The 131,859-nt window shown below is 44.9% G+C and overlaps 3 protein-coding genes across 8 annotated transcripts; 2 read left to right on the plus strand and 1 right to left on the minus strand.

Annotated features, from left to right (window-relative positions):
- Window positions 1-3,667: 3,667 nt before the first annotated feature.
- LOC136628253 (polyadenylate-binding protein 2) lies at window positions 3,668-30,463 on the minus strand. Of its 2 annotated transcripts, XM_066604004.1 has the most exons (9): window positions 29,973-30,463; window positions 27,957-28,382; window positions 27,748-27,870; window positions 13,252-13,366; window positions 11,843-11,910; window positions 11,425-11,531; window positions 7,932-8,019; window positions 4,501-4,649; window positions 3,668-4,409 (listed from the first exon to the last, which is right to left on the minus strand). In XM_066604004.1, exons 2-9 carry the CDS (start codon window positions 28,371-28,373, stop codon window positions 4,370-4,372), a joined length of 1,107 nt encoding a protein of 368 aa, XP_066460101.1. In that variant the 5' UTR covers window positions 28,374-28,382; window positions 29,973-30,463; the 3' UTR covers window positions 3,668-4,369. The 2 variants fall into 2 exon arrangements, with proteins under 2 accessions (XP_066460101.1, XP_066460100.1); XM_066604003.1 differs by lacking the exons at window positions 27,748-27,870; window positions 27,957-28,382; window positions 29,973-30,463 and adding an exon at window positions 13,497-13,846.
- A 4-nt stretch (window positions 30,464-30,467) lies between these two features.
- PPP1R3E (protein phosphatase 1 regulatory subunit 3E) lies at window positions 30,468-34,951 on the plus strand. The gene is made up of 2 exons (XM_066604005.1): window positions 30,468-31,065; window positions 33,883-34,951. The coding sequence occupies exons 1-2, from the start codon at window positions 30,652-30,654 to the stop codon at window positions 34,375-34,377; spliced, it is 909 nt and encodes a 302-aa protein (XP_066460102.1). The 5' UTR covers window positions 30,468-30,651; the 3' UTR covers window positions 34,378-34,951.
- A 22,901-nt stretch (window positions 34,952-57,852) lies between these two features.
- HOMEZ (homeobox and leucine zipper encoding) lies at window positions 57,853-112,670 on the plus strand. Of its 5 annotated transcripts, none has more exons than XM_066604011.1 (6): window positions 57,853-57,985; window positions 59,027-59,146; window positions 60,918-61,017; window positions 61,152-61,361; window positions 70,189-70,479; window positions 110,837-110,958. In XM_066604011.1, the coding sequence occupies exons 1-5, from the start codon at window positions 57,974-57,976 to the stop codon at window positions 70,434-70,436; spliced, it is 690 nt and encodes a 229-aa protein (XP_066460108.1). In that variant the 5' UTR covers window positions 57,853-57,973; the 3' UTR covers window positions 70,437-70,479; window positions 110,837-110,958. The 5 variants fall into 5 exon arrangements, with proteins under 5 accessions (XP_066460108.1, XP_066460107.1, XP_066460105.1 ...); XM_066604010.1 differs by lacking the exon at window positions 110,837-110,958 and adding an exon at window positions 81,415-84,978; XM_066604008.1 differs by lacking the exons at window positions 57,853-57,985; window positions 59,027-59,146; window positions 60,918-61,017; window positions 61,152-61,361 and having other exon boundaries at window positions 70,345-70,479; window positions 110,837-112,670.
- The last annotated feature ends 19,189 nt before the right edge of the window (window positions 112,671-131,859 follow it).

Raw genomic sequence — 131,859 nt, forward strand, 5'->3', positions numbered from 1 at the left:
CCTTCACACATGGTTAATCACCACAGGAGTCAGCAGATAACATTGTAATCTGCTGTCAGCAAGGAGCAAAACAATGCAGCTGTGTGCACATGGTTAATCACACCCTGGTCTCTGAAACAGCTCCTGGAGGCCCTTTTACATACAAATGATGATAATGTGTTAGTCCATTAACACTCTATATATTGCAAAAACTTTACATTGTTTGAAAGATTATTTTTGTCTGTAAATGGGCCTTAGTCTACAATTCAACAGATAATGAGATTTGTTTTTTCCCTCCCCCTGCTGTAAAAAAAAAAAAAGCTTAAAGTACTATTCTACTGCTAGCTCATTGGATCGAAGAATCTACCAGTAAAGTACTAACAAAATGCCACAAAGCCATCCTACATATTTGATTAGTGACAGTATTGGTACTCTACTCCTCACATAGAAGCTGTGCTGTATGAGCAGAGGGAAGTTCCAAACCTACACAAATATATACAGCACCCAGTTATTTCCCGGGATCCTACTGGCCCTCACTGGATGGGTTTCTTCTTTGCAGCCATTTAGCTTCAGTTTTAGTGCACGTTAGAAACTTTGTAAAAAAAAACGCTCAGCTGAGAAGCCCCATTGAAATGGAGGCGCAGTGCAGCCGGTTTACTGGGGTTAAAACAGTCTGAGTAAACAGGAAAATTAGGAGAACCCCCAACCAAATTCTAAGTACCAAAAATGGATGCTCAAGCTCAGGACTCCAAAGAAAGGAAAGTCAAAGGTAAGGGAGGACTTGATGAGAAGGGACCAGATTAATGTCCTCAAAAGGTATTAGGTGAGAAATTGGATATCGACCTTCCACACATTCACAGACCATCAATTCCACAACAAACTTTATTATAGGAAATCTAGTATCTGGCCAAAATAATATTGTTTGGCTCGACGGGTAAACGTGTAGTTAGGATTACTCTTCACATACGGATGGGGCATCAGAAGGAAAGTTTAGGTGGTATACATTCATATAGTCTTACCCAATATAACCTTCATCTTCCTAAAACTGCACCTCATCTTGTTCTTATGGAACCATAACAGTCTTACCTCGGACTTTCAAAGAGTTACGCAGGACAGTCCTGAAAGCATATGCTGAGGAAAAGAGACTTGTGTACCAAATCTTCCACTGAAGGTCAAAGGCTAAGCAGAGAGGTCATAAAGACAGTTAAAAAAAAAAAGTATACAGGTGCTCAGCTAAAGCCCAAAGACCATAGAGGCATCAGCAAAAGCACAGAGGCTACAGGCCAAGCTCAAAAGCCATCGGCCAAGCCAAACCCTAAAAGTTAAGCATGCCAAGCTCTTAAATGGGCCAAGCCAAAGCTTCAAGGCTATACAAGCTGGGCATTAGCAATAGGCAACAGGACCATGGCACTGCAGCCATAAACACTGAGGTTATAAGCCAAGAGTAGAGCACTGCCATAAACAAAGGCCAGCAGATCCTGAGTCTGGATACAAAGCACAGAGAATCTCCCCCTAGAATCTTCTTGTTGGTTTAAAGGGGGTTGTCCCACTTCTAGCTGGTTTCAGACAGCTCCATACATTACACAGTGGGCCAGGCTAGTATTACAGTGAATGGGTCTAAACCTGCAGAACCAATCTGGGCCACTGTGCAATGTATATAGCTGTCTGAAAACAGCGAGAAGTGAAACAACCCCTTCAATCCCCTTATTCAAGAGGATTTCATCCCAGACCGGCTGGAGATCCTCTTAGAAAGCACTTATTTCCAGTTAGCAGTTGTGGCCGATTAGTACACAGCTCATGGAAGCAGCAGATAAAACAGACCACATAGAGCAAACCTCCAATCCAGGAGCAGCTACACAGGGAGCACGGCGCCATTGAGGTGTTCTCCCACAACTGCAGATGGATCGTGAGACTAGAAAAAGAACTTCCCCTTTCAAACAGATGGTTACCAGTGGCTCCATGTGGAGACCACTCATGTCTTTTTCTGGGAAGACCTTGCAGGCCACTACTGTTCACGAGCTGGGGAAATCCTCAGAAAAGCACCAAGCAGCATCCACCGCAGGCATGGACTGGGGGTTCCCACCTTTAAAGAATCTAGGAGTTTCCTATCCGGAGGGAAGCAGATTCTATTATGGGTGCAGTCATAAAAGAGAAATCATTTGTCACCATAACTTATTTTCTCATTAAAGGGGTTGTCTCGCGGCAGCAAGTGGGGTTATACACTTCTGTATGGCCATATTAATGCACTTTGTAATGTACATTGTGCATTAAATATGAGCCATACAGAAGTTATTCACTTACCTGCTCCGTTGCTAGCGTCCCCGTCGCCATGGATCCGTTTAATTCTGATGTCTTCTTGCTTTTTTAGACGCGCTTGCGCTGTGCGGTCTTCTTCCTGGTGAATGGGGCCACTCGTGCCGGAGAGCTGGTCATCGTCGCTCCGCCCCGTCACGTGTGCCGATTCCAGCCAATCAGGAGGCTGGAATCGGCAATGGCCGCACAGAGCCCACGGTGCACCATGGGAGAAGACCCGCGGTGCATCGTGGGTGAAGATCCCGGCGGCCATCTTGGTGAAGGAAGACGTCGCAGAGCCGGGATTCGGGTAAGTAATAAATTTTTTTTTTTTTTTTTTTAAACACATCCCTTGGGGTTGTCCTGCGCCGAACGGGAGGGCCTATGGGGGGAAAAAAAAAACGGTTTTGGCGCGAGACAACCCCTTTAAGGAGGTTGGCTAAGGTGTTTTTTTGCCAGATAAGATGTAAGTTTCTTTGGGGTACAGATTTATTTTAGAAAGGATTCTTGGAGATGTAACTAAAAAGTTCTGCTGGTGTATTTTTTCCTCTCACAGCATTCCCTATGTGGGACAAACTATGCATTTATTTAATAGATCAGCCTTATAGATGCAGAGACACTAAAGTTTGTGTTTTTTAGTTTTTTCCATTAAAACCATCTTCCCATTTTTAATATTTTTGTGATTAAAACCAACTTATTTTTAAGTTAAGGAATATCTATCCTACAGCAGATCCAGAACTGTATTGTCGATTTCATTCAGAACAGAAGCCACAATGTAGCTGGTTAAAGGCAGTTCCCAGAATTAACATGGGGAGACAGGTATGAGTGATTTTGTGGTCAGCACATCTTTGTATTGGGATATTCCAGCATATTTTAAAAAACCACAAACTTTTGCCATTGATGACTGACAGGTCATCAATAGATCAGCAGGGATCCGCTGCTCAGAGCTCCACTGATTCCCAGTGTCGCCGTTGCAATGGTCAGAGGAGAAAGCACTGACCATAGCACAGTGGCCTGCGCTGGCATTTCAGGCACAGTTCCCGTTGAATTCAATGGGAGCTGCAGTAATCCAGGGCACTGCGCTATGGTCAGCGCTCTCTGCTGATCAGAATGACAGCATCACTGGGAATCCTCTGAGCAGCAGGACCAATCAGTCAAAAGCAAAAGTTAAAAAGGTCCTGGAATATCCCTTTAAGAAAGCAAACATAATAAGCAACATAACAATTAAGTGACTAAAACAAAAAAAATTAAATAAATTGCCACTTCCTGTCACAAGTAGGATCAATCTGTCACCAAGTGTCACCTGGATGCCGAGTGTGCTTTCTGGTCTAATCTGCTATTAAACTCCAGAATTAACCCCTTTAAGCATACAGTACACAGATAAGACAACACGCTATCCATTTTTACCACTTTTTTTTATTTTTTTCCTTTTCCCTGCCTGCCACTAAATATAAAAAAAGAAAAAAACAAAACTCAAAAATGAACAAAACAAAAAAAAAAAAAAAAACATTCTAAAACAAAAGATGCCCAGCTTGTTTCTTCAACAGTTTGCAGGAATCTGAGCTAGAATAAATCTAAAGAAAAGGCTGTTGTGAGGGGGGCAGCTGAGTCTCTCCGGGAAACAAGCTTCTCCCATAGAAAGAAACCTGCAAAGATAAAAACACGCAAAAAAAAAGAAAGAAAAAGAAAACAGCAGGATGTTTAGCAAACATCACCCTCCCTCCCCATATCTAATATTACACTGGGAACCATTCAGTGTGTACATTTGCTAAAACCCCATTAAGTCCCCCCTCCCCCCCAACATGGAACAAATCAGACCCTTGTGTAACCCAGGGGACAAGTCATACACTCAACACACTGAGAATAAGGACTGCAATCACCTATATTCCCCAAGACACATTAAGCTTCAGGAATCTGGCCTACCAAACCCATCTTGAGACAGTGTTTGAAGCCTATACATTGGGCAGGGGAGCGAATGAGAAAGGGATGGCCCACAGGGGGCCTCATCTTATTAATTCTCTTAAAATGCACTCCAGTCTTCTTTTTTTCCATTTTTTTTTTGTGTTTTTGCCTTTCAGGTCTTCCTAAAGATATATTTTTAGTAAGGAGAATACCATGACGTCACTCGAGCCCGTCCCCTGAAAGAGATAAGCATAGTGTAAGCAAGGCCCATCAGAATATACTCCCACCTGACTGTAGAGCCACCATTACTTCCGCCCTGCCCCAGACCTGTACACGCGTCCTCTGGGCCTTGCTGTGTAGCCGCTGTAGAACCTGGAACGGGAGCTGTAAGACGATGCTCTAGCCCTGTATCTTGCCCGTGGATATCCTCTGTCTGTCGTACTAATACCAGGTCTGTTAGTCCTTTTGGGAACCACCTAGAAAAAACAGAATACTTAATACACATCCAAATTTAAGGGGTTTTATCATGACCATATAGGGAAGCATAATTTTATTTTATGACTGGCACAGCTGATGCTAAAGTTTTTATGGTCATGCTAAAATCCCTCTAAGCATGAAGCAAATTACCTGGACTGACAAGTTTGGCAATTTACTAAATGGGTAAACCCACCAGATAAATATGACTGAGATCACAATACCCGACCATTCACCATGTGGCGAGAATTATAGAAATGGCTTAACTGGCTGTTCTACATTGATTCAACAACTCCCCACCTAAGAGAAGCAGTTCTAAAACCAGTAGAACATCCAGTTCAGCTGTTTCTGTAATCCTGACCACTAGAGGTCACTGTGGTGAGCTGGGAAGGGGCACTATAGTATTGTATAAGCAATAAATTATTGCGAGCACAAGTCCCCTGTGAATACTAAAATAAAAAGGAAAAGGTTAAAGAATTTTTAAGTACAAAAAAAAAAAATTTAAATCCCTCCCCCTAATTTTTAAACTGAAAATTGAAAAACAAACCTATGCAGCATTGTCACACGTCCAGAGGTCCGATGCCATCCCCTTACAGCGAAGGCAGTCAGAAAATATACTATATACAATATATACAATGCCAGAACTGCACTTTTTGGTCACTCAATATTAAAGAAAGTTTAAATAAAAAGTGATCATAATTCACACATACCCCGAAAAGATGCCAATAGAAACTACAGCTCACCCCACAAAAAACAAGTCAATCCATTGTCAGAAAGCTAGTTATGAATGCCTGAATAGGTGATTTAAAAAAATCTAAGAAGAAAAATAATTTCTAATGTAGTAGATAAAAAAAAACAAACTATAAATTTGGTATTGCTGTAATCGTCCTGACACAGAATGTCAATATAACATATTACAGCACCAGGTGAGTCGTAAAAGCAGCCCCTTGAAATGGCACAATTGCTTTTTCATTTCACCTCACTTAGAAATTTAAAAAAAAAAAAAAAAAGTTCCCAGTAAATCATAAAATACAACTCTGCCCCCAAAATACAAGCCCTTGTATAAATGTGAATGGGGGAAAAAGTTTTTGAAAGTACAAGAGAAACCAATGAACACACAAGACTGGCAGGTATACCACAAGACTAGATGGGTCCTTGAGCTGAAGGATAGCCATCTTCAATGTATTTTTTTCTTTCCAGCCTCAGAGCACCACAGTACAAGGTAACGGTAATGTTTCCAGCTATGACTGTAAGCCGATGTGGTGCACTGAATGGCCATTAGGCACTATCACCACATCAGCTTTGAGGGGCTTACAGTCAGTCTGACTATTGCAGTTACCTTGTACAGGTGCTCTGAGGTGGACAAGAAATATTACTACTTGGATTACATTGAAAATTTGACTGCTGTCCTTCAACTGAAGAACCCGGTGGTAGTCAAGGCTCCCCCGATGTGCGCCACCTGCATACTTGTTGACAAAGTGCTGTTCTGAGTTGAAGTAGAGCATTAAAGGACTAGAAAGGGATGGAAAGCAAGACCTGCAACCGTTCCGTTAATAGAGGATTCCCACTGGTAAAGAACATTACGCTGAGATGTCCCTGGAGACCCGTTACTGGGACCGTCTTCACAAGCTATAGAATTTCACCATCATTCCCAAGGCAGCCAGATACTGGCGCAATATATGCCTTATTCGTCCTACAGGAGAACATGCTTACTGACCAGAACTAGTGCAGACTGACTCACAGCGACACTTCCATCCCTCTATAAATACAGCATTTGTTTCATCGCTGCAGATAAATTCACTTGGCAAAAAATATCTAAGCTGCTTCTAAACATGGCCAAGTTCCTGGCTGAGCTCAGGCCGAAAATTACAGACTGGCTGTGGAAACATTTCTCAAATGCAAAAAGTATTCCACCAAAAACCACAAGAAATACTACTGCCAATAAAAAGGACTCCATGCCCTTCCTGTAAATCTCCCCATGCCTGCGGCTGACCACCATCCAACAAACCGCAATATCATCAAAATGTGTATGTGCTTACCCCCTGGAGAGCTACTCTAAGGGGCCGTTCCCATGCGGTGGGCTTCAACAGCAAATTGATGAAAATACTCAGCTGCAAAAACAGCACTAAATGGTGAAGTCTACAGCATGTCATTCTGCACCATCGATCAGCGCATTTATTTCTGGATGAGATTTGCTTACATTTCATCCATGTTGGAGCCACTAGAAAATGCTGCAGATTTTGTGTACAATCTGCCATGGATGCCCTTAGGGTTGCAAAGGTTATACTACAGGTCCTCGAACAGAGACTGACCAGTGAATGAGATGCCCAGGACCCCCACACCTGCTACCCAAACGTTTAGCAGCAATGTAGCCACTGTACCCAGTACTGTGTAGAATCCAGTGAAGTCACTGACTTAGGCCTCAATCCTATGGCTGTAAGCGTAAAACGCTGCATGGATCGAGCAGTATTTTACCGCTATAACAGCCGGCTATTGCAGCGTGTGACAGCGATTGCGTACTGCGGATGACAGCGTATCTCACGCACGCTTGTCATGTGCAGAGTGACTGTTTAGATAAGAGCTGTACGTGGCAAAATGAAACATGCCACTTTTTTTTTAAACACACATTTTACATGCAATGCGTATGCGCCAATGTGAATGGATCAATGAACTTTCACTGAGTTCATTCACCACGTATTACACGCATGTACGTCATGTACATAATACGCGGTGAAATCACGCTCGTGGGAATGAGCCCTAAAAAGGAATCTCTGGAGGGGAGTTGCACCTGATCCAGTTCGCTTCAGCAGTGCCAACATCACTTTTGCCTCGTTCCAACATCAAGTCATATAGTAAAAACCTCAATGTCTGACATCACCGGAGGGTGCAGGCTGGTTTATTTCAATAACTAAGCCAGCTACCTTTTCCTGTCACAGCCAATGAAGACAGAAGGGGGCGACAGTTATTGAAAGCAGCCATTCTGGCAGACCCCTGCAGTAATATCACAAACACGAGCGATTATACCATATGACCCATTTCAGCGTCTGCACTGCTGGACGCAAACTGTTTGTGTTTTTCCACTTCCCAGAAAACCCATCCAAGAGGGACAAGGAGATCTGTGACACATATACCCTTCTACTGACTGAATGGATACGAAACAGGAAAAAAAAACCAAAACAAACCTATGCATTTTCCCTGTTTCTCATAGGTCATTCAGTTGATAGAGGGCACATATCACATATCTCCTCGTCCCTCATAGTGTTAATGCAATTGAATAAGCTTACTTTTATCTGTCGACCTCTAAACAAAGACTCGTCTAATGCCATGGATGTCCGGACTGATTCTTTATCTGAGAATTCAATGTAGGCAAACCTGCAGAAACAGAACATAGATAATAGGTTTAACAGACAAACCTGATGCATAATGCGGTCATTTACTGCCTACTCCTTCCCTTTAAGTGACGCACCCAGCCGTCCACATAATAGAAAATCCCACTTAGCAAACCAGATCACTACTTTCCGTTGGCGCAGAACTTTGTTGCCTTAGGCCTCATCTCCACAGGCGGATCAGATTTCACATGCAGGAGCCCGCAGCAGAATCTGACAGGACACGGCCAAGAACACTGCGGGTCTTTTATATACTTCACTATGGAGGTGTGTGGAAGTGCCAGGCGCAGCTGCACATACGTAGCAGGAGTTTTGTTTTTAAACTCCTGCTTTCTCGTGGAATCCACGGCCCATCCGCAATTCAGTTGCAGACGGGCCACGGATTAGACGGCTTCCATTGACTCACCATCCATGTGGAATCCGAACTAAAATGGAGCATGCTGTGATTTGTTTGCCGGACCAAAAGGTCTGCAAACCAAATCTGCATGCTTCACTTCATTTGAGGACACCCATGTTTCCTTAAGGGTGGCTTGATTTGCAGATCTTTCACGTGGATTCTGCAAATTAAACCCGCCCGTGGACATTGGGCCTTAAGTGCCTTTTTTAACTCCTTAGTGACATCACTAATTTTAGCATCAAGAACCAGTAAATCCTTGTGTTTCATAAATTTAGCTGTATGACACTTTTCAAGAGGAGTTCTAGTTTTTCCAAGAAGTAATTTTTGGCATATATAAGGGATTACAGCTTCCCCCCCCCCCCCTCCCAATTGCTGCCTCTCAAAAAAGTTTTCACATTTGTTTTTTGGTATTTATAATTTACAGCATTAACCATGTGATATAGACAATGTTAAAGAGACTGTCGCCTAGTTTTAGCCTTATAAGCTAAGCAGCTGCAAGTAGGCAACCCACTGAGTCTGAAGATGCAAGCATTCTTACCTCCCCTGTCGGGAGTGCTGAAAGCCACCACTCAATGCATTAAAGGGGTTGTCCCACAGCAGCAAGTGGGGTTATACACTTCTGCATGGCCATATTAATGCACTTTGTAATGTACATTGTGCATTAAATATGAGCCATACAGAAGTTATACACTTACCCCTCCGGTGCTGGCGTCCCCGTCTCCATGGCGCCGACTAAAGCTGCCTTCTCCTTCCATTAGACGCGCTTGCGCTGTCCGGTCTTCTGCTCTGTTGAATGGGGCTTCTCCGGCATGCTCGCGCCGGAGAGCTGGTCTGCGCATGCGCAGAAGACATGTGCGGCGCGAGCACGCCGGAGTGGCCCCATTCAACAGAACAGAAGACCGGACAGCGCAAGCGCGTCTAATGGAAGGAGAAGGCAGCTTTAGTCGGCGCCATGGAGACGGGGACGCCAGCACCGGAGGGGGTAAGTGTATAACTTCTGTATGGCCAATATTTAATGCACAATGTACATTACAAAGTGCATTAATATGGCCATACAGAAGTGTATAACCCCACTTGCTGCCGCGGGACAACCCCTTTAAGCAGCAGGCAGACCATTATAAAATTAACACAGGCAGACTACAAAATCCGGGGAATTTGGAGTGGATCAACCCACAAGCAAAATGCATTTTAGCAATTGGTGGACCAAATGAGGTTTTCAACCCATCCAGGTGCCATTAAGCCCTCCACAGGTATGAAGATAATATCCTGAACTCTGCAAACTATCTTTCCAAATACGCCATGTTACAGTGTATCTGGTTTTAAGTAACTAACCGATGTGTAGACTTGGACCATGTACACTCAGGTTTGTCACTAAGTAATAGAATTTGAGAAGTTAAAACCACAGGCAGACTACTTAGTGCGTCACTCAGTGCATTGAGCGGTGGCTTTCAGTGCTGCCACCAGAGAAACTATAACACTTATACCCCCAGACTCAAACTTGTCACCTCTTTTTAGGACATTACAGGGCAAAGAGGATGCAGTGCTTGCCCAAGCCCCGCAGGCCCTTTAAACAGCTGTGGACAGGTCAATAGTTAAGGGGCTTAAGTCTCCCCGCCCCACCCCCTTCCTTTTAAGTTTTTTCTCCACCTTTAAAAACAAATCCTAACATTTATCCATCGACCTAGAGGTCTGAGGACTTGTTTTTTTGCAGAATGAGTTATATTTTTTAATGGTACTATATAATGTATCCTATAAGGTACTGAAAAACGTAAGAATTCTAAGTGGAGTGGAAAAAAAACACAAGATTCCACCATTTTTGGGTAGAGGGGTGGCTGTTTCTACGGCATACAGACTACAACAAAAATAAACATAAATTTATTCTATGGGTCAATACGATTACTGACACCAGATTTATATAGTTTTTTTGCTGTACTATTCTTTTTTCCAAACATTTAATTTTTAAAAATTATTTTCTGCTGCTGTAACTTTACTATTGACATATTTTTCCAAACTTACTTTAAAGTTTCAGTACTGATTGAAAAAAAAAAAAAAGACTAATTTTTACATTTTTTCCCCTTGGCCCCAGAAGGGACAAGAACTTGCAGTATAATGCCATAGTATTACATTATACCGCAATCTAGCCACTCCACAGGCATGGCTTGATAGACAATCTGCAATGGCAGCCCTGGGGCCTTTCAGAAGGCCCACTGCTGCCATAGCAACCCATGATCTCAGACTCCCGGTTGATCCTAAGAAGGGGCTACAACACTGGTGTCGCACTAAGTCCACCTTCTTAGTTTTAAATATTCGGTCGGAAGCAGCCACAGAAGGAATAGCGACTAGCCTCATTCACGTGAATGGGATCGTGCTACGTTCTCCTGCATGGTGGGCGGTAGCAGCGCTGTAGTGCAGGGAAAAACTGAAGGGGACTCAGCTCAAAACCCAGAAGTCCAACCCCATCAATCCTAAAGAGGTGGCATATCACATTGATATACAAGATGCGAATACCCCTATATTGTTCTTGTTGCAGCCTCATACTATAGTGTCAGCGTGGGACGTTCTTGAGTCCGGACTCTGAACTAATCAAGTCCCACTTCCTACAGACAGCCTAAAAATTTGGAAAGTTTTCAGGCTCAAGTATGAAACGCCTGATTAGTTGCAGTGGGCACCATTGCTCTGACTGCTGAACGCCCCTTATGTGGCCACGAAATAGGCTTTTGATAGAGGAAGTTGACCAGGACTTCCCCTAATATTCCATTTAATGACAGAGCGGAAAGTCACAGCGTTCTACAGGACTCCGTTTGCTGAAGTTAGTTCAAGACTTCTATTACAAAATAGACAGGAACAGAAGTCCTCCTTACAGAGCAGGTCGGCCGGAGCCACGAGATCCCTACCCATATACTGTCTATAAACCATGCTGCAGTGCTAAGCCCCAATTCCCAGACAGCCCGCGGGGCAAACATTACCACTCCTGAAGCCTGGCGGAGGACTTACCCTTTAGGGTGACCAGTGAATTTGTCACATAGAATGGTTACCCTGTTGACAGAGCCACAACCATGGAAGTGTGCTTCAAGCTCCTCGGCTGTCGCCCCATAATCAACCTGCAGGGATACAGAAGGATATTGTGTGACTAAAGTGTGGCCCCTGGCTGCGCAGGAGGTTCTCCAGGACTTGCTTCATGGCCTAGTCTAGAGGTTACGGCAGCAATAGTCAAGTCCCAGAAAACCCCCTCAGAACCGACAAAGTACAATGACTCCATCAGAGTGGGGTCAGACAGGCGGCATTGTTAGACATCACAGATTTAAAGTTTCCTAAACTGTGGAAGGCGAGTGGCAAGAACGGGTTAGCGGGCAGAAAATATGTCCAATACGCTCGGAAGCCCACCAGTGAGTTATACAGGTAAAGCACTTACATTGCCTACATAGATTGACCGAGCGTCTGCTTCCATCTTCTCCTCTATGGACATGATGACGGGACCAGCTGCAGGGGAACAAGAAACACGGATGTTCTGAAGCATGTACTACTAGCCCGGCCAGCGCCGTAGGGAAACTATACACTACATCTCTACATTCAACAAGAGCCGCACCTGCAGTACCAACTCTGGCCACTGCACCATGGTCAGCGCTTTCTGCACTGACCATAGTAACATCAGTGCTTGGAATCAGATGATCAGCAGGGATCAGAGTGCTGGGACCCAGTCTGTCATCAACAGAAAGTTACCTTAGTCCCAGGATACCCCTTGAAGGACTTCTACAGGATGTAGACATTGCAGTGTTGCAATCCAGAAGTCAGCAGAGTGCATGAGCGCACTGATCTGGGATCACAGGCGGCAGATCACCATTGATCTACTATCGGCAACCTGTGGCTTACAAGTAGACAACCTCTTTAAGGCCTCCTTCACACGAGAGTCACAGCCATATCGCATCGCTGCTCAGTGTGATTTCTTGCGGTAATCCTGCGATTTTGTAGCACCCCAAGCAAGGATTTACAGGGGGCCTGAAATATAAGCCCTACCCTGAAAATATGGCATAGCGGCAGGAAAAAAAAAAAAAAGTATCACCTCTTTATCTCTTCTGGCCGGGGATTGAAAAGTCCCCGCCTCCTGGAAGCGCTGGCTGTGATTGGCTGACACTTAGCCAATCACAACCAGCACTCGATGAATGACTGGTTTGTAAAGTGCTGGCTGTGATCGGTTAAGAGTCCCCAACCAGAAGAGAAGGAGAATGGCGCCTGTGTGAAGGAACCCATAGGAGAGCAGGGGCTTCACATACATGTGATATGTAGCAGCGCCACTTTGTGCCCGTGTGAAGGAGGCCTAATTCCAAGCCACCCGCTGAGTGGCAGACGCTGCAGTTCTGGGTTACAGGTGCCCCGGGATGAGCTGTAGGGCAGGCGAGGCCAGCCTTGCCCCATCAAGGAGTGTTCCTCCACAGGAATGGGTATTGCTGGCAGCATTGAGAGGGGCGAGCAGCGTTCTCCTCCGACCCACAGTTACACGGGAGGATTATGGCTCAGATGCTCATGGCAGCGCGGGAATCTGCATAATAATGGCCCCTGTAGGAGCCGTTACACTACCACACCCACGGGCCATAACAGGAAAGACGTAGTGTCCAGCCTCCTTCCTGTGCTGTACCGTTCCCTCCATGATCGGGCAGAGTGATCCAAGAGCACTCTGCCCAATCATGTACAGGCGTGTTCAGTAAGTCAGCACAGCGGTAAGTTCCCCCCCATCCCGTGGGGGTCAGCCGCACAGTTTATAGGTAACAGCGTATCTCCGAAGCCGGTATCACCCCAAAAGCCATTGGCCTACGCCGGTATTACCGTTGCCAGGCGGCGGGCTCATATTCATCTGTTTCTCCACCTCGTTCTGCAGCTCCTTCAGCTTGACGGCCTCCTCCTCCATCTCCCGTACGCGGGCCTTGATGGCCTCCAGCTCCTGCGGGAGACACGAGCAGTCATCACACTACAGCCCTGACGTCACACGGTGAGGTCATCACAGGAGCAGCAGCAGTGACGTCACCTCCATCCCCACCCCTCCCCCATCCAGGCCTCTGCGGGCGCCTCACCGGGTCCTCGATAGCCGGGTCTCCCACCAGCTCGCCGGGCTCCTCCTCCTCCATCTCCTCTTCCTCCAGCTCCTCCAGTGCGCCGGCACCTCCGCTCTCCGTGCTCCCGCGAGCTCTCCTCCCTGACGCTATTCTGCCCCCTATCCGCCGAATCCTCCTCCCGGGACCCAACAGCTCCAGGTCCAGATCCAGGCCGCCTCTGCCTATGGGCTCGTCGTCGCCGGCATCCTCCCCTCCCCCGCCTGAGCCGGCACGCAAACCGTTCTCGTAGTCCGCTCCACGCAGTGCCGCCGCCGAGGACACCGCCGCCATCTTACAGAGATTGTGCGCCCAACCGTAGAGGCGGCCCTTATAACGGAGTGAGAGTGCTGATTGGTGGAGCCTGTTGTCAGTCACGCGGGAGCGGCCGACCATTGGCCAGAGGGACGGTTTTTCCCCTTGTTTCGTTAGGCGCCAGGGCGAGTCCCGCCCATCCGGTGTGCTGTGATTGGCTGTTCGGCACGTCAGTTAGGACTCGACCTCCCTGCCTGTAGCGAGCGAAGGGCGGGGCCGCTGTACTGGGCCGCGTGTGGAGACTGCACGGCTCTGTGGAGGAGCCGGCTGGCCGCTGACTCTGCTGCTAGTGCAAGGGGTTTTCCAGCAGGGCCGTCCCACGCCATGTAGTCACACAGACGCTGATGGGATATGGGGGCGGGGCATGAAATACAGATGGGAATGTTATCCCTCCGCGCGGATACGTCTCAGCGCACACGCCTCGCGCTGCGTATTTGCAGAATAAACTTTTTGCGCATGTCTCTGCCTTTACTGCACTTTTGTGCTGGCTTGCTCATCTGCACGCGGCGAACGATGCAGCGCATGGTTAATTAGTTGCAGATGTGTTCGTGCAGCAGAATCACACATCACTTTGCGCTTCCCCCCCCCCCCCCCCTTCCTGACTTCTATGAGGGCCTTTGGTGCGGAAAAGTAGAGTCCGCTGCAGTTTTTTTTTTTGCATGACCAAAATGCTGCGCAAAATACAGAAATGGGAATGAAGCCGTTGCAATCGGTGGGCTCTGTTCTGGGCGCACGTGACGGAGCCCGGACAGGGTGTGCGTACAGCTGCGTATGGCGGCGAGCGCACTGCGAATGACCCCGCATCACACGGACATGCGCAGGGTGCCTGGATGACTATGAGAACGGACAGCGGTGTATATGCTGCCTATACAAGTGTGCAGGGCTCACCCCGGGACATAGAGCGTGCTGCGGTCTATTTCTCACGCGTATCGATACTCAGTGTCACACACACGTACATGGATCAGTGACTCCATTCACCACGCATCACGCGGCCATGCAACACACGCATAATACAAGGTGAAAATACGGCGCACACGTGACCCCCGAGGACACATCCACAGTACGCAGAATAGAGCCCATAACGCATGGATTCCAGTGGGATCGTTCACAAGAGCGTATTTTTTACATGCGCAATTCCGTTGCACAAAAACATACGTAACATGCCTACTGTGCTGCACATTTGCGCAAGGAAATACAACATGAAACTAATTAGACTAACGAGCCTTTTCAGTGTGCGGGACCGCGGCTGCGGGTTTCTTTGTGCGCACGATTTGCGCCCGCGTGAAGCCGGCCTCATGTTTACCGGAGCAACACCACACATGTTATACGGTTGCCCCTAATTATGGTGGAGCGGTCATCTTGGGCTCATGGTGAGGCTGATGGAGCACGATTTTGTCGCCTGTGTGAAACCGGCCTAAAGGAAATACTGAAGGGCTTGTCCCACCACCTAACATTGATTAAGGCCCAACGCCCATGGGCAAATTTGCATTGCGGAATGCGTAGCGGGCGTCCGCCTCTGGATACCGCAGCAGATACTGCCCATGGAAAAGCGATTATTCAATATCATGTCTATGTCCCTGAGGGGGAATCAACTGTAATTTTCCACTCGTGAAGGGAAAATCGTAGCATATTTTATTTCAGCATGGACGTTTTCCATTGAAGTCAATGGAAGCCGTCTGATCCGCCGCTATCACTGCGGACGGGCTGCGGAATCCGCGTCATTGCCTAGTGACGGCGCGGCCTAATCTGTACTGCGCGCCGGCCGGTACATCCACAATACAGATTATGAAGAATCCGGACAGGTCCGCAGGGGTCTCCGGCCGGGCACCCGGTCAGATTACGCTGCGCGATCCGACCCGGCTGTGTGCATTCAGCCCTACAGGTACTCTGTCCTTCCTGACTGCTGCGGACCTGGACATGTGACTAACCATTATTGCCTTTACAAGCCACCCGGATTAGTGGGATTAATGTGGACATCGTTTCAGTCTCACCACAACCCGCCCCCCCATTGTTTACATCGACCTTGTCTTGTTATTGAAGAGAAACCACATAGTATCACTTCTATTTGTAATGGAGTATACGGGCTCACGCCCACGAGCGTCGCAGGATACGCCCGCAGATTTACACCGCAGGAGTACCGCGATTAAGACCAAAAAAGTGCTTGCTGGTGATCGCAGAATTCCGCGGTCTCCATTAATGTTATATTGATGGAGACCTCCCGCAGCGTAAATCCGCGGCAAACAGAACATGACGCGATTTATATCCTGCTGCGGAAATCCGCATGTGAGCATTGGCAGGCAGAAAGCTATTAGGTTCAATAGAACCGAATAGCTGCGGAATTCACATGCGTTTTCTGCCGCGGGAAACGCGGTTGAAATCCGTCCGTGGGCGTTCACCCATATTCATTTAATTCTTTTGGAAGTGGAAATTTTAAATCCAGTACCGATAAAAAAGGCCCATTTACACTGGAGGAATGTCGGGCAAACGATGCCCAACACTCGTCGCTGTGTGTACTCGCTCCACTGCTCCTGCACAGGAGCAAGCATTGCTGGCTCTCTGACAGAGCGACCAGCAGGAGGGTGGGGCGGGGAGGCTGCAGGAGATTTCATTCCCCACCATCCCCCGCCCCTCTCCATTCTCTTAACACAGCGGCCGTTCAGTACTGAACCGCTGCTGTTTACACTGAACGATCATCCTTCAGGATGTTATGCAGCTTGAACGATGATCATTCAGTGTAAGCAGCAGCTGTTCAGTACTTAATGGCCGCTGTGTTAAGAGAATGGAGAGGAGCGGGGGAGAGCAAAGTGAGAAATCTCCAGCCGCCCTTCCTGGCTACTTTGTGAGCGAGCCAGCGATACTCGCTCCTGTGTAGCAGCACTGGAGCGAGTACATGCAGGGACGAGTGTCGGGCTTGTTTACCCGACATTCGTCCAGTGTAAATGGGCCTTTAGTATAAATCTTAGTCTGTTGAATTAAACACAAAGAAAGTCCAAGCACGTCCAGTCTTTGGAGCGCAAGCATATTTGGCCCCGCAACCCACACTTCCACCCGCTGGAGCGCAAAAAACATGTGTTCCAGGGACGTAAGTGACAGTAAAACGCTCGTTAATGGTAGGAAAACATCTGCTTTTTTGCGGGTGAATTAAACCCCTCCCCTTTAATCACTTCACTAAACTAATTGTACAATATACATTGAATGCTTTCAATGCTGAGATTATGCTTGATAAAGAAGGACATTACCTTCGAAACGCGTCGCAACTCCTTTTTCTCTTTATGTATCAAGTAAAATGATGTTCAAGGTCCAAAAGCTGTAAGCCTGGACTCCATCTACAAGACCTGTGATAACTTCTGGGATTTCTGGGGGCTTCTTGGACATTGAATCCCCCAAAATATAATATTCTTTTGGTACTCTTGTATATAAATCGGAGCGCGGGAACTTCTTTTTTTCTGATAGTCTTCTCTCTCTGCTGATCCGGGATGTATTCCTCCTGCGGAAGTTCCATAGGCGCTCTCCATATCGTGGATATCCAGTAAGGACTGGAGCCTTATGAAGGCCCACAGCACTGCCCTGGCTAATTGTCTTTCAAGCTATTCCTTTGGTGTGGCTTGTCTGCCTGTCTGATCACAGTATAATGTAATACTATAGTATTACATTATATTGCAGGAGTGATCAAACAATCCCAAATTGTAAAAATGAGTTTCAAAAAGTTATTTAAAAAAGTTTGAAAAAACATTTTTCCATATGTCTAATAAAAAAAAACATAAAAAAAAAAAAAAAATTGGCATCGCTGCATCTGTAGAAATGTCCAATCTATCAAAGTGACACATTATTTATCCTGCGCGGTGAATGTCATCCAGAAAAAAACCCAAAAAAACACACACCAAGAATTGCACTTTTTTGTTCACCCCGCCTCCAAGAAAAAATGTAATAAAAAAAACAATCAAAAAGTGGTATGTACCCCAAAATGCACTATAGAAACTACAAGACGTCGTGCAAAAAAACAAGCCCTCACACAACTACGGTGTGTTAACAGACAAATAAAAACGTTATCGCAGTCAGAAGATGGTGGCAGAAAAAAAATTTATGTTTTTCAAAGATATATATATATTTCTTAAAGTAGTACAGCAAAATAAAAGAAAAAAAAAACTATAAAAATTTGGTACTGTCATAATCATACTGACCCATAGAATAAAGTTATCACGCCATTTTTGCTGCAGTTTGTACGCCATAAAAACAAGAACTTCCCCAAAGCTGGCGGAATTAAATTTTTTTCCCCAGTTTGCTCCACTTAGAAATTTTTAAACATTTTCCAGTACATTAAAAGCGGTTTTCCGTGGAAATTACTACGCTTGACCCATCATCAAGATAGGTCATCAATAGTTGATCGGCAGTGGTCCGTCGATCGGGACCCCAACCGATCAGCTGAGCGGGCGCATGCTGTCAGTACCGCAAATACACAGAGGTCGGAGCTGAAGCAGTGGAAGCCTCCACGCTGATCTCTGTGTAGTGGCCAGCACGGCTCTCATTGAAATCGAGGTCCCGAGTGACGAACCCCAGTGGATCAACTATTGATAATCTATCCTGAGGACAGGTCTTCAGTAGTAATTTCCACAAAAAAACCTTTAATGTATCATATAAAATAGTACTATGAAAAAATATAACTCGCCCCGCAAAAAACAAGACCGTAGATACCTATGTTTATGGATAAATAGAGGAGTTATGGTTTGTTTTTTTTTTGTTTTTTAAACTGGGGAGGAAAAACTGAAAATGGAAGAAGGGCTGCATCCTTAAAGGGTTAATTTTAGAAATCTACGCTTATGGCTGCTATACGGGACCTCAGGCAGTTTTACAGACTCAAATTTCATTACACAAAGTTCTATGCAAACATTTAGGCAGGGGTGGAAAAAATGCTGCTTATAAAAACAGAAGAGTCACTGAGGCCGCGGGGTCGGGTATACGGTCACAGAATAGATCCCTAATATATAACCTTTATTACATTTCTATTAAATACTAAGTGCTAAAGACTAAGGAACATACACTCAGTATAATAGGCTGCTGTAGTGGAATCACAGTCCCCTTCGGGGACATCCAGGAAGCAACAGATAGACTATTCAAAGTCAATGTCTGCGCTGTTCACCTAATTAATGGATAAGGCCTCCCTCACACTTGCGTTGCGGTTCGCAACGCGTTTTAGTTTTGTTTTCGGCCGCAGCGATGCTGCATCAACGATGATGCTTCTAGCACTCTTCATCATTGAACACCTAAAAACAGAACAGACACCGTTAGAAAATCACGGTGCTGAAAAGCGCTGCGATTGAGCGGCTCTCTGATCGGTACCATTGAAAACAATGGCAGCGTTATACCGCGATGCTGAAAGCGCTGCGCTAGTCACAGAAAAAATGTCTGTGTAAGGGAGGCATAAGGGATGGTCGGTAAGAGATGGCGAGCCACAGCGGGCAACAAACTGTGGCAAGCCTACTTGGAAATATGATGAGCGCATGTAACACAAGATATATACAAGGTCAAAGATCCTTGTCAATATCCCAGTACAGATTCTGTATCAGGAAGCGACACGCCATTGTTTTTCCCCCAGCCTGGATTACAAATCCAATGCACAGGCTGCAGATTTGACTTGGATTCCACATGGAATTGGCATCATTTTCTGCCATGTGAACGAGGTACTGTGGTAAATGTACACAAGACGGATTTGCTGTGGACTTTGTATGAAGACTGGGGCACAGAAAATTGGCATTGGAATATGGCAGCAGTTAAGTAAAAGAGACTGTAACAAATCTCACCTACACATTGCAGAAAGCCTCCAGGCGCAGATTGACCCGTGGTGAGGATTTTAAAATCATAGCACGTCAATTTATGTTTCAGATTTGTTGTGGCTTTTCCCCAGTGTCAAAATTCACAAGAAACTACAATGAAATGTATAGTTGTTAACTACTTGCAAACCATACTTAAATCTGCAATTGGGGATTTTTAATTCATTGACTTTTTAGAAACTGGAAGAAAATCTGCAGTCATAAATCCACAGCAGATCGGCTTGTTTTGGTGAGGATTTGTCCCTGCGGATTTTTACGGACTTGCTGTGGAAATTCTGTGAAGTAATTCCTTTCAGTGTACATTTACCCCTAAACTAAAATATGACTCATCAGATCTGTTGCAGAAAACTCTGTGAATGAAAGTCAGTACTACACATGTGAATTAGGTTTTTCTATGCAGCATGTGCGTCGATTCATACAAGCCGTATACAGAGGAGTGAAATTTGCACATAAATTGCTGCAACAAATCTGGCACGTGAATTTACGTTTGCAAGGTTTATCCAAGATTAGTAAAACAGGTTTGCTTTTTTCCAGAAGCAGCACCGCACTTGACCCTGGATCATGTCTGGGGATCACTTGCAATACTTCATAAACCATCTTAAAGAAAAGCTAGCACCAGACAGATCCCTTTAAGAAAGAACTTTCTTTATGAGGCCACTCTCACGCGGACGAGAAAAATTGTGCAAGATTTGGGTTGCGATATGCGCAAATCTCGCACGATATGAGCCCTATCACCCATCTTTGGGCGTTCCCTCGGAACGTCTTGTTTATTGTTTTTAATGGGGCTGGCGAAGCATGGCATGGCGGTCAAGGTGCGCGCTAGTGCGATACGAGGTTTCCCATTGGAAACAATGAGAAACACTTGCCGATCCTTCGGCGTGGCTGATAGTGCTGCGTAATGGATGGTTTCAACACAAAAACGCCGCAGGGACATCGCACATTGGCGAGCGCGATATCAGCCAAGTCTCACAGCCCGATTTCACACTTCCCCATGTGAAATTAGCCTAAAGCAATGCAGTAGGTGGTATTGCCTTCCATGAATGACACATTCTACAGGGCGAGCACTATATGCTAATTATGGTGCCTCTCAGATACGTTAGTTACGAGGTATTTGTGCTTGCAGCTTTTTTAGGGTACATTACACTGCGATTTTCCCGCACTGCGAGACGCCCAAAATCATAAAAGAGCTCATTGTTTTTAATGGGTGCGTTTACATGTGCGATTTTTCTCTCCCAGCGATGCAAGAGAGAAATTGCAGAATGCCTTATGTTTGAGTGATTCAGTTAAAGGATTGCCCATTCTTCCCTAGGGAAGCAAAAAAGCGTCATGCTCACGTGTACATACAAGTTCCTGCGAGTGCTGTACGTTTGTGCTCTCATAGAGAATAGTGCGAGATTTTCACACATGCAAAAACCGCAAGTGCAGAATGCGATTCCGATTTTCTCGCAAAACACATCGCACTCACGTAAAAGTTGTGGATTTGCAAGTACGATATTGGTCCAAGTTTCTCAGACTGATCTATCTGTCGCCCATGTTAATGCACCCTTAGGCACAGAAGTACCATGGCTGCAACAAGGTGGTGAGTCTCATCTGGGGCACCATATTGCAGGTGTAGTAGTGCTCATTGCATCAGATTGGAAAGAGCATGTTGTAGACGGCCCTTTATAAACTACTACAAGACCGTCTGACCCCGTGGTTATAGACGATACTGCCTGGCATCACAGCCATTCATAGAGGTATCAGGCATAATGCCCCTAGAGTTCACTCACTGCTAGAGATGAGCGAGCGTGCTCGTTTAAGCCTGCTGCTCGAGCGAGTAGCAGTCTTTTCGAGTAACTGTGTACTCCCCGGAGCAGCATGCAGGGGGACAGCAGGGGGAGAGAGAGATCTCTCCCCCCGCCGCATGCTGCTCTGGCGAGTACACAGTTACTCGAAAAGAATGCTACTTGCTCGAGTAGCAGGCTTAAACGAGCACGCTCGCTCATCTCTACTCACTGCGGATTGTTGGTAAACAAGTACTGCAATTTGAATAAACTTGTGCTTATGTAATAAATAGTAAAAGTGCAAGTTGTTTTCTTTCCCTGAGGGCTCCTGCACACTGGCGAGGGCGATATTAGACTGTGATTCCAATAATGCCCTCGCAATCCTTCGGGAAACCCCCTGGATGTGAGGTGTTTTCACATGGAATCAGCCTCGCATCACTGCAGGGGTTCCCTTCTTCCCCGCGGCAGCAGGACATCGCGATGTTCTCCCATTGTTTTCAGTGGGGCTGCTGCCGGCTCCGTTGATAACATGTGGAAACCCCTGGATGTAACTGCTTTGCATCCCTACAGGGCTAAAGGAATTCCCCGGCACAGCTGTCATAGCCGCGGTAGGGGATCGCGATGTTCCCCCCCATTGCTTTCAATGGGGCCACCGCTGCTCAAATTGAAGACAATGGTGATATCGCAAAAAGAAAGGAGATGCTGCGATTTTTTTTTCCACGCAGCATCCCAGGAGTGAAAACATTGCAAAAGAGAACGAAACCCTTGAAAATGATTGGTTTCATAATCATGCGTTTTCAGTCATTCGCACAATTTTCTCGGCAGTGTGAAGGTGCCCTGATATGAAGTTTTTGTGCTGAAAAAAAAATCATTTAAAAAGGCTGGCCACTAGGAGTCTCACTTCTTTCTAATTTGCTGTCCACTGCCTGTTGTCATGCGAAGTCTATCTGTAGTATGAGCACCAAAACCAACTACAAGAAGTGTGAGATGATTTTTGCTTGCTCATGTCTTATGCTGCCCATAGAAGTCTATGGAGAGGAAAGGTGCAGGAGAGAGACAGAAGCAGAGAGGCAGACATGTTTCTGTAGCTAATAGTGTTTACGGTCTCAAACCTACCGAAATCACATCTACTCAGTACTGCTGTACACTGTCCTTCATGATGCTGTAATGAGGATGTGCTAATGAGCGATAGAGGGTCTTCTCTCACACTGTACAAATTGGTCACTTACTTAAAGGGGTGGTCTCGCGAAACAAAGTGGGGTTATACACTTCCGTATGGCCATATTAATGCACTTTGTAATATACATCGTGCATTAAATATGAGCCATACAGAAGTTATTCCACTTACCTGCTCCGTTGCTAGCGTCCTCGTCTCCATGGTTCCGTCTAAATTCGCCGGCAGCTTGCTTTTTTAGACGCGCTTGCGCAGTCCGGTCTTCTCCATTCAGCACGAGCCGCTTCAGTGTGCTCCCCGCTACAGCTCTTCTGCGCATGCGCAGACGAGCTGTCACTGCTCGGGAGCGCGCTGGAGCGGCCATTCTGTACCTTCCTCTGTTAGAGGAAGGTGCAGAGCTGCCGAGCTGTCCGGAGAAGCCGCCCAGCCGTCCCGCCGTCCAGCTGTCCTGGTAAGTGATGGGCCGGGGGGGCTGCCGCTGCGCCGGGCTGCGCCGGGGGGGGGGGGGGGGGGGGGGGCTGCCGCTGCGATGGGGGGGGGCTGTCGCTAGGCCGGGGGAACTAGCGCTGGGCCGGGGGGGGCTGTCGCTGGGCCGGGGGAACTAGCGCTGGGCCGGGGGGGGGGGGGCTGTCGCTAGGTCAGGGGAACTAGCGCTGGGCCGGGGGGGGGCTGTCGCTGCGCCGGGGGGGCTGCCGCTGTGATGGGGGGGGCTGCGCCGGTTACCTGCTGCCTGGCGGTGGGTGACTGGTCGGCGGCTGCGGTGGGTCCGGTCGGCGGCTGCGGGGCGTCTGGTTGCCATGGAGACACAGCTGGCAGCGTCTCGGGAGCGCGCACGTCGGGCTGCAGCGAGCGACGGGAAAAGAGCCGGCGGCCATCTTGGGGAAACTTTTATAAGTTGCTGGAACGGTAAGTACGAACCAGCTAGAAATGTCATTTACAGGGGGGCTTAGTAATGTGTACTTAATGGGGGGGACTGGGCAAAAAAAAAAATTCACTGCTTCCTCGAGACATCTCCTTTAAGGCCCATTTAGACACAACGATTATCGCTCAGAATTCACTCAAAAGCTATCTTTTGAGCGATAATCATTGTGTCTAAACGCTCTGCCATCGTGCACTGTTCGTTCATTGCCAATTTCTAGCAAGCTAGAAATCACCAATGACTTATCAGCACCGCACGATGATTTTTTCAGTGGGCGGCGCTGATAGTATTCTTTCAGCTGGTATCCCGCTGGCAGTTCTCAGTGGGACACCAGCTGAAAGCTCTGAGAACAAAGCAGCTGTTTGCATATACAAAACAGCTGCTATTCTCAGAGCTATCGCAGCGGTATCCTGCTCTGCCTACATTTAACTCTTCAAGTAGCTAATTAGCTATTTGGAGTTATGCAAAAATGATCGCTCAAAACTGTCGTTTGAGCAATTTTTAAACACTCATCTTTCAGTGTATATGGGGCTTTAGTCATGTCTACTGTTTGTTTTGAACTGTAAGCACTGTAAACCCCTTTTCTTATGTACAGTGCATTGAAATTAATGGCACTTTAACAATAAATAATACCCGATAAGTAGGTATAGAGCCTGCAGAGGGGAAAACTAGAGAAAAAACTGCATATACAAGCCATATAATGGCCAGATATATAGCTACTCATGTATGTGCACAGCAGCTTATTCTGCACAGTCTGCTGAAAGTGCAGGTACTCTGAGGCCCAATGTCCACGGCCCGCGCTGATTTCAATGCGGATATCCACTGCAGATGCACTGCGGGTCATCTTAAAAATGATTTTAATGGCTTGCGGTTGATCGCAGATTGTTCGTTCTCATCTCCATAGCGATGAATGGAAACACATCAGCGATAAAATGGAGCATGCTGCGATTTTAGATCCATGTGGGGCATCCAAAAAGGACCTTAGAATAAAATTCACTGGGTTTAATTCAGTTGCAGACTCTCCATTGTTTCCTATGGGCGGACACAGCTGCTGATCTCCCGCGCGAGAGATCCGCACAGATTTAATAAATCAAATCCGCTCGTGGACATTGGGCCTAATAATGTTTTATGTCAAAATTGCTGTGGCCACGTTACTTTAACTCCTTAATGACAACCCATACGCCTTTTGATGGCCTGTATCGGCGGTCTATGTATGAAGAGAGATCACGGGGCGATCTCTCTTCATACAACGTGGGCGCTGGCCGTTTCTTACAGCCGACATCTGGCAGCAACAGCTCCGCTCAGCTGATCGGAGCTGTTAACCCTTTAAATGCTGCTGTCAATTCGGACAGCGGAATTTTAAGCCCGGGAGGTCCCGTACGGCCCCCTGCGAGGAGAGTGCAGGGAGCCATGTGGGTGTTATGGCAGGCGAGGGCCTTCTGAGAGGCCCCAGATATTTTGTCGCAGAATGTTGCACCCTGTGGGGTGGCTTGATAGACTGTGTGTCGGATCGCAGTATGACATACTGCTATGGAATTACATCATACTGCAGGCGCGATCACAGCATTGCAAGTTGTTATTCCCTCTGGGGACTAAAAGGAAAGGAAAAAAAAAAAAAGTTTAAAAAAAAAAAAGCAGTCTCCCTTTTCCAGCAGCTGTCATTGTCTCCGATAGGAGCCCATGCAGCAGCCAAAGTATTCCAGCCCGAAAGATAGTTCCAGGATTATCTTTTCCAGCTGGCGTGAAAGTATAACCTCCACTACACGAGCCGGCAGTCACATGACCACTGGGATCCCCTGTTACAGCAGAGCTGCAGATCCTAGCACACCCTGATCAGCTCCGCCAGTGACTATTGTCACTACAAGGGATGTTTTTGCCTGTAACTGGGGCTCCTATGGATGCTGCAGCTACAATGAAGAAGTGTCCAATTAAAAAAACAAACAAACATGTGAATGTCCTCCAGAGGTCTTATATGACGTCATGGGGGACATAGATGGTAAAAAAATAATTACATAAGTAAAACAAAATAACAGAATAAAATAAAAAAAAAAAATATATATATATAATAAAAAATAAATAAGCCGCCGCCAACCAAAACAGTCGCCGTATGCTCCCCGTAATCTAAAACCATACATATTATATATTAAAACTGCCGAAATAAAATGAGGAACCCATTCCTCTACTTAAGTGTAAATATAATTTAATTTTAAAAAACGGATCACCCTTTGTTTTCAATGGGACAGTAAAATACACCGCACGGCGTGGGATGGGCACACGAGTGCGATGAAAGGTCCATGAGAAGTGGAAAACTTCTGCATGGGATCTACTGCAAATTCCAAATCTGCAGTACGTCAATTTATGCTGCAGATTTCAACCTTTGAAATGAAAAAAGTTGAAATTCGCAGCAAACAAACACCATTTAGATGCCGGAATACCATGTATTCGCTGCACAAAGCCCACAGAATATACATTGGGTAAAAGCACCCCAAGGCTGGGTTCACACAGGGCGGATTTGCCGCGGAAATTCCGTCCGGGATTTCACTGCGGCAATTCTGCCTGCGGCCGCTCAGCCCGATGTTAGCCAGCCATGTGGATGAGATTTGTCAAAAGTCTCGTCCACACAGGGCAGCCAATCCGTCACGGATTCCCCGGACGCAGCAGGTCAATTTTTTTTTTCCATTGCGGCTGCGCTCTCCTCTATGGGAGTGTCGGCCGCAACGGAAAAGCATGCGGCCAAGCTGCTCCAAAACCTGCGACTATGTGCCGCAGGTTTTGAAGCTGCGCTTTCCTGGCAAAAATCTCATGGTTTTTCGCGGCGGCAAACCAACAAGATTTCCGCTGAGAATACGACCCGTGGGAACCCAGCCTTAAAGCACCACTACATATTGTTTAATTTAGTCTAGGTCCCCATTAGGTTATGTTTTCAGGATTGCCCTAGTACCACAAAGGAGATTTCATTCTTCTGCCGATAATACTGCATAGATTTGCGCGGGAGCTGTATACAGCTGCAAGTAACAACCTGTTTGGGGGTCCATGATACACAACTCTATAGCCCATCTGCACTTTCACCATTTCAGCAAGAGGCAGCATGTAGTGACTAAACAATAAGCAAACGGTTGTGGCTAAGGAACCTTTAATGCATGGATAACATTTACTCCACGTTTTTCTTTAATAGTGTTCTGCAGACGGGGAAGCCACCGTCCCCCCGGTGAGAATGAACTAGGTGGGAAATTCTTCCTCTCAGCTGCCTTTCGACGTAACGGTTGATGAAGACATGTCAGAAGGGATATGATCAGGCGGAGACAGAATACATGGGTAATAACAGACTTATAAAATGCATAATCAGAACTAAAAGAAGCCAGTGTGATACACTTTGGCCGAATGCACACGGCATGCATGGATACCGCCCGTGACCGCGGCGGGTGACACTGTACCTGTGAGTGCAGGCAGCAGCATCCGCACGGCTTCCTCTGTACTGTGGATGGCCCACACCAGACATGCACAGTACAGATTATTTTTTTTTTTTTTCTTTTTTTAAACTCCTGCTTTTCCCACGGGTTTGCGGCCCATCCGTAATGTCAATGGCAGACGGGCCGTGGGTCAAACGGTTTCCATTGACTTCAATGGAAGCTGTCCATGCGGAAACCGCAGGAAAATGGAGCATGATGAGATTTTTCATACAGAGGGGTTTAAAATCAACGAAGCCTATTTACCAACAAAGCTCCCCCCCCCCCCCCAGCGGTTGATCTAGTTTTAACTGCAATAACAAAAAAGACACAAAAGAATTGACCAAGGAAAGAATCTGCTGCAGAGGAAGAAGTTCTCCCAAGTTCCATTAAGGTGTATGACCAGCAGCAAGAAGAAGCAATAAATACCTGCACTGCTCACAGACACAAGTGCATACAGAGCAATACAGGTCGCTCTTCCATACACGAAGCATCACAGACACATACAAGCATTGCTTCCACACAACAGATTTACTTCGCATGCGCCAAATGGATGGTAGCAGATATGCCGTGTAAAGACACAGAAAGACATACTCCGTTACATGCACAGCAATACTACACATCCGCTCACATACCTAATGTACATATATCGAGACACATAACCTCACGCACGACACCGTTCAGCTCCGGGCACACAGCTGGTTGCGCATGGATAAGCACATTGTTTGCAATTAAACATTTATTGTCCGTTCCTTTGGGCATCACTTGCTGGCAAACAGAGCTCCTACTGTCATAAGAGCCCCGAGAGCCACCGCCCCGGTCAGTACAGTCTTCAGCGAAGCCCAGTTCCCTTCACGTTGCCTTCGTGCTTCTTCTATAGCCCCATCTCCATAGAGAGTCAAGAACCCATTCTAAAAAGGAAGAGAAAAGCAAAATAAATTAATATCTTTGTCTGCACGGTGGAGAACATTCTCTGTGGTACTAGAGCAAGCCTCACCCATCCACCGTTGCTCTGCATCCAGTCCCTCAGGTTGGTCTCGATGTACGTCACCATCCAGTCTTGAATCCGTGGTAGAAGAGGGGCCATCTCCTTGTTGACGCACTCTGCACATAGTGCAGCGCCAAACACAAAGAACGCTACCACACGACCCCAATTCACACCACCTTGAAATAGGCCACTTGCCACCTCTGCAAAATGTGTGTATGCCGTGCCGGGGGTCACGTGTATCTGTGCCGAGATTTCGCTGAAAGCCTGCCGGAAGCGGTCCTCGAATTCATCTCCAGCAGCCCTCATGGCCGAATGTAGAGGACAGGAGGCGGGTTGGTTTGGTTCTGGAGCTAGGCTTCGCTGGCACAATTTATACCGTACAAAGTCTTCCACCAGGGGGCGGGTTCTTGGGTCAGACTGCGCCATCCAGGCTGTCTAGAAGAAACACAGACATACAGCAATGAAAAACAGAATGGCAAGGGATCATTCTATATCTATCAGGGATCTAGAGGGGGCCTTGGGGGATCATCGACAGGGTAGCTGCTGCATTTTTGATAGTTAGGCTGCCTTCACACTGACGATAGAGTCGTGCGATGTTTGCACAATGCGCGAGCGACTGATGATGCAGTTATGAAACCCGAGCTTTTCAATGGTTTCATTCACTCCTGCAATGTTGCGAGATTTGAAAATATTTAAAAAAAAAAAAAATCAGCCCGCTTCATTTTTCTGCGCTTTGCTGTTTATTTCGGCCATCACCCAGGTTTCCCAATGGAGCCCGTTTTATTGCATTGCAAAGCGCGAACCTGAAATTTTCGTGTGACGTGTTTTTTTAAATTAGAAAATCCTATTATCTTTTGCATTAAAATAAAACAAAAAAAAGAACGTGGAACAGCATAGCAGGCGCTATACTACCCTGTGGAGTCCAGAGAAAGCAAAAAACGTATATGTTCCTTTTATATATTCTAATAGTAGCCCAAGGGCAATAATTGTATATACCATGAGCTTCTCATGATACACCCATTAACCCTGTGCAATCCAATTTTGGATTCAGGGTTTCCTAGGGGGCTCTCTCTTTTTGCTATTATACAATGGCGCCATCTGCTGGCTAGAGCCAGTACTGCGGTATAGGACCTGCTGAAAGCCCCCTGACAACAGAGCGGCCAGTAATCTACAGTAAGAATACCCTGCCGGACGTCTTCTGACATCGGCGCTGTACAGCCTTCAATCAGAATGTCTTTAGACGTCAGTGGATTGGAAAGGGTTACATGGATGCCATTATAGTCTCTAGATGCATTCACTGGCTGTCTTGGGCAGATTTTGGTACAGATCCGCAGCACATTTCACCCTTCCAGCTGAAGTGGTGACGTCCGCTTGTGGATCCGCATCACAATCCTCAGTAATGGTGGCGCGCGTGGCGCTTCCTGTGACATCGTGTACTTTATGCAGCCAGTATGAAGGCATCACATCTACAGGATTACTGGGTTGGTCTTGCTGGGAACAATCATACTTTGCTCTGCCGGCTAAGGAAAGAGGCTGACTGAAGGGGGCGCCGTGGGCCGGGGATCGTACCCACTCGCCTCCATTCACAGTAAGGCCATAAATGAACGGCCGCCTGTTTAAACGTTTGGATCTACCCGGAACGCTGCTTGTTCAGTTTTTGGCACGCAGCTACTGAAGGATGAAGGAGTAGTGAGCGTCTTCTTGCTGGCCATCGTGCACACGTATTCCACGTGAGGTTAGTAGGTGTATTACGTGCGCAAAACCCACATGTAAACCTCAGCAGCCTCTGCCGGTGTGAGGGCGCCCGCCAGGTCCACTAGGCGACTATATGGCCACCCGGCGGCCCGGTGACACAGGGCAGCTGGGCACTGATGGCACCACTATGATGACTGACAGCTGCCACAAGCCTCCTATCAGCGGGCCGGCAGCGGACACGTGACATAACAGCCCTCACACCTGAAGAAGGACACAGCTGCCCCTCAGAGAGGACCCCCGCCCCCTGCAGCTCTCAGCCCCGCCTCTCACCAGTCATGTGCTGCTGGGGGCCCCCCGTAGCCCGTCACCGACACTCTCATGCTGCTCGCTGCCACAGCAGTCCGTTGCTTCTCCCCTTTTCGGTTTCAGTCGCATTCACTTCCGGTTGTGTCATGGCGACGCCCGATGACGTCAGGAGCTTCACTGATTGGACCGAGCAGACAGGCCCACGGGAGAGGAGCATGCCGCCGTACCGTAATGTTTAGATTAGAGCGGCGGGCTGCTGCTACCCCTCGTATCCAGAGCGCTGTGTCCCCGGTGTGCGGCCGGAGTGCCGCCGCCGTGTCTTCACCGCCAGGGGAGCCGGGCTCATTCCCGCACTAAGTCCGGGCGGGCGGCGGCACCGCATGTGTTCTCCGACCGGGCGAGCGGCTCCTGTGTAGAGTCCCGGGATCGTCGGTTGCTTCCTGTGCACATGGGGTGACAATACAGGCAGCCGTGCTCAGCATGCCGACTGCCGCCTCTCCTCCCGTCTGCGCCCGCACTGATCACCTTGTATGCGGCTCCGCCCTGCAGCTTCCCTCCAATCTGCTGTCAGAGGGGCAGGCACGGGGTGCGCCTCTACACCGAGCATTACGGTAATGGTCCAGGCTCCTGCAGGATGCTGCGAGGGGATGCAGGAGAGATGAGAGCTCTGTGCCGGGCGACCTGCAGCGCCTCCTAGCTGGGGATGGCTCGCCCGTCCCGGCCTCCCTCGGGGGACATCCCCAGAAACCTGAGCTACATTGCAGGACTGTACGAGCGTGCCTACTACCGCACCGCCAGACCCAGCCTGGAGGAGCAGGATGGGCTGGAGGAAGAGGCGTCCTCTCCCGGCCTCTCCTGCACCGTGCCGGCCCACAGCGCTCCTCGGAGGTGGCGGTCGCGGTCCGCGCCTGCACTGCGTGTGTCCCGGGCGGAACGGCACCGCAGCCCGGAGACGAGGAAGAGGGTGCGCTTTGCTGATGCGCTGGGTCTGGAGCTGGAGGCCGTGCGCCACTTCAGGCGTGAAGACGTGCCGTGTATCCCTCAGCATGTCACCCACCGACTGCAGAGGGAGCTGCTGGAACAGCTGGGAGGCTCCTGCCTGGCGCGGGAGGACGCGGTACGTTGCCGCCGTGCTGTGCGCTATACTCATTATTCGTGCACATTTACTAAGCTGAATGCGCTGGAAGTTTGGTGCCATTTGTGCCCTAAAATCCTGGCATGTATGTGTTGCATCACGTTTATTATGTGTTTTAGATGCCTTCTTCGCTCCATTAGGGGTGGCGGTTTTGCTGCAAAGGAGGCGTGGCTATACTGCAACATCGTGCGCCAAAATTGTGGCACAAACCAAGGCAATCAGCAGGTGGAGGAAAGTTAAAGGCGTCTAAAGATGCACCAAATGTGTCGACCAGCAGGGGGCGCTGTGATAAACTGGGTGTATTTGTAGACTGTCTATTCTGGGGGGGGGGGGGGCACATGTGGAGTAAGCAATTTTTGGTTGCACAAATATGCAGTGTATTTGCACAACTGAAATGTGCTTAAACCTGTGTGAGCGAGCCCTAATAGTGTCCCCCATAGTGGCCCTAATAGCAATAGGGGCCCCAGTACTAACAGTGACCTCCATACTGGTCCCAAGGATGCTGCCTGATCAGAGGCCAATAGCATCATCCCTACAGGCTTTACACTCGCCCTGCCTGCAGCTCCGGTCTGGTGGTGGCAGCACCCGCTGCAGAGTCTATGACCGTTGACCTCTCACCTCAGTGCATACGCCGGCAGGGAGACGTCAGTGGTCACAGACTATGCACTGTGCCGAAGTGAGAGGTCAGTGGTCATGGACTCTGCAGCAACTGCTGCTGTTGGACCAGAGATACAGGCGGGGTGAGTAGAATTCTGCCTGTGGGCCTCGTGAAATGAGGCAGGGGGCCTTGTGTTTGACATGTGTGCCTTAGAGAAAATAGGATTGACAGTGGCATTTAAAGGGTTAACAGCTCCGATCAGCCGCATGGCTCATTGGAGCTGTTGCCGCCAGGTATCGGCTGTAAGAAACAGCCTGCTTTGTATGGTGGAAGATCGCCGGGTGATCTCTCTTCATACATACACCCACACTGCAGGACGTAAATGTACACCCTGCAGCGTTAAGGGGTTAAAAAATATGGGGCATAGACCAAAGATGGGTAAACACTGGATCCAGACAAAGGTCTGCACAGAATAACCGGCGCCCAAGTAGGTGCGAGGCCAGAATAAATACACCTACACAATGGCTGATTGGCTGGCCAAGGAAAATACTTCCCTGTCGTCCAATCAGACCATACACCACAGGAGAAGTAGATACAGAATAGAGAGGAAAAGCATGTTAAACACTAAGGCATTTCAGACAAACGACACCTAAGGGAACGTCTGCTCTGACAGGAAAGAGGCACTCACCGGCACCCAGCGCCAAATGAGAGGGCGCAAGAACTGAAAGTGCAATCATGTCGGCCAGAGCTGATGTTGTGATGCCACCCCCTGATTGCGACTGCAACAGGCACTATATGGTGACGCACAAAGTGACTTGGGTCTCTGTGTACCACCATCCTATCCATGGGCTCCACTGTGTGTATAAAATCTTAAAGGGGTTGTCCCTCTTCTGGCTCTTTTCAGACAACTCCATCCACAGCCTGCAGTACCAACCTGGGTCATTGCGCAATATAACTGAAAACAGCTAGAAGGGGGACAACCCCTTTAAGGACCCAGGTGCCCAGGGATCAGCTTTTGCCTCCTGATTGCCATGTTATAAAAGTGCATTCCGAGAAAATCCTGATTCTATTGATAATGTATGTGCAGCTTCTTTCTTGCATTTAGGAACAGGGAACGCCCTTGTTATTTAAGTGCCATCAGTCAATATGTGTTCTGTTACTAACGATGATTGTTTCAGATCAAAGTCAGATGGCTCTCTGACAATTCCCGGAATAGTTCCCCCGTCTTGTGGGGCTGGCGGCATGCGGTTTTATTACTGAGCTAGAGCGTGCCTTTCTGTAAAACTTCCATGCAAACCATTTTTTCGCCCCCTGGATAGTCGCTGTGGGATCACTCATTAACCCAGTCCATATGGTCTACAACTTATAAACAATGGACTCTATTAGTTCACCCATTCAAAATAGAATTGTGCTACTCTATCAGAAAAAAGCGGTCCTTTTTTCCAAACCAGATAACTTTAGATGAGTTCAGTGAAGAACAACAACTTTAACCCTTTCCAATCCTTTATTTATCTTGGGCGGGAAAGTGCTTTGTCGATTTCTTGGAATTGCTCAACAGAAACACATAAAAGATGATCTGTCATGATGATTGTATTAGCAATTTTTTGTTGAAAATTAACCCTTTCCAATCCATTATTGGCCCTCGTCCGGCATTAAGATTTCCCTGCATAGTTCCAATATCAGCTGAGAGTCGACACATGTTTCTAACAGTATGCAGGACAGCACACCGACATCGGAGCGCTGTCATGCATACAGCCCTCATCCGACATAGGAGCTATGCAGGGAAATCTTAACCCTTTCCAATCCATTGTCTGACGTCTGAAGACATTATGATTTAAGGCTGTACAGTTCCAATGTTGGAGAATGTCCGTCGGGGCTCTCTTACTGTATATTGCCAGCCTCTCTGCTGTTGGAGCCTATCCAACGTGTCACCTCATGCAGTACTGGCTTTAGCCAGCATATAGCGCCGTTGTATAACGGCAGAAAAAGAGTAAGCCCCCTAGGAAAACCAGAATACAAAGTGGATTGGAAAGGGTTACTGTTGTTAGAGGGCCGACACTGGATTGGAAAGGGTTAAGTCTATAATCTATGTGCTTGTTTTTCCGTGTTCTGGCCCAGGACATAACTTTTTGGATGGTTGTGATAAGTGTTACTTTATGATTTAATTCAAAATTCCTAACGAAGACATTGCTGTTTTTCAGAGTTGGTGCGAGGCTCGCCATGCTTTATCTCCGTCATGGGTAGTGGAGGGTAGAACATGGGAGAAACAATCCTGGGATCGGAGCGCGTGGGACCAAGAGACGTGGGATCGGCGTGTGTGCCTGCAGAGCATGCGCTGTGAGAGCTGCTTTTTGTGGGGTTCTGTCAGGGTCCTCGATTTGGCTTATGAGAAGAGAGTCACTGTGCGCTATTCTCTAGACAAATGGCTTTCCTACCAGGATACGCATGCCCTGTATGCTGCTCGACTGTGCCACGGTGGACCCGGGCACCCTGGCACAGATCTCTTCACCTTTCGTCTTCCTCTACCACAACGGGACCAACCACAGGCCTCATCACTAGAGTTTGCCATCTGCTATCAAGTAGGAGATGAGGAGTTCTGGGACAACAACAAAGGCAGAAATTACAGTCTAGTTCGACCCGAAACCGGGTCTTTTAGAACTCAGGAATCGGACAATGGATGGATTCATTTCATATGAGGTAGAGGATAGCGTGCCGGCCCCCAACATTACTGGGCAACTGTCCTCTGTATAACCAACACCAAAGACTAAAGACAACGTAATGATAGAGAAAGTTAGAGCAACCACTCTGCAAGAAGGAACAGAGACCAAACTAGATCACAAGTATTGTTGGACCAAGGAGATCAGGTCTACGAAGACTTGCTGATCACACATTTACATATATTAGTTTTACCCGCTGCTTAATATAGAATACAAAGATATTTGTGAATACGTTCTAGATTTAGGGCTGCCTCATATGCTTTGGGTATGTACATAGTATAGGAGGCAGGCAGCTTCTTTTCAGCTCCTCCGGTGGCGCAGAGTGTTAAGTCCTAAGCTCTCACTCACAGAGTTCAATCCCTACGTGGTTCAGGTAGCTGGCTCAGTCGGTAAAATGAGTACCCAGCTTGCTGGGGGTAATAAACAAAATTACCTGAAAGTGCTGTGGAATAAGTTAGCGCTATACAAATAACAAGTCCCTTCCCCTCCCCTTTCCAGCTTCACAGTTTCTTGCCTTACATGTGCGAACAAATGAAGGTTAAAGGGGTTTTCTAGTGAGATGACCTATCCTTAGGTTGATCGCTGGGGTCTGTCGCTCGAGACCCCAACCGATCAGCTGAGCTGACGCGTGCTGTCAGCGCCGCATATACACAGAGGTCGGAGTAGAAGCCTCCGCGTGAACCTCTGTAACTGCAGGCACAGCTCGTGTTGATTTCAAGAGCCGGCCACTATACAGAGGTCGTCGCGGAGGCTTCCGTTGCTTCCGTGTGTATTTGCGGCACAGACAGCATCCGCACGCTGAGCTGATCGGTCGGGGTCCTGAGCAACGAACCACAGACGATCAACTACTGGTTCAAAAACTAGTATTATTCCTGGAAAACCCCTTTAACCTTTAGTTATTTTCATTGCTTTCAACTGGAGCGCCATCCATAGAGAGTTGAAATATGGACATTTCTGCACAGGGACTGGGGGTTGTTGGTGGGCGTCTCAGCTCACACAGCTCTGTAGGTCTCAAGATACATAGAGATGAATCTTATCTTAAAGGGCTCAAGCTGCCCATACACCTTCAACAACTGTCGGACAAATGATTGTTTGTCTGACAGCTGCTCCCCCAAACACACAGAGGTTCAGCTTGGCCGAACGTTAATATGTTTAGGTAGGTAAGCCAGAGACAAAAGGATCAGGCGCTGAAATTCAACAATCCTTTTTTACCCCAACATCATTTATTCGGGGAAAGTTAAGCCACCCCTTACACATCAGAGAGTGAACCGACGCCTCCGCTATCAGCATGTTCGGTTGACTAAAGTCTAATGTGTATGGAGGTTTTGCACAGGACATTTACCACAATGAACTATTGGGTTTAACCCTTTCCAATCCACTGTCTGACATCTGAAGACATTATGATTTAAGGCTGTACAGCTCCGATGTTGGAAGACATCCGTCGGGGTTCTCTTACTGTATATTACCAGCCTCTCTGCTGTCGGAGCCTATCCAATGTGTCACCTCATGCAGTACTGGCTTTAGCCAGCATATAGCGCCGTTGTATAACGGCAGAAAAAGAGTAAGCCCCCTAGGAAAACCAGGATACAAATTGGATTGGAAAGGGTTAAAGGTATGTTCACATGCATCAGAAACATTGCACATTTCCGCAGTGGAACTAACTATGGAACATTCACAGCATTTACAATACAAGCATTGTGCATGAGATTTTAGAATTCCCATGCACATGCTGCAGACAAAATCCGCAGAGTAAGGGCTCATTCACACAGCCGTATGCGTACAAGCTGCAAGTACCTCGCAGCGTTGTAGGATCGTAGCCCATTAGCTGAACCGGCAGAGAACGCATATGGGCTGCGATTGGCATTGCGCATGCGCGGGATTCTGACGTCACAGACATGCGCAGTGTGACCATTTTTTTTTTTTTGTTTCGAATACCCCGCTTTATGCAGAACAGGGCTGCGTATGAAACGCTGTCCATTCACAGACATTGCAAAGGGGCAGTGTTTCAATACACAGCCCTTCGGGCTGCGTATGATATGCAGAGAGTTAGAGTATGCTGCAATTTATTTCTCCTGCGCTTTATACACCGTGTCACTTGTAGGTGTGAATGAAAGAATGAAAGTCCATAGACTTTCATTGCCTCCATTCACCACGTGTTATGCAGGGAAATATGCGTGCGTAATACGCTGTGACAAAAGGCCTATATGAATGAGCCCTAAATTGGCCTGTGCTGCGAATTATGAATTCACAGCATGTCAATTTATGCAGAAATTTTTTCACAGCAGACTTCATTCCTTCATATTAGGAAAAACTGCAACCAGTCCACAGTTTGTGAATATACTCTTATTTTGATCTTCTGTTTCTCATGATCTATCTTCAAAGAAAGGGCACAAAATAACAGCTGACTGAGTTATTAGATATTTTATTCATTCATTATTACATACCCATAAATAGCAGAAGGGCGGTTTTGGAATAACTAGCTGTACACTAACTTTATGCCACTGTCCACTATGCAGAAATCACTGATACCTCAATATTTAACAATATTTATTGAATGTTCCAATGATTATAGTCTTAATACTGATATTCTATGAGTACATGACAAAAGACTATCAAACCTGAGAGGGAGAGAAAATAAAATGGGGGCAATAAAGAAAATATTAGCTTATATACAGTGGATATAAAACGTCTACACACCCCTGTTAAAATACCATATTTTTGTCACGTTAAAAAATCCAACAAAGATGAATAATTTCAGCTTTATTTCCCCCTCAGTGTGACCCGTTATCTGTATATTTCCATTAGAAAATAAACTGAAGTCTTTTAGGGTGGAAAATAAAACTAAAATAATGTGGTTGCATAAGTGTTCACACCCTCTTATATTTGGGGATGTGGTTGTGTTCAGAATTAGCCAATCACAGTTAAACTCATGATGAATAGTAGTCAGTACTCCGCTGCCATTATTTACAGGGATTCTGATTTCCCCCATATAAAGTTCAGCTCTTCTAGGAGGATTTTCCTGACATTTTCTTAGTTGCATTTTTCATCAAATCCGTAAGGCCTCATGTCCACGGGGAAAATCAGGCCCGCTACGGATTCTCCATGGAGAATCCGTAGTGGGTCCCTCCTGCCCCGCGGACATGAGCGCTGAAAATAAGAATTAACTCACCTCTCGCACGCTCCGGATCTTCCCTTCGCCGCAGCTTCATCTTCTCTCCGTCGCGGCCGGATCTTCTTTCTTCGGTCCGGCGGATGTGCACGGCACGTCGGTTGCGTGCTGCGCGCATGCGCCGGACCGAAGAAAAAAGATCCGGCCGCGACGGAGAGAAGATGAAGCCGCGAAGAAGGGAAGATCCGGAGCAGGTGAGTATATGCTGATTTTGGTCTCCCGCAGATCTGGACGGCTTCCGTAGGCTTTATATAGAAGCCCGCGGGAGACCCGCGCGAAAATGGAGCAAGGTCCAGATTTTTTCATGCTCCATTTTTAAAAAAATCTCTTTTATTGACCATCCGCGGGTATTTATCTACCCGCGGGTGGTCAATTCATCCCTATGGGATGCGGATCCGTATGCGGGTGATCGCTGCGGATCTTAAATCATATTTAGCCCGTGGACATGAGGCCTAAGGCGTGCACAACACATCAAAGGGATCTGATTGTTGAAAGATAACATTCAGGAGAAGGGGATCAAAAATTTCCAAGACATTACATATAAGATGGAGAACAGTGAAGATGGTCATCAAGAAGTGGATTAAATTTGGCACAACAGTGATATTACTAAGTACTGGACGCTCCTCAAAAAATGATAAAAATGCCAAAAGAAAACTGGTCCAGGAGGCGGCCAAGAGGCCGACAGCAACATGAAAGGAGCTGCAGGAATTTCTGGCAGGCACTGGTTGTGTAGTACATGTGACAACCATCTCCCGTATTCTCCATATATCGGGGCTGTGGGGTAGAGAGCAAGAAGGAAGCCTTTCTAACAAAGAAAAACATCCAAGCCCGGCTATGTTTTACCAAAACCTCAGGTCTGTCAGAAGTCTGTGGGAGAACGGGTTCTGGTCTAATGAGACCAAGGGGGAACTTTTCGGCCATAATTCCAAAAGGTATGTTTGTCACAAAGCCAACACTGCGCATCACCAAAACACCAGACCCGCAGTGAAGATGGTGGAGGCAGCATTATGCTTTGGGGCTGTTTTTCTGCTGCTTGAACTGGGACTTTAGTCAAGGTGGAGGGAATTATGAACAGCTCCAAATATCAGTCTATTTTGGCCTGAAACCTTCAGGCCTCTGTTAAAAAGCTGAAGATAAAGAGGAATTTCCCCTTTCAGCACAACAACGACCCAAAGCATACATCTAAATCACCAAAAGAATAGCTTCGCCAGAAGATCGAAATTCTTCTTTGGAATGACTCAACCTTGAATCCCATTCAAAAATCTGTGGGTTGACCAGAAGAGGGCGCTACACACAAGATGCAGTCTGACAGATGTGGAGCACTTTTGCATAGAAGAGTGGGCAAAGATTACCAAGTCAAGATGTGCCATGCTGATAGACCCTTACCCAAAAAGACTGAATGCTGTCATAAAGTCAAAGGGTCATCAACAAAGTATTCGTTTTAGAGTTTGAATATTCATGCAACCAGAGTATTTTAGTTTTTTTTTTTTACTTTTCCACCCTAAAAAATGTCAGTTTGTTTTTCAATGGAATCGTACAGATAACGGGTCACCCTGAGGGCGGAGATCTGAAATGATTCATCTTTGTGGGATTTTTTAACATGACAAAAACATGGCATTTTACCAGGGGTGTGTAGACTTTTTGTACCCATTGTATAGTGTGGGGAAATGACTATTCTGGATGTTGTCATTGGGCACTATTGTGCTTTTTGTCTGTAATTTTAGTAAGATAACATTAGGGAATTTTCATTTGTATATGACCAACACATGCCTTATAGGTACCCTTAAAATATTTGTTTTATGAGGAGAGACACATACATAAATTATCAGGGTGGCCTTTCAATCCAGAAGCTTACCTTACTCATCAGTACTCTTCTATCAGAACTGGTTCCATTTAGACCATTTGTACAATGAAGCTGAACTGCTGGTTACAATTGACCCCACAGAACCAGGACTGTGCCTCCCAGAAGAGTGCTTGCAGTGGCACGCTGCCACATCCACTTGGCTGTCAGTGAGGACCTTTAGCGGGATGAATCAGGAGTCCAGAAAGCTGTTGAATGCGGGGTAATAACACAAGTATATTTGGTGATTGACCAACTGCTGGGACCGTCGCCAATCATGAGAATGGGGGAGTCTTGTCCTGTTCTCAGCAAAGTGGTTATCTGCACTTTCAAGCGAGTTTGAGGAGGAGTGGAAACTGAGCTTCACTCTAGTCAAAGCTGAATTAAATATTTATCCTTGTATTAAAACACAACTATTACGTTATAGATCAGGCGTGCACAACCTTTTCTGGTCCAAGGGCCATATACTCATATTGAACCACTCCCATGGGCCGCAATAAAATTTCAAAGGGTAAGACAAAAGTATAAGCCATAAATGATATGTCTGATCTATGCCGTTTCTATTCCAGACATCCACCTATCAGGAGAATTGGAGTCCCTTTATCTTCCAATCAGCACGTCAGAGAGGAGGAGACCATACATTTATGTGGCTGTCTCTCTTGTAGATGATGGGTATTTTGGCAACAGCCTAGCATTTCACAAGTCCCATAAAATACATTGCCACCTGAGGCCCTAAAAGGGGTTCCATCTTTGGCCTATAGAAAGGCTGTCAGAGGCTCCTTGTGTATAGTGACCTCTTCTTCCACTTGTGTAGAGCCTGTTAACCATTAGACGCCTCTATGACGCAATAGAAGAGATTTCCCCCAGTTAACAGAGTTTGAGAGGGGCGCATTATTGGAATGTGAGAGGCTGGATGGTCATATTGATGAATTGTCTGTCACCTGGGCCGTTCTGACCAGAATGTTAGGAGGTGTTGGGATCAGTGGATGTGTGAGGGTATGCAAACAAGATAACCAGGCTCAAGACGCCCTCAACAGACCACCAGTAGAGAGGATCATCTGACAAGCACGAGCAGCTCCAACTGTTTCATTGTCCTCCATCCAGAGACAGATGGCGCCATCGTCACAGGCCCCTGCGCCGGTCGCAACCATTTCCAAGCACTTGGCTGAAGAACATTTGGTCTCATAACACCCTTTACTTGTAATGCCTTTGACACCCACCCACTGTCGCTTCCATTTGCAGTGGTGTCATGTATGACAAAACTGGACTGCTACGGAGTGGAACCGAGTTGTCTTCAGTGATTAATCTAGGTTTAGTTTGGGCACTGATGACGGCCGTGTTCATGTCCAGAGACCTAGGGATGAGTGAGTCAATCCTACCTTTACTGTGGAGTGGCACACTAACCCACTGCGGTTATGATGGTCTGGGGTGGCAATTGCATATGACATTCTGTCACCCCTAGTAGAGGTACGAAGGACAATGACAGATCAGGGATATGTTCAGGACATCCTGCAGCCACATGTGTTCCTCTAATGGTGGCTTCCAAGAGGCATTTCCCAGCAGGATAATGCTCGGCCGCACACACAAGGTGGTCACAGGAATGTATCCACAACATTTTCACACTTCGGTGGTCTACCCAGTTGCCAGATTTATCGCCAACAGAACATGTATGGGACAATCTGTGATGCCAATCTCTACAGCCTACGAGTTTGCACAATCTAGAGGCTCAGTTAAAGTAAATGTGGACCGATATGTCGTAGGATATGATATGGAACCTGTATGCCTCCATGCCTGCCCGTATCACATCTTGTATCCAAGCTAGAGGCAGTACAGCAGGGTGCTAGAGCCTCTATGCCAGCCTGTATCACATCTTGTATCCAAGCTAGAGGTGGCCCAGCAGGGTACTAGAGCCTCCATGCTCGTCCGTATCACATCTTGTATCCACGCTAGAGGTGGTACAACAGGAGCGTTCCTTCAAGTGTTCAGTTTTCCACAATAATTTATCCTTTTGCTCTGATACCTACTCATATCAACTTTACAATCACACAGAGAAAGTTTCATTCCATTCAGACACCTCCTTCTGCTTGATTTTTTTGGCAATGACTGTATCTCATACTCTTGAAAACACAAATATTATGCTGTCTATGAACTGCTTTCTTACTTTCTCAGGAGAGGCAGCCTTAAAAGCTCAGGGTTCAGCATAATACCCATCAGAAATGTATTAACATGTAGCAATTGTTTCAAGCAGCAGACAAGAAAACACAAGTATTCTCATAAAAATGTTGGCCTTGGTCAAGAGTTTACACAATGTGCAACTTTCCTGTTTGTGAATGTAAATGAGGTTGTCTTCGTTGAGGCTACTGACCTGCCTTCAATTCCTGCCTTCTTTCATTGCTTATGTAGTAGATTAGTTGAGTTTGATACTTGGTGTTAATAGAAAGAACAATAGAAATTAATCTAAGACTGGGATGCTCTGTAAATAGAACAATGGATGGGACTTGGGCATGGTTTCCAACTGGAAGAGACCTATAAGGGAAAAGGGTCTTTCTAGGTCATACACTTCCTTCTCCCATCACAATAGCCATACAGCAAAAAATGCTTTGTTCCTATAAACTTACTTTGAAAGATACTGTGATCTGCTCCTTTCTCAGCTGGTCACATGCTCCCTCCACCAAGTTCCTGTTCTGACGTCATGTCCCCGGTGTTCATTCTGGTTCCATCTCCCTGTCTAGTCTACATACTTTTCATGTAAATTAGAGATACGAAGTGTGAAGACATTGGGTGCAAAGGAAAAATAATGGTAAAGTATTGAATATATAGATAACTAGAAGTAGAGTACATAAATGTACAAATTACTGTAAATCCAGTTAATGTTGCATGGAGCTGAAAGAAATGTATTTTTTTGAGCCTATCCAGTTGGTGGAGCATGAATAAGAGTGAAACATCCCAGATTCTCAGGGAATCCGATGACTTTAGTTGACCCGTGTGCTTCCACTTAGATTACTTAGATGTGTGCATGGTGTTTTGTCCTGTAATTTGTACAAGAGGAGTGTAATCTGCAGAGGGAAACTAATGTCTACTATAATGGGATCAAACTGAAGATGTAAATAAAACCTGCTGCTCATACAGTAAGCAATGTCGTGTTATTATTTATTGTAATGAGAGAGATTCTAGAATATATTGGGGAGGATTGAAGAAGTAGAGTCTTAGTCTATTAGTTCAGTCAAATTCATTTTAAGTGACCTTCCAGTTAGGAGGATAAAATTGATATGGAGGTACTTACAGGGGATGATTACCTGCTTTTTGTTTATTCCTCAGAGTTTCCTCTTAGCTGCTTTTTTAACACAGCTCTATCAGGGCAGTGATGGGATCTGTAACTATAATGTAGCTACAGTGTTTACAGGGTGTCTGAGACACACCCCTGTCTCATCATTGGTTCAGACTAGAGAGGAGGGGTGTGTCTCAAACTACTTCAGATGAGGCAGAGCAGCTAAACTATAGTCATAGATCAAAGCTCAACCCTAAAACTGCTGCACTAAAAAATAACATGCAAGCACTGAGTAAATGAAAAATAGGTAACCATTCCCAGTAGGTACTGCAGTGTTTCACAGCACCAGTCTTCGAGGCGCCCCAACAGGTCATGTTTTCAGGATATCCTATAGTCAGAACACCTGTGGCAATGTCTGAGGACTGACAATAATTTCATCACTTGTGCAATACTGAGAAGGTCTAGGAAACATGGCCTCTTAGGGTGTCTTGAGGACTGGAGTTGGGAAACACTGAGGTACTGACTGAGGGCTCTTTCACATGAGCGTATATCGACTGCTGTTTTCACGGCCGGCCGATATACACTACGATCTGATGCAGCGGGGCACTTTCACGCCGGGCCGAAAAGATAGTCCTGGAACTATATTTCCGGCCGGAATATGGCGGCTGCTGCATGGGCTCCTATGGGAGCCAATAACAGCGGCCGGAGAGGGGAGGTGGGAGGGATTTAGCAGTGTGACTGCTAAACTCCCTCCCTCTTCTCTCCTCCTTTCTCTTCCCCTCCGGCTATTTGCAATGGGAGAGGATGGGGGAGGGGGCAGAGCTAAGCCCCACCCTCCCCCCTCCCATTGCTGTCTGCAGACAAGGGGTGGGGAGGGTGCTTGGCTCCACCCTCGCCCCACCCACTCCCATTGCAAACATCGAGAGGGAAGGAGAGAGGAGGTGAGCCGGGGAGGGAAGGGGAGGCAACGGCATTGCGGCCCCGGTTTATATGCGGCGGTGGGCACATGTAAAAACACCTACTGCCATGTGAAGGAGGCCTTACACATCAGTTTTGAGCTCCTGGCTGGAGGGTTGCTTTAACCACAAGGGTTTGATAATCTAGAATCTCATGAATTTGGAAACAAAGGCTGAGAAGTAATGTAATAAAATAGGATGTCTGTACATCCGGACACTGGGGACAATCTGTGAGGAATGTTGGCACACAATGTATAACAATTTTTGGGAACCATTCCTTTTTCAGTACATGAACATGTGTTAATTGGCACACACTGTCCAGGCAGTCTTGCAGAGTAATTCCATCTCAAGGAGTTCAAGACATTCAGAGGACTGCATGTTAATAGCTAATTATAACACGCGGCTTCAGAATTACAGGAGGAATAGCACTTTATATTCCTGCTAGAGATTCAGCGTTTGGTAAAACACAGGATATAATTACAGGCGCAGGAACGGAATCTTTGTCCAGGCTGCAATGTAATAACTGTTACATTACCAACATTGGGTTATGGATGAATTGTCTATTATGCAGAACTCGGTGTTGAAGCCGTTTTTCCACCTAAGAGGCTTTTCACGTTACCTTATCATGACTCTTGCTGTTGTTACTGTTGTGTTCATATCATGTGCAACTAAGTAATAAGGTGAAGCATTAACCCTTTCCAATCCACTGTCTGACGTCTAAAGACATTCTGATTAAAGGCTGTACAGCTCCAATGTCAGAAATCGTCCGGCAGGGTATCCTTACTGTATATTACTGGCCGCTGTGTTGTCGGGGGTCTCTCCAGCATGTCCAATACCACAGTACTGGCTCTAGCCAGCAGGTGGCAGCATTGTATAATGGCAGAAAGAGAAAACCCCCTAGGAAACCCTGAATCAAAAATTGGATTGCAAAGTGTTAAGACTGGTTTACACAGTTTATTTTTGCATGTTAAGTCTTCCTAGTGTGAAGGGTTCTTTGCGCTGCGTTGGTTTAAACAGTATTGCTGTTTACTGAAGTGGATCCAAATGAATGATAATAAAGTTGGATCCACTTCACTATGACCCAACTTAGGATGATTAGATCTAATCATTAGCTGGCCTACTATATTTAAAAAATCCTCTGATCTGATCTCTACAATAGCAGTGTGTAAATGCTTCCTCTTGGCCTTCCAATACTTCCTCCCCCGACCATAGCAATAGCCATGACAATGGGGAAATAATATTTGATTCTTCATTATTTGGTGCCGACTCTAAATATGGGAAACCTTTATTCCAACCCCAGGATACTGACCAACTTTTAAAAACATTTAAGAATAATATGAAAATATGGGGAAGTCAAAGGAAGTGTAATCTGTACAGGAGGCTGTCTTTATGGGATTAGGTACCTATTGGAGGCGGGTATTCCCAATACAGAGGAACATTTGGCTCCTAATTAGAGAGGAATGGAAAAAGCCTGACAGGAAAATATATATCTTTACGGCTTTATTCACACGGGCGCATATACGCCGCGTTTTCATGCCTGGGCGCATATACAGTACCCATGTGAAGCATTGTATTCCAATGCAGCTGTTCACACGGGCGAATATACGGCGCGTAAAAACGCTGGCAGCGTTAAAAAAAAGAATATATACGCGGCCAGCGCATATATACACTCAGCCAAAACATAGTTCTGGAACTATGCTTTGGTCAATATACGCCAGTGGGTCCTATAGACTCCTATGGAAGCAGGGAAAGAGAAGGGAGGGGGAGGCATTTTTGCAGCGTCCAACTCTGCGAAAAGCTCACAGGTGCTTCCATATAGACACTGGAAGGCATTCTGAGGATTTTGGCAGAGCGAGGATTTTATGGGGTGCGGCGTATTTCTTCGCTAAAAATGACGCTCGCGGTTGTGTGAATGGGCGAGAAAACGCGGGCTGTGATCTTGGAAAAAAGCACATTCAGGCGCTTATACGGAGCAGGCGTGAAAACATAAAAACGCCGTATATGCGATCGTGGAAAAGTGCCCTAAGTCTGTCAAATACAAATGCCTCTTTGATGAAGAAGTTTGGGATCAACCTCCTAAACGACCTTTCACACGGAATTATGATGTGCGGACATTTCTGCACCACAATGTTATCTCTGTGAGGCTTGGATTTCACACCTTTTTACTTCATGCATGTTAACTTCAAAATCACAAGATTAAATCCCAAGCGGAAAAGCTGTAAGTCATGTTTGACTTCTGAGAAATCTATCACAGAGGGCCTGACAGTCCAATATCAATTATTAGACCAAATCACAGATTTGGACCAAAACAAAAGGAAAAAGAAAATAAATTCCCTAAAATGTAACTTTTATTAGTATTATTAAAATTAAGAAACTCGAAACACAATAATCAATAGATAGCTGGAATGTGAGGCTACCCGGCCGTGCAGTATCTCACAATGTGGGTCAGCTATTATGACAGATACTCCACTTTCAGCTCTAGACACAACGAAATTAGAAAAGAGTCCAAAATAGTCCTCTTGCTGTACTTGGTCAATTCACACAGTCAGATGACCAAAACGGTCCTCTTGCTATACCGCCCCAATATGGTGGCTGACAGCAAAATTGGACCTATAGAAAAACAGCTACAAAGGACAGCTCACACCCAAGGCTAACTCCCTTTTGCTATACAGCCCTAGTGACGGACTGATAGCATATTAGAGAGGTACCTCCCTGTATGGCGAAAGAACGCTAGTTTTAGGATTGAGCTGATAGTCCCTTGTAGCTGTTTTTCTATAGGTCCAATTTTGCTATTGGCCACCAGTTTGGGGCGGTACAGCAAGAGGATTATTTGGGACTCTTTTCTAATTTCGTTGTGTCTTGAGCTGAAAGTGGAGTATCTGTCATAATAGCTGACCCACATTGTGAGATACTGCACGGCCGGGTAGCCTCACATTCCAGCTATCTATTGATTATTGTGATTTGAGTTTCTTAATTTTAATAATACTAATAAGAGTTACATATTAGGGAATTTATTTATTTTCCTTTTGTTTTGGTCCAATTCTGTGATTTGGTCTAATGTTTGACTTTTGCAATCACATAAGGTCCTTAAAGTGGTTACTGTTAACATCCAGGCACCTTTGATATTAGCTAGTTATTGCATAATTACCATAGGTTGCAGTGTCCACATGGATTGTTTTGCACAACACTTCCCATAGTGCGGCCAGTGTAGCTGGTTTTCTACAATATATCACATCCTTTAGGATTCACCGCAGTCAGGGGAATGAGGAGGGAATTCAACAGCACCTCTTCGTCCTATCCAACATCCAGAGGCTCTCACGTGGTAGTGTGGCTAGAACAGTGGATGTTCGAAGCATGTCGAGATACACCGGGCCAGTGACTGAGTCTTCAATAAAGAACTGTTCGGTTAAACCCCTGGATGACATTTCACACCATTGAGCCCTCGTAAACTGCCTGCTTTCTCCTTGTGAATGTGAGGATTTTTTGGAGCCCACTAAACACAATTATGAGAATTTACTGTACCATTTAGATTGTGCTTCATCAGACCAAACAATTTTCTCCACAAACTCTTCCTCCTCATGTGTCAGAAACACTCATAAGGCCGCCTGCACACGTCCTCATGTGTCAGAAACACTCATAAGGCCGCCTGCACACGAGCGGAAATCCCGCCGCGGGATTTCCCGCGGGATTTCCGCCGCTGAAAGTTTGCATAGGAGTGCATTAAAATACGCACTCCTATGCAGACGGCCGCGGTTTGGCCGCGCGAAATGTCGCGCGGCAAATAAACCGCGGCATGTCCTAATTTTCTGCGGGGCACGCACTCACCTGGCCGCCGGCTCCGGTCTGCGCATGCGCCGGCTGCGCGGCAGCCGGCACATGAAAGAGCCGGGGCCGCCAGACGCGGGTGAGTACGCGCTCGTCCCTGCAGGCTCTCGGGTCGGATCGCGCGGCGAGAATTTTCGCTGCCGGATCCGACCCGCTCGTCTGCAGGCAGCCTAATACTGCATTCTTACATCAGTTATAACAATGGTAGACACGGCCCTGTCCTAACTTTTGTGAGACGTGTTGCTGCCATCAATTTCTAAGGCCGCCTGCACACGAGCGTTCCGGATTCCGCTAGCGGATTTTCACGCGCGTATGGTACCTAAATGTGCTTGCGGATAGGTGCGGATGCGTGAAAAATCACGTGCAGATATACGCGGATGTGTTGCGGAAAGAAACACGCAGAAAAACCAGCAGACACCCCTTATTGTAAACCCAACCCCTAGAGAACTGCCCATTCCTTGGAAAACAGCTTAAAAACCAACACCCAGACTCCGTTTTGTCCCTCTTGCTTGTGCGAGCACCGTTAAATTATTCTGGCAACATGCTTTCACCCGGTGAGCAGATGTCTTTGTGGGCATGGTTGATCCATGTAACTTTTTTCAGGCGCTTCTCCAGCGTGACTTTATTTCAGTCACTGCAAAAAAATTCACAAGAGGAATTCATTACTACAGATTTTGCATTCTTACATCCTGCATTGACAAGAAATACTACCTATCTCCCTCTACAGATTGCGGGTGTCTGCTGAACAAGGCTATTAACCCAATAAATGCCGCTTCAGTGGCACCAGTGGAAAATACAACTGTTCCCGCAAAAAACAAACAGGCAGGGCTTAGTAACTTGGGCGCATCCTGGCGGCTGATGCACCTGTCTTCCTGCACAAGACGGCCGCAATGCAGGATGGACGTCTTTCCACAGAGCTGGAGGAAAGAACGCAAGTCCGGCAATGGAGCCGGTCATGTGCTCTTTTCTGCCAGCGTTGCGGAGAGTCGCCCGTCCTGCAGTGTGACCGTTTTGGTATCGCTGCATCCGTAAAAGTCTGATCTATCAAAGTAATGTATGATTTACCCTGCACGGTGAATGTGGTAAAAAAAAATAAAGAAACTACGCCCGAAATGCACTTTTTCGGTCACCCTATTTCCGAGAAACAATGTAATAAAAGGCGATCAAAAAGTCAACTGTATGCGAAAATGGTACCAACAGAAACGTCAGGACATACTGCACAAAATGAGCCCTCACACAACTATGTCGCCAAAGAAATAAAAAAGTTATTGCACGCAGAAAATGGACACAGAAAATAATTTTAAAAAATTAAATATGTTAAAAAAAAAAATACAAGTACTACAGCAAAAAAAATACTATATAAGTTTGGTATCGTAGTAATCGTACTGACCCATAGAATAAAAATATCAGGTCGTTTTTGTTGCACTTTGCGCGCTGCAGAAACAGGACGCACCGAAAGATGGTGGAATGTCTTTTTTTTTTCTCTCCGATTACAATTTTGTAAAGGTTTTTCAGTAAATTATATGGTACAATAAATAGTGCCATTGCAAAATACAACTCGTCCCACAAAAAAACAAGCCCTTATACAGCGACGTCGATGGATAAATAAAGGAACTACGATTTTTTTAGGGAGTAGGGGGAAAAAAAGGAAAAAAGCAAAAAAGCTCCATCACTAAGGGGTTAAAAGTGGGGATGAAAAAAAGCACAATAAAAACAAAAGTAAAACTGCTTGGCCACTAGGGGTTAATGGAAAAAAAGGACATTTGACGCAATAGCGAATAATACTCACGCAAGTTCTTCTTTTCCGCTTCTATTGCGTTCGTCCAGGCATCCCCATAAACCTGAGCGGAGAGTTGAAGCCAGGATTGTTCCTTTCGATTCTTGTTTAAGTACTCTGGGGAGTTACTGTCCCATATGCTAGGGAAGTCCTGCATTATTGCGACAAGTTTGCCCATGTCGATCATTATTCGTTACGCCTGGTGGCTGCAGGCTGGTGGCTGCAGGCTGGTGGCTGATGGCTGGTGGCTGCAGGCTGGTGGCTTGTGGCAGGCTGGTGGCTTGTGGCTGCTGTCTGGTGGATGAGGTGACTGGAAGGACAGTGCTGCTGCTGAAATTTGCCTGTGAAGCTCTGTGCTGTGTGTTGGGACGCCTCCTACCATGCCTACTTCCTGTAGTCATAGCAACCAGTGACTCCATCCGCAGCTGCACTGCGGATGTACTGCGTGAAAAAAGGCACCCATTCACTTGTATTGGAGGTTTCACGCGCAGAATCCGACCCAAATTAGAACAGGTCGCAGATTTTTTCAAGTGCGTGAAAAAACGCGATACAAATCCGTCCGTCTGGGGACAACTGCGGATCCTCATAGGAGTATATTGGCTGTGGTCTGGGGCAGATAATGTGCCTAAAATAACGCGCTAGAAATTCCGTTCGTGTGCAGGCACCCTTAATGAGTTTTTTTTAATGAAATGGAAAAATGTCTCACTTTGGCCCCCTGCACACAGGCGGAAATTCCGCGGCGGGATTTTCCGCAGAATTTCCGCCCCGTGCCCGCCTGCATTGGATTGCATTACAAAACGCAATCCTAGGTAGACGGCCGCGATTTGTCCGTGTAAAAACCCATGCGGAAAGCAAATCGTGGCATGTTCTAATTCTGTGCAGGTCTCGCAGAGGCCCGCACAGAAATGTCACTACCGATACGCCAGCTCTACTCTGCACATGTGTCGGGTGGACGGCAGCCGGTACATCACAGAACAGAGCAGACGCGGAAGCAGGTGAGCCGCACTGGTCACTGCAGGGGCGTGGGTCGGATCCCGCTGCCAGAATTCTCGCAGCAGGGATCCGACCCGGCCGTCTGCAGGAGGCCTTTTGAACTTCTGATTTGTGTTCTATGTTCTTTCGTAAATAAAATAGGATTATGAGATTTCAAAATCATTGCATTCTTTTTTTCTTTACATTTATATTCATTTTACACAACGTCCCGTTTTTTGGGGAATTGGGGTTGTATTTTGCCTTGGTTAGGGATGTATTTAATGGGCTGATCTCTTTTGCCCTATAAGGCAAACATTTTTAGTGAATAATAATACATTGGAGATTATGTGCTTATTTCTCTAGATGCTTGACCCTTCCAGAGAAGAATTCTCATGTAAGAAACAAAGGGCACCTAGCAATCATTGCTGCCTTCAAGGAATTTAGACATCATTAAGAAGGAGCAACTCAGCAAAAAGTAGTTTCTACTGGCTAACCTAGAATTTGTCAGGCCTGCCAAATACTTGCCTCCCCACCAAGCTTGGTGAAATCTGTTCTCTAACCAATTCAATTTTGTGATCTCTTACAGGCCTGATTCCTAAAATAGTAAGGTGGATGCCTTAACCAGATTGTTCTCCAATGACTATTCTTCCTGAATCAAATTTCTTGGAAATAATCCCTAACAAAGACTTGCTTGAAGGGACAAGGGAAGAGTATGAAAGTTCCTCAATTCTTACCAGAATTTGTGACTCTAACTTTCCATGTCTTAAATTTTAATAAGGGTTAATTAAAAGTTATATTTTAATTTGTCTATATCTGTGAATAACTTTCCAAAACAAAGTGTGGACTTATAAGCACTTTATTTATGTGACAAAAACTGTAACATTAACCCTTTGCAATCTAATTTTGGATTCAGGGTTTCCTAGGGGTTTTTCTCTTTCTGCCATTATACAATGGTGCCATCTGCTGGTTAGAGCCAGTACTGAGGTATGGGTCATGCTGTAGAGGCCCCCGACAACAGAGTGGCCAGTAATATACTGTAAGAATACCCTGCTGGACGTCTTCCGACATCGGAGCTGTACAACCTGCAATCAGAATGTCTGAAGACGTCAGACAGTGGATTGGAAGAGGGTAAAGGTATTAAACCTAATTCATGACTTAAAGTTAGCAAAACATACAGAAATTCAGTAGACACAATACAGTAATTTCTGTCCCACTTTTTTTGGTGGCCCAGTTAGCAAAAATATGTGAAAAAATATGTTACTTCCTTCAACACTTATGCCATATACAAAATTCTCTGTTTTCACCCATTGGGTTTGCTAGAGCCCTTGTTAATTACATGTCACCATTGGACTTTATCTATGGGCTTTATTGCCACGGTACCAAAGGTGTGAATTCAATCCTAGTAGTGGTTGATCGGTTTACTAAAACTGTATATTTTATTCCATGCTCCAGACTACCTGCTGTTAAAGAGACAGCTGACCTTCAAATTCACAATATGTTTAGTTTTTACGGAGTACCTGATCATGTTGTCTAACCGTGGAGAACAATTTACATCAAGATTCTGGTGGAATTTTTGACATTGAAATCAGTCAAATTGATATTGCATTTTATACCCAGTGAAATGGTCAGACGGAGCGTACAAACCAAATGTAGGAGCTGTATCACTGATGCTATGTGTGCCAACTGCAAGACTATTGGAATTATTTGCTTCCCGTGGTGGAGTTTTCCTATAATAATTCTCAGAATGCCGCCCACTAAACAGAAACCATTCTTTACAAATAAGGGTTACCATCCAAGTATCCTTGCTAATTTTCCCACAGAAACTATTGCTCCAGCAGTCACTGACAGAATTCAAAAGGGGCCCAGAATAGAACATATCCCTAACTACAATGTATACTTTCTTAATTCATATTAAAAGACTATCTATAGGACACTTTAAAAGCATATTCACCTCCCCAGTCTATAGTGTAGCTGCCAATATCATATACTGTATATACTCGAGTATAAGCCTAGTTTTTCAGCAGATTTTTTTGTGCTGAAAAAGCCCCCCTCGGCTTATACTCGAGTCAGGCAAAACTTTAAAAAACCCTCCATACTCATCTCCCAGCCGGCGTCTGTGTCTCCGGCGGTGGTGTGGCAAGCTGCTTGAATTCTCTCTCTGCTGTCATTATGCCATCCACTTTGCTCGGCTCTGTCATTCCCCGCCATCAACGCTGTGTAAGTAGGAGCTGTGATTGGATCGAGCGTCAGCCAATCACAGCTGGAGCTCGATCATTCACTGCCAATCAACCTGCTTTAGAATTCTCCCTGCTGTTATCTCCCTGCTCGGCTTTCAAATCCCCTGCCATCAGTGCTGTGTAAGTAAGCGCTGTGATTGGATCGAGCGCCAGCTGTGATTGGCTGGCGCTCAATCCAATCACAGCGCTTACTTACACAGCACTGACAGAGCCAAGCAGAGAGGACGGTGGGGGATGACAGCAGGGAGAATTCAAGCAGCCTGTCGCACAGACACAGACGCCGGCTGGGAGGAAATTATGGAGGGTTTTTTTACCTAGTATATACTCGAGTATAGCTCGGCTTATACTCGAGTCAATACTTTTTCTCAGTTTTTTGTGGTCAAACTTATTGTCTTGCCTTATACTCGGGTCGGCTAATACTCGAGTATATACAGTAATTGGAAATATCATATCCTCAACATTGCTTCCCAATGCATTACAGCGAATAGGGATCAGTAAAACCATAGGAGCAAAAAAGGAAACACTTGACCTCTGCTGCAGACTCAGAACAGTATACTAACTGGTAGAGGTTTACTGCATATTAAAAGGAAAATAGGGGCTATTTATCTTTTAATATGTAGTGAATTTCTACGAGTTACTATACTGTTCTCTGTCTTTAACAGAGGTCAGGTGTTTCTTTTTTGCTCCCATGGCTAACATATTATTTATACCATATCTGGATGATTTTTATGTGGAAAATCCCCCCTGTCTCCCTCAACCTCGTCGATCTTTTGCGAATCCAAACCCTTGCTTATAAAGAAGGTCATATAGGCACTAGGGCAGCATCCATCATTCCAGTTTTAATGTAGGCTCAAATTCATACCCGGCTAGTAGGGTATGCAATAGGATATTCTTCAGAAATGGGATAGTCAGGACTCTTCCTTGGAAGAGAAGATGGTTAGTTCATCAAGGCAAGGGACAAATTGACTTGGTGGTGCAGCTTCAAAAGCCTAAACCAGGGAGTTCTTGATCCTTCCAGAACTGTATAATCTTAACTAAGAACACAAGTCCATAGAGTTGGGAGGCACATTTAGGTAGTCTCGTCTTTCAGGGGACCTGGAGAAAGAGCTAACTCTTTTTCTCCTTAAATGTAAAGGAACTCCTTGCTGAAGGCTCTACAAACAAGAGTCATCTGCTTAGAGGAAAACATTTAAAGATCCTGTTAAATTATATTACAGTAATGTCTTACGTAAACAGACAAGGGGGTTCAAGAGCTGCTGAACAAAGTTCTAGACTTCGGCCTAGCAGAGTCCAGCCTAACCTCCTTATCTGCAGTACATCTAAAAGGGAAAGACAACGATATTGCTGACTACCTGAGCAGACATCTATTAGATCAAGGTGAGTGATGTCTGAATCAGCAAATACTCCTAAAAAAATCACAGCCTCTCAGACAATTCAGAAATAGATTTGTTTGTAAGAAGAGAAAATCAAAAAGCAAGCAAATTCTTCTTCCTAAATTGCAGAGATCACCTAACAGGGTTGGATGTTTTCCCCCAGAATTGGATGCTCAGTTTGGCCTATGCCTTTGCTCCTCTAGGAGTAATCTTGAAAGTCTTAAAAAAAAACTGAGATGGCTCCTCCACAGTCAATTAAATAGTTGCATTTTGACCAAGGAGGGTCTAGTTCACGTGGTTGACCAAAATCCTTGGGTTCTTCCAGACATTTCAGATCTACTGTCACAGGATCCCATTCTGCACCCACAGTTGTGGGGTCTTCACCTGCCAGCCTGAAATCTGAAGGGCTTCTCCTTACTTGACTAAATCTCTCAGATTTGATAATTTGTACACTCCTTAAGAGTTAAAAGCAGCCGAACACTTGAAGGTCTGGTAGACCTTTAATAACATTTGGTGTACCTCTGTTGTCCTAGCCATTAAACCCAAGATCACTAGGATCCTTGACTTCTTTCAAGCAACTTTAAATTTAAAGGGGTTGTCCCGCGCCGAAACGGGTTTTTTTTTTTTTCAACCCCCCCCCCGTTCGGCGCGAGACAACCCCGATGCAGGGAGGTAAAGAAAGCTCACCGGAGCGCTTACCTGAATCCCCGCGCTCCGGTGACTTCTCTACTCACCGCTGAAGATGGCCTCTTCCTCCGTGGACCGCAGCTCTTCTGTGCGGTCCATTGCCGATTCCAGCCTCCTGATTGGCTGGAATCGGCACGTGACGGGGCGGAGCTACACGGAGCTACACGGAGCCCCATAGAAGACTGCAGAAGACCCGGACTGCGCAAGCGCGGCTAATTTGGCCATCGGAGGGCGAAAATTAGTCGGCACCATGGAGACGAGGACGCCAGCAACGGAACAGGTAAGTATAAAACTTTTTATAACTTCTGCATGGCTCATAATTAATGCACAATGTATATTACAAAGTGCATTATTATGGCCATGCAGAAGTGTACAGACCCACTTGCTGCCTCGGGACAACCCCTTTAACTCTCGTTAAAGTTCATGTAGTTGCCTTGAGTGTCCTTTTTGACTTAAAACTAGCTGCAGATCCCTGGGTAGCAATGATCTTTAAGGCCACTTCTAGAATATATCACAGGACCTAAATATAGTCCTAACTAAATCTCCCTTTGAACCTTTTTCTGAGACCTCAATCAAAGATATCACTCTCAAAATGTTTTTTTTTTGTGGCCAATACATCTGCCTTTTTATGAGGAAATTACAGGCTTTGTCCATTAAGATTCCTTACATGAAGCATCTGGGAGATATGGTTCTTCTTAAGCTAGATCTAGCTTTTGTACCAAAAGTAGTCTGTCATTTTCATTGTTCCCAGGAGTTTAATCTATCTTCCTTTTGTATGAACCCAAAGAATACAATGGGACAGGAATTTCATGCTCTAGAAGTAAGGGAATGTATCCTTCAATATCTTCAGGTTGCCTAAGAGTGCAGGAAGTCTCCCAATCTCTTCTCCAGTTTGGGGGAAAAAGGGGGGATGAAAACTAGCAAGGCTTGATTAAACAAGCAATATGTTTGACATATGACTCTATGGATAGTGGCCCTCCTCCAAACCACTAGAGTAGTAGCAATTTCCTGGGTAAAACACAAGGAAGCCAGCACTGATCAAACAAGCCAGTGGTTTGGTCTTTTCCTCCCACCTTTTTAATCCCTATAGGTTGGATATTTCAGTGCGGGTGATCGTTCTTTTGGTTGCCAAGTACTTCAGGTGGTGGTCCCTCCCTAAAGCTTCTGATATATTCACTGTGCTGTCATGGGGAGAGGGAAAAATTGCGATTTCTGTACTAGTAATTTGATTTACTCACAGTATGACCTTTTCCCACCCTTTGGTTTAGTATAGGGTCACCAGCAAAAGAACCAAACCAGAAAACAGTTTGTTTTGTACCTTTTTCTCAACTCTTTTCACTTGGGGTGTGTCCTTATGCCCTCAAAGTGGTATATATGGTATTTATTTGCATCATCAGTCCTACTTGAGTCTTCGTAATTCACTGTGGGGAGAGAGAATATGCTTCTTTTTACCCAGATATCCTGTCCCTAAAAAGGAGGCCCCTTCTCATGGTGCTGTTGTGCGAGCAGAAAAATCAAATTACAGGTACATAATCATAATTTTTTTGTTACGGTCCAAGAAAATAATGACATTTCAAAGATCAAACCTATGACACCATAATTATCTGGACACCCATCTGATTAGGGGAAATCAGATTTCCTTTATAGCGACAATGATTGCTATAATCCTAAATATATATAATTAAGTGCAATATTTATATAGCTACCTCACAGAGATAGACGGAAGTATCGTGTGATTACATGTCACCGTCCACCGCCAGCGCGTCATGCGCCGGATCCAGAGAGGTGAGTATGGGGCCTTTGTGGGGCGCAGTGTCAGACTCCATTGCGATATTCCACTCGCAGAGTCCGACGCGGCCATGGACAGGAGGCCTTATTATGGAATTATATCTCCTGTATGTTAGAAATCTGCCACAACCATTCAGCAAGATGTCCTTAACCCTTTCCAATCCGCTGTCTGACGTCTAAAGACATTCTGATTGAAGGCTGTACAGCTCCGACATCGGTAGACGTCCGGCAGGGTATTCTTACTGTAGATTACTGGCCGCTTTGTTGTCGGGGGCCTCTCCGGCATGTCACATACTGCAGTACTCGCTCTAGCCAGCAGATGGCGCCATTGTATAACGGCAGAAAGAGAAAGCCCCCTAAGAAACTCTGAATCCAAAATTGGATTGCAAAGGTTTATTCTACAACACAAAGCTTTTCCGCTGCGGAATTTAATCTTGCGGTTTAGAAGTAAAGATCCGTGGATTTTAACAGGTGAGAAATTCAAGCCCATAGGGATAACATTGTGACGCAGAAATGTCCCGTGTGAAAGGTCCCTTATGAATAAATGTACAACTGGGTGGCACCATTCCTCATGTCAATGGGGTATGTTTCTAAATATTCTGGCTTTTCAATGGTGGTTGAACAGTGGCAGATTGTATATGAACACCCCCAAATGGTAAGACCCAGTTGGCAATTTATTCATAAAAGTTATAACAGAGATACAGCAAAACGTATAGATCCAAGGAAGATGTTCTAAATTGTTATTTTATGAAGAAGTAAATACTAAAACAGCCACGTCATGGCAGCTAACAGATCCTCTTTAACAGTGAATGTCAGATATATGACATATTATCTTTGCGCATGTTCTATCTACATGTGTCCTGCACTGTTTTACTGGGATCCCACACCCTGTTTTTGATATAGTTTTAATATTTGTATGCTTGGGGTGCAGAATTACACCTGCCAGGACTCCCTGCCCTGCACTCCTTGTAACTTACTTACGAACAGGGTGGTAAATGCAGCCATGATGCAAGTCTAGGACAAGCTGCTATTCAAGAACATGAGTAAAGTCTGATGAAAGTTTACCTAAATGATGTATTTCTGAGCCTTTTGCCTCTGCGGTGTTTTACTCTGAGCTAATCTGTTTGCTAATCACCTTGTCATCCAAGTAATGACATCTTCAGTGGCAACAAATCATCACTGTACACTTGGATAAAACATTTTCTCCCCCTGGACGACCAGCCTGACAAGTAACCCTATGTTAGACAAGTTTAGCTAGAGGCACGGCAGACTTCGTGTCTATGGATATTATATGGAGAGGATATGAAGTTTTAAGATCCTGAACATAAAAAGTGTCCCATGTCGTGACTGTTCTTCACTCATCCCCATGGATCTACCCTCCCCCTGTAACTGTTTCCTCTCCACCTTCAGCTCTACATTTTGTCTTGGCCCCAATCCAAATTATAATCTTTTCCACATGTTTTCTCTCTACTCCCAATAGAAACTTAGTCTCTCTGTGACAGCCTCCCCTTCCCTCCCCGCACTCCTTCTTCTCGGGCCCCCTCTCTTTTAAACTCCTCAGACTTCCCCCTTTTTCTTACAAGCAAGTCTCCTCTGCTACACACGCTCCTTTCATACAGCCCTCCACCAAAACAGAAGCAGCAACAGAAACACTGACTATTTTCCACTGTGTTGTGGGTGAATATGGCCTTGAAGGTAAGTTACAGGACTTGGAGTAGGATACAATACGTTGCAGTGTGAGTTATGTATCCATTACAGGCATGGTCACAATGTGGCTGTTTCCTTCTTACTTTACATATCCGACAGAGTAGCACACCCAGTCCACCTAAATCCGTCCAACTGAGAAGAGAGAGGGGGCATAGGGAAGAAAAAGAGAAAATAAGTATAACACTTTACAGTAAATGCATAATATTTTAATATTAATACCCCCACATTTCATGTTGCTAGTGATCGGCAGCACCTATTCCGAGGGCAATGGGCAGCGTAATTCGCTCTGTTCTAACATGTACATTCATATCAGAGCCTGACATATGACATGCCATACTAGTTTTAAATCTATTTCTATAAGTTAACTATAATATGGTTTGTCATGTTTCTTTAACTCATCATAGTAATCTAAACTCTTGAGTTTTCAGATAACTTTTCAGAATAAGCTGCCATGTGTGTTTCCATGACAAATAACCCTCTTTCTGGACATTAAATGACTTGTATCCTGTATTTTTCCCCATTTTCCCTCTGCAGGCTTTACCTCCTCTCAGGATTGATGGGAGGAGCCTGCTGCTGTGTTGTGTGCTATAGACTGTATGCAGGGAACTACAGAGATCTTGCTTTCTAAATGCCTATTACACGCATACAGGCATAAGCTCATTATGCAGGAATGTACAAAAGATTTAGCAGTATATATACAGCAGAAGATCTCAGCATTAGCTCTACTTGCAGCTCTCTGTGTGTGGGTGTATCTGCTCTTTTCCTTCTTCTCTGCTCTCTACATACAGTTCAATGAGCAGAATGATTCATCCCTTGCTCTGTTGTCCCAGCGTCTCCAGTCAATCAAGTGCTAGCAGATAGTGGACACAAGCTAGGGGGAAAGGAGACCGCACTTTAGGGGGATCTTTCAACACAAAAACATAATTTTAGATAACTAAAGTACATAGCAATTTTGCTAATTATCACACTGGTTATATGCTGTGCCAGAGTAAAACTAATGTTACAAATGATATGTTTTATTCTTGACAGGTAAAAACATGGCATCTGGCAGGGCTCATATTGGCCACAACTTACTGTACTTGGATCTCATCCGTAGCCGGTTGCAACAAAGCTCTCTGTGCAAGTGATGTTAGCAAATGCCTCCTGCAGGTAAGATACTGGGCAGGGGTGCATTTTCTGCAGATCCTAAAGTGAAACCATAAATATTCTAGTTTTACATCAGCACTCTTGTTGACAGATCATTAGGCTGGCTGTCCATGGGCGATATTTCATAGCGTGGATCATGCTTGAAACACTTTCCATAGGTTAGCTATGGAAAGCGCACCCCGATGTACAAGAGCGATCCATAGCAATTTTCGTGGCATGCCGCGATTCTCCGCAATAAACCTATCATTAAGATAGGCTCATCGCGGTGACCTTAAGTGCTTCCCTGCGGTGGAAAATCGCTCGGACAGGCAGCCTTTATCCAACCAAGTCTAAGCTTAAACTTTTACATCCAACTCTTCATTAGATCAACTTCACACAAGCATGATACGAGCGCCCTCCTATGCTCATATTGCAGCAACAAGTCCTGGACTGACTGCGGATCTGATTGCCTGAAGTAAGAGCTCCATAGGGACTTCTGATACCGTTAGTTCAACTGATCATATCCACAGTTGGTCCTAGATTTGTGGCCATTATATGGTCGCAGAAATGAACTTCAGTTGTGTCAAACTGGTCTGACCATGTTTTTTCCAATGCCACAAGTCCCTTGATCCTTTGAAGCTGTCCATTTAGTCTACAATGCTGTGATAGATATATCTCAGCTGGTTTCGTATTGCAGCATAGGGAGAATATAGACCCTAAATATGGCCAGGTAAACAAGCCCTATGTGTGTTTTGCCTACCCATTTTCTTGCTGAACATATGTCCATCTGATAGCGTCAAAGACTGCACCTGAGGCCCCTATGACATGGCAGGCTGTCCACCATTGTTATATGTTTTTGATAAAATTGACTATTTATATTCTTGCTAAAGGAAGTGATATCTGTATTTAATTCAAAAGGCCGTTTTGATGGTAACTGCAAATGTATAGTTCTGATCTACTAGAACTAGAATGTGCTAATCAAATGTTATAAGTGAGGATACAGATTCTACCAAGAGATGTTTTTACCCCGCAAGCTGTATACATTGAGGTAAGTTTACGGTTCCTGATATTTAGGCTGTCTAGTTGGCTGTCTAAACTTAAACCAGGCAGTATAAAAATGCACCACTATGGCTTATGCTGGATCATAAATTTGGCACATCTTTAGACAGCACTTATCCGTTGGCTTCCTTTGTTCCAAAATCATGCCCGCTTGTCAAGTGAGGCACATAAGTTGTGCGCAGCAATGGGGCTCAGTGTTTAGCACCGTTGCCTTGCAGCGTTGGGGTCATAGCAGAGGCGTAGCTAAGGGCTCCTGGGCCCGGGTGCAAAAGTTTATCTTGGGACCCCCCAACTTCTCCTTACCCCTTAACACAGAAGCATAACTTGAAGCTCCTGGGCCCCAATTGAAAACCTGTAACAGGGCCCACAACTATAATGCTGTATTCATAGTACTAGGCTCCCTATATGGAGAAGAGAGGCCTTATGGGCCCCCTAAGTCTCCTGGGCCTGGGTGCAACCGCATCCCCTGCATCTCCTATAGTTACGCCAGTGGTAGGGGCGTAGCTAAAGGCTCATGGGCCTGGGTGCAAATGTTTGTCTTGGGCCCCCCCCCCCCCCAACTTCACTTAACCCCTTAACCAAGTACATGGCATGAACACCAGTTTTTTGGGTGCACAGATAGAATTTTGACGCATTTATTTTAATACATCTTCCTCAATATTACCAACTTGTAGCCTTTCTCTTTTACTCATTTCCTGGTTAGAGCCTTTTGATCCTTAATATGATCTCTTCTCAGGAGCTCTGCCAGTGCAACATGAAAGAAGATGATTGTCCCTGCTGTCCAGATTGCATGCTGTGTCTTGGGAGTCTTTGGGACCAGTGCTGCAGCTGTGTGGGTAAGCAGACTGAATGACATAGCAGGAAAAACCTGCAAATTCTGAAAGACTTGAACTGTACGTTATAGACTGCTATGTGAAACGCGCTGTCTACATTTATAGGAAAACCTTTGACTCCTCTTTCCATTCCTCAGGTTTATGCAGTGAAAGTAAGGGAAGCCGTAAGCATGCGGCTCGGAGAAGCTCATTGGAAGTGTTGCCTATCCCACTTCCTTCTCTGTTTCAGTCCTTGAGTGAACTGCAAGGAGATGCGGCTATGGACTGGAATGTACACACACTGCCCATCACTAAAGAGCTCAGTCAGCAATCTCACCTGGATCACATTCTGCTTGGTGCACACACAGGTATGTGCTGAAAGTCTGAAGAGTCTTTCCATCAAAACTTCTTTTTAGCTCTGTTCATTCTACTTAATTTAAGCTCACATGGGATAGTTTGGTGCAGTTTTTTTTTTCTTATTTGATAGCCAGAGGCAAGCGTGGATCCTCATGTGAATAAAACGTATGAAAGATAGACTTCTTTTGACATCTCAGACACTGCACTGTATAAACTGTAGAAAGTATCTAGGTATTAATTCAGAAGGCAATATTGGGAAGTATGGTGAGTAGAGAGGAGCGAACATGCTCATTTAAGTCGAGCATTGATATTGTCAAGTAACTGATTACTCGAGGAAACACCATGTGGTGCTTGTGTAAAGTAGAGAGAGATCCGGAAAAAAGTGCTCGAGTCTCCCATTGACTTCAATGGGGTTCGTTACTCGATCCCAGCTCTCGAGCATTAACAAAAGCTCAGCTCGAGTAACGAGCACCCAAGCATTTCGGTGCTCGCTCATCTCTAATGGTGAGCAAGTTTAATCTACATGGGGGAAATTTATCGAGACACATACGTTTTCCCATGTGGTGTAAAAAAGTCACAAATATTCGCACATCGCTTTTTTGCATGATAATTTGTGACTTTTTTTAGATTCTAGAACACGATTGGCACTTTTCAAAATAGTAGACCAAGCTTAGTGAGAGAGTGTGGCTTACGATGTTTCTAGATATTTAGGTAAAGTCCCCTGGTGCAAGCACTGAGTCATGACTGACTCCTTGGGTGATGTCATATAGTGACTAGAGATGAGCGAACGTGCTCGTTTAGAGCGATTACTTGATTGAGCATCGCTTTTTTTGAGTAACTGCCTAATCGGGCAAAAAGATTCAGGGGGCGCCAGGTGTGAGCAGGGGGTTGCGGGGGGCAGTGGGGGTAAAGAGAGAGCCCCCCCCTGTTCCACCCCGCCCCCCAGCGCCCACCGAATCTTTTCGTCCAAGTAGGCAGTTACTCAAAAAAATCGACGCTCGATCGAGTAATTGTCCTAAACGAGCACGTTTGCTCATCTCTAATGGTGACGTTTTCTCGGCAGACTGTTTTTGCGGGGTGGTTTGCCACTGCCTTCCCCAGTCATCTTTTTAGCCCCTAGCAAGCTGGGTACTCATTTTACCAACCTTGAAAGAATGGAAGGCTGAGTCAACCTTGAGCTGGCTACCTGAAGAACAACACGGAGATTGAACCTGCAACCTTCAGGTTGTGAATGAGAGCATAGTGAGGGCGCATTTCTGCTGCCCTAAAACTCTTCGCCAAAGAATATATATAGAATAGGCGATTCTAAGCAGGTGATTCTCACCGTTGTTTTGGTGGCTCTGCAGCCAGCGTCTCTTGCCCCTGGAGCGAACTGTGAAGGTGAAGCCGTTCTATGCTGCAGACGGCTTTCCCTATTCACAGTGCACCCGATTTCTGTGATACAGCAGCCATGTTTTTCTTAACCTAAAAAAACCCCTTTACCTCTAACTGTGTGGCTGCTTCTCATTTGTGGTGTCAGAGGGTTTCTGTGCAACAGGAAACTCAGTGCAGCCCTGCGCATATATGATAGTAGACCAGGACAGGCAATCTTAGATATTTTATTAATGAAGCTCACTTTACTAAAATTCTAAACACTATCTGGCAACCAGAAAGGCACCGACTGCCAAAACTGTACTTTCCCTCCTCACGATTGCAGTAAGCTACTGTTTAGTAATGCTAATAATGGATTATGTCTTAGTATCAAGAGACTGTTCATTACAAGAAAAGTGCTGTCACATAAAACCCAACGCATATTGTGCCAACCAGATGGGTTTTGTTTCTTTAATAAATGTAATGTAGCCTGAGTAAACACATAAAACAGCCTTCCAATCAATCATCTAACACCCAAATAACCTATATGAAAAAGAAAGTGCTTTATTGACTGCAGACCAAACTCTTGCTCTGATTTAGGAGTATCTCACATCACCATCGGGAGAGATGCACACTTCGCAGATTTTGATATATGTTGTTTGCCTGAACCAGCTCTGATTTCAGTAGAGTAATGTAGGAATCATCATCGATGCCAGTGGTGATGATGATGACTTCTCTATTACTGCTATAGACAGCATTGTTTTAGGCAGACCCACTAGATCTTATGACAACTAGCGAAATGTCTTTGATGCTGTACGCTGTGGGGAGGGGCTCATCGCTGGACATGCCGGTGATAATAATAACCGAAAAGTAACTAAGGGTTAAGTACTTATTTTTTGTTTTAGTGTTGCTTCTCTAAAAATGTGACCTTGAGTTAGTTTATTATCTCACACAGACATGCGCAAGAGAATGTATTAACAACTTTATAGAATGAACCTAATTTTGGCATCCTTTTTTTACAATAGTGAATGCATACTTTGTATATCTTTTTACTTGTTATTCCGTGTTCTCATTGGTAGCCAACACCTGATTCTCGTTGAGTGGTTGGAGCCCCTCTTGGGTTGTCCACAAACTGTGTGTGTTCTTGCCTCCCTGCCTATTATTAATTTCTCAGGTCTTATTTGGAACATCTAGACAACAGTCAACAGAGATTCCTTTCACATGAGCTAAATATTTCTGCAATACGCACTACAGGACGAAATTTAATCTGCTGCTACGGAGTTCCACTCCAAAACCCGCATGGCTGCATGTGGATTTTAATGCAGAATTGCTGGCAAAGTTAAGCCAGTTTTCAGTTCCACATCTAAGTCTACACAAAGACCTGTGGATGTTGGGAGTGGAATTTTTTGTGTCAAACAGTGCATATTGTGAAAATATTCTGCTCGAGTCAAAGCATCTTTGTAGTGCTAAATTATTTTGATACTGGGAAACCCTTCATTGACTTTTTTGATGAATTTAACCCTTTCCAATCCAATTTTGGATTCAGGGTTTCCTAAAAGGCTTTCTCTTTTTGCTGTTATACAACGGTGCCATCTGCTGGCTAAAGCCAGTGTGTGCGCCAGAGAGGCTCCGACAGTGGAGTGGCTGGCAATAAATGGTCAGAATACCCTGTTGGGCGTCTTCTGACATTGGTGCTGTACAAGCTTCAATCAGTATGTAGGAAGACGTCTGTGAATTGGAAAGGGTTAATTGTGTTTTTTTTTAAGAGGAAAAATAAACAAAAAAAGCTTTTTGACTCCTTTTTTGATTTTTTTTTAACAGCATTTGAAATTTGGGATTAAAAGTGTTTTCAACTTATTGATGGCAATAAGAAACATATGGCTTTATTTGTAACAAAACAGGAAAAAAGGAAACCCTTTCTTTAATGTGGAATTTTTTGTTAGTATTTTGATTTTTATCACCTTTTTTAATATCTCCTTTAGTGGACTTGAACTTGTGAATTTATAATTACTTAGATAATAGACTGCAATACTCTTGTACTGCACTGCATTATTGTTTTCCATTTACATGCTGTGATAAACATTGACTGTGGCATGTAAGGAGTTAACAGCGGGATCAGTGCTCATGCCAATTCCTGCCTTTGCAGCAGGACACTGGATGTTAGTCACAGTCCTCTCCCGATGCAAATGGCACAGGCTCAACTCCTGAGTCCATCCCATCCACATACTGTAATCGTTTTGCATGTTTCCGGAACTCCTTCCCACCCATATTGTACATTTATGTCACGGGTCAGGAAAGGATTAAGGGGGTTTGGAAAAAAGTGGGTTGCCACAGACAGCGGTCAGCTCAGTGGTGGTGCTAGGTGTTGTAGCCCCACCAATCTGGTATTGGAATGCTGTTTTAATATTTTCACTACCTGAAATTCAGATGCTATTTTTGCTCAGATTGCCAGACGATGTTTTGCTATCCGCTCAGTGATTATTTCTACAAGCTAAAACAATTCCTGGTTACATACCTGGGTTTAATATTAACATTTCTAGAGGTCTAGGGCACTGAAGGGGTTAATCGTTAAATCCCTAGTGGTCTAGGTTAGTGGAATGTGCAGAATCTGTAAAGTCTGGGTGGTCTTGGGTAGTGTTTATCAACTCCAGTCCTCAAGTATTCCCCAACAGATCATGTTTTCAGGATTTCCTTAGTAGTTTACAAGTGATGTAATTATGGTCAGTGCCTGAAAAATTGCCACAGATGTTCTCGATATAGGACATCCTGAAATCATGACCTTTTGTTAAGTATTTGGGTTGAGAAATACTGGTGTAGGGTAGTCAAGTACTATTTTCCTGTTCTACTATCTATTTGTAGTTTGGGGACCTCCAAGGGGAGCACGGCCCTGGAGAATTGCCACTGCCATACAGGATAGCTGAAAACTGTACTGTTTTATCTATAGACATTGAATGGAGCAGCACTAGCCATGTACACTACCAGAGACGTAACTTGAAGCTCCTGGGCCCCAATGCAGAACCTGTAACGGGGCCCCCAACTATAATGCTTTATTCATAGTACTGGGCTCCCTATATGGAGAAGAGAGGCCTTATGGGCCCCCTAAGGCTCCTGGGCCCGGGTGCAACCGCATCCCCTGCATCCCCTATAGTTACGCCCATGTACACTACCATTCCATTCACACAAGGACACAGTAATGACTGGAGTCTCTGTTGATCGAACCCCCAGTGATCATACATTTATCCTGTGGATAGGTGATATTTGTGGTTTATGGGAAACCTCTTTAAGGGAGTTGAGAGTCCGAAGTCTCAGCAGCCATAACGTCTTAACACTAGTGCCTGTAACCTTGGGAATACATGCCTTGACGTTAAAGGATACCTCCAGAATGATGACAGCGGTGTCTGCCATCAGAAGTTTAAAAGTAGTTTTTAGCCCAAACTTTCAAACGTCTCGTAGGAGACGCTGCAATCAGCATTTGAGGTACCCCCAAGCTCTTAAAATTAAGGGGGACATTTAAAAAGGCTTCATGTCAGAAAACTGGCGTAGAAAAGTCGCAGAATTCGTGAGGGGCCATGGCCACCCCAATGTGACAGATTTATGTAGAACTTATGCCAGAAACTGTTGTAAATCATGGCAGAAATGTACAACTGGTCCGGAGCAGGTGTACATATCTGAGAAGGGATGCGCTTAATGCATGAAGAGGCTTGTGCTTCTTGATGTATTAAATACTTTGTGGGCTGGGGAAAACGGTACTAAGCTCGGCGTCAGAAATGCCAGGCTTAAGGCCCATTTACACGTAACGATTATTGCTCAAAATTTGCTCAAACAAATTTGAGTGATAATTGCTCAGTGTGAATGCGAAAGAATTGCTCACTTGTCGTTGACGGTTATTACAGCTGACTTTTCAACCTTGTTGGCTCGCTGGTTTCTCGTTCTGTGTAAATGCTCCCCGCTCAACATTGGAGGTGAAGTGCTGGGTGAGAAGCGGACGAGAAGCCAACTAGTGGGCGGCAAGCCTTTCAGTTTAAATGCTCTGCACGAGTGCTGCCGACCTTAGCGGTGATGTCAGTCATTTAAAAGACTGTCGGCCCGAGTAAAAGGGCCTTTAGGAAATTTTCCCCCAAGTGCTTAGACTGTGTGTCTGCTAAAAGCTTCTGATCATCATGTTTGGAAACCTTGAAGGGTACAGCCAATGCCTGGGTATGTGTTGATACGCTAAAGGTGCCCATACACATTAGACTACAGTTGATGAAAAAAAACGATTTCCACCAAAATAATGGTTTGAAAAAGTATTCCCAAAAAGATTGTTTGTGCGTCACCCAGTGTCATTAAACACCGATAGCGAAACAGAATGTGAGTACTGGTGGTGAAGGCGCAACACTCTAAGCTGGTTGGAAGCTGAAGGTCCAAGATGCCATAGTGAAAGCACTTCTTTTGTTATTTAACACCATAAAGAACCAGCAAGTGAATACGCGATTCGGGGACGAGTCCCTTCGTCAGTTTGGCTGGATTAAACACTAAGGCCGCCTGCACACGGGCGGAAATCCCGCCGCGGGATTTCCGCCACTGAAAGTTTGCATAGGAGTGCATTACAATACGCACTCCTATGCAGACGGCCGCGGTTTGGCCACGCGAAATCTCGCGCGGCAAACAAACCGCGGCATGTCCTATTTTCGTGCGGGGCACGCACTCACCTGGCCGCCGGCTCCGGTCTGCGCATGCGCCGGCTGCGTGACGGCCGGCACATGAAAGAGCCGGGGCCGCCAGGCTCGGGTGAGTACGCGCTCGTCCCTGCAGGCTCTCGGGTCGGGTCCCGCGGCGAGAATTCTCGCTGCCGAATCCGACCCGCTCGTCTGCAGGCGGCCTAAGTGATATGTACAATAAATGGTCAGCCGGAAGCAGCCACATGATCCTCAGTCCACCTGCTTTTATGTTGATATTTTCAATATTGTTATTAAACTCATGATTTGTTTTCATCCTATTTGCTTTGTATACAGTTATGTCGTTCTACATGTACCGGATGTATAGAGTTACTTTTATCTTTCCATTTTTGTCATATTTATTTTATTACTATTCCTCTCTATGTTCTTGTTATATATTTATCATATTTATTGATACATTCGTATTATTTCATTAAGCGTATGAATTTTTGTTTTTTCCCTTTTTTTCTTCCCTTTCTTTGTTAATTAGGCCTCCTGCACACGGGCAGAAATTCTGTGGTGGGATTTCCCGCAGAATTTCCGCCCATGCCCGCTGCCATAGGATTGCATTAGATAATGAAATCCTATGCAGACAGCCGCGATTTGACTGCGTGAAAACTCACGTGGTAAACAAATCGCGGCATGTCCTATTTCTGTGCGAGCCTCGCAGAGGCCCGCACAGAAACGTCACCACTGATGCGCTGGCTCTGCACTGCGCATGCGCGGCTGTGCGCCAGCCGTCACACCGCAGTGCAGAGAGAGAAGACGCCGGACAGGTAAGTATACACTCAATACCGGGGTACGGGTCGCATCCCGCTGCGAGAATTCTTGAAGCGGGATCTGACCTGGCCGTGTGCAGGCGGCCTTACTCCTCCACTATTTATTTGTACATATCACTCAATGCTTAATCCAGCCGAACTGACGAAGGGGTTCGTCCCCGAAACGTGTATTCACTTGCTGGTTCTTTATGTTGTTAAATAAAAAAGAAGTGCTTTCACTGTGGCATCTTGGACCTTCAGCGTTCAACCAGCTTAGAGTGTTGCGCCTTCACCACCAGTTTTCCAGACCTTAAAAATTCACAACCAATTTACAGAATAGGTTATCAATAGCTGATTGGCAGATTAGATGTCTGCCGAGCCAGCTGCCACCATTTTTATAGTACAGATCATTACAGATGTGGTTAATATCTAATATATTTTATTTTCAATTTTTTTCTATTAATAAGGAGGTTTGTAGGAAAAGACTTTTTTTTTTTTTTAAACTTTTTTTTGTCCCTCAGGAGAGGATGTGATTGTGTAGTATAACAGCTTTAAGAGCCTTTAACAGCTGTCCTACTAGACCATACTAGAGGCAGGATGTAATAAACTGGCTTGCATATCAGAACTCTGGTTGCTATGGAAACCCACTGGCACCCTGTGTTTACATTGCAGGATGTCGATGGGTGACGGGGGTGCCCCCTCACCTTGTCAAACACCTAGAAGCCATGGTGGCTATTGATTGCTGTATGCCAGGGGTTAAATGACTGAGATCAGAGGTTTCCTGGCCATTAAAGCAGGAGCCCGGGTGTCAGTAAGCAGCACTATAACATTTCCTGGTATGGGGTTCCTGGGTTGACCGCACAGTGTTCCTACAGCAGCCTAGCCTAAGGCCCTTTAAGGAGCATTCACCCCGGCATATGCGTATTTCAGTCCGTGAATATGCAGCTTGTGTTTTTCTGCCTATCAACAGTCTTTTCACTTGTGTGAATATGCAGGTTTCCTACTTTGCGCATTCTTTACACTTGCCCATTGAATTCAATGGGTTTCTACTAGAGATGAGCGAGCATACTCGCTAAGGCAAACTACTTGAGAGAGTAGTGCCTTATGCGAGTACCTGCCCGCTCGTCTCTAAAGATTCGGGTGCCGGCGGGGGGCGGGGAGCGGCGGGGGGGAGAGTGGGAAGGAACGGAGGGGAGATCTCTCTCTCACTCTCTCTCCCAGTCCACCAGCTCCTGCCTGCTCACTCCTGCAACTCACCACTCTTCCCCGCCGGCACCCGAATCTTTAGAGACGAGCAGGCAGGTACTTGCATAAGGCACTACTCGCTCGAGTAGTTTGCCTTAGCGAGTAGGCTCACATCTCTAGTTTCTACAGTACAGAATACACACCAAGATAAGACATGCCGCATATTTTTTCACACGATCGCACATTTCATGAAAAAATACGCTCATGTGAATGAACCTATTGAAATCAATGGGTTTTAATTGTGCCTGTCAGGCCTCAGTCACACGGGCGCATCGGCACCCGTACACTGGTGCCGATGCGCCCGTGTGACTGACAGTTAGAAGACGGCCGTCTCTCTCCAGCGCTGATCATAGAACACATGACCGGCAATGGAGCCGGTCACATGTTCTTCCTCCCGGCGCTGCAGAGAGACGGCCATCTTCAGGTACGTCCGTCTGCTGGTGTCGGCGCCGGTGTACGGGTGCCGATGCGCCTGTGTGACTGAGGCCTAATACGCTTTTGTGAATGAGCCCTTAGTGACTGCAGTAAAAACATGCATGGCTGGTCACTCAGGAGTTATAGATCAAAAAATCATTCATGGTGACAAAGTATGAAACAATAGGTGATATCTGCAAAATGCCATAATGCTGTATGTAAGAAATTCTTCAGTTCAAATAAATTGATACAAAGTTATATAGCAAAAGAGAAGTAACGATGTCTTTGTCGCTGCTTCTACTGTTCATTAGCTTGTTTTTATGTACAATGTATATTTACATTAGACTAAGTGGTTTCTCTCTTCTCCACTTCAGCTGTACCTGCTCAGTCTTCAGTTAATACATCCAGTATCTGCACTGTGATGTATTTTAAAACCTGCATGTCAATGAGACGTTGTCACGAAACCTGTGAGTTTACCGGATCCTCCAGATACCGCTGGTTTCACAATGGTTGCTGTCAGTGTGTGGGACCAGACTGCTACGGATATGGAAGCAAGGAACCTCTATGCCAACAGTGTCACCCTAAAGGAGTACTGAATGCTGGGGAAGCCGATACAAAGTAGGACTGAATATATCCAAAAAAAACTGAAAAGGAAAATTTGGAAGGTGAGCAGCTTCTATAGTGCACAAGTTAATAATGATAATAATATTTATATTGCGCCAATATATTCCGCAGCACTTTACAGATCAGAGGCTACATGTGCAGACGAACACAAAGTACAGAGTAAGAAACTAAGAAGCAATTTAAATAGTAGGACTGAGGGTCCTGAGTGCAAGAGCTTACAATCTATAAGGGTGAGGGAAGAGGTAAAAGTACTTGTTCTGTACAATGGCCCGGACATGTTTTACCAAATAGGGTAGAAAACATAAAACTACATGAGCCGGGCACGATAGATGGATGGATGGATGAATGGATAGATAGATAGATAGATAGATAGATAGATAGATAGATAGATAGATAGATAGATAGATAGATAGATAGATAGATAGATAGATAGATAGATAGATAGATAGATAGATAGATAGATAGATAGATAGATAGATAGATAGATAGATAGATAGATAGATAGATAGATAGATAGATAGATAGATGGTCAAATGCATTAAAGAGGAGAATAAAAGATTTTGAGGTATATTATGCAAATAATGAAGATGGAACAATACCTCTGCAGTGCCACCTATTCTGTTATCCAATAGGTGGTGCTGCAGAGGAATTGTTCCATCTTCCTTATTTGCATATATTTCCCAGAGGAGCATGCATGGCCTTATAAGTCTCCTCACTCACATTTTAGGTGTCTCCACATACCTTCTAGGTGCTCTCCTTAAAGGGGTTGTCCCGAGGCAGCAAGTGGGTCTATACACTTCTGCATGGCCATAATAATGCACTTTGTAATGTACATTGTGCATTAATTATGAGCCATACAGAAGTTATAAAAAGTTTTATACTTACCTGCTCCGTTGCTGGCGTCCTCGTCTCCATGGTGCCGACTAATTTTCGCCCTCCGATGGCCAAATTAGCCGCGCTTGCGCAGTCCGGGTCTTCTTCTTTTCTGAATGGGGCTCCGTGTAGCTCCGTGTAGCTCCGCCCCGTCACGTGCCGATTCCAGCCAATCAGGAGGCTGGAATCGGCAATGGACCGCACAGAAGCCCTGCGGTCCATGGAGACAGAGGATCCCGGCGGCCATCTTCAGCAGGTGAGTATGAAGACGCCGGACCGCCGGGATTCAGGTAAGCGCTGTGCGGGTTGTTTTTTTAACCCCTGCATCGGGGTTGTCTCGCGCCGAACGGGGGGGGGGTTTAAAAAAAAAAAACACGTTTCGGCGCGGGACAACCCCTTTAAGAGAGACGATACCCCTCCGGTATATTAGTGACAGAAAGAAGAAAAACTGTGGAATTACAAAAATTAAAAACAGGGATAGTTAAAAACAACTATATTACTAAAAATAAGCTACTTTTATTCAGTATTTTCAGGAGCTGGTTTGCAGAATGAGAATATGCTTGGACCTGGTAGTACTTCTAGGTGTAAGGTCTCTGATCCAGTGTTTTTGGAGTCTGATGTTGTAGGTGACTTTTGTGTTTAAAGTTGAATAAGGTGATGGGTCCAGATGGCATCCACCCCAAAGTTCTTAAAGAACTCCAAACTGTGATTGCCGCACCTTTAACTGATTTATTTAACCAGACCCTTTGAACAGGTGATGTTCCCGATGTCTGGAGAATAGCCAATGTTGTACCCATGCATAAGAAGGGTAGTAGAGAAGAATCCGAGAACTACAGGCCAGTTAGTTTGATATCTGTAGTAGCTAAACTAAAGGAAACTCTCCTGTAAAAGGATTTTTGGCCACTTAAAAAATTGGCAGCCTGTTGGATCCCAAACAGCATGACTGATGAAGGTGGTGCCGTGGATATCACCAACCTGGATTTTCAGTAAAGCCTTTGATAGAGTTCCACATAAAGAGCTCATAGATAAGTTATTGGAAATTGGACTGAATTCTTTGATAGTCCAGTGGATTTGCAATTGGATAAAAGATAGACACCGGGGTGTTGTTAACGGAGTGTATTCTGAACAGGGACTAGTTACAAGTGGGGATCACAAGGGTCTGTCCTGTTCTATTTAATATGTTTGTGAGTGAAATATTAGAAGGTTTAATAGATAAGGTTTGCCTGTTTGGTATTACACATTTTTGTGTCATCAGAGTTGATATTCCTGGTGGTGTCTTGAACATGGAAAACAATTTAGCTTTACTGGATAAATGGTTAAAGCAATGGAAACTGCAGTTCAATGTTTCCAAATGTAAAATAATGCAGTTCGAGAGAAGAAATCCTTGGCCTGAGTATTGTATCAACTGTTCTTTGTTATCCAGGACTTCAGAGGAGAAGGATTTAGGGGTGCTGATTTCTGACTGCTTCAAAATGAGCCCCCTTAAAAATGAGCCCACAGTCAATCAAACATCAGAGAAAGCAAGTAGGAAGCTCGGCTGCATATTTAGATGTATTACCAGTAGAAAGAGAGAGATTGTGATCCTGCTGTATAGAGCTCTGGTAAAACCACATCTGGAATACTGTATTCAGTTCTGGAGACCTTATCTACAGAAAGGCATTGAGAAAATAGAATGAGTCCAAATCTGGGCTAAATGGTGGAAGGTCTCAAGAACAAAACTTATCTGTAAAGACTTAAATAACTTAATTTGTGTAGCCTGGAAGAAAAAAGGTAAATGGGGGGACATGAATAACCCATTCCCGCCACAGGACGTAAGGTTACATCATGGCAGGGTGGTATTTAAGGCAATATAACGTAACCTTACATCATGTGGATCTCGCAGGATCTGAAGAGATCCTACAGCATCCGGTAGCGGGAGCTGGCTGTTACTGATAGCAGGCCTCCCGCTGCAACAGCTGGGATGCATAGGGACAGCGACCCCCGCTGTTAATCCCTTACATGCTGCAATCTATGTAGATTGCAGCATTTAAAAAGCTCACCGAGGGAGCGTGCTTCCTCTGTGACGTTATCAGCCCCCCTGATGTAATTGGGAAGGGCCAACAGGTTGCCATGGCAACAGGACACCAGCTTTGCCATTGCCTATGATTGCTATAACCAGTAATAAGGCATTGCAGGACAGAAGTGCTGCAATGCTTTACTATAGAAATCATAGCTGCTATGGATCAGTTCCCCTTCAGGGACCTAAACCGTGTTAAAAAACTAAATAGTGTAAAAAGAAAAAAACATTAAAAAAAGAAGAGAACCCTTTTTAAATCATTTTCCCTATTTATATGAAAAAAATAAAAAATTTAAGAAAAACCCCAAGTGTGGTATCATCGTGTCCATAACAACTTGTGCTATATTTTGAGGACACTAACTATCCTGCACAGCAAAAAACTGAGGAAAAATGCTTATTTTATTCATTTTACCTAAAAAAAAAGTGCAGTAAAAGCGATCACAAAGCTATATGTACCCAAAAATGGTATAAATAATAGCTACAGCTCGTGACTAGAGATGAGCGAACCTACTCGGCCACGCCCCTTTTTCGCCCGAGCGCCGCGATTTTCGAGTACTTCCGTACTCGGGCGAAAAGATTCGGGGGGTGCCGTGGGTGAGTGGGGGGTTGCAGCAGGGAGTGGGGGGGAGAGGGAGAGAGAGAGGGCTCCCCCCTGTTCCCCGCTGCTACCCCCCGCTCCGCCACGCCTCCCGGCGCCCCCCCGAATCTTTTCACCCGAGTACGGAAGTACTCGAAAAACCCGGTGATCGATTGAGTAATTACTCGAAACGAGTACGTTCGCTCATCTCTACTCGTGACACAAAAAACAAGCCCTCACAGAGCTCCGACTATGGAAAAATAAAAAAGTTATGCGGCTTTGAATGCAACGATGCAAAAATAATTATAATTTCCAAAAGAAAAGGATTTTTACTGTGCAAAAGTGGAAAAACCTTAGAAAATGATGATGTTTTTGCAATCGTTGTAATCGTAACGACCCGCAGAAAAGATGTATTGTGTCATTTATGCACTCTGACACTGTTAAAAAAAAAAATTAAAACACCATGGCAGAATCGATGTGTTTTCTCTCCCTGCTCTTAAAAAAATAATAATAAAAGTTTTACAATACATTATATGCACCCAAAAATGGTACCAATAAAAAAAATTGTTTGTCATGCAAAAAAATAAGTCCTTATACGGCCACGGCGACGGAAAAATAAAAAAGTCATGGCTCTTGAAAAGTGGAAATGAAAATCCCCCCAAAATCGTTGCATCCTTAAACCCAAAATAGGCCGTGTCTTTAAGGGGTTAAAGCCTTTAAATATGTTCAAGATTTAAATAAGGTTTATGAGAAAAGTTTTTCATAAAGAAGCTAAACACTAGATCATGGGGGCACAATCTCAGATTAGTTGGGGTGGGGGAATTAAGCTTCCTGGGATAAGCATCTATCTAGCCTAAGAGAGAAATAAAAAGGAAATAATATAGGGGCAGACTAGACGGACCGTGGGGATTTCTTCTGATGTCCATTTTCTCTGTTTCTATGTACAGATATGAAGTGCATTAGGGTTCATGGATTGTGGCGGATACCGTGAGATAAAGGGATCAGGTTCTGAGGAATTGTGTAACAGAGTGGTAAACAGAAAGGAATTAGATAAGGCCTCCTTAAAGGGATGTGCTTTTGGGGTACACTTAAAATGCGATATCAGAAAATAACATGATTGTCTACGGTAGCGCATTCCAGAAAACTGGCGCAGCTCAAGAAACATTTTAGAAACAGAAGTGCTGAAAAATCACTAAAGTGCTGGCCTCTAGGCGACTTACTTCCTTCTAATATGATGTCCACTGCCTGTTGTAAAGTGAAGTCTGTCTCTAGTAACAGAGACGCCAAAATGGATTACAGGAACTGGTGGGTGTTGTCTCATGCTTTACACAGAAGTCTATGGAGAGAAAAGGGTGGGGAGGATGCGGTCGCAGAGAAAGAGAGAAGCAGAGAGACTCACACAAACATGCTGCTGTAGCTAATAGTGTTTTACTGTCCTAGAGCTACTGAAATCACATCTACCCTGCTCAGTACTGCTGTATAATGACCTAGAATCATAGAGTTGAAAGGGACCTCCAAGGCCATCGGGGTCCAACACCCTGCTCAATGCAGGATTCATTAAATAATCCCAGACAGATGTCTGTCCAACCTCTTTTTGAAGACTGTCATTGAAGGAGAACTCCCCACCTCCCGTGGCAACCTGGCAATCCTACATGATGCTGTTATTTCTGTGTGTGCTACAGAGAGATAGAGAAGAAGATACTCTGCTCTCCTCTGTGTGCAGTGTATGGGAGACATCATAGAAGCTATTTTTCACCCACTGGTTCAGAAACAACGAGAATTAGAGATACAGCCAAAAGAGGGGATAGCTTGGGAAAAATGCCATATACAGGTCAAATATTGCCCAGAAATAGTGCTATTTCTAATGTACATACACATGACCGCTACAGGCGGTGGACAAAAATATGGAAACCCCTAACCAATGGAACCTCGTTGCTCAGACAGATGGTAACTTTTTAACTTTGTTTATTGACAGATTGTAAAACAAATATTACATTTATTTCTGTAACTTTGCCTGGCAGCATCTGTGTCATATTACCTCTACTTACAATCGGTCTCTGCATGTCTTATTGATAAAGTTAAAATTTACTGGTAGTATTGTGAAATATGATTTATCATCCGTAAGGCGTGCATTTCATACAGTATTTCCATATTTTGTCCACCCCCTGTAATTCTAAAAAGTCACCAGAAAGTTTGACTTTAAGGCCAGTTAAGTGGAGAATACAGAGTAGGAGTTGATGATCTACAGTGTTACAAGCTGCAGAGAGATTCATAGGAATCAAAAAAGAATAGTTGCAATTAGATTTAGTCATCAGGAGATCATTTGAGACTGTAGTAAAGGGAGTTTCTGCAGCATGTGGAGTGCAAAACAAGATTGTACGTGGTTGAGGAGAACGTTAGCAGAGAACTAGCTGCGTAGGGTGGAGTACACCAAGTATCCTAGAACTTTACAGATGAAAGGGATATTAGAGAAGAGTCAGCAGCACAGAACTGATACAGAGATAATTTCTTTGTTATGAGGTTATCACAGCATGCATAAAAGAGGTGGGAAAGGCACCACAAGAAAGAGGGACATTAAATAATTTAGTTAGATGACTAGTGACTACTAGTAGCTATATTCAGCTATGCAGCTGAAGACAGATTTCCTTAGCAACAGTCTTCAGCTGCATAGCTGAATAGAATAGCTGCAGCCTTTTGAGAGCAATTTAATATTAAAATCATTCTGAATTTGTTAAATATATTGAAACAAGATCTTAAAACCACTTTAAATTAAAAAAAAATTAATAATAGAACTTGAGAGGCAGATGGAGAAATTGGGTTATCAATGGGAATATTAACATCACCCATAATAAGAGTCTGTATATCATGAGAAAGGAAGGGGGGGTACCAGGGGACAAAATGATCCAGAAACTGTCGGGATTGTCCGGGGGGTCTGTAAATAATCACCACTAACAGGGAGAATGGATGAAGGAGTGAGTCTAAGGATATGGACCTCAAAGGAAAGTAAGTGAGGGTACCTGGGAAATGACCTGGAAAGTATACTGAGAAAGCAGAAGCAACCGTGACTGTTCTCAGGTTTGGGGGTATGAGGAAAGTGTAGCCCACGATAAGATAGAGCAACAAGGAAAGCAGTTAGTCTGTTATTTCAATGTTTCCATGACAGCTGGCAGGTTGAGAGATTTTGAAGTAAAGAACTCATTAGAGATGAGCGAGCATACTCGCTAAGGGCAATTACTCGATCGAGCATTGCCCTTAGCGAGTACCTGCCCGCTCGGAAGAAAAGGTTCAGCTGCCGGCGGGGAGCAGCGCGGAGGAATGGAGGAGAGATCTCTCTCTCCCCCCCGCTCACTGCCGCAACTCACCTCTCACCCGCGCCGGCAGCCGAACCTTTTCTTCCGAGCGGGGAGATACTCGCTAAGGACAATGCTCGATCCAGTAATTGTCCTTAGCGAGTATGCTCGCTCATCTCTAGAAGTGATGAATATAGGGTAATTTGTTGTATGCTGACCGAGCGTTCCAGAGTTCCAGGTCATTCGTACAATGAATGTTAATCGGATTCCCCTTTTGCTTAATGTATACAAAAACCAAACCAGAAACCATGAATGCTTCTTTAGCACAAACATGCTCTCTGTTTTGTCTAGGTAACGCTCACAATACTAGTCATAGGCACTATTTATGGAAAACTAATCTCTACTTACTGTAGCTTAGTAGGTCTGTAAAAATACATAAGAAGTAACAATTTAACTGAAATATATTGTATCAGTAGAAAAAAATATTTTCTGTAATTAAAGGATCTTTTTAAACAAAAAACTTTCATTTTTGAATCCCTGCATCATACCTGTATGTTGTATCTCCCGGATGTCACAAAGGATTTCATAAAGCCATTTTTTTATGGTACAGTAGAGAACAAAAGCCTACATAGCTAAACATGGCCAATACAAGAAGCTACATAAGCCAATTTAACACATTGGCTTCTATCAGGTCATCTTTTAACCCTTTGCAATCCAATTTATATTCAGGGTTTCCTAGGGAGCTTTCTCTTTCTGCCATTATACAATGGCGCCAGCTGCTGGCTAGAGCCCGTACTGTGGTATGGGACATGCTAAAGAGGCCCCCAACAACAGAGCAGCCAGTAATATACTGTAAGAATACCCTGCTGGACGTCTTCCGACATCAGAGCTGTACAGCCTTCAATCAGAATGTCTTCAGACGTCAGACAGTGGATTGGAAAGGGTTAAACATGGCTAATATACGATTGTAGATAGTCGACCTAACATACAGGTCTCCAAACTATTTTATCTTGCTAGCCACACAAAGTTTTAAAGGGCCACTCCGAAAAAAAAAAGATTTTTCCATCCCGGCCCCCTTAGCTGATCACCTGTCACACTCTGGAGGTGTCCTCTGTGTATTCCAGTCACTTCCCTGCAGTTTCTCCCTCCACTTCCTGTCTAATGCTTATCAGGCACCATCTGTAGAATGAGATTTTTTACTTATAGTGTCACATGAATCCCATGATTCATCAGCATAGTAATAGCTAAGGTTTAACCATTCTACCTACTCTACCTACTAGGGGAACGGTTTAATTAGCATTACCTTCTGTATTCACCTATATAAGCTACAGACCATAAGTATACAGTCAAGAGGCTGAGCTGTGATCTCTTCTATTATAGCTGTGTGACAGGAGCTGTGTAATCGGCATCAGCAACTGTGATAGCAGTGTCTGTATCCCCCTCTAGGCAATTTCTTTGGTTGATCCATGTAACAGCATCACACAAACTGAGAATCTGACTAGAAAATTAATCCATAACCCCCAAGATGATCTGAGCTGGTCAGAACTGAGATCACATGACCATCTGAGGAAAACAAGGCTAGAAATTTCAAACAGCAGGAAAAAAAACTAACCAAGGTAACACTAGCCCACTTATATATACTGGGGGGTAGCCACATAATGAATGAATAAAAAAATCATCGGAGTGGCCCTTTAAAGGGAAATTAAATCACTTTGTTTACAACCAGTAAGGGTAAATCCACACGGCATCTGTTGGGAATATACGAGGCTGACTCAAAAAGTTATGCTTTCATGTCTGCAACGTTTTGTCTATCTAGTGACTATGAATGGCTATGTTACATGGGTATCCTTACTCCACTAATGTACACTTTTTTTTTAGGCTGAGTAATTGGAACCATGGATCTAAGCCTAAGGCTTTTTTTCACATGAGCATATATATGTGGCTATGTAGGCGCGTTTTCACGGCCGGCCAATATACAAGACCATCTGAGTCATTGGTTTCCAATGCATTCGTTCACAAAGGCGATTATGCGGTGTGTAAAAACATTGCACAGTAAAAAATAGAACATACGCGACCGAAATCCACGCCTGCTATTATACGCTGGGTAAAAAGATAGTTCTGTTCTATGTTTCGACTGATATATGCTGGTGGCTCCCATAGACTCCTATGGGAGCTGGAAAAAATAAAGGGAGGGAAGGCAGTTTAGCAGCTTCCAATGCTGCGAAAACCTTACGGGCGCCTCTATTTAGGCATTTCAGGTCATTCCAAGGATTTATGCCGAGCAAGGGGTTTCTGTACTGCGACGTATTTTTTTACTAAAATATCGCACGTGGCTGTGTGAATGGATGAGAAATCACTAATTAAGCTCAGGACTTGATTGCGGAAAATCGTTTATTTATGCGAATTCATAGCGTGTCCAAGCGAATGTAAAAACACATACGCTAGTGTGAAGGAGCCCTAAAACAAAGAGCTGTTATTACACTTCTGGCAGAAGAAGGCTGCGCATCTAAGAGAATTCATAATTGGCTGCAGAATGTTTACGTGGACGTTGTGATAGACACCTATATAAGCTACGGACCAGGGGCGTAACTATAGAGGATGCAGGGGATGCGGTTGCACCCGGGGCCAGGAGCCTTAGGGGGCCCATAAGGCCTCTCTTCTCCATATAGGGAGCCCAGTACTATGAATAAAGCATTATAGTTGGGGGCCCCGTTGAAGGTTTTGCATTGGGGCCCAGGAGCTTCCAGTTACACCTCTGCTACAGACCATAAGTATATAGTCAGGAGGCTGAATTGTGATCTCTTCTATTATAGCTGTGTGACAGGAGCTGTGTGCTGTGTTGAGTAAAGAAGTTTCAAGCAGGAGAAATTGCCGATAAGCTGAAGAGTGGCCATGCTTCAACAGCCGTCACCGATGAGCACTAACAACATTCTGATGAGTGGATTCAAGGCAACAGATGCAGCTCAATTTAGAATGTTGCTGCTGCACTGCGCCTGTCCTCATGACCATTCTTCAGCCAGTTATGCATTTCCTTAGCTGCACACCTCTAATTCAATGGAAGCTCATTCTGGAAAAGAAAAGCATACATTAGTAGAGCATGGACACTTATGAAGACTTTGTTCATAGCCATTCACAGTCACTCGAATAGATAGAAACTTACAGACGCTGATGTATTACTTTATGATTCACCCTAAAGTTCATATATCCGAAAGGTTACCCACCATAAATCTCTGATGGGCGCCTCTGACATATGCCACTGGAAAAACATGCAAGGGCATATGCCACCCAGAGGCTCCCATGTAAAAAATAAAGTATATCGCTTGGTATATGTTTTACTAAATACCTTTGTATGAAATAGCACAGTAGGTTACGCTATTCTATATCATTGCAAAAAAGTTGTAATAACTTTTACCAGCTCAATCGAGGCCAAAATAACCCCCTTTTGTCCTCCATTGGGTGTATTAGGGCCTAGGATAGGTTTACCGTATGGGTTGGGAGCCTTCCCAGTACATATGCCAAATAGACAATGCAAGCGCATTGTGAAACCCTTACTAGTGTGAACAAAACTTAATCAAACTTAGGCTGCCTGCACATGAATGGGTCGGATCCTGCATGCGGGAGCCTGCAGCAGAATCCAACCCTGAGCCCGGCTGGCATCCATGCGTACTTGTCATTTCTCTTTTCATCTGTACTGTGGATGGTCGTGGTGAGCCACTGTCGGACATGCGCAGTACAGATTTTTTATTTTTTTTTATATTTATTGTTCCTGTGCTGTCGTTAGGCGATGGTGCGGAATCCGCGACCTGTCCTCAATGTCAATTGCGGACGGGCCGCGAGTTGAACGGCTTCCATTGACTTCAGTGAAAGCCGTCCATGCGGACCGCGCACGAAAATAGAGCATGCTGCGATTTTTCCTCCGCTCACGAAAGCTGCAATTTATTTCCACGAGTGTGCAGGAAGAATCGATTTCCCGCAGCATGCTGTAAACGGAATTTGGTGCAGACGCCAACCGTAGATTCCGCACTGCAAATCCATTTGTGTGCAGATGGCATTACAGATTCACTTCAGTCTGCAACATGTTAAATGGCAGCATATTGTGTAGGTGCTAAGGCTGCAGAGTCGTTGAAAGCTAAATGCACGCTACGTTTTTTTCATGTGATTCTAACTTTTTTACTTTTAGGCAACAAACCCCCTCAAAAATCCAGGAGAAGGAGAAAAGATAAAGCTTTCCTTTGTACCTCTTCCCTTTCTGGAAAAAGGCATAAAAACATCATAAGCAGACATGTATGTTTATTCAATAGGAAGAGAAATATTAAATCACCGCCAAACACTTCGGCCAGCGGCTCTCCTAACAAGGGAAGAAAGGATCTGGTGGATTCAACTCAGTTATGCCCAAGGCTATGTTTGCCCAACAGTAGACATTGGGGGGAATGCCAGGGGTTGCCAACATACATATTCCATCATCAGCTGATTCTACCAAAATGGGCCGGGTCATCCAATATTTATTAATCTGCTTAGCCAGCTCGAGTGTAAATTGGGTCTAAAAAGTATGAACTTGGCATAAGGGTGTAAAACAATACATTGTACACAATAGAAGATATCTCTGATACATAGACTATATTATTTGTAACTTATTTTCACCTTCATATCATAATTGCATCACTTTAGTTTTTAGCTACCCTTTTAGATGTCATGTAGTATCCAATAAAAGCTAAAGCATCAATCAGACCTTTATAATTAGAGATGAGCGAGCATACTTGTTAAGGGCAATTGCTCGAGCGAGCATAGCCCTTAGGCGCGGGTGACAGGTGAGCTGCGGCGGAGAGCAGAGGGAGCAGGGGGGAGAGAGGGAGAGAGAGATCTCCCCTCTGTTCCTCCCCGCAGCTCCCCGCCCGCCGCTGGCAGCCGAACCTTTTCTCTCGAGCGAGCAGGTACTCGCTAAGGGCAATGCTCGATCGAGCAATTGCCCTTAGCGAGTATGCTCGCTCATCACTATTTATAATGTGTTCATAACAAAACAAAATTCCCTCGATATTAACGCCTTATAGACCAGAGCGTTTCAGTCCATGTAGTGGTTTCATGGCCCTATTTTTTTTTCCTGGCCTGCCAAAATTATTTTTGCGGCGTTTTGTTTTCGTCACATATAGAATTATTTTTTTAATACCTTTTTCACTGACATTTTTTTACATTTTTTAAAATTTTATTATGGGTAATTTGTGCAGAAAGTTAAAAAAAAGATTTTCTAAAATTTATATTTCTTTATTTTTAAAATTATTCTATTTACGTTAAAATAAAGTACAGGACTCAGTTCGGCATTTTGTTTCGGACGTTTTGATATATTGTATAATCTCGGATTATAGGGTGGATACGGTGATGGTTTTGGGGAAGGCAATGGCAAACCACCCCGCAAAAACAGTCAGTTTAGAAAGCGTCACGATGTGATGTCACCCTAGGAGTCAGTCATGACTCGGTGCTTGCACCAGGGGACCTTACCTATGGTAATGGTTTAGGTTTGCATCGGCAGTGGGTCGTTTTCTTTTTTATATACAAATTTTTTTATTTTATTCTGCAATTTTTCTTTACTTTTTTGTAACTTTTTTTAACACCTCTGTCCCCTATGACATTATAGGAGACCTCTGGGGGACATTGACAATGTATTTTTTTAATTTCACACTTTTCCACTGTAACTGGAGCAACCAAAAGAGCCCCAATTACTGGAGAAAACATTCCCCTACAGTGACAGTAGTCAGCAGGCCTCTAACCAGCTCTGACACTAAGACCCTGCCGCTCTGATATGCGCAAGGTTGCTGGCGATCACATGATCACCCGGTCCCACGCAGAAAATGGCAGTGTGGCTTCCTGCGTTCTCTACATAGCGCTCACTGAGCGCTATGTAGCCTATAAAGGAGAAACGGTTAAAAACTGAATTAGTCAATTATAAGAGTCCAAAGGGTACCCGTCTGACACTGTTGGTCATTTTGCCACTTGCAAACCTCCTGTTGTGACAGTTGCTGAAGACTTACCCTCCCACAGACTCCTACCCCAGGATGGGTCCAGGCTTTAACCAAAGTAGGGCAGCCATTTCTTCTTGCACTGCAGTTACAAGTCAACTGATGTAACACGTTCAAACCTGCATAGCAATGATTGGAGAGAAAGCGATACATAACAGAAAGTGTTGATAAGACAGTGCAGCCAACAGAAGTTTTAATATAACTGGAGAGCAAATAATGTTTGACTCCCCCTTATATATGCTTATTTTGGAGAACTGTAATGATGTTCTCTTATTCTAGCCTCAGATCCAAGAATCTCCAATGAGACTTCTTTTGTCTATTCTACGGTCTCAGCAATGGCCATTCTCCCCAGTGCCCTCACCTCTACTTATCCCTCCTTGCAAACACACACCTTTAGACCACTGGCTTGGTCAATTCCTATACAGTTTCTTACCTCCCTTGCTGTTTAGTTATTATTTAGCTTACCTACATATGAAATCTTTGGGTCTCATGCTGTTATAACGCTTGCCCTGTTTTTTGCTTGGCCTATATAATAGTTGACTTCTACAATGTCTACTTGTATCCTGCTTGTGTTGTACATATTGTTAAAGGGGGGTTGTCCAGTTACTGGAGGAATTTTAACTATGGTTGCAAATGTATTAAAATAACAGAACCAGCTGTACTTACCCATCCTCAGACCCACTGATCCAGCACTGCAGCCCTGCGATCCTCCTGGTCTTTGTTGTGGAATGGCTGGTTTCTGGCCTCATGGCTCACGCAACTAAGCAGATATGGCAGGAGAATGGCACCTGACTGCTGCAGCCTCTGCCTGGCTCAGCGATCAGGTGGTAGCCATTCTACAACAAAGCCTGGGATGACTGCAGAGCTATATCGCTGGATCATCAAGTCTGTGGACGGGTAAGTACAGCTGATTCTGTTATTTTAAAGGTGTGCAACCTTAGTTAAATGTTCATCCACCAACCAGGCAACCCCTTTAAAGGGTCATTCCGGTGAATTTCTTTTTTCATTCATTATGTACTATCCCCCAGTATACATAAATCTGCTAGTATTACCTTGGTTTGTTATTCATTCATATCTGAAACTCCTGAAGTTCTTCTCAGGTGACCATGTGATCTCAATTTGGACTAGCTGAAATTTACTTAAGCTTTGTGTATTCTCAAATTAGTCTATTTCTCAGTCACCATAACTCATGTGTGATATTACATAGAATGTACCACACATGCTCTTCAGAGGGGCACACACTCCCATCACAGTAACTGCTCATGATCACACAGCTCCTGTCACACAGTTATAATAGAGGAGATCACAGCTCATACTAATAACTGTATACTTATGGTCTATAGCTATTTAGGTGAATATAGAATACACACGGTAATGGCATTGTTGCAGAGATGGTCTAGGCTGTAGCTGATCAAACAATGATGTGCTGATGCATCATAAGATTGATGTGAAAGTGAAAGCAACATCAAGATTGTGCTTGCTATGCATCAAACAGGAGGCTGCACTGCATGGAAGTGACTGCAATATACAGCAGAGACCTCCAGAGTGTGACATGCAATCGCTGAGAGGTGTGGGGATGTAAAAATGTGTTTTGCCAGAGTGGCCCTTTAAACATTGTGTTTCTTTTTCTGTGTCATATATCTTAGTACTTTACACATTGGATGTGTACTGTAAGTTTATGCTAACATGTTCACTCGTGTTTACTTATTAAAAAGAGAAAATATTAAAAATAATCTCTCTGTTCTATTACAAAAAAACTGCATTCCACTTAATCACGTCGTTTAAAATTCTAATTACTCTTTTTTTGTTATGTTTTTTCATTAGTTCAAAAAGAACCATCTCCAGATCAGACAGTTTTTGAACTCATGAAGCAGTGCTGCGAGTTGATGTATGAATGCGCTCTAAGGCTTAAGGCCCATTTAGACACAACGATTTTCGCTCAAAAGCCATCTTTTGAGTGATAATCGTTGTGTGTAACTGCACTGATATCATGCAGTTTTCGTTAAGCCGCCGCTCATTGTTGTCTTTCAGTGTGCTTAAAGACGATGATGAGCCTTATCAGGGATTCACAGCGGGATACAGCTGATACTATTGTTTCAGCTGTATCCCGCTCCCTGATGACAGCTGGGTATGAAGAACAGAGCGGTCCAGCTCTGTTCTCCATACCCAGCTCGGAGCGCTTGGCTGTATAACAGCCGGGCGCTCTTTGCAGAAAACATCCGGATGCAAAAGACAAACGGGGACAACCCGCTTGTCTTCTGCATCCTCCGCTCCGAGTGCTTGGCTGCATAACAGCCGGGCGCTTGGAGTGGGGAACAGCTGGATGCCGAAGACAAAATGTAAAGTTTGCAACAAAATAGATTCAACAGTGGTTGTTGCACTTTTTTTTCTTCTTCAAATCTGCAGCATGTCCTACCCATCGTGGATATTACAGGTACTTTGTGGGTTTAAGGTCTCTAGTAGAAATGAGCGAGCAGGCTTGGTTAAGGCGGTTACTCGAGCGAGCATCGTTCTTCTCGAGTAAGTCTGAGGAAATTCGGGGAGGGGGGTTACGGGGGAAAGAGTGAGATCTCTCACCCCCCCTCCCCTGCAACCCCCCCGAATTTTCGCAGACAAGTATGCAGTTACTCGAGAAGAGCGATGTTCGCTCGAGTAACTGCCTTAACCAAGCGTGCTCGCTCATCTCTAGTCTCTATAGTAAATATTTTTCATGATTTATTTCCACTGCTCATATAGCGGCAATTAACCTAGCAATATGTTTTTGTGGGTGTACATCTGAGTATCTAGAGGAAACCCACACAAACATAGTACGAATATCCTTTATAGTGACGGTATATAAACTGAGAACAAAGTAAGTCATCATCAGCCAGAGCGTTCAGTTTCTGGACTTCTTTGTCTTTTCTTCACTTCACTAACCCTATTTCCAGTCGTCACCATCTGCTGCTATAGATCCAGGCAGCGACCAGCCCTCCCCCACCGCAGCCTTTCCATCCTCCTCATCCCATTGTTCCAATCTTTATTTTCTTTCTTCTTTTCTAGTGATCTAAATGCAAGAAGCGATCTTAAATTTTTAAGCTTTTTTTTTTAAGTTTAATTTTTTGCAAGATTCTTTCAGAAGCATTAGCCAGTTTCGTATAAAGTATGAATAATTACAATTTCATTTTTTGCCATATAATCACACATTTGCCATTTTTAATACTGCCTACTAGAGATGAGCGAACGTACTCGTTACGAGTACTTACGCACCCGAGCACCGCCAATTTCGAGTACAGCAGTACTCGCGCGTAAAGATTCGGGGGGCGCCGTGGCGGCACGGGGGGTAGCAGTGGGGAGTGGGGGGGAGAGGGAGAGAGAGAGGGCTCCCCCCTGTTCCCCGCTGCTACCCCCCGCACCGCCGCGCCTCTCCCCGCCCCCCGGCGCCCCCCGAATCCTTACGCCCGAGTACTGAAGTACTCTAAAATGGCGGTACTCGGGTGCGTAAGTACTCATTACGAGTACGTTCGCTCATCTCTACTGCCTACATTCCTAAACACAGAATCTCCTGGTAGACTTAAGTCTTCATGCAAACCCTGGACTATGCGGTCACGTGATTATATTCTGGGACTGCCAATAAATTATGTCATGTGGGTTGAGTTCCTCCTGTTTCTATGGCTTTCACACAGTACAGATATTCTGTTGTACAGATCTGTATTGCAGCGCCCATAGCCTGTTATGGCCCACATACTGTGTGTCTCTGACTGAAGCTGTACGTTATAAAACAATAGGGGATTTAAGATGGTCTGGACCCCAGAACTGTGGCACCGAAATTGTGACTTCTGGGGCTTGTACATCACACCCCGACACTTTTTCAAAAGGTGGGTGGGCCATCACATTTACCGCTACTATATTCTACAGCAGAAATGAGTGTAGATTATAGCAAATAACTCCTATAGCTCCTAGGTAGAGTGGCTTTTCGTATGGCACACGGATGTACTGCCAGACTAAACAAATGTATAAACAGACTTGTACCTCTTAATACATTTGTCCCTGGTAGATGTGAAAAAACAGTCAAAATAAAATATGCTCCAATGTATAAATATTCATCTGCAAGTGAAATTTCATAGTGTTTCACCAAGCTTAATGTGACTTTAATAAAAGTTAGGAGATACTTTTAAGTTAAACATAGCATGCAAAGTATAACAAAATGGGGACCTCTGCCATAGACTAAGGGTGCCTACCCACTAGTGATATATTTTCTTACGATACGAGAGCGAGTGCCTCGCAGCGCAGATAAAACTCTATGATATCGCTTAGTGTTTTCAATGGGGCCGGTGGGAATGAAGGAATCCTCTGCCACAGAAGTCCATGATGCTATCCCATTGCTTTCAATGGGGTTGGCACTGTTGCGGCCCCATTGAAAGCAGTGCGTTGCAGGCAACCCCTGCAGCAAGGGTTTTTTGGGAAGGGCTTGAAATATAAGCCTTTCCCTGAAAATCATCCATAGCGGTAAAAAAAAAAAAAAAATTATACTTACCTAGAAGAGCTGCCCGGCTCTTCTGTCCGGCCCCGGCAGTCGTCTTCTGTCAGCCGGGGATTGAAAAATCTCCGTCCCCAGAAAGAGCTTGCCTCATTGGCTGAGCACTCAGCCAATCACAGGCAGTGCTCAGCCATTGAATGACAGCTGAGTGCTGCCTGTGATTGGTCACAGCGCTCAGCCAATCACAGGCAGTGCTCAGCCCTTCATTGAACTCAATGCCAACCCCATTGAAAACACTGAGCGATATCGCAGATTTTTTTTTCTGTGCTGCGAGGCTTGAGAGTAAAAATCGCAAATGAGTATGAAACCATTGAAAATCATTGGTTTCATAATCATGTGTTTTCACTCACTCTTGCATCGCAAGAAAATATATCGCTAGTGGGTAGGCACCCTTATATTGATCTCATGCTCTAGGTTGTTAGTGCTTACGTATGGCATGTTTCTGAAACTTCCAATCATCTACCTGGCTGGTAGTAAGTTGAAGTTTTCACAATGGAAAAAACAGTTGCAGCGCCCAATTAAAACAAGCACATGCACTTTTTTATCATTGCTCACTGACCTGTGAATAGCTCAACACAACACAAAGGTGTTTTAGTAGGACGCGTAGGGACGTGTTAGTTTTTGTTTCATTATGCCAACAAATTCGCCCATATATAATTGGGCAAGGACTCGTTAAATGAGATTCTTAGACTGCTTTGTTTTTGATGGTCGAACTACCACATTAATCAGGCCTTAGGCTGAGCCAGAGACTCCATTTGGGTGTTATTTGCTGTCCTTAATCTGCCTGTATATATTTTTGTGAAACTGGATTCGATCTCACAGAGAGAAAAAAGTAGCTTTTCTTCAATGATGGCTTTTTGTCTTCCTTTGCCAAGATCTCCATGGATGGAACAAATACAATCCCACTGAAGTGAATGGCGTGATGGAACGCATGTCAGGCCACCAACAGTCGAATTTTCTCGATGAGCCAGGAGGTATTTCTCTGGATTGGTGTGGGTACCAGCTGTTGGATCCCCACCGATTGGCACGTTACCCCTATTCTGTGGATAAAGGATAACTTGCTGAGATGGAAATACCCTTTTAACCCCTTAGTGACAGCCCTATCGTAAAACTACGTCCTGCTGTTGCAGGACGTGTATGGAGAGAGGTAGCGCCGCTATCTCCCTCCATACAGTGCGGGCATCAGCTGTTTATTACAGCTGACACCCGCAGGCAATAGCTGCGCTCGGCCGTTCGCGGCTATTAACCCTTTAAATGCCGCTGTCAATTCTGACAGCGGCATTTAAATCCCCCGAACCGCACGCCCCCCCCCCCCAGCGGTGAGATCGGGGGAGCCGTGCAGGTGTCATGGCAGCCGGGGGCCTAATGAATGGCCCCAGGGCTGCCTTAGCAGACTGCCTATCCAGCCATCCACACAGGGTGGCTTGAAAGACTGCCTGTAAAAAAGCAGTATGACGTAATGCTATAGCATTACGTCATACTGCAGGAGCGATCAAAGCATCGCATGTTAAAGTCCCCCAGGGGGACTTCAAAGTAATGTAAAAAAAATAATCAATAAAGTTTTTTTAATTGTTAAAAAAAAAAAGTTATAAAATTTTAAATCACCCCCCATTTAGCCATATCCATTATTAAAAAATCAAAATCATAAAATAAAAATATGTATTTGATATCGCCGCGTCCGTAAAAGTCAGATCTATCAAAGTAGTGCATTATTTTTCCCGCACGGTGAACGTCGTCTGAAAAAAAAAATAAAGAACGCCAGAAATACACTTTTTTTAGTTACCCTGTCTCCCAGAAAAAACGCAATAAAAAGCGATCAAAACGTCGTATGTATTCCAAATTGATACTATCGGAAACTTCAGGACATCCCGCAAAAAATGAGCCCTTGCTCAACTACGTCGATGGAAAAATAAAAAAGGTATTGCGCGCACAAAATGACCGCAGAAAATAATTGAAAAAAATTAAATATCTTTAAAAAAAAAATAAAAGTACTACAGCAAAAAAAATACTATATAAGTTTGGTATCGTAGTAATCGTACTGACCCATAGAATAAAAATATCAGGTCGTTTTTGTTGCAATTTGTGTGCTGTAGAAACAGGACGCACCGAAAGATGGTGGAATGTCGTTTTTTTTCCATTTCTCTCCGCTAAGAATTTTTAAAAAGTTTTTCAGTAAATTATATGGTACAATAAATAGTGCCATTGAAAAATACAACTTATCCCGCAAAAAACAAGCCCACATACAGCGACGTCGATGGATAAATAAAGGAGCTACGATTTTTTAAAAGGGAGTAGGAAAAAACAAAAATGGAAAAAAGCTCCGTCACTAAGGGGTTAAAGGGGCTTTCCAAAAGAAAAACTATTAGTGATCTATCCTCAGGACAGGGCACAGATAGCAGATTGCATGTTTCCTCCACTCAGGACTCCTGCAGATTACCTGATTAACATGAGCTGCAGAAGGCCATTACCATCAAAAAGTCATCTGTAAAGTAGTGGCCCATTTTGGTAGCAAAGCTCATTCCCACTAAAGTAAGAGACAGCAAAACACTACCAAAATGGGCCACTACGATACAGATGTTTTGACAAATCCAGTCGTCTGCAGCTCATTGTAATCAGCTGATTTGTAGAGCAGACCAGTGCCGATCTGCTATAGGTCACCCATCCTGAGGATAGGTCACCAACAGTTTTTATACTGGAAAACCCCTTTAGTGCAGAATTACTTCACTCCTTACACTGTCAGGGCTCCTACCCACTTGCGTTTTTTTTTTTAATGCTACGATATCGCTGAGTTTTTTTACCTCGATTGTCAATGGGACTTTCTAATGTTTAAAACGCATCGCACAAAAATCACAAAGCACAAACTTGTGATACGATTTTAACATTAGAAAATCCCATTGACATTTGCGTTAAAAGAACGTAGCGATATCGCAGCGTTAAAAAAAAACGCAAGTGGGGAGGAGCCTTTAGGCCTCATGCCCACTTGCATGCACGGATTCCATCTGCTGAATCCCACTGCTGAATCCAGCCATGCCCGCAGACATGGACAAAAAAATGCATCTTCTTACCTGTCCAGATCCAGCGCGGGTCTCCTCTATGCCGGACGGATCTTCTTTCTTCAACACGGCGGATGTATCCAGGCGCGCCGGTCGATGTGTGGATAAATGCGCAGTGCAATTTTTTATTTATTTTTTCTTAATCAGCTGCTTTCCCGCGGCACGTCCACAGTGACAGCTGTGGCTGTGCCACGGATTGGGCGGCTTCCATTGACTTTAATGGAAGCCGTCCCTGTGGAAGTTGCAGAAAAATGAAGCATGCTGTGACTTCTTCCCGTGCGTGGAAAAAATTACATCTGCATGCTTTTAACTGTTTTGCGGACCCTAATGCATCCCTCTGGGTGGCTTGATTTGCGGATCTCCCACGTCGGTTCTGCAAATCAAATCCGCCCGTGGACATTGGGCCTTAAACGTCAGCCAAAACAAGAAATATAATTTTAATGGGAACTGGAACCAATGTAGCCATACTCAGTAGAAAACTGTCAGCTGCAAGCTTTTCCATCTGTCAATGTTCTCTCCTGACATCCCTATAAACATGCATGCTCGGCCCAGTTTGCGTGTTTATTTCAATGGAGAGTTGACTAAGCCACTGCCAGACGCTCCCTCTACTACACCAGGTCAAACGTGTTGAAATCTAAGATGCTCCATCACCGGATCCCTTTGACATCTGTGATCAGGAGACCCCAATGCATGTAAAGCCCGTCATATACATTAGGCTATGTGTATGAGGGAGCAGCTCAACTTTTCTGACAGATGATATCAGGAGAAAGGACGATTCAAGATGTTGAATTTCAATGCCCGATCCTTCTCTTTTTTATGGGAGATAAGCTGTCGCTAGAGCTGTTTGGCTGCGGCTTACCTCCCCATGGGGGAACTGGTAAAAACTGCTGTTGGGTTAACGATCGTTCGTTAGACTGGTCATGCAATGTCCAAAACTTGCATCATTTAAGTCCTCATGTAAATACACCCCGAGAGAGAATACTGTGAAAGGGAGACCACCACACATAGCAATGCTGCATTCAGACGGAACGATTATCGTTTAGAAGATTGTTCAAATGATAATTGTTCAGTTTAAACGCGAGACAACAACTGAACGATGAAAGAGAATTATGCTGTGCTCGTCCTTCATTCAGTTTGAGCTGACATAAAAATCATTGCCGGCTCGTATCACGTAAAACACTGAACAAGGAGTGAAGGAGAACTGCACGATTCTCAACGAAAATTGTGCAGTCTAAACAGGCTACACGAGTGCGAACGCGCTGGCGATGACATCATCGGCTTGTTCGCTCGGGCAAACGAGAGTCGTGAGGTTCTCGTGTCTAAAAGGGCTTCGAGTCAGACTGCAGCAGTGTTTCTTCTTCCCACCCCCAGCCCCATTCTTCATTATTGAAATTCAATGGAACTGCAACAGCTGTGTGCAAAGAGGAGGGGGTGGGATAAAGCCAGGCCTTTTGTCACCGACCAACATTTCAGGACAAGCAGCGTGATCAGTTGCTCTAGTTTTCCTTTGCACTCGTTTTTCTGCATCTCCCCAAGTGTCGTTTTTGCACAGTCCATAGATTCAAACTGCAACTGTGCTTGGTGAACTGTGCCAGCTCTGCCAACTTTCTGAACAAATTCACAGGTTCTCAGCTGGTGTAAGTAAAGCAGATTGTAGGCATCAGACTATTGCTGGTAAATTCCCGTTTTTCATCATTCTTGGGTTGGGTTCAAATGATTTTTTCTTAAAATTCTAATAGAAAATCCTATTTTGTAAATAAGAGCATTAAAGACATGTTTAGCTAATAAGGGGTGGTTGGTATACCTCCCAGGATACAACAGCTGAATCGAGTGAGACATTTGGCACTGGAGAACATGCTGCAGGCTTCTTACTAAAATTAGTCGACATGTTCTGACACCAACATTGTAGTTCCTCCCTAACAAGTGGAACATTTTGGGGTCTCCTAGCAGGACGCACCCACCATAATTACTGTAAGAGTAAAACCTGTCCTTTTTCAGAGGTTGAAAGGCCGTTGTGTGGAATTGATCTACATAGATTGCTTTGTGTATGCTGGCTGCTCCGGACAAAAGCTACACCTCCCGATTCCCCCATACATATGAATGCAGAATGTGCATCTGCTCTCAACGGGGAGAGGGGGTAAGCTGCTGCCATACACCTCTGGTCTGATGCTCTTTCTCTCCGAAATTATCCGTCAGGGAAGGGTCAGCACAGCCCGATACACAAGAAGGACTTTGCTCTTCAGGTGCTTTTAGATGGAACGATTATAGTTCAAACGAACAAAAGTGAACGCTAATTGTTTAAAGTGAGCCAATGACTGAACGACAAACGAGAATCGTGTTCAGTGTTCACTTTCAGCCAGCATAAAAATCATGTCCGGTTTGTACACTTTAAAGCAGGCTGCACAAGCCCCGACGAGCTGCTGATGACGTCACCGGCTCGCTCGTTCAGGCAAATGAGAATCTGGCACTTCTCGTTGTGTCTAAGAGCAACATTACGTTTATGGAGATTCTTAGAGACAATCCCGTAGGCGAGCAGCAGCCAAGAGAGGTGGTGACTGTGAGTCCTATAACCACTGAGGATGGAAGCCTGCAAGTAACATTCCAGTAAGAAGACAACCCTATTAAAATATAACTTTTATCAGCTTGTTTAAAAATCCTCACAAAGCCATAAATAATTAACAATAAAAGTCTACTCATCAGCGTGACCAAATACATAGAATCAGGGACAACCAACACAAGATATGAAGCTTTAAAGGGGTTGTCCCGCGCCGAAACAGGTTTTTTTTTTATTCAATAGGCCCCCCGTTCGGCGCGAGACAAACCCGATGCAGGGGTAAAAAAAAACAAACATACGGTACTTACCCGAATCCCGGCGCTGCTGCGACTTCTTACTTACCTTAGTAAGATGGCCGCCGGGATCTTCACCCACGATGCACCGCGGGTCTTCTCCCATGGTGCACCGTGGGCTCTGTGCGTTCCATTGCCGATTCCAGCCTCCTGATTGGCTGGAATCGGCACGTGACGGGGCGGAGCTACGAGGAGCCGCTCTCCGGCACGAGCGGCCCCATTCAGAAGAAAGAAGACCGGACTGCGCAAGCGTGTCTAATCGGGCGATTAGACGCTGAAATTAGACGGCTCCATGGAGACGGGGACGCTAGCAACGGAACAGGTAAGTGAATAACTTCTGTATGGCTCATAATTAATGCACAATGTACATTACAAAGTGCATTAATATGGCCATACAGAAGTATATAACCCCACTTGCTTTCGCGGGACAACCCCTTTAATGCACGTAAAGTTCTAATTTCCAAGTAAAAAGATGAATGATGAATGTCAATGTCAAAATGAATCTATCCTACTCACACAGCCATGGTACTCACATCGTGGGCAGAGCAGATAACTTCAGCAGTTAAAGGGTCTTATGTATCACAGTCTGGATGCACTCCCTGGTACCGTACTACACACTATCTGCATTAAAGTGGAGTAACTGTCTTGAAAAGGACGCCCTCACTTATCGTTAACTGCCAAGTTCTCTCAAAGCAGATGGATGCTGTTCATATTTCCTGACCCAATGTTCCAGTTCATCCTATAGATGTTCAACAGGGTTCCAGTTGGGCCTCTGTGTAGGCAAGTCCAATCGTGGAACATCCTCAAGCCAACATAAAACAGGGCTGGATTTGTGACAAGACGCATAGCCTTGTTGGAAGAATGGCTGACCATAGCCAGAGTATTGCCACATTGTTGGCAGCACATTATTGTCCATGTTGATGGTTCTTTCCACTACAACTAATGTAGCGAGACCATGCCACATAGAACATTCCCAGGTCATAACAGAACCCCCGTCATACTTAACTGTTGGCACAACACACTCAGGCAGAAGGCATTCACCAGGCATCCTCCACACCCAGGCACTTTCATCTGATTTGAAGATGGAGTAGTGCCATTCATCACTCTATAGAATGTTCTTCTGTTGCTCAACTGTCCAACGACGCTCCTTGCACCACTGTAGATGGGCCGATGCATCGTCTTTGGGAACTCTCCAGATGTTTTTAGAATGAATGAAGGGAAATAGCAGCTGAAGTGTATCAGCTGTTCGTAGAAAGTATACCGTAGGGATTATACAATATCATTAGGGTCAAAGGAGGCTCAACTAAGTGTTAACATATGTAAATAAGTAATATAGTGGTTGACATCCGCCTGCAATCGGAGATAACGTTTATTGGTTGTCATGGTAACCTGGAGCCTAGTAAAGGCTCCCAGGCCTTCAAAGAAAAAAGAATGCCAGAATTGTTGCTTTTTTGGGTTGCCCAGCCTCCTCAAAAATTGAAAAAAAGCTGCTCAAACCATTAAAACTACAGCTTGCCCTGCAAAAGAACAAGTCGTCATACAGCCCCATTGACAGAAAAATAAAGATATGGGTTTCAGAATATGACAGACAGAAGTTTTTTTGTTTAAAATAAGTATTTTTTAAAAGTAATAAAACCTAAAAAAACGAAAAAAAATTAAATTTGGCATCACCACAATTGTACTAACCGATAGAATAAAATTAATATGTCAATTTTACCATATTGTGAACGCCATAAAAATGAAGTCCAAAAACGAATCGTACAATTGTTCTTTTTTTTCTTATTTCACCCATTTTAAACATTTTTTTTATAACAATAATTTTTATTGAGTTTTCCATTATACAAACAAATGCACAGCAGTATGGAAAGATTTCCAGTCATAATCCAAAAATGTAGCTACGAGCCTTGTATCTTCTGAAAAGGAGTATATAACAAAATAATAGCAATCAAGTGTTATCTTCACAGCTTTCGGTGCTATTATCGGGAAGAACATTATACAATAAATAACAATGGCCTGGCCAGGGCCAAATAGTATTTCAAGGGGGAAGAAGGGAAGGGTTGGATGGTGGAGTATTCCCTCTCTCTCAGGACTGCCGCCCCTAGGGGCAAAGGCACCAGAAAATCATATTTAGGTAAGTAGGCTCAACTCCGCCGTAGGAAGGGCATAATTTATCTATTCATTGGGTCCATATACTAAGAAATGTATCATTTTTGTCTTCTGCTATCGAGGTTAGCCTTTCATTTATCAGATACCAGTTCATGCGGCGTTTAACTTCAGAGAAGTCCAGAGAAGCTTTACGCCAGGAATGAGCAATAGTTTGTTTTGCAGCTAAGAAGAGGAAAGAAATCAATTTTCTGGAATTTGGGGATATATTCTTGATTTTTTTGTTCAACAGAGCCTCCCATGGATTTTTGTGCAGGTTATGGTACGTTACTGAGTAAATTAGGGAGTATGTTCTACTCCACAGTCTTTTGACCCTGGGGCAGGACCACCATATATGGAGCATGTCTCCAGGGGAAGAACAACCTCTGAAACATTCTTTAGAGTAGCCAGGGACCACATGTGCGATTCGGGTGGGGACCAAATACCAACGAAGAGGGATTTTATATGAAGTCTCCAACATTAGTATGTTACGGACCCCTTGATTGGTAGATCTCCAAATCAGAGACCACCCCTCCTCACTTAGAATGTCCCCCAAGTTCCGCTCCCACTTGGTTACATATGATAATTGTGTGCGGTATGTAGAGTGAACAAGGTTCGAGTATATTTGAGAGATGAGACCTTTTGCCTGCAGGTGTTTAAGGCAGAAGAATTCAAAGAGGGTAAGAGTGTGTGGGGATTTTGTATTTTTCAATAGGGATGATAGACAATTTTTTAATTGTAGATAGCAGAATATTTCCGAGGATGGCATGTCCTTGTTTTTCTGTAGGATGGGGAACGTAGTCACACCTTCCTGAGAGAGTAAATGGTGAACCTTAGTAATGCCTCTATGCGTCCAATTGTGAAGCGGTAAAGGGGAGTCATGACCTGGTGGAAATAACGGATTATGTAAGAGTGGCAGCAGTGGTGATGAGGGGGAGCAGATTCCCGGAGTATTTTATGGAGTCCCAAACTCTAAGAGACCTTTTAAACATGTTTAAGTAAATTACGTTACGTTAAACATAGCACCACTAATATTACAACTGTTACCATAAACAAGCTCTCACACCGCCACGTCGACACAAAAGTAAAAAAGTTAAAGATTCTTCATTACACTTAAAACTCACTTATATTCTGCAACGCGGTATGCAAAACAACTTGCCTTGGGTCACGGAGACAGGGAGTCTTGGGTCACAGAGGGCAGGGTGCCTTGGGTCACAGAGGCGGGGCACCTAAGCCCCGAGTCCCATTACTCACATCCCTGTACAGCTGCACCACCTCTCCCTCTTTGCTGAAGTTAGCGCAAGCAACGATGATATCCCGCCCTTGCACTGTGAGACTCTCTGTCCCAACCTGAGCAGACACTTCCGGCTGGGATAGAGAGCTGCACAGCACAAGTGCGGGATTTCACCAGTGGCTGAGCTGTACCATGGATGTGAGCACTGTGGCTGGAGACCCAGGCGGCCCACCTCTGTGACTCGAGGCAGGTTGTTTTGCATATTGCATATATAAGTGAGGTTTTTCGAGTAATGAAGAATCTTCTCCTTTTGAGAAACATATGTTCAGCTTGTGTGACGGGTAGCGCTATGGGGCCTGCGTACAGTAGATATTAATAGTGACAGAATCCCTTTAAGGCTCTTCAAGAAAAAAACCTAAAAAGAAAAATGTGTGCGTACGTCTAAACATATTTCCTTCATTGCAGTATTGTGACTTCTATAGTCAGTTTACATGTTGGTATCATATGTACTGCTGGTACTAATACACTCTGTAAAAAAACAACAAAAAACAAGCCCCTAGAAGTTGCTGTTTTGCAGCAAAACTCTGCTTGCAGTTCCATCTCAGGCAGATATACAAATATTTAGAGTTGTGGTGTGATTAGACGAACATTCGGTCTTGTCACCGGAGGCCCTAAAAGTGGTTCCCCCCCCCCTTGGCCTATAAAAAGTTCTCGGAGGCTCCTTGTGTGTAGTGACCTCTTCTTCCGCTTGTGTAGAGCTTATGGATCACTAGACGCCTCTACGACGCAATCATAGAGATTTCCCCTAGTAAATAGTCTGAGAGGGATGCATTATTGGAATGTGAGAGGCTGGATGGTCGTATCTACTAATTGCCTGCCACCGAGCCGTTCTGACCAGACTGTTAGGAGGTGTTGGGACCAGTGGATGTGTGACAATATGCACAGAAGGCAACCGGGCTCGGGACGCTTTCAGCACACCATCAGTAGTGAGGATTAACTGGCCACCAAAAGCAGCTCCAACTGTTTCAATGTCTGCCATCCCAAGACAGCTGGCACAAACGTTACAGGCCCCTGTGCCTGTCACAACCATTTCCAAGCACTTGGCTGAAGGACATTTGGTCTCATGGCCACCCACCGTCGCCTTTGTTTGCAGTGGTGTCTTGAATGACAGAACTGGACAGCTACAGACTGGAAACAGTTTGCTTTCAGCGATGAATCCTGGTTTAGTTCGGGCACTGATAGCCGTGTTCATGTCTGGAGACCTCGGGGTGAGCGCCTCAATTCTGCCTTTGCTGTGGAGCTGCATACTACCCCAACTGCTGGTCTGGTGGTCTGGGGGGGTCATTGGATATGACAGTCGGTCACCCCTAGTAGTGGTATGAGGGACAATGACAGCTCAGCAATATGCTCAGGACATCCTGCAGCCACATGTGTTCCTCTCATGGCGGCTTCCAAGGGGCATTTTCCAACAGGATAATACTCAGCCGCACACACAAGGGGGTCACAGGAATGTCCCCCACAACATCGTCACACTTGTGTGGACTGCCCAGTCACCATGTTTATTGCCAATAGTACATGTATGGGACCATCAGGGACGCCAACTTCGACAGCCTACCAGTTTGCATGATCTAGAGGCTCAGTTACAGCAAATTGGAGCGATATGCTGTAGAATACCATATGGAACCGATATGCCTCCATGCCCCCCGTATCACATCTTGTATCCAAGCTAGAAGTGGTACAACAGGGTACTAGAGCCTCCATGCCCGCCCGTATCACATCTTGTATTGAAGCGAGAGGTGGTACAACAGGGTACTAGACCCTCCATGCCCCCTTCCCTATCACATCTTGTATAAAAGCAAGAAGCGGTACAAAAGGGTACTAGGGCCTTCATGCCTCCCTATCACATCTTGTATCCAAGCTAGAGGCAGTACAGCAGGGTACTAGAGCCTCCATGTCCCCTGTATCACATCTTGTATCCAAGCTAGAGGTGGTACAACAGGGTACCAGAGCCTCCATGCCCGCCTGTATTACATCTTGTATCCAAGCTAGAAGCGGTACAACAGGGTACTAGAGCCTCCATGCCCCCCTATCACATCTTGTATCTAACCCAGTGGTGGTACAACAGGGTACTAAAGGCTCCATGCCCCCCGGATCACATTTTGTATCCAAGCTAGAGGCGGTACAACAGGGTACTAGAGGCTCCATGCATGCCTGTATCACATCTTGTATCCAAGCTACAACAGGGTACTAGAGAGGCCATAGCGGAATCCGGCCTTGCTCCTGGACGGCGTCTTCGCTTACCTAAGTTTATCTGTATTACGGATGGCTCGCTGTCGGACATGCGCAGTAGATTTTTTTTTCACATTTTTTTTCTACCTGCACCGTCGCTAGACAATAATGCGGAACCCATGTCCTTTCCGCAATGTCAATTGTGGAAGGGCTGCGGGTCCGACGGCTTTAATTGACTTCAATGGAAGCTATCTGTGCAAAAATAGAACATGCTGCAACTTAATTTCTGTGAACGGAAATCGCAATCGCCGTCCGCTGATGTTCTATTAGTTTGAATGTGAGCGGATCGTCCGTGCCGGTGATAATGGTGGATTCTGCGATGCAAGCTCTGTTGTGAGAGCGGACCAGTGACTACCCCTCTGATCGGATCCCGTACTGACCTAGATCCCCCTTACCTTGACGGCTATGTAGTGTCCCCTCTACCCCTACAGCTATATGGTGCCCCCCTAACCCCCACAGCTATATGGTGCCCCATTACCCCACAGCTATATGGTGCCCCCCTAACCCCCACAGCTATATGGTGTCCCCATTACCCCACAGCTATATGGTGCCCCCCTAACCCCCACAGCTATATGGTGTCCCTATTACCCCACAGCTATATGGTGTCCCCATTACCCCACAGCTATATGGTGCCCCCCTAACCCCCACAGCTATATGGTGTCCCCAATACCCCACAGCTATATGGTGCCCCCCCTAACCCCCACAGCTATAGGGTGTCCCCATTACCCCACAGCTATATGGTGCCCCCCTATCCCCCACAGCTATATGGTGCCCCCATTACCCCACAGCTATATGGTGCCCCCCTAACCCCCACAGCTATATGGTGCCCCCATTGCCCCACAGCTATATGGTGCCTCCCTAACCCCCACAGCTATATGGTGTCCCCATTACCACACAGCTATATGGTGCCCCCTATCCCCCACAGCTATATGGTGTCCCCATTACCCCACAGCTATATGGTGCCCCCCCCCTAACCCCCACAGCTATAGGGTGTCCCCATTACCCCACAGCTATATGGTGTCCCCATTACCCCACAGCTATATGGTGTCCCCATTACCCCACAGCTATATGGTGCCCCCCCCTAACCCCCACAGCTATATGGTGCCCCCCCCCCTAACCCCCACAGCTATATGGTGTCCCCATTACCCCACAGCTATATGGTGCCCCCCTATACCCCACAGCTATATGGTGCCCCCCTAACCCCCACAGCTATATGGTGTCCCCATTACCCCACAGCTATATGGTGCCCCCTAACCCCCCACAGCTATATGGTGTCCCCATTACCCCACAGCTATATGGTGCCCCCCCTAACCCCCCCACAGCTATATGGTGTCCCCATTACCCCACAGCTATATGGTGCCCCCCTAACCCCCACAGCTATATGGTGTCCCCATTATCCCACAGCTATATGGTGTCCCCATTACCCCACAGCTATATGGTGCCCCCCTAACCCCCACAGCTATATGGTGTCCCCATTATCCCACAGCTATATGGTGCCCCCCTAACCCCCACAGCTATATGGTGTCCCCATTACCCCACAGCTATATGGTGCCCCCCTAACCCCCACAGCTATATGGTGTCCCTATTACCCCACAGCTATATGGTGCCCCCCTAACCCCCACAGCTATATGGTGTCCCTATTACCCCACAGCTGTATGGTGTCCCCATTACCCCACAGCTATATGGTGCCCCCCTAGCCCCCACAGCTATATGGTGCCCCAACCCCCACAGCTATAGGGTGCCCCCATTGCCCCACAGCTATATGGTGCCCCCCATTACCCCACAGCTATATGGTGCCCCCATTACCCCACAGCTATATGGTGCCCCCATTACCCCACAGCTATATGGTGCCCCCCTAACCCCCACAGCTATATGGTGCCCCCATTGCCCCACAGCTATATGGTGCCTCCCTAACCCCCACAGCTATATGGTGCCCCCATTGCCCCACAGCTATATGGTGCCTCCCTAACCCCCACAGCTATATGGTGTCCCCATTACCCCACAGCTATATGGTGCCCCCTAACCCCCACAGCTATATGGTGCCCCCATTACCCCACAGCTATATGGTGCCCCCCTAACCCCCCACAGCTATATGGTGTCCCCATTACCCCACAGCTATATGGTGCCCCCCTAACCCCCACAGCTATATGGTGCCCCCCCCCCCTAATCCCCACAGCTATAGGGTGTCCCCATTACCCCACAGCTATAGGGTGCCCCCCTAACCCCCACAGCTATATGGTGCCCCCCTTAAACCCATGGGTACAAAAGAAAACCTAATCTTTATATTGCTTACACCACTGGGTATATAGTGCCCCCCTTACCCTCAGCGCTCTATGGTGCCCCTTCACCCCCACAGCTATGTGGCGCCCCCCTTACACCCACGGGTATATAGTGCCCCCTGCCAGCTTCCAGGGGAGGACTAGTATGTAGGGTTACAACACATTACTGCTGCGGCACTGAGAGACTAATGGCGGCTGTGAGGCCAGGACTCCCCAGGACGGCACTGCCTCACAGCCAGCCTGACGTGCGCAGTGACTGGAGCGTGAATAATCCCGGCGGCCATTACTGTGGGGCCGCCTCCCTCCTCCTCATCCCTGTGGCGAACATCTCCCAGCATCCTCAGCGCGCACGGCCCTCCCTTCCTGTTGATGCACCAATCTGTGGGGCTCTGTGGGAGAACCTGGCAACGACCCCCTCCCAGCCTCCTCCCGGCCAAGCACAACAACACGGCAGCCGAGTACTTCTAGACGGTCCGCTGCAGCGGGGGACATGGCGCACGGGGCGGCCAGCTGCCCGGGGAGGTGAGCCGAGGGCAGTATGGCGCCCGCCGCCCGCTAGACCAGGTGAGTGCTGGGTTCTCCTGCCGCCCGCTGCGGGCGCCCTGTGTTGTCCTCCTCCACGTGCGCTCTGTTGTTGTGCCGCCGCCGTCCTGCACTTTGTCTGCGCTGCCCGTCACCCCTGGGGGCAGCACTCCCCTGCCGTAAAGTACAGCGCCGTGCTCTACACCCATGAAGCTAGAAGTTAAGTGTCTGGCGGCGGCCTGTCTGACATTGTAGCATTAGTGGGGCAGGAGAGCCCACCCAGCCTGCAGGGTGTTAGGGTCGGTGTTGGGGGGCGTTCACACCTGCAGGGTGTTGGGGTGCGTTCACACCTGCTGGGTGTTGGGGTGCGTTCACACCTGCTGGGTGTTGGGGTCGGTGTTGGGGTGCGTTCACACCTGCAGGCTTCGCCTCTGGGCTCCTGTTAGACAACTTAGTGTTTGTACGGGCAGCCAAGCAGATACGTAGTTGCGAGAAATCGCTCAGTCGCGAACATCCGCTGTAGAAGAAATGACGACGACTGACCAAGCTGACTACATTGCATTTCTGTAGCGATTTTAGAGCGCGCTGTTATGTCTCCCACCGGAAAACTGTATCAGACGAAGGGGGAGTTGGCACCGGGGAGGGATTGGGGCTTCAGCATTACGGCACTTTTATACGAAACGATTAGGCCTCTTGTCCACGGACGGATCGGATTCTGCAGTGATAGACCTGCGGAAACCATTTACTGGAGATCGCGGATGTAATCGTTTTTCCGCTTAGATGTACGCGAATGAACAGCAGATCATCCGTGCAGAAAGAAATCCCCAACCCCCCCTCCCAGCCTTTTCCCCACCTCCCTAATTGCTTTTAACCTTCCAATCCGCGGTGCATACGCAATTGTATTTGCGGATCATCTGCACCCATTGACTTCTATTGAGCCCGTCTACACGGAATCCGCACTGAAATGAAGCAGCTGCTATTTGTTTTCCGCACCAAACGGTCCGCAAATCGGATCCGTATTCAGTTTCGGATACCAATGCTTCCCTATGGGCACTTTGAACTGTGGATCTTCCGTGCGGATGACCCATGTGGATTCCGCAAATCCAGTCCGCCCGTGGACGTTGGGCCTCATCATTCAGTTTCATGTTAGATTGTGCAAAACTGAATGCTGATCGTTGATGTAAACGCTGACGACAAATGATCATTCGTTTGCTTATTGTCAGTTAGGTGTAAAAAAATCCCTCCGACAATCGGCCTGTGAATGTAGGTGGCCGGGCGCTCCGCCTCCGCTCCCTGAGTGATAATCGTTTGGAATCCTCGCTATTTCCCTCGTTGGCCGTGTAAGGACTGTATAGGCTGGGGGGTGTTTATGCGAATAATCTAGCAGGAGGTTTTTAATTAGTGTGAAGAAAAGCCATTGTCCACTGAGGCACGAGGCATTGTGTGTAGCTGGGCAGACAATCGCCCCCCACCATATCCCCCTCAAGTCGTTTGAATGGCTGAATGAATGCCGTTTACACCTATCGACAAGCGGACGAACGACTATTTTCTGCCCACCCTTTCATGAATCCTGAGTGGGTGCCATATGGCAGCGCTTCCTCATCACGATTGTGGAGGAACCAAAGCACATTCACTTGTGTTTTCCTACATCTGAAGGCCCTCTTACACTATAAGATGAGCTGGACGCAGCCTGTGACCGGCGGTGCCGCAGCCATCGTATCTCCTTCACTTGGCATACATCTCCGCTGAACGATGATTGGGTAGTTCTGATCGCTCATTGGACCATAACCTTCCTCTACTGAACCCTTCTGTCAGCAAATCATTCCGATGACCGTTTACATGGAAGGATTTGCCGCAGACAATTATTTTTAGGTCCGCATGAAAGATCCAATTGGCAAGAATCGCAATGATTTTTCATGGATTGCTTGATTTGACTTAACGATTACCCGCACGATAACTGTGCCATGTAAATGGCCCACAAGGCACTTTTGCACTCTTAAGGGCTTATTCACACGGGCAAGAGTCACGCACAAATATGAATTACATTCTTTTGAATGGACTTCTTCACATTTTTGCTGCCAGCATGAGATGCACACAGTTTTATATAGCCCTAATTTATCCCTTCCTCATTAATGGGGGTGTGACCTGTAGAACAGAGTGAAGGGCCACTTAAAGGGGTTATTCAGGAAAGCAAAAACTTTTCAAAGCATGTGAGAGTGCTGTAAAAGTAAAAACTTAAAATGCTTCCTCACCTCGCTCCGGTGCCTGCCGCACCTGTTAACCCATTGCTTCTCTCCACTCCCTGCTGCAGCAGTGATGATAGCCCGTCATAGGGACATGTGACTGCTGCAACTAATCACTGGCCAAAGTACAAGTGACGGCAGTGGTCACAGGTTCCTGGTCTCATTGACATCATTGTGGCCGCAGGGGATCAGGTGAGTCCAGGAATTCTTCTAGGCAGTCTGACCTGGATAACCCCTTTAAAGAGGACTTGTTACCTCCCAGGCCCAGTCTGTGTTACTATAAAAGCTGCGAGTACAAAGGGAGCAAAAGCTTTCTGTAATATAAGTGATTAAAAAAAGTCATTTATTTTTTTCACTGTACACCTACCTTATACAAATGACCCGCCTCTCCGCAATTGGCTTGTAATGTCTGATTTACATGGGCTCGTAATTCCCCCCTCCCCCTCCCGGTTACAGAATCAAATGCAGGTATTTGCAGAAATCAAAGGCAAGAATACTAGCAAAGATGTATTTTTATGTATCAAGTTTACAAACTAACTTGTTTCCAGATTTTGAGCAACAAACTTACAGCTGGCCATAAATTTAAAGTTCACCCTGTCATCCACTATAAGCACTATTGACCAGGTTATGGTGCCTATAGTTTAGGTCAGTGTTCCCCCAACTCCAGTCCTCAGGGACCGCCAACAGGTCATGTTTTCAGTATTTCCTCAGTGTTACACAGGTGATGTAATTATTGTCAGTGCGTCAGACATTGCCACAGGTGTTCTTACCATAGGATATCCTGAAAACATGACCTGTTGGTGGTCCCTGAGGACTGGAGTTGGGGACCCCTGGTTTAGGTGATGTGGAGTCCAGGGAGACCTTAAGCCCTATAACTTCGTTAATGGGGCTTATAGTTGATGATGGGTCCCCTGTTAGCTCACCATAAGGGCCCATTCACACGGGTGCATGCTAGATGTGCCTGGGATTCTCAGGTGCAACTAGCAGCGGACAGGACACGGACACGTCTCTGTGTGCTGCCTGATCCCTGCGGGCTGCCTGATCCCTGTGGGCATTGCATGTCCGATACTGGTCCCTGAAACACTAGATATAGAATATGATCTGCCGCAATATTTTTTTCTTTTCTTACACAGACCATCAGTCCGTATGAAAAATGGCCTGAGTGACTAGCCTAATTGGCTCTAAGGGGTCAGTGTGTTGTCCATGAAGTACGTCCCTGTGAATGGGCCATAAATATAACGATTTGGCCAATTTCTTACATTCTCTTAAAAGAAACATTTTTTGGGAATGGGAAAAAAAAATCCCCCCCATATGAACAATTTTACCATGCTCCAGCTATATATTACTGATCGCAGTGTTCACCACTAAGGCTTGGCATACACTTCCTCGTCCGGTGGGGAGACGGCACTGCAGATGCTTCGGTCATCCATTTGGTTCACAGAAGGACTCAGCATATTGAAATTCAGCATGTGCGATCCTTGCCCCCGCCACACCCTTAGAGGGAATGTGTCATCTGAAAACGACCTATTATATAAATCACATTATTGTGTTTTAAAAACATTTTTTTAAGAATTTTTTATTTTTTTCAAATTTTTGGTCACAATCTATATTTTAGGATTTTCATTAACTTATTTTACATGCTGCATTTTTCACACTGACGAGAGAGCCTGATCCTAGTCTGTCCCTTCCTGATCTGTAGAGAAAGCTTTGCAGTAATAATCTCACTAATACAACAATCAGGATTAAGGCCCTTTTACATGCAATGATTATCGCTAAAACAACCGCACGACTGAGCGAACTGATGACCTTTTTGAATAAAATTGCACGTACAGATAATGGCTTTTAATCATATTCATTTTCTCCATTAGCTAGTACAAATTGTTTGCTCAGCTGGGCGTGTGTTTATGTGAGGAATTATCTGACAGGCAGGATTCCATTGTCTACTTCCTGTAGAGTAAGACTGAGTTCCCACGGGGCGAAAATCTTGCGGAATGTCTGCAGCAGGGCCACACGGAAATTCCCTGAGATTTCCGGAGTGGAAGGCTATTTGGCACGTGTTTTGAAGCCGCTTTATTCCACTGCGGAAATCTCTCCCCATAGAGGAAAGACATGTCAGTTTGCGCGTGGCTTGTCAATAGCGGACTGTCTGCAGTGTGTGGACGAGGTTTTTGCAAATCTTGTCCACTTTGCTGCTTAGTCTCAGGCTTAAGAATGCATTCAGAATTTCCGTGGCAACTCCGTACCATGTGAACCCAGCCTAAACAGTGTACTCATTATGTATGCAAGGCAAACACAATGAGTACATTGATAAATGGCAAGCCACTCAAAAACTGAATGAATTCCATTCAGATTGAAAGAATTTTGAGCAATCAAACGATGGTTTTTATGCCAGCTACTAAACCAGCGTTGAACGACTGTCCGCATTTACATAAAACTATTATCGCTCACTTTTGGCTGTTGGAACGAAATGTTAGTGATAACCGTTGCATGTAAAAGGGCCTTAACACCTCTATGTAGAGAACACAGGATCCTCCATTTACAATTAGCAATAAGCAGTGACCATCTACTCCTACTCTGCATAGGTCACAGACATGAATAGAAAGTCAATGGGTTCCCTTCAGCCCATGAGGCTACCGTAAAGCATATCTTCTAAATGCTGTTAAATGCAGCTCAGGAAAGATGGCCGTCCCCATAGTCATTTATGGACAACAGAATAAAAAAATCTACAATCAAAAAATGAAAACTGATTATATTTCACTATCTGGTTTTAATTAATACAAACCTTTTTTGATGATCTCGTCCCTTTAAATATGCAATCGGGACCGGTTGGGCCCTCCATATGTTTAGAGTTTCAGTAGGTATATGGGCTTCAAACAAGTTGAAACCAAACCTGTATTCCGCTGTACAAAACTTATCTAACTTTATTTTGCATACGTCAACCAAAAAGTAGATTCCAGGGCAGCGTCGTCGTACGGCTAGTAACCAGCCTAAAATAACTGTCGTTTAGAACCCCCCCCCCCCTTTACTAGGAGCCCCTGCATTCCTAATCTATAGATGCTTTCTTTCTGTACGCTCTATGAAGTGCTCGTTATCCCTTATAAAGATGGACGGAGGGGTGTGGGGGCTTTCATGAAAGACCCCAGTGGTTAATCTCATTCATTGGAAGGAAGAGGTCAGGAAACAAAGGATCCTGGCAGAATGCGGGGTGGACAGCAGAGGTGGAGTTACGTTTTGTTCTCTCATTAATGACCTGGGGGTGGCCGTTGTACTCTCATCTGATGTACAGTTATAGACGACTACAGGCCATTGTAATAGTTCTTGCCGTATCACACAGTAGTCGCATCATCTGGAGATACACACAACCCGACACCTATGGCAAGTGCTTGCATCGTTGGCACTCGGTGAGCACATAGCGTGCCCTATTTCTGTATCGGCAGAACTACGATTCATCTGGGAAATTCAGCCTTTAGTACCCCATAGCATATTGGAGCTCTAGATACTAAGTGCTTTCTTTTCAGTCATCTGCAAATAATGCTCCTTATAGATGAACGATTCTCGTCTGCACGAGTGGACGAGCCGATGACGTCATCGCTAGCTCGTTCGCTCTGCTTCGTTTTCAGTCATCTGCAAATAATGCTCCTTATAGACGAACGATTCTCGTCTGCACGAGTGGACGAACCGATGACGTAATCGCTAGCTCGTTCGCTCTGCTTCGTTTTCAGTCATCTGCAAATAATGCTCCTTTCAGGCGGAACGATTCTGGTTTGCACGAGTGGACGAGCCGATGACGTCATCACTGGCTTGTTGGCTCTCGTGAAGCCTGTTCAGACAGGCAGATTCTTTGTTGACTCGTTCCACGAAAATCATTCAGTGTTTCACATAAGTGAAACATTCTAAACAGCCGGTGCTTAATGTGAACGAGCAAACGATGATTTTTATGCCGGCATAAAATAAACGACGAGCGAGAAGCGAAGGATTCTCGTTCGCCGTCCAGTCGTTGGCTCGTGTTTAGACCGATCATCGTTGACTTTCGCTCGTTTTTAAAGGCTCGCCCTAAAAGCACCCTAAGGACACTCTCGCTGGCTGCGTCAGCAACACGCCACGATTTTTAGAAAACGCCGCGTTCGAATGTGGGTTTGCGAGACCCCATGAAATCAAGAGGAGCGTTGTACCGCGATTACCGTGGCATTGAAAATGCCATGGTTATTATGGTAAAAAGCGTCAGTGTCAGGGAGGCCTAACGAGGGCCCTTTAGCACGAAGCTATTAGCATTCGGTGTAAACCCTGCCGGTGACTAAACGATAATTTGTTTACTTATCGTTTGCCTTTCAGTTAAGGCAGACATAACAATCAAATGGCGGTTGGCCTGTGTAAACACGTTCTGACAGTCGGTGCCTTCCCATCACACAGATGACTGAAGGCAGAAATCTGGGACAAGTTTGACTTGTGTTCAGTCATTGTTAGATGCTGACCTCAGGAGAAGCCAAAACCAGGCGAGAACGCTCTGCGGAGGCTGTTGTGAGCGGCAACAAAACATTCATGAAGACTATCACCTCAAGTTGCTAATCTCCTCTTGCCAACTTTGGCTAAAAGGCTCTGAATTTTCACATTTGTAGCCTAATTTGTGGTCATTTTTAATTGTATTAAGATCACCCAGGCTACAATGACAAGGAATTCTTATTTGTGCATGGATGTAGTTGGCACTCAAGCTTCTAGACTTCTGTCCACTACCTCCTGGGGGGAAGAATGTAGCGAGCGTGGGTATATTGTGTATATTGAGCAGTGGTCACTTTTTGGGAGATTTGTATACATTGTGTATAGGGCTGGGTGATTTCTGCCAAAAATTAAAATCTTTGATTTTATTTATTTTTAAACTAATGGGCGACTATTTTAATTATTTTTTTGCTACATGACCTCAAATCTAGCCATATGAGGCCCTGTTTTTTATGGTATTAGCTGTACTGTTTTTTTTGCACCACTTTGGTGTTTAACTTTACTTATCTTAGTATTATACACTGCGTCGCTCACTCGGCCTGCATCCCGCTTCCCCTCGCTACGATATTATCCTCGCTCACTGGAGTGGGGCTAATATCTATTTCACTATTCAGATGAAAATCTGAATCATGTTGCACTAAAGCGGTGAATTGATGAAATTAATCCTGAAGTGCATCGTCCCTAATTGGGTAGAATGAGATCTAGATTCTTAAACTGCTATCTATTACTATTATGCATCATTTTCTCTCTGCTATTATAATGAAATTGAGCAAAGAAATGCCAAAAAGAATTACCTGAAACGTATATTTTACATTTATATATTGGATAGTTAGGCCTCCTTCCCACGAACGGATTTCCGCCGAGTAATTCGCGGCGATAATCCGCTGCGTTGCCCGCAGCTATTAGGTTCTATTGAACCTAATAGCTCAGGGCACACGGTGCGGAATTCCACCGCGGAATTCCGCACCGTGAAGTCTCCCGTCCTCACCCGCGGCATGCTCTATTTGCCGCGGGTGTACGCGCTGACGGCTTCCATTGCAGTCAATGGAAGCCGTCCGTTCACGCTATCTCCCGCTGTAACACAGCGAAAGATAGTGTGAAAACGCTTTCCCGCCTACCGCGTCATATGACGCAGCCGGCACGTCACATGACACGGCCGGCCGCGTCATGTGACGCGGTGGGCGTGTCATGTGATGCGGCGGTGGTGGGCGGGGAAGCGTCATGTGGGCGCGAAGAAGCCGGATCTGCTGGTAAGTATAGGGGCTCTGGGGGGGCGCCGTGACAGGCTTCGCCGCGGAATATTCCGCGGCGGAGCCCGTCACGCTCGTGGGCAGCCGGCCTAAGTTTGTGATGCTTAAAGGGGTTCTATCATTGGGAAAAAAAAAAATTCTATACTTGCCCATTCCCTCCCCGTTGGTCTTCTTACCACATCTTCTCCTCACTGATCTTCTCCTGCCTCCGCAGTCCCCGAGTAACCTCCTGCCGGATCCTTCTCTTCCGGTGACGGAGTGTACATTGTTGGCATTCTCCTTCCTGCATGGCAATGTATGCTACGTCACTAGCAGGGAATGCCGAGACTGTGCATGCGCACTGTATCGTTGCAATAGTATATGAACATTCGCGACAAGATAGTGCCCATGCGCAGTCTCTGTAATAGCTCAGCGTTCCTTGCTAGGCAGTGAACATTACGTCTCTAGTGACGTAACCTACACTGACCTGCAGGAAGGAGAATGCCAAGAATGGACTCTCCATAACAGGAGGAAGAGGATCCGTCCGGCTTGCGGTGAAGTGACCCAGGAGACTGCAGGACCCAGGAGAAGGTGCGGTAAGACTACCTGGGAAGGAATAGGTAAGTATAGATTTTTTTTTTTTTCCGAACGATGGAACGCCTTTAATAATTACAGCTGGCTGAAAAACATGTTTTGTTGATCTTTGTTTGTACGCTCTAACGTACTCTCCTCTCTTTACACAGAAGATCGAAAGAGCAAATACATCGGTCAAGCAAAATTTGAATGAAGATCACAATCTGCCTTATGCTTCCACTCTTCTAATTGGAAAATGTCTCCCACCGCCACCAATGCTTCTGGCGTGTATCCAGAAGACACGCCAGGACTTGTCTGTTTGCCTCCTATGTCTGATGATCTTCAGTTGATTTGGACTCGGTCAGAGCAGACTGATGAGTTGGATGATCATCCACAGCTTATCCACACTTTTAGTTATTTTCCCTATCCCACGATGCCAGAGATTGCTTTGCTTTGCTTACGATACGGCCTACAAATGGAGAAAGTGAAAACCTGGTTTATGGTACAACGTATTCGCTGCGGTATCAGCTGGTCCTCAGAGGAAATTGAAGAAGCGCGTTCACGTTTGCTCTTCAATCAGGATCAGCTACATTTCAAGCCCCTGATTGCGGTAGCCAAGAAATCCAATGTTTTCAGGAATTTAGGAAAATCTCCAGTTCCTTCACCAAAGCGTGATGACGAGCAAGTGATACTTCCACACTCCCCTTGTTCATCCTCAGAAGATTTGGCCCCAAATGCCAAGAGACCGAGATTAAATGATAGAACGCCTGACACACCTGGACAAAGGACTACAGAGCTCACCAATGAACTTAAAAAGGAAAGCTCAAGCTATGACCCAACAGATACATACAGACACTGTAAACCCACTACTGACAAGTCTCCAGAACCCAAACCAGTACTTAGAAACCCAGTCATGCATTCATCAGCAAGTCATGTGTTCGCATCGGATGAGCCGGAAAAGAACTCGCCCATGTCCTCTTCTCCCATAGATGAAGAAGCCTGTAAGATATTGTCTTCATCCTGGAGTATGGACGATTGTAAAGGAATGCAAGCTCATGGGTCTAATGAATTTAGTGGTGGAACTCTCAGAGAAGACTATTACACGCGAGCTATACGACGACAGCGGAAAACCAAAGAACAGTTGGCAATACTAAAATCCTTCTTCTTGCAATGCCAGTGGGCTCGTCGCGAAGACTACAAACAACTGGAAGAAATTACTGGATTGCCGAGGTCGGACATCATCCAGTGGTTTGGAGATACACGCTATGCACTTAAACATGGACAGCTAAGGTGGTTCCGTGACAGTGCCCTAGAGCGCCCCAAATGGTTGGATGAACCACAGCATCTTGTACATCAAAACGGAAGACCCGGTGAACATAACTCTGGAGAATACGCCAGAGTTATAACGTTGGCTCCTGATCTAGAAGCCGCAGAATCGGAGAGCAGACCTGCAGTTAAAGTGTTATTAAAGTCATCAGAACATTCTATGGGTGGTAGGCCAGTAATAAAATTAACGGAACCGATGAGTCCGTGCTCAGGAAATACTATGCAACAAGTTCCAGAAATACATGCTAATAGATATGCAACTGCTTCAGGGTCACCAAAATCTGCACAAAACAAACTAAAATTAACTTCTCCAATAATGGCCTCTTCACAGTCGGAGCCTTCTCATCAGGACCGTGTTCTATCTGCTTCCCAAAAAAAGTACGATATACTGGATAGATACTGGTGTACGCATCATTGCATCCGCGAGGAAGACTTACATTCACTTATAAGCAAATCTGGGTTAAGTCGCAAGGAGGTTCTAGATTGGCTTTGTGACAAATCTAAAGAACCTGCTGAAGTGGAGGTATGTCTGGATGAGGAGGAAGATGAGGGGGAAGATATGCTAGCGGAGGAGGAGGATGAAATTGTCATCATTCAGGACTAGTGCAATGATTACAAACATATATTTTTCTTAGGAATGGTCTATTTGAATTAAAAAAAATAATGTTCTAACAATAATATACCTTGTTACACCTTTTTGTATTTATTATGTGGGATGTAGTTTATTTTTTGCTTACAGTGGACTATTGCAGAATTGTTTGTGTTCTCCAAAACTTAAGGGGGTTCTCTGGGACACGGATATTAATGGCCTACTGATTGGATAGGCCGTTGGGTTTGATCAGTGGTCGTCTAGCCTTTGGAAGGCCTGCAAATCATATCAGTGGAGCATACCAGTTTAGAATGTAACCTTTAGGCTTCCGACACTTGTGTGCCCAATTTGCGCCCGAGAGGCTCGGGTGCAACTTGCATTGGACACCAAATGGATACCCAGACGGCTTGCACATTGGCATACCCTTGTAGGACATTCAATGAGTCTTATACGCAGTCCGTGGCTGCTGTCTGCGTCCTCCTTCCTTTTTTTCCACATTCAACATATGGATTAAGAAAAAAATGCTAGTGTTTTGGAGGCCTTATTCAAATTAATAAGATCAAATACAAAAAAGCATTCCGGGTCCAATAGACCAAATGGGTAATGAAGCAAGATGGACAGTGTTGCAGTGGTAAGATAGAGAGAAGATGGGGAAATTATACATAAAAGTAAAGAATTTCCCTTAACTGTGGAGTTTACCCCGAGACCCCCTATTAGGCAAACTGTGCACCAGTCTTGGGAAGGGCAAACCTGTAGTTATGCACCCCTTCTGTAATGAAGGGTCTCAGGACAAGCTCCAAGGACTAGCGAGGTCCTTTTACATGGAACGATTGTCGGCCAACATGATCGTTCATTCTGAAACGGCATCTGCCAAATGTTCGTTATGGTTGAAATCGCCCATTTCCATCAACTTTTGTTTAATATGTCTGGACACCTTTAACCTTAGCGTACTTTTACCCTTGATGATTGCTTCCAGACAGGAGCAGTCACCCCGCCCCCATTCACCGTAAACGGGCAGTTCACGGATGAATTTTGATTTTTATGTGTGCATAAACTGAACAACGAACGATAAGCAAACAAACTTATCATTTATCGTTCAGCTGCCGGCAGTGTTTACACAGAACAGTTACTCAGTTTCGCTCCGTGTAATAGGGCCCTTAGCTTTTCGTGTACTCTATTTCCTGGTCTTAACACTTCCTTACCTCTGCTGTTGCATTACCCTCTTGGTTTATTGCCTATTAAGTACATTGGACCCATTGACTTCCCTGTATTTGGTTTTATGCAGTGAAAATACCTACATATCGGCACAATAAAAGGGCTGCGATGCTTCTGCACCTCTGTGTCCCTCTTCACTGTTTGCCCAAGCAGAATGCTATACCTACAAGTGTGACTGTCCCATTCATTGGACTGGTAAAAGCGTCAGTACCACACATGTAGGATGGAGCTGCTGTGTCTGGATGGCCTTTTAACTGCTAATCGGCAGGAATGCCGGAGTCTGAAGCCTCACTGATCAAACGTCGATGGCCTATTCTAAGATCCGTCCCGCAGAACTCCTTAAAGGCTGAGATGAAACTTCAGGTTTTTTTCACCTTATGTTGTTTTATTTAAGGATAACGGAAAAGCACAAAATGGTGATGATGGAGGCGGATCTGCTGATCACATTCATTTCTATAGGATGCAAACTGACCTTTTCCCAGTGAAGGCAGTAGTTGACAGATATAGGCACCAATGCAAACTGATGCCGGCTCTTGCCAACGTACAATCACTTTTTGCGCAGTTAACCACGGGGCTCAATACCGGAGATCAGTCCTAGTTTTATCATTTTTCATTATTCTCTATCCATTCCTGTATTTAATAACAAAACCTAGAAGGTCTTCTCCGGCCACTGTCACATCAGCATATTTAGGTCAAATCTCAAAGTTAGAGTTTTTCTGAGTATTTTTTTTTTAGTTTTTTTTTTCTGTGCAAAACCCCATTCCTCATGCAGTAAAATAACGGACAGTCTTTTATACTCGCCTCTCGAGCCTGTGTATGGGATGTCACAGGTGCTGCACCAATGACAGAGCTTAGTGCTGGATTACTGAGTTCTGTCATTGGCTGCTACGCCTGTGATGTCCTGTAAACCAGACTGCAGGCTGTACGCAAACAGAGAGGCATAAGACCAGGCAATGCCGTGGGACACAGCAGGGGGAGGTAAGGATATGATTGTTACTGCATTGGGAACAGGATTTTATACAAAAAAAAGACAAAAACCCTTTAAACCTTCACCTGAGAGAAAAAATTGATATAGGAAACTTTTATATTTTGGACCCACTTGTGATTTTGGCTTAAATACTGATGCAAATTCTGCTGTGTGAAAATGGCTGAGTGGAAGTCCCCGACCTTCAATAACGTGTGCTCCATATTTTTTTTTCTTTTACACTCGAACTGATAGTCCGAGTAGAAAAAATAATAAACTGCGGCGCGTCCTATTGTCCGATTCTTGGGCAAAAATCACACGTCATTGGTACCCAGCATGTCGAACAGCGAACAGACAGGATGTCCATGTGCTGTCCAATGTGATAAATGCCCAAGAAAGTTGGGGGGCAAGTTTTATAAGTCCCTGTACATATACCATTAGTTGGGAGCTACATTCAGGTCAGGTATGTTAACATATTAACCCCTTAGAGACCAGCATAATTGTGCCTTAAGGACCAAGTAATATCAATCATCACATTGCAAGATAAATAATGTGCTGACACAGCCATATGAGGGCTTGTATTTAATGATCCGAGTTGTATTTTTAATGGCACCACTCTAGGATACATTTAATGCACCATCTAACTATTGTGTTTTGGGGGGGGGGGGGGGGGGGCAGAAAGTCCACCATTGTTTGGGTTTTTTTTTTTATGATGATCACCATTTGGTAAAATTGACATGATGGCTTTCTTATCTAGATCGGCACGATTACTGCAACACCAAATTTTAGATTTTTTTTTAACTACTTTTGCACAATGAAGACTTGTTTTTAAAGAAAGCCAATTGAATCTGCATCTCCACATTCTGAGACCCACAACATTTAACATTTTCTGGCAACAGAGCTATGTGAAGACTCATTTTTTTTGCGGGAAGAATTGTAGGATTTCTTGGTACCAGTTCAGGGTACACGTGACTTTTGGACTGTGCTTTTTTTTTTTTTCTTTTCTTTTTCCTATTGCATTTTTTTGGGTGGCAAGCAAAATTTTAAAAAAATCTGGCATTTAGTTTTTAAACTACTTTTATTACGTTAACCATGCAAGATAAATAAAATATTTTCATTATCAAATATTCTGATTACAAATGCAACAATGCCTAGTATGTGCTGTTTCAATTTTATCAATTTAAAATGGGGTTTTAGGAAAATAAATTTTTTTGCTCTAAATTGAAGGTTATTGAATTTTTTTCTTTTACTACTTTCTTTTTTTTTTTTTTACCTTTTTGAAGGGGAGTTGATTTGATGATTCGATCTCTAGATCAGTACACTGCATTACTTATGTAATGTATTCTACTAAGCCTCTGACAATGGCCTATTAGACTCTGCAGTAGGAGGGGCCTAAGAGGCTGAGTTCCCCATTGGTACTTTGCGATCACATTGCGTGGTGCTGATGGGTGACAGAAGGGGCCCCCCTCCCCCTATCATCTATTTACATGCTGCAGTTGCTATTGATTGTGGCATGTAAGGTGTTAAACTGCCAGGATCTGAGTTTTCTCTGCTACTGGCTGTTAGACCAGAAGCCACTGTTTTAAAGAGATATTTGCAGGTTTAAAGCCCATAAGTGAGGTCAGTGAAAAGGCTTTTGTGGTCTCTAACGGGTTAAACATGGAGGGGCACAAAATCATGGAATTTCAATTTGCAGATAAATATTTCAGCCTGGAATTGGGTTACACTGGTATTATACCACCTAATTTGGCAATGTTCTGGGGATAGAATGTTAGTTATATTGTTTGTGAATAACCTAATTATAGCGAGTAAATATATACGGCCATTACTCAAGTTCCTATGAGGAACCATACAGCAAGGGTTCACGACTCCCATGTGGCTCCTGAGACACTGGCCTCGGGGTATGTTCACGTGTAGCAGATCTGTTCCATAAACCTTGAAGAGGTTGGTTGTTCATGCATCATGTGATGAATGGCACAATACCACAAACCCCTGCAACAAGTCTGTACGCAAATTAGCAGAAATAGTGAGATAGTGCAAAGTCAATGTTAGTGGGGCAATCCAAGCACAAAATATCTGATAGTTAAAAACTAGACTTAAAATATGAAATAAAAACAGTAACGAGGATTACAAATTAAATGCTGACATAAATAATCCGTTAGGTGGAGACAGAACTACTTGGCTCCATAGTTCATACAGCGCAATTTTAGAAATCTGTGTCGTGTAATATAAGAATTGACGTGGCTTCTGCATGGAAACCTCGTAATGCCGCTGCAGGTGGATCCACATGAGACTGTGGCAGAAATCTGAGGCTCAGCTTTGCACTTCTACTACGGATTAACATATCGGATCTACGTCAGCAAAATCCAACGCCAATCTTACACTTCAAATGCCGTATGCACAAGATTTAAGGCTTTTCTTTGTATTTCCCATAAATTTATAATCCACCTCTAAATTTCGAACAAAGACAGTGTGTTAAGCTACACTAAGACTAATATTACACAAGCGAGTGCGCAATATTGGCCCGTAAAACTTGTGCAATCTCCCAGCGGATGCCAGGCAAAACACCTTTCATCACTTCAAGGAAGTAGTGATCCTCCGGCCTGGTTGATATTTCTTCCAGCCCCATGGAAAACATCGGACGAGGCGTTCCAAGGGAACGCCCAAAACTGGGACATGCCAAAATTTTTTTTCAGGCGATGGATTAAAAAAAAAATTAAACAGTCGCTCATGTATATGAGCCCATTCAAGAGAATGGGGTGTATATTCATGTGAGATTTTCTTGGCTGTGTGAAAGTGGCCTAAGGGTGCGTTCACACATCACTGAGACGCTGTGGATTTTGTTGTAGGTCTATAACAGATTTCATTCAATCTGAGGGGGTGAAATCTGCTGGAGATCGGCAGCTAGTCTGCGACGAGTGAACGCACCCTTATGTTCACATGAGTTGGAAATGCGGTGGATTGTCTGCAGCTTAATTAGCAGTATAAAGCACTGCGGATGGGATTTTACAGATCCCATCCACATGACATGGAAGAAAATCCACAGCTGAATTTGACCTGCACTTCAGATTCTAAATCTGCAACCTGTCAATTTATGGTGTGGATTTTCTCTGAAATCCACAGCCGCTCCGTCTGGAATTACACATGTAGGTGTTTTTAGATGATTTTAATGCTGATTGTTGAGCCCAAGCCATACGAAGATTCTGAGGATAAAAGGAAGGTCTGCTGCTTCTCCTTCCAGCTGGATCTGCGTGTCGTCTTGGCTCAAAAACTGCATTTTTGTTTCCAGCTAAAAATAGTTATCGATCGTGGACCGTTACAGGACAAAAAAAAGTCACCACTGCTGTATAAACTGTCATTTTGAGGGTCAGCTAGAGCTTTCCATTGTGTTACACACACACATTATATATATATATATATATATATATATATATATATATATATATATATATTACACACAGAATAGAACTATTTCCGTATCTGTAGGCATTTTAATTACTTTAAGGATGCGTTCACATGAGCGAGAGCCGGTCATGCCCAACACTCTTGGGTGCAACTCGCAAAACACATGGGCACTCCGTCCATGTGTCATGCGGGGGACCGTGTATCTGCATGTTCTCTTCTTGTGTGAGATTTGCACAAAAACAGAACATGCTGCAATTTTTCCGTCTCGGAAACCCTCGCCACTAGAGATAAATGCACCTGTTACAAATAATGGGTTGTATTTTCCTGCGACTTTTGTGCGTCTGGCAATGCCCAAATCTAGCATGATTTTCTCGCTTCTGTGAATGCACCCGTACATATCTACCTTAACAAATGTCATTCTGCTGATACATATGAACTTGCGATTTTAAACACTGTCTCCATCTTGAAAAAGCTGCATGTTTCACTAAAAGTGCATTGTATAGAAATCTCCTACCATCTAATATGTAATTTAGCAGATATGCCATGTTTAGTAATGCAACTATCTGATGCTATTGGGATACAAAATTCCTGTATTTACCTTCTCTGGTTTCATACACTACAGTTCTAGAAGACTATTAGGCGCTTGCTGTAAGGGTATGTCTACACGGGACACGGCTGTGGAGTCACAGTGCAGAATATAAGGAACCTGTCAGCAGGTCATGGTGCCTGAACCCCGGAGAGCATCAACCTGGGACGGGGGGGGGGGGGGGGGGGGGGTACACTACATATATATAGCACATACATCCTCTGCAGTGCGGTGCATGACTTCATATTAGGCTCTGTCCACATGGGGGCTTATATTGTAAAGTCACAGTTGGTGTGTTTTTGGAGGAAACCCACACAAACTCCATGCAAATGTCCTTGATTGGCGCTGCAAGGCAATAGTGCTAACTCCTGAGCCACCGTACTACCCACTGCGCCCATGTATGTTTTGTTCTGAAATGCTGCAATGTTTCAGATTAGACCTACTTTGAAGTTGCAGTTAAAATGGAGCTCTTAGTCACGGGTGGCGCTGACTGGCATCACATAGTGCCAGCTCTCTCCCTATAAGCAGCACCGCCCCTGTGACTAAGATCTTCATTTTTATTGCATTTTCAAAGTACCGGTATGTTTAATATGAAACCTCATGGCATTTCAGAATGAAGCCTATATTGATGCGACGTGCATACCTGTCCCGGGTTCATGCTGCCGGGGGCCACAGACTGTGAAATTTGACAGATTTTAAGTCTGCAATATGTCACTATGCTGTGGGATTTCACTATGTGATGTGCCAACCGGTAGCGTTTTTAGGCTTCCAGCACACTAGTGTACCTGTTAATTCACAGACAGCACACAGACCCATTATAGGGGTATGCACACTGCCGGTTTTTCATCACATGCCTTGTTCTTGTCTAGATCAGGCCCGTTTCTCATCTTGCGTAAGTTTTGTGCGTTGCGAGACTCACAAAATTCGTGCGACTATGAACTCCATTCTTTTGAATGGAGCCCTACGCACGAGCGATGTTTTCCTTCACCTTGATGCTGCGAGGGAAAAAAAAAAGTAGCATGTTCTATTTTTTCGCGTTCCTCATAACGCATCGCCGATTGATTACAATGGGACTTTAAATACATTGCATGGCTCAATGGGAAACCTTCCGATTTGCCATCGTGGGTGAAGCGATGGCAGGTGGTTTTGCCTGAAAACTGCCTTGCATCCACAGGTAAAACACACCTTGATGATTGCAATATCGGGCGGAGTTTTGTGCTCGCCTGCATGTCGTTAGCCTCAGGATATGCCTGTCCATGTGCAGGCCGTCCATACATCGGACAGCTTTCGAGTGTGTTGGACCGCTGTGGATTCTCTTCATCCCGTGTGGACGTACCCTGGCTCTTGTAGATTTGCAGAAGAGTGGCAGCTGCTGGTCTTGTGACTCTTTAAATAGTTAATTGCTTTAACTTTTGTTTGGGTGGTTGTTCCCTTTGTTCTAATTATGTTGCCAATTTTGTCAGTTGCTATAAACAACCTGTAATTTGTATTTGACAACTAATTACAGTTTTTAGATTTAATTGTGTATTTTACAGAAACCGATGACAATATAAAGTAGAAGGAATATGTTTGCTTTTACCAGATCACTTATGTCCTGATTACTGTTGTAATGAAGAACTTTCAGTAAAATGTCATGTCAATTTTTAACTGATTTGTTTTCCTAAGTTGGCTAATGCGATCACCCGTCCATCTACACCTTCATGGCCAGGTTGGGCAGCGTCCCACACTGAAGATCTTGGGTTTAGCTGAAGCCTTGTTGCACCTGTAATAATGACACTGGGATCATTCTACAGTATGTACAATAATACACGAGGTGGAATCAAAGGGACAGTAGTGGACTTCATCAATATATGTGAATATAAAAGCACTAGCTGACACATTGCAGCTGTGACAAGGTCACACAAGGCTCGTAAGAGAGAGGTGCTTGGAAAGAAACAACCATTGCCTTGCAGTGACGTCTGTGTGCGGAATTTCCGCAATTTAAAATCCACACCAAATCTGCTAAATGTAAACGCAACCCAAGTTGTCACTAAAACTCCATTCCCCACTCGCTCTAGCATCAGATGTAGAGACCTGCAATAAAGCTCGCTGGGTGTTACAGTTGCCAAAGTAACCATGCAGCACCTTAAGGCCGCTTTCACACGGGCGACAAAGTCGTGCTATTATCTCGCAATGCGACAGCGCTACAGATCGCTTGTATGTGAAGCCCATGCTTTCCAATGGGTTCCTTCACATTACCCATGTTTTGTAGGCTGCTGCATTGAGAGAGAAAAAATTGTGGCATGCGGAATATTGCTGCAATTTGCGATGTTTTGTAGACCATGTTTCCCTTTGTGTTGCATCGCACAAAATTGCGGTTTTCATGTGGTGGGATGCAACTTTAACAAGTTCTACTGTTTCCCCTAAAATAAGCCCCATTTACATTTAAAGAAAAAATAAATACTACATTACCGGACAGGCGCTGTCTGCTCTAACGCACTTCTTCTGAAGCTCCGCTGCACTTGTTTGCAGTCTTCTCCACTGGTTTGGTGGTTCATAAATTCCGCCTCCAGGAAGCGCAGGCTCTGATTGGCTGAGCTGTGGTGCTCCAGAACCAATCAGAACCAGTGCTTCCTGGAGGTTGGATTTATGAACCCCCTAACCAGGAAGCAGCAGCTGAAGACTGCAAACAAGTACATCGACAAGGAACGGAGCACTGGGACGTGCTTTTTGTTATTTATTTTTGTGTTTTATGACCTATTTTTGGTCCAACTTACCAGATGACAGCCACACATCCAAGTTAAATGCAGATGTGCAAAAAAAAAGACGTTTTTGTGCACTGCTTAGTTCACTGATCATTGCTATTAAAGTCTAGGGAAAAAATTGGGCCAGTGTGAGACGCTGTTTTGTTGTTAGACCCATATGTGATCCAACACACCGCACATACGGGGTGTCACTGACACACGTCAAAATCTGTTGGTTTTTCATGCAGCAAGATCTGACACACCCGTGTGAATAAGGCCTTACAGAGATGTTTGGGGATAACCTAAGTAACGTCTTATGCTAAAAACTGAAGGACTACAAGCAGCTAAGCTTACAAATAAAAGGCCGTTTACTACGCTTCATTTGGATGTAAGTGTGGATAACTCCACACTAGGAACCTTTTGAACACTAATTTGGCACAAAAGTCATTTGTAGAGATTTGGTCTTAATCTTTAATGTCCTTTCCAAGTCTTCTGGTCAGGAACACATGAAAGAAAACTTATAACGACTGCCTTTAATGCGAACCGACAAACATAGACTCAGCCTGTAGCAGTACAGAAGTTGGTGCGTTGAATTTAAAATCCATGTTTGGTTTTTCTATCTCATGCTTTTAGTTTTGTTTTGATCTGTATTACTACAAAGTGGCAAAAGTTGAACCTTCAAAAGAAACTATCTTGATAAAAAACAGACAACTAATAATAAAATAAAAACAACAAAAACAGATACAATAAAAAACAGAACAAACTGTAAATTTCATATCTGAATTTGAGGTAAACATCAGGTCTACTTCCACCATAGTCTGTAAATGTGATGAGTCGCGCCCCATTGTAGGAGTCCAACATGAGATGCACAAACGCACTGCCGCCGGACACACAAGGATTATAAGTATTTAGTAAAAGCAGTACTAGATGACAGCCGGGTGTAACGTTACTGGGTTCCTGGTAAGCTCCTCATCATTGGTCCTGTGGTAGTGTTCATGTAGTCACAGACATGCACAGACCTCCTAGTTCTGTTGGAGACAAAGTGTTGAGAAAAATTACTGTAACTAATAGGCTTTAACACAAAGATGTAATTACGAAGGCTAATTTGATAAGTCTGTTCGTGGCGCTGCCAGATGTGGTGGACTCTCCAGCTGAACACTTCAATAATAAGAACCCCAAAGGACGAGGCGAGTACCTTTTCTTCACTAACTTTACTAAATATACCGTCTGGTAGTACCAGCAGATTAGCTGAGATTAGCTAATGCTGACCGTACATATATGATAAGTCAGCTGAACTCACCGACTCGTATCTAATTTGTTTGGAGGACTTCCAACTCTCTTTGAACAACAGATGTCAGGGGAAAGCTGGATCTGCCCCGACTCTTCCAGTGGGATGTAAGCCACTATTGGAGGCAGCTGGCAATGGCTTTTTCCTTTCTCCCCTGTGAAATAACCAAGCACTTGGGTTTCTATTGTGGTCAGGTGAAATCCCTGTCGGCCAACAGCTTTCTCATGTATGGCCAACTGTATTGGGTTAGGCAGACCTGCCCAACCTGCGGCCTGCATTGCCTCTATGTGTGGCACGTATCCTGCAGACACAGCGTATCGCACAGGCATTTCAGTTGGCCGCCGGTTGATGGTTCCAGCTCCTGCAAAGGATGTCCACTTTCCTCTAAATGAAGGAAAGCATGTTGTTAATGAAGGTACCCATCAAACAGACACTGCTAAGTAACCAATGGACACTTTTGTACAGAGGAAAACATTTATGGCTGTAGTAAAGGAAAGTGCTCATTGGTTAGTGAACAGCAGAACCCACACCAGGGCCCTAAAGTGCCATCAAGAATGCCAAGGCAGCAAGGGGCAGCATACAGATCTCCAGTCAGACTTAGTAAATTAGTCTGGACTGTCTGTGGGAGAAGGCTCAAGGAGATCCCGAAGCTGCTGCCTGTCTGTTTACTCAACAGGCAGCAACTTCATTTGTATGCCTCCTCTTTTTTTATTGCACCCCATAGCTGCTGCCATCGTGTGTGTCCCCCACCCATACAATCCTCTCTCTGAGCAGTTCTTATATCTCCACCTGCCTGTTCCTTCTCAGAACCTCCGATACCTTGTAGCTCCACTGTGCCCCCAATAAAGTCCTTGACACCTTGACTTTCGCCCCTCCACAGAGCTTCTTTTACCTGGTCTCCTCCTCCTCTCACAAAGTCTCTGCTACTTTCTTTTCTCCTTGTCTCCTCAAAGATCCTGACCCTTTATCCTCCCGCCCCAAACTACTTTATATCACAAAGCCCCTTTGTCAGGAGGATACCCCTGTTATCAATGGTGCCATCCAGAGTGCTAATCAAGCCATGCAAGTTTTATTGCAGCCCCTTGAAGTAAAACACTAACATTGTGGCTCTCCTACCAAAAATGGTTGTTCACCCCTACTCTAAAGGGAGAAATGGTGCGTACATAGCCGTAGTATGCTAATGTAAGATCTATAATCACTTAGGTATTTTCTCAAGAAAATCACGATCCTTCTCTGTAACACCCTATTGAGCACTTAAAATAAGCGTCCTTTTACATGACTCGATCTGAGCTATGTAACGAGCGCCAGTCAAGATCAGCGCTTGTTTACCTGGCCTTCACACAGGCCGATTCAGAATGTATGAGGGATGAACAGTCGTGCATATGATCATCTGTCCCCCATACATTTGATCATTGCCGATCCTCTGTTCGGACGGGAGGATGTGCTCCCAGCAACGTCAATTATTTTAGTATCTCAAACGATGGATTCAATCGATGAACGAGCGTTTGCTCATTCGTTGGCTGATCATGTGCAACTTCCCAAGACCTGATGATCAGGCAGTTGGAACATTCTCGCCCGTTCATCGGGTTGTGTGAAAGACCCTTAAATATTCCGTGGCACAAACTGGCAGCACGGGGATGTTGGCCTGTGCTTACGGTGATGTGTGGAGCTGTTTGACTAGCGTGCGCTAAACTTGTCAATGACTATCTGGGCATGCCCTAATCGATAAGGGTCTATCATGCTCTAATGCATCACAATAATTCAGTTGGAGTGTTGACCACACTATATTCAGAGTACAGCTATGAAGAAATATTAAGCACTTCTATACGTCAGTGCAGTCTTTAGGATAAAATATTTAACACTCCTTTACCATTTAACAAAATCCTAAAAAGTCAAAAGTTTTTCAGTTTTCCAAATAGGTATATTTTTCATAGTTTTAACCACAAGAGGTCGCTGTTCAACTGTCCAATGTCTTATTGTTTAGTGATTTGCAATATTTTAGGGTCTATTTACTAATGCTGGTGCAAAGCTGAGTGGTACGTTAGTATGTAATATGAAAACGCTGCACTCCTCGGTGCTACGCCTGACCTACGATGACTCTTCCCTCTAAGCTGTGCACTCTGGAGCTGATGGTGAAAGGGTAGCCGTACTGTCAGGCTCTGTTTTCGGCTCCTCCCAGCAGCTGACGACGGTCCCACAAAGCGCTTATATATTGGGGGCGACAGGCAGAGATGTTGTTGAGTTTATTAATCCATGGATGTTATTTTAACCCTTTCCAGAGCACATAGGTTAGAGGGAACTTATGACAAGTAGGTAATAGCTTATTGCTGTTTTTTTTGTGCATGCAAGTTGGAAGTTATGTCCAAAATAAAAAAAATAAAAATACTTTAAAAATATGGCATTTAGTCTGAACACCAGCCTCTTGTATGCAATTGTACCTGACAGCTAGGAAAATTGTATTATTAAAAGGGAGCTTGTCACATCTTTTAAGTCCCATCAACTAAAGTCATGGGCTCGTAGGAGAGAGGCCGCTAAGTCGGGTGTGATTTTTAAGAAAAAAATTTTAAGTTCTTTTTTATACTCGCCTCCCTCCCTTTCCCCTTGTCTCTTCATTGCGTGCGTCCATGCGCACACATTATTTTTCATCATAAGAGGGCATTGTGTGCATGTAATGAAGGGAGAGTCTGCTCGATGCCCGGAGTGACACTTTGTGGGCGGTCAGTAAGGAAACGGTGCGGCAGGTAAGTATGTAAATCAGCCACTCTCTTGTGAGCCCATTTATGGGGCTTATAGGACATGACCGGATCCCTTTTACCCCCCAAGTGATGGCCCCATAGTCTTTTTACGTCCTGCCATTGCAGGACGTGTATGGAGAGAGATTGCGCTGCGATCTCCCTCCATACAGTGTGGGCGTCAGCTGTTTATTACAGCTGACACCAGCGGGCAATAGCTGCAATCAGCTGCACGGCCGATCGCGGCTATTAAGCCTTCAAATGCCGCTGTCAATTCTGAAAGCGGCATTAAAATCCCCCGACTGCAGGAGCGATCAAAGCATCGCTGGTTGTTGTCCCTAAAAGTCCGATATATCCAAATAATGCATTATTTACCCCGCAAGGTGAATGACGTCCGAAAAATAAATAAATAAAGAACTCCAGAAACGCGCTTTTTTTGGTCATCCTATCTCCAAGAAAAAATGGAATAAAAAGCAATCAAAAAGTCGTTTGTATTAAAAAAAAATGGTACCAACAGAAATGACAGGAGGTACCGCACAAAATGAGCCCTCACATAACTATGTCGACGGGAAAATAAAACAAGTTATTGTGTGCAGAAGATGGTGGCAGAAAATAAGAAAAAAAAATCTAATATCTTAAAAAAAACTGCAAGCAGTACAGCAAAAAAACTATACCAGTTTGGTATCGTAGTAATCATACTGACCCATAGAATAAAGTTATCGGGTCATTTTTGTTGCAGTTCGTGCGCCGTGGAAACAAGGCGCACCGAAAAATGGCGTAATGTAATTTTTTTTCGTTTCTCTCCACTTAGAATGTTTTTTTAAAGTTTTTCAGTACAATATATAGTACATTAAATAGCACCGTTGAAAAATACAACTCGTCCCGCAAAAAGCAAGGCCTCATACAGCGACGTCGATGGATAAATAAAGGAGTTATGATTTTTTAAAAGGGAGAAGGAAAAACCGAAAATGGAAAAAAGCAAAAAAGCTCCGTCACTAAGGGGTTAAAATACCTGCTTGTTTTAAAATCACTCCTATATATTTGTTTTGTATTTTTAAACTATAAGACTTATGTTCACATCGGCACAACGAAGCCTCTGTCACAGATTCCATCAGAAAATATGCTGCATGCAGGAATGGAAAATAACACTGCAGTTCTGCCATGTTTTGTGCGCCGTGTAGTATAAATAGAAGTATATTCTATGAATAGGTACTACCGTGTTTCCCCGAAAATAAAACAGTGTCTTATATTAATTTTTGTTCAAAAAGGCAGCTATATATGTAAAACTTTTTTACATGTATAGCTGCCTGGACACTATTTTAATTTACTTTTTTAATTAAGTGTTAGCAGGGCTTAATTTTGGAGAAGGGCTTATATTTCAAGCATCCTCAAAAAGCCTGAAAAATCATTTTGCATCCTCAAAAATTCTGGAAAATCATGCTATGTCTTATTTTCAGGGTATGTCTTATTTTCAGGGAAACAGGGTATTACAGAGATACAAAAACTAGATATGTAACATTTGGTATGTTTTAGTATCTTTTCTGTATTAAAGCATGTTAAATTGACAGCCCTACTGTAACTTAATTTTTCCACTGCTACCTGGAGGCTTTTTTTTTTTTTGTTTGGGTTGCAGTTTTTATGGCACTATTTTGGGGTACATATAATTTGTTTGACGTTTCTCAGAATTTTTTGTTTACATGGTGAATGCGATCAAACAGCAAGTCCACCGTTTTTGTGAAATGCTGTTTAAATAATGTTTTGTCTGTTTTCCTACAGGTGGATAGTATTGCAGTAAACAATATTTCATTTTTTTTTTCTTTTTGCTATATTTTGTCTCACTATGGGACGAGAAACTGTGAACTTTTCGATCGCTCACATAATGCTTTGAAGCACTCGGTGTTTTAAAGTATTATTGCCTGTCAGTCTAACACATGGCCTAATAGGCAGATGATTCTGGCATCCCCACGGCCTTGGTCACAGCCCTTGTTGCCATGAAAATCCACTGGCATCCCACGATTGTGATAGTCGAACAGATGGAGCCCCTCTCTGTGAAACGTCTTAGATGCAATGGTTACTATAGACCACAACACACAAGTGGTTAAAGATCCAGGATACCAGCTGTAAATTACATTTGTCCCTCACTGCTGATGACATGGGCATAGTGGCCGCTCCCACACCCTTCACTTGATGTACCATTATGGCCTATTGTGGTAAGTACACAGCACTTAGAATGGAGTTGTAACCCCTTCCTGACACATTGCACAAGTCTGGTATCATTGTATAGAGCAAGTTTTTAATTAGTGGGAAAGAGCCCGATGTATTTATATAGGGTGTGCCAGAGTTTGGGGGATACATGGAGTAAATCTGGGTGATGATCATGTGAGGAGTGGACATGAAGACACCAATATTTTGTGGAGACTAGACATTATTTATGGGGAGGTAGGAAATTAGGATGAAGAGGGTTCTTTGTGCCAGAATAGAAAGCTGCTCCAGAGGATGCAACATGCATTACATAGATGGTCATTCATTTGAATAGTCTGCCTGCTACATTTCCCCCTATAATAGTATAATGTCAAGAATATACTGTTATTATAAAATTTCAAAAATCAGTAGACTAATAGACATTCAGCTCTGTACTCCAATTTAAATGTACTGGCATATACAAAACAAGAGAAAGATTTCCCCAAGGGAGAAATTACCGATAAACTGGTGTGTAGTGTGGAATGTGCATCCAATCAAGAGCTCCATGTTTTCTGGATCTCTGCCCCTATGCTGGTATATGACTTTTTAAATATAGGATAATTGTATTGACCAGCCTTTCCAACTTGACAACGAGGGCGATTCCACCGCCATCCACTTCATGGCAAAGGTTTTCCGAGCTAAGGTCTAAATTTATACTCAAAGGTGGAAGTAAAAGTGGGGATATAAAATTGATAACCTCAGACCAAAAACTCTTTATATAAGGGCAGTCCCATATCAAATGCGAGAAATCAGCATTGAGCTGACGGCATCTGTGACAGGCTGATGTTGGAGTTTTACCCATTCTGTGCAGATGCACTGGGGTCAGATAAGATTGATGAATAATGGAGAGTTGGATTGATTAACAGCTGGGGATGCCATCAGATGGGACTCTACTATATCTGACCATCCTTCATTCGTTAATCAAACAACAAGACTGGATAATGAGGCTGGACAGTGGGTTAAGGCGGATCTTAGCTGAGCGTAGATGGGTATAGAGTGCTGATATTAGGCCTTTCGGTTCTTGGGACCTGAATATGCCTGTTATAGGGTATTTTGATATTTGGATGGTAACCAAAGAGAACTGGGTATTTAGAGCATGTCGCAGTTGGAAGTATCGAAACTATTGAAGTTGAGGTACCTGCAGTCTTTCACACAATTGGGCAAATGATAATTGCATAATTGTCATATACATCCCCCAATTCAGAGACACCTAATGAGATCCAATATTGACAATCTGATATTGTCTGTAATGAGGGCAGGATGGGATTATTACATTGTAAATATTTTTTGCAGTTCGCCATACAGATGGAGCTAATTTGTGCATGGGTGATATATTGGAGGACTTGGTATATTCTGGGTGTTCTAAATAGTTGAAAAGATCTTTTCCCGCCACCATCTCTGCTAGATAGTAGTCTGCAATAGGGAGCTCCATCTGTAGGAACCATGGTCGCAGTAATATAATTGGAAGTTCAACAGTGCCATTCCAGACTGATTTTTGGGTCTTTGCAGAGTGGTAAGTTTCAATTTATGAGGGGCCATGCCCCATATGAATGTAGTCAGAAGGGAGTTTAGGGAGTAGAAAATTGCATGGGGCACTTAGGTTGTATTACCATTTTAATTAGATTTATATGCCCTGCCACTGAGAGGGGGTAGTTTAGTCCATGTTTTTGGTTTAGCTCAAACAAGGTCTTGCAATGGGGCAATAGTTTGAGCCATTATATTTTCATTATGTCACAAATCATGGTTATTCCTAGGTACTTAAATTTAGATACCACTTCAGATATAGAAGGATTAATAATTGGATTCTGAGCTGTAAATAGAATAGGGGATTTCTGCAAATTAATATATAGGCCAGAGACTTGGGAAAAGGAGGCTATATGTTTTAAAGGGGTTGTCCCGCGAAAGCAAGTGGGGTTCAGCACTTCTGTATGGCCATATTAATGCACTTTGTAATGTACATCGTGCATTAAATATGAGCCATACAGAAGTTATTCACTTACCTGTTCCGTTGCTAGCGTCCCCGTCGCCATGGTGCCGTCTAATTTCAGCGTCTAATCGCCCGATTAGACGCGCTTGCGCAGTCCGGTCTTCTCCCTGGTGAATGGGGCCGCTCGTGCCGGAGAGCTGGTCCTCGTAGCTCCGCCCCATCACGTGTGCCGATTCCAGCCAATCAGGAGGCTGGAATCGGCAATGGACCGCACAGAGCCCACGGTGCACCATGGGAGAAGACCCGCGGTGCATCGTGGGTGAAGATCCCGGTGGCCATCTTAGTAAGGTAAGGAAGAAGTCGCCGCAGCGCGGGGATTCGGGTAAGTACTAAACGTTTTGTTTTTTTTTAACACATGCATTGGGTTTGTCTCGCGCCGAACGGGGGGCCTATTGAAAAAAAAAAACCTGTTTCGGTGCGGGACAACGCCTTTAAGGCTTGTGGATAAGATTGTTCAGGGTTTTGCAGGTATAGGATCATGGCATCAGCGTATAGTCCTACAACACTTTGTTTTCCTCCCCAGTGGATACCTGCGATATCAGGAGTGCACCGCAATCTAATGGCCAATGCCTCTATGGCTATAGCGAGTAGGGCTGGAGACAAAGGACAGCCTGCCGAGTACCTCGCGATAATGCAAAACAACTTGATGGAATACCATTAATAATATTTGCTTTTGGGGATTTATATATAATGTGAATCCACTTTAGAAAGAGAGGCCCGGACCCAAAACTAATAAGGTAGGCTTCTATGAAAGTCCATTCCAGTGAGTCAAAAGCTTTCATAGTATCCAATGAGGCCAAAGCCCAGGGCATATTATGTGTTCTGCCCAACTGCATAATTGTTTGGACACAACGGATATTTATTGTTGTGGATTTACCGGTTATGAAGCCTATTTGGTCAGGGTGGATAATTGAGAGAATAACTTGGTTCCGTCTGGTAGCTAGTACCTTGGTTAGAATCTTGTAGTCAACATTGACCAACAAGATTGGTCGGTAGGAGTCACAGCTAGTGGGGTCTTTACCAGGTTTTAATAGGACAATGATGGCAGCATCGTATAAGGAAGAAGGGAGAGAGCTTTCCTGGAGAGCCTGTTACAATGTGTCATGTAGCAAAGACAAAAGCTGCTCCCTGTATGTTTGGTAGACTTCTATCGCAAGGTCGTCTGGCCCTGGGGACTTATTTAACGCCATATTTGAGATGGCCTGTTGAATCTTTTCTAGTTTAATGGGTGCATCTAAGAAAGCTACTTCATCCATAGACTGGGTTGGAAATGTAAGGTCCTCTAGATAAGCGAGGGTATCAGAGAGCATTTTGGTACTTGAGGAGTTATACAAATTGGTGTAGCACTCCCTAAAACGGGTGGTAATAGCCTGCGCTTCTGTAATTTCTAGGCCATGGGAATCTTTAATCTCGAGGACAGAATCAGAGTGACTATCTTGTTTAATTAAGCTAGCTAGCAGGTGGCCTGATTGGTTGCCCATCTCAGAGTAATACTACTTTGTAAAAAATAATCTACGTATAGTTTTAGCATGTACTTGGTGCTTGTGGAGGTAAGCACGGCCCAGGCAATTTATTTTGTTGGCCTCAGTGGGGTTGGGAATAGAGCTGCTCTGTCTCTGTCACCTGGGACTCTAATAGAAAATCTGCTTGAGAGGTAGACCCTTTATTAGAAAGCCACTTACTTATGGTCTCAGACTGTGCGATCCTGGCAATCTAGGAGTAAATTGTAGCTGTAAAAGAATGTAATCATAATATCATAAATATACTTATCTTAGTAGTCGATGTAACAAGTAAGCAAGTTATTTAGGTCCATTCATTCAGGGCTTTTTTCATTTGCTCATTGAACTTATATTAAACTCCTCAGCCTTTACCAGCTCAATGTTCGCTGCATATGGAGGGGCTCAGCTCCTGACGCCATTCCATATGCTCCCTTAAGATTTCCACCGACATACGTCAAAGCTTGGAATGGTTAAAAGTGTGTGTGTGTTGTGCGTGTTTTGTGTGTGGGGGGGATAATGATTAGTCACTGAATGAAAAGTTGTACAATTTTGAAATACATTTTATGTAATTTATCACCCTTTTCAAGATATTTGCTGCCAGGTAAGGCCCATTTAGACACAACAATTATCGCTCAAAA

Source organism: Eleutherodactylus coqui, chromosome 5 (assembly GCF_035609145.1).
Source record: "Eleutherodactylus coqui strain aEleCoq1 chromosome 5, aEleCoq1.hap1, whole genome shotgun sequence".
Taxonomy (NCBI): Eukaryota; Metazoa; Chordata; class Amphibia; order Anura; family Eleutherodactylidae; genus Eleutherodactylus; species Eleutherodactylus coqui.

Bases quoted from the DNA above. Each gene is read 5' to 3' on its own strand.
- LOC136628253 (XM_066604004.1), bottom strand. From the start codon at position 28,373: ATGGCGCAGTCTGACCCAAGAACCCGCCCCCTGGTGGAAGACTTTGTA. The intron at 13,367-27,747 runs GTAGGAGCTCTG...TGTCTCCCGCAG, and splicing joins CTCTCGGGGCTCTTATGACA to GAGCTGGAGGCCATCAAGGC. The intron at 11,911-13,251 runs GTAATACCGGCG...GTTCCCCTGCAG, and splicing joins GAGCCCGCCGCCTGGCAACG to CTGGTCCCGTCATCATGTCC.
- PPP1R3E (XM_066604005.1), top strand. From the start codon at position 30,652: ATGGCTCGCCCGTCCCGGCCTCCCTCGGGGGACATCCCCAGAAACCTG. The intron at 31,066-33,882 runs GTACGTTGCCGC...GCTGTTTTTCAG, and splicing joins GCCTGGCGCGGGAGGACGCG to AGTTGGTGCGAGGCTCGCCA.
- HOMEZ (XM_066604008.1), top strand. From the start codon at position 110,923: ATGTCTCCCACCGCCACCAATGCTTCTGGCGTGTATCCAGAAGACACG.